Below are 112627 nucleotides of genomic sequence, written 5' to 3' on the forward strand. Positions count from 1 at the left end.
ACATTTTTTTGGGATTCTCTATTTGAATTTATTATCTTCCAACAAGCGGTTTGAACCTTAAGAAGCACCGGCCCAGTTAAGACAGGGCAGGCCCATTTGCCCACTTACAAAAATCTGAAATTTTGAATTATTCTCTCTCTTTTTTTGGGTGAAAACCCGAATTACTCTATCTTTTAAAGTAGAAAAAAAAAACTTGAATTACTCTTTAATAAGTGCAGCTAGGTGCACCGGCTCTATGCATTGTGCGGATGTAAAAATGTAAACAAGATTATCATTTGAAATTTATGAAGGAACTTTTTATAATTTTAGAGGACTTTTTGCATAATTATTTTAAAATATTTATTGATAAGTTGGTTAAACTAATTAATTTTTTTCCAAGAAAAGATTTATTGCTTATTCTCTGAGCGGAAAATCTTCTCAATATAATAATTAAGAATGATCATAATTTGATTAATGATATTATTTAATTCTCTGAACAATTCATAAGACAAACATCAATCATGTGCTGAGATTTTAAGAAAATAACGTCGTGATATATATATATATATATATATATATATACTTCCTCTTATGACTCTCGATTAAATCTCAATTAATTTTTCAATGGGAGCACCTGATTGAGAATTGAAACAAAATATACGTCCATTGGAATCGGACGCTGCATAACAAACTCAGTGAGACTAAATCATCAAGTCCTCCACCAAAAATTATACGGATATATGACTCAATCAAGTTATCAATCTAATTCGTGTGTGCACAAAATCTGCTCGATTAAAATGCGAAACCGGCCGTTAATCTTAACCGGCAAGGCGAAGCATTATATTGTAGAATCTACCTAAATCAAATCAGGATATAAAATCTTCATATTACGGATTAGGAAATTATTGGAAACTCGATCAGATTTTAGGAAACTAAATCTTCACCGCCTCAGTTTAACGCTACAACAATCATCTATATATATATATATGTATGTAATGTAATGTAACACAGAAGAAGTGCGCTGTTCCTCGTTCGTACTCCCACAAGAACAAACAGTTGTTCTTCCTTCTTCCTTACTGTGTGCTTATTGTTCTTCTTCGATCATCTTCACAAGTTTCGATCTCGAATCTATCGATCGAAAATGGAAGAGGAGAGGTCAGAGAGCTGGTTGATAAGTACCAACGTTATCCATTCGGCTTCCCGCTCCTGCGGTCATGATCACTGGGTCCTCTCTGTCGGGTTCCGTCGTGTCGTGTCCAGCGTATGATTTTCCGAGACCCCAGGCTCAACACCTTCGACAGTCAGCACCCTGATGGAGATCTCCGTGCTCCTGTTTACATGTATGAACCTGTGCCCCTCTCTGCCATCGATACCGGAACTCCCTCATCAGATTCATGGCAAAGCGACCTATGCGACCTCCTTGCCTATAACAGGGTCCCGCTCGACAAGTGTCTTGAGTTTCTTGAATGCATCGCGATGTTAGCCTCGTGCACGGCCGAGCTTCGCGAGAGCAGAGGTCGGTTCACGGTGGAGGCCAACCTGGACCACATCATCACCGACGTTGTGCCAGCCACAATCTCGAGGCTCCTCGATCATGCAAGAGAAGTTAAGGACTTGGCTGATCTTGAGGCTGTCCACACTTGCCCGATCTGCCTGGACGACATGACCAGCGGCTGCAAGCTCATCGAGACGCATTGCAAGCACGTCTTCCACATCCCGTGCATTGTCAGGTGGTTCAAGATGAGCCCCACTTGCCCGATTTGTCGGTTTGGATTATTGGAGGACGGCATGTGATCATCAGAGAGCCGCTAATTTCAAGAACATCGTCGTAACTGAGTGGATTTTGCCTTTTTCTTCAATGTAGTTCATGCTGTAAAATCAATTCTCAATGAATGACTATTTTTGCTTTGATCTTGTATATTGGAAACGTTCATTATGTTTGATCTGTATATCGTTTTCTTATGAGAAATTCAGAAATATGACTTAAAAATCCCATGATAAAAAGTATAAGTAGACAATCTTAATCCTCGAGTAATTAGCTTAAAAATTCCCGCACGAAAATTACTTGAGGATTAAGGAAAATTAAAAGAAAAAAAATCCAAGTTAAAGATGACTTCGCAGAGCCACGATGTATATGATTCGATGATCTCCTTCCATGCCATTCCTTGAGGATTCCTGTAACCTCGATAACAAGGCAGCCTCGACAAGCCACGAACCTTGATTGAAGATCCTTTGCCGTTAATTGGGGCAATACAGCATTCAGTCAATAGGCCATGACGATCTCCGCCATTCCTCTATTGATGATTCATATATCACGGGCAGAGTGCCCCTAGCTAGTCCGAGGAAATAAACCCTTTCGCTTGACAATGCAATTAGTGAACCTCAATAACATGGATTATATTAGAAAAAGCCTAAGACTTGAGGTACAAACTTTGTTGCTTATTAACACAAGATTGGGATGATAGAATGCAAGTTAAATCTATGTTGCTTCTACGACAAACACGACGTACGATTCTGTTAATGAATCCAATTCAACAATTTGTATACCATTTGTTGATGAACAACTAAGTTCGAAAAAGCATTCAGTCATGCTTGACCCACGTAATATGCGGTTCTGGAAAATAAAACATATTTTAATATAAATTTAAAAAATTATTTTTTCGAATTAGTAGCTGAAAATAATTCCTAAATAAAGGTAAGAATAATAATAACTAATATTGAGTAGGCGACCTTATATTTAAAATAAATAAAAAAATGATTAATCACCTGACAAAAGTACGATCAATAGAAGAATTATAATTGTAAAAATGAAGAAGGAATTTATATAGATAGAAGAGTTATATAGCTTAGCTTACTTATTTTAAAATTAGATTATCTCATTTACCCAAAACAATTAGTTTATCTCCAATATTGACGCATAAACTCCAACAATGAATTGTGCCCCAAACAATATAAACCTAATTACATAAATTTACATAAAAATTAAAAATGTTCAACAATTTTTTATGTGAATGTGCCATTACTCATAAGAAAAAAAAAACCAAATTGCATGTATACATAACTTTGCATAGATTAAGAAGACAACAATAGGGTGAAAGGAGAAAAGAACCTAAAGAAAAAGTTTGGAGGGGAGAAAACGAAATACAGAAAAAAAAAAAACTTTTCAACTTTTTTTTAATGTAAATGTGCTATCGTCATCATCTATTCTAACTATATAAAGGTAGAATTTGAGATCCACCTTGGCAATTACCTTAATAAAATACCCAAATAATTCTTAATCGAATAATTTTAAAAAATATATACATGGCAATAATGGATAAAATTGTAAATTAAGCATGAGCTATATTTTTCTCTCTATTGTCTACTCTTCCTTCTTTTTCTCCTCTCTAACCACGCCACGTGTCATTCTTCACTCCCCTTCTGCTCCGCTTTTACCTTCTTCTTTTCCACTCACTATTTCAAATATTATTAAAAAAAACTACATTTGTCCTACAATTTTACAATATTGGAACCATATAATATAAGCATGCATGACCCATTAGAATTACATAGCAGCACGTAGTGCAAGTATACAATTTAGTCCTTATAAATTATTGTTATTATTATCATTATTTAGAATTAGTGGGGAAACTATTTGTGACCACTAGTGAGGGCCTCATAAACCCTCATTATATATTTTAATGACGACTTTCACCATTTTTAGTGACGGTCATGACCCCAGCAATGGGGTTTAATTCTTGTAGTGAATGGTGAAAAAAAATTTATTGAAATCAACTCCACAATGTCAGTTGATTTCAATAATTTCAAGAATTAAACCCTATTGCAGGGATCATGCCGTCACTAAAAATGGTGAAAGCCGTCACTAAAATTTATAATGAGGGTTTATGAGGCCCTCACTAGTGGTCACAAATAGTTTCCCTACTAATTCTAAATAATGATAATAATAACAACTAAATTGTATACTTGCCCTACGCGATACTTGTTGGGAATTGGTGTATGCCCTAAAGGCAATCTATAATCAATTCTGTAATATGATATCTATTTCATTATAAAACGAGGCATTTCTGTTATTGTGTAGATTGCACTAAATATGATTTTACACAATAATGTCCTTGGAATAGTATGTTCAATAGGCATCAAGTGTGACTTGATTGTGAGATCCTATAATTACCGAACATTATTCCTAAATGTCCATAGTCAAAGTATTATCGTTAATTGGGACAACGATAATACGGTTAGACTAGTGTGGGTGTTGATTGATGACCAAGTCTCACAGGTCATGGATATGGAGATATCAAATCACACCACATGTAGACATTAAGAGTAATGTGTATTGGAATGACCCGCCATGAGATTACTACATGGGTTGTTACGTAACTGTCATTAGCATATCTCAAAGTGACTATAGTGTAATGGTCCTTTGACTTGTGGTCACAATGGATTCCTACATGTAATGTCATATACTTTGATACTGTCAACGCCACCGTAACAGGCTGGTTAGAAAGACAGTTATTGGGTATATCACAGAGCATGGAGAGGAATGTGAGTGATCGAGATAGGATTTGTCCCTCCTACGAAACGGGAGCGATATCTCACGGCCACTTGGTGGTTAAGTCTAAAAGTGTATGCATACTCAAATGAATCGATATAGCGATATCAAGCTCATTTGTTCTAATAGACTTACCCGGTAAATCAAGAAAGAGAGATCTTGAGCCATACAAGGATGTCATCGACCATGTCTTGGGCTCAATAGAGATATAGAGGACAATGGATTATATTACACAGTAATGTAGATCACGAGATTCGTCGAGAAATTGACTTTCCGATTACTTGAGTAACAGTGATGCATTGCTAGATGCCGCTCATTGTTTGTAATATTGAAATAGAGATTTCGATATTACTATCAACGTAATTGGGAACCTACAGGGTCACACACTACGACTAAATTGACGAGATATTTTGAAACAAACAAAATCGCCTAATAAAGATTAGATGATTTATGATGCGACCGATTAATCGGATATTTAATGAGATTAAATTTGTCGATTAATTAGACTCGATTTATTAGATTAAATGGACACAATTGATGCACGATCCATGTGATGACACATGGCAATTTCAAACTCTTAATTCTCATTATCCTACATCGGTAGGGTTTTGATTTCTTCCTCCCCTGTTGCTTATAAAAGGGGGGACAGCATACACATATACTTACTTATATATATGATATAGATATATATACGGGTGTATGCAAATGTGTGTGTATGCTTTATATGTATATAACTGATATAAATAATTTGAATTGAATTGTTCAATTCAAATTAGGTCCATTAGTCTGAAAATTTCGGGTGTCGCATCGGTGTTTCTTTCGAGTGTTGGCCGCTAGCACCGCTGATATCGAAAACTCGTCGACAAAATCGATGTGGATACCGGTAGAGGCGTCACACGTGGGATGCTCGGTCGACAATTTTAAATATTCCAGCTACGCTTTTATTTACTCTTATTTTTCTAGTAGATCTTGGAATTAGTTTCACGGGTAGAAAATTTTGAATTTCTGTTTCTTTTTCGCTTCCGTTAGCCCCGTGGAACTAGCAATGCTATGTAATTCTAATGGGTCATGCATGTTTATATGGGTCATGCATGCTGCCTCTCACGATTCAAACACGAATCAAAATCAAAGGAGACAATCTAATTCAATCTTTCCACGATTCAAAACATGAACAAAGTCGCAAAGAAAAAATTTTACTGAACTGATACCCATTTGTTTTTTTTTAATTAATATTTCAACTGAATCAAGAGTCTAGGCAGATGAGCTGAAAGGGAAGAGGAGAGGAGAAGGGGAAGAAGGAAGAAGAAGGGGAAAACCTTAAAAGAAAACTCTGACTCCGACTCCGACTCTAACTCCTCTGCCTTCATCTTTATCCCCTAGCACCTCCTTGAAGTATTCGGACAAAACCAGACAGTTCTCATCAATCACCTCCTTGTAGTTCCCCTCCAGCTCCTTCAATTTTGCAGCTTGGTCCCCGCTCATGCTTGACAAGAGCTTTTCACTCGGGGACAACTACTGAGAAGTCGCAAGAAAATTCGCCATTTGCATCACTGATGCTTGGTGATGGAATAGATGAGGAGGAGAGAACTGGTAGAGCTTGTCGCGAGTGGCGAAGACGATGAGGGCAACCTCGGCATCACAGAGGACGGAGAGCTCATAAGCCTTCTTGAGCAGGCCATTCCTCCTCTTTGCAAATGTCACTTGCTTGTTGATCTTGTTCTCCATCCTCTTCAACTCCCTAAATATATAAATTAAACCAGCACAAAAAAAAACATTTTTTTTTGGGTTTACAACTTCTAACATAGCGGTTGGAGGTAGAGGCGGGGAAGGAGAAGGGGAGGCGAACCACTCAAGGGGTCTGAGTCGGAGTTGGGAGGGAGGCGCCGCTGTTTCCCTTCTCCTTCCTTCTTCCCCTTCCTCCTCATACTCGATTTTGGGTTTCTTTTATTTTTAAAATTTTTAAATTTTTATCCTTTTTTCAGATTTGGGAAACCGAATTTTTGAAGTTTTTAAAAATTTTAAAAATAATTTTTTTATTATTTTTCTATATTTTTACTATTTTATGTATTTTTTATATTTTTATTGCACTTTTTCAGATTTTATATCCTCTTAAAAGATGTGGCAGACCATGATTGGTCCCACGTAACAAAAATGACACATAATATCTGCCACGTCAGCAGTAGCTGACGGCGTCAAGCGTGAGATGACGGAATGTACCACATTGAAACGATTTTGAAACTTAATGTACCATCAAGTTACCAAGAAAATATTTTGAACCAACCTAAAACATTCATGAAACTTTTTGCACCACCGGTGCAATTGACCCTGCTTATATTATATGATTCCAATATCGTAAAATTGTAGGACAAATGTAGTTGTTTTTTATAATATTTGAAAAGGAAAATAGCCTCATATAGCACAATTTTTATCTTATTTTCATTTCCTAGCACATTTTTAAAAGTTATTACTATCTAACACGAATTACCATTTTATTCCCGGATCTAGCACACCGTTAAAGTTCGTCTAAAAACCATTAAACACCGTTAGACGGAGTTTAACGGTGTGCTAGATCTGAAAATAAAATAGTGATTCATACTAGATCGTAACAACTTTTAAAAACGTGCTATGAAGTGAAAATAAGGTAAAAATTGTGCTACGTGGAGCTATTTTCCTTTAAAAAAATATTTACTACTCTTTTCAGTATTCTAATTTTGATAGTTTTTGTAAATCGTACAATCTAAAAACAAGGTGAAACTTTTATCCCGTGTTTCTGATATTATTATAAAACTCCACACAAATTTTCAAATTTTTATAGGTGGTAAATCTTCAGATAAAAAATATTTACCTCTTTTTTTGGTGGTGTGATTTAGATAGCTTTTGTGAATTGTCGGATCTCAAAACGAGGTGAAAAATTTTACCCCACGTTCCTAATATTATTATAAAGCTCCACACACAATTTCAATTTTTTCTGAATGGTGAATCTTCAAATAAAAAATAATTACCGTTCTTTTCGGTGCTCTGATTTTGATAGTTTTTGTGAATCGTCCGATCTAAAAACGAGATGAAAATTTTTTCCCATGTTCCTAACATTATTATAAAGCTCATCAAAGATTTTCAGATTTTTCTGGCTGGTGAATCTTCAGATAAAATATATTTACTCATCTTTTCGATGTTCTGATTTTGATAATTTTTGTGAATTGTCCGACCTCAAAACAAGATGAAACTTTTACCTTATGTTCCTAATGTTATTATAAAACTCCACACAAATTTTCAGATTTTTCTGGATGGTAAAGTTTCAAATAAAAAATATTTACCTTTTGTTTTCGGTGTTGTGATTTAGATAGCTTTTGTAAATCGTCCAATCTCAAAACGAGGTGAAACTTTTACCCCACATTCCTGATATTATTATAAAGCTCTGTACAAAATTTCAAATTTTTTTGGCCCGTAAATCTTCAGATAAAAAATAATTATCATTCTTTTCGGTACTCTGATTTTGATAATTTTTATGAATCGTCCGATTTCAAATCGAGATTAAAATTTTCCCCATGTTCTTAACATTATTATAAAGCTCCTCACAGATTTTCATATTTTTCTGGACAATGAATTTTCAGATAAAATATATTTGCATATCTTTCCAATGTTCCAATTTTGATATTTTTTGTGAATCACCCAATCTCAAAACGAGATAAAACTTTTATTTTATGTTCCATATATTATTATAAAACTCCACGCAGATTTTCAGATTTTTCTGGGAGGGGAATCTTTAAATAAAAAATATTTACCCTTTTTTTGATATTCTGATTTTAATAATTTTTGTGAACCGTCTGATTTCAAAAATAGCTTAAACTTTTAACTCGTTTTCCTGATATTATTATAAAACCCCACACTAATTTTTAGATTTTTCTGGACGGTAAATTTTCAAATAAAAAAAAAACCTCATATAGCACAGTTTTTACTTTATTTTCATTTCCCAGCGCGTTTTTAAAAGTTGTCACGATCTAGCACGTATCACCATTTTATTCCAGGATCTAGCACATCGTTAAACTCCATCTAACAGTGTTTAATGGTTTTTAAACGGAGTTTAACGGTGTGCTAGATCCGAAAATAAAATGATGATTCGTGCTAAATCACGACAATTTTTAAAACCGTGCTAAAAAGTAAAAATAAAGTAAAAATTATGCTATATGGGTTATTTTTCCTATTTGAAATAGTGAGTGGAAAAGAAGAAGGTAAAAGTGGACTAGAAGGGAGTGAAGAATGACACGTGGCGTGGCTAGAGAGGAGAAAAAGAAGGAAGAGCAGACAATAGAGAGAAAAATATAGTTCACGCTTAATTTACAATTTTATCCATCATTGCCATGTATATATTCTTTAAAATTATTCGATTAAGAGTTATTTGGGTAATTTATTAAGGTAATTGCCAAGGTGGATTTCAAATTCTACCTTTATGTAGTTAGAATAGATGACGACGATAGCACATTTACATGAATAAATAAAAAAAAGGTTAAATTTTTTTTTATTTTTTTATGTATTTCATTTTCTCCCCTCCAAACTATTTCTTTAGGTTCTTTTCTCCCTTCACACCCTATTGTTGTCTTCTTATTCTATGCAAAGTTATGTATACATGCAATTTGGTTTATTTTGAGGAGTAATGGCACATTCACATAAAAAAATAGTTGGAACAGTTTTAATTTTTTATTTAAATTTATGTAATTAGGTTTATATTGTTTGGGGCACAATTCAGTGTTGGAGTTTATGCGTCAATATTAGAGAAAAACTAATTGTTTTGGGTAAATTAAAGTCATTTCATTCTGATACGACGAGCCAGTCATTTGATTCGTTTTCTCGTACTCCATCATCATCAAATCCATTTTTGAAGTATTTTTCAGCTTGATCTTAAAGTCGAATCTGAAATTGCATGGTAAGTAGGATATGAGTTGTAGTGGGGAAAGGAAAAGAAAGCAATCGGACAATTTGAACAACAGATGGAAGAGTGTTACTGATTAGTCTCAACACAAAGCAAGAGAAGCTCCGAATAGCAAACTATTTATACATATATGTGTGTGTATATTGATGAACTCAAACTATTTATATATAGATATAGATATAAGATATGAATACAATTTCACCTAATAATTTCTTCTTTTAATTAATTATAAAAAATTACTATACAGTGGAATGCATCTTTAATCTTGAGTTTGTTTTGTTAATTTTTCGACCGTATTTCAGTGGATAGCTATCATGGGAACTTTTAGACTAATTTCTTACAACTGCCATCAATCGGACACGAAGAAATTAATTACTTCCCGTGTTAGAATTTTCATAACGAAATGATGACAAGATACTGATTAAACGCAATGCCCGTACGTTCCCTTCCAATATAAAAGATCAAAAGCAAATATGTCCATTCAATAAGAATTGATTTTGTACAGCATGAATTACAATAAAGAAGAAAGAAAGACATCCAAACAATCACGATGATGTTCTCGGACTAAGCGGGTGTCTCATATGTTGTTGTCCTCCAATCTGCAGCGGCAGAGCGGGCAAGAGTTGGTCGTTTCCAACCATCGGACGATGCACAAGCTATGGAAGACATGCTGGCAGGGCATCTTTAACAGTTCGAGGTTGCAGCCAGCCATGTCATCCAGGCAGATCGGGCAGGATTCAAGATCGGGACTAGCCAGGTCGTCCCAGCCTTCTTCCGCGCGTTCGAGGAGCCGTGAGATTGCATGCTGGGACGCCCCTCCACTGATGGGCTCGTGCTGCTCCCCCATAGTAAAGAAAACACCCTCATCATCGTCTACATTTGGAGCCACCACGTTGATGATTTCTTTTTCTAAGTCAGCCTCCACAAAGAATGGACCCCGGCCCCGGCGAAGTTTGGCCATGCCCTGAGCGGACCTCATGATTCGCTTTGCAAATGTGAGACGGTCCTGGGGCGGGACCCCAAAAACAGCAAGGATGGCTGTTAGGTCGCATAACCATGAAGACGATACGGGAGTTCCGTCATCAAGGAAAGAGAAGGGCACATAAAAGGCCCTGCGAATGGGTTGGAGATCCTCAACGTCAAGACCGGGAGTGTAGATGCCGTCGGCACCTCGGAGTATCGCTCGTATAGACCATCGGAGGCAGATGGCGAGGGCCCACTGATCTTGAGGGCAGATGAAAGGAGTCTCAAACGTACCCTCGAGCTTCATCTGCCAAATCTCAAGCGGCTCATCTTGCATTAACGTTGCCTCTTCCATTAAAGCCGAGTGAGTGACAAGAAGTGAAGTGAGAGAAAGAATATGGAAGTACAATAATATGTTGAGTTCGTTCGGTTTCTAAGGTTTCATTATAAGTATATATGTATATATATATATATATGTGTGTGTGCGTGTGTGTGTTTACATACATACATATATGCATGTTTGTTGAGGCATTGAAGATTTAGGAACAGGGGCCGAGGAGAAGCAATTTCCTATTCTATCCTAATTTACTAAATAGTTTTCTAATTTGGTTGATTTACTGAAATTATAATTTCCAAGAATATTTTTATTTCCTAATTTGAAGATTGTGCCGTTGAGACCAGCCTATGATGACCTGGCAAGATGGCCCATGAAGAAGCTGGGCCTGAACTGGTTTAAGCCCAACACTAAATGGGCCTACAGCATCAAAATTAGGCCTGTTTGATTGATGAAAATTTGGTCCGGAGTCGGAATTGGAATTCTTCATTCCGATCGTACATGCTTGTTTCGGGGGAATCGGAATCTCATTCCACAAAATGTCCGGAAACGATTCTCCTAAAATGGGGAATCAAACTTATCCGAGGGTTCTCAGGGAATGAGCCTGGAATGAAATTTTTGATCTGATATTTTTTTTAAAAAAAATTTTCAAATATACATGTATATATATGTGATATATACATATGCATGTATTCTATATGCGTGTATTGTATATGTGTGTGTGTATATATATACACGTACTCTATATACAGATAAAATATACGGAATTATTTAAACACAATTGATAATACTAATGTTTGAGGAAATTTTAATAGATGATTTTGTACAAGGGGTTCCAAAACCTGTACTACCCGATTGTCTTGCCTTGCCACATCCGCGGTGAGCTTTACCTGTCCTACCTTAAGGATTGGTTATCCATTAATACGAGATTATTATGAAGAGTAATTCAAATTTGGAAGTTGGTTCTGATTCTAGTAAGCATCAAACCAAATATCAACAAATGCAAACAAACTCCGATTCCGTGTAAAATCAAATAGAATCTAGAATTAGTCATTCCATTTTCGATTCCGCTTCATTCCGTTTTTTATTCCAAACGGGATTTCAATTTATAGTTTTAATTCATATTTGAGCACATGCTATAAATCAATCAATCTATTGTGGTAAAACACCGACGAGGATTCATCCTGCTATTATCTATCCTAACATGACAAGTCATTTGATATGTTCTCTCGTATCAAGTTCTTGCGACGAGGACCATTCTGAAGTCTCATCGTCCCGGATGTGATATTGCATTACACGTTAAAGCGAAATAAAGAGGCAAATGAGAGAAGTGGAGACGTCAAAAGTGACATCGCAGGGAAAACTCCTGAATTTCCTCATTTTGCACAAACAGACGGAAGAGTCAGTGATGTTCCGGTCTCAATACAATGTAGGAGCAGCTACAAACAACCGTGAAGTAGGAACAATACAACATCGAATCCCCCTCGAAACACAGGATGAGCTATCGAAGCACGATATACATTTGAGGGTACAACGAAAGACAATCGGAGAAATTGACGGACGGAGAGGGACAGAGAGATATGTGTCCCGCGAAGAGGTTCAGAAAAAATCGATCTCATAATAATTACCCGCAGGCTTCATATCAATGCCCGGGACCTCCCCAGGTGCAGGGGCCACCTGTTGAGGAGGAGGGCCGCTCGGTGGGCCCACCGGGAAATCAATTGCCACTGGCTTGGGCACGTCGGGTGGGCTCGCACATCGGATCAATGCCCAGTTCACGCTCTGGAAGAACGGATGCTGCTTGATCTCAGTTGCCCCACGCCTGTAGGCCAGCCTGTTCTGGGGCTCCTTCACGAGCAGGCCCCTAATCAAGTCCCGTGCTGCGAAGCTGACAGAGGGCGACTCAGGGAACCTCAGGGGCTGACCGACCACATTGAATAATGTTGCCCGGTTCCCATGCCCCTTAAAGGGCGTCTTCCCGAAGAGAAGTTCGTATAGGAATATCCCAAAGGTCCACCAGTCCACCGCACTCCCATGGCCCTCACCCTTGATGATCTCGGGGGCCAAGTATTCGTGGGTGCCCACAAAGGACATGGACCGGGCACTTGTGGGCTCCGCAATGAGCTCCGGAAGCGGGCTCACCTGATGGTTCACCTCATTCCTGGGTTTGGGCTTGGCTTTCACTTTCTTCTCCTTCCTGGACTTGCTAGATAAAAAGCGGGGCCCGAAGCAGGCTGGCTGGATGCAGTCAGGCTGCATGACACAAGTTGGCGGTTCGATACAGGCAGGCTGGACGCAGTAGCCTGAGCCCTTTGGGTCAAGGCCTGAGTTCGAGAATTTGACCAGAGTTGGGCAGACGACGCATCTGAGGGAGAGGTCGAAATCTGAAAGCATAATGTGGCCATCTTCTCGCACAAGGACGTTCTCGGGTTTTAGATCTCTGTAGATGATCCCAAGCATGTGGAGGTACTCTAATGCAAGGAGGACCTCTGCCACATAAAACCTGAGCATTCGCAATAGCAAATTGTTTCATATAGGAGACAGCTATGTATGCAAGTTGTAGATAAAAATTATAGAAAAACTTAAAAGGGAAATACTATGTGCAAGTGTTCTTGACCGGTGATGCTCCAGTCACTTTCTTGAATCTTCATTTTTTCAAAAGAAAAAAAAAAAGGACAGTGTGCTGAAGAAATGGCACATCTCTGAGAAATAACTGCAATGTAAATTTTATCCAAAGTTGTCGGCTGTCCAATGCTGTGGTCCTTGAAAAAACATACTCTTTGCAATCAGGACGAACTTTCCTACAGCTCTAAATAGTCGGACAAAAAATTCAATCAGAACTGAGTCACTTTCAAACGGAAACCAAATGCCTTGCGATCCATTTCCATGTTATTGGGGAAAACAGGAATATGACATGATGGCATTTCATAGCCAAATAAAATGGCAAATAGTCTAACTAGGTAGATAACATGGAAAGACATGAATTTATGGAAAGCAAAAACACAACACAAACAGCATCCAGCTTGCTGATTAGCATATAACATAATCAGACCCGCCATTGAAATAAAAACCACCACAAAGATGGCAAGGATCAAACAATGACATTTTAATGTGAATAAGAAATAGAACAGGCAAAATTAGAGGAATAGAGAGCTCACCTCGCAGCATTCTCGGGGAAGTATTTCCCAGGCTGCCTCTGCCTGAGATTGTGCAAGTCGCCCCCAGGACAGAACTCCATGACTAGACAAGAGTGCTTTTCGGTTTCAAAATGAGCGTACAGAGTTGGAAGAAAAGGATGGTCGAGAGACTGCAAGATCTCCCTTTCTGTCTGCGCCCTCAGTAGCTTCTTCCTCCCTGCAAGAGCGGCCTTATCCATAACCTTCATCGCAAAATAACTCCTTGTTCCTTTCAACTCGGACAAATAAACACTCCCAATATCTCCAGATCCCAACTTCTTTAGCAGCCTAAAATGATCCAAGCCCAAAACTCCATAATGGGACCGGGCTAGTTGTATTGCTTCCCACCTAACGTCGTTGGCCTTGTGTGGTTTGTAGATTGCACTGCTTAGGCTGCTTGAGCTGCTCTCATCGCTCAGATCACTCCCTGTGCTTCCCCGATAAATGCTTGTCTTCCTGCTCTCAACAACATCAGCTTTCTCAACGCTGCTAAGTGACTCGCTAACTTCCGTGTTTGTGAAGCTCTCCTTGGCTTCTGTGTATAAAGTTGCGGCATATAAGCTATTCTGAGGACTCGAACAGAAGTTAGTCTCTGGTAACGGAGGTTTTAAATGCCTGTTGCCCTGTTGGTGCCCGTTGCTTTCAGGTTCTTGTAAGGTGCTCGAGTCAGAATTCTCGGAATCATTATCACTAGATTGCTTAGACAAAGATTTAGGCTTTGTCAATGGCTCGGGGTTCTTGGAAGAGGGCTCTAGAGTTTTATTAGTGACGCCAGTCTTGTTCTGGCTGTAGAACTGCTTTGCCAAGCTGGGCAATTCTTCTCCACTTGGAGTAGTACAGTGGGGCTTGTCCGGATGCTTCTGGTCAGGGGACGACCGGTTTGGTTGCCGGATTGTTCTTGTGTTCTGACTGGACGATGAGGATGTCTCGCTCCGAGGTTGTCTAGGAGATGGAGGGCGAGAGGACCGAGGAGTGCCCGACGATGAAGAAGCTTTGCCGCAAGCTACTGAATTCTGAGATATCAATGACGGAGCGATGGCTCCATCAACAAGTGAATCCATCAAGCAATTATTTCGTCGCACTGCACAGGAGAAAAACCAGGACTTAGCCTAATGGATCTTCAAGGACATAACGCTATCACCCATAGCTAAATTCATTTAAGACAAGTGAACTGATCCATATAAAGCAAGATGCAGCGGAGAGAAACACCCATCAGAAGAGAGAGAAGGCAACCATTCAATCAACAGCTACACGATTAAGCAGAACCCTACAAGGGATTGCCACAGCTGACCAGAAAGAAAATCAAGATAGCGACCAAATGCTGCTGGTCAATTGAAAAAATGTCACTGTCAACGTCTGACAAGGAGGTCATTAACATAAAATTAGAGGATAGGCCATTGTTGACCATTCACTGCAGCCATTCTTCAACGAGCAAATATGTGCCCTTTGGAACTCGGTCAGGGCAGCATCAAAATTGCTGCTTTCTTGTGCGTTCTCCAAGAACTCGGGACAACAAGCAGGACCCAGAAAGGGAAAATGAAAAGGGTAATGAAAAGGGCAAGAACAAGAAGAAGAAGACGAAGGAAGAGTACCTGATCACAGCCTTGGAACAGCAATGGACGGAAAGCAGGGTCTCATGACTTGTGTGAAAAGGCTGGAGGAATAAATGAGAGACCTAGATGAAAAAAGAAACCTCAGATGACAAAGGAGAAAGCGGAACAGCTTTGTGTGATGAGGCAGAAGAGGGGCAGAAGGACAGTGGCTTTTCTCTGTGAACAGGGTGGGGGAGCTCTCTCCTCTCCTCTCCTCTCCTCTCCTCCCTTTCTCCCTGCTGCCCTGTCCGTCCTCAATCCTTCCCCCAGATCCGATCGAAACAAGAAAGTCAAGAATGAGAGTGAGCGAGATTGAACGAATTGAATAAAGAAAGAAGAAGACAGAATTGGGTCTTTGGGTGAAGGTGAAAGGATTTCTTTTTGGGGTTGGTTTTCGTCGGCTAATGAGAAGAGAAGAAGGGCTGGTGGTGGGGGCGGGGGAAGGGCAGGGGCTCTGAGCTCTGTGCGTTGTTGGGGGAGGGGAAGGGGAAAGGGAAGGGGCAGAGAGAGAGAGAGACTGCAAATGAATGACCGAAGTCGTAAAGCAAAGAGCAAGAAAATGCGACGAACTATGAATGAATTAATCAATGAATGCCGTCTTCTTGTTCCTTGGAGTGTTTCCTTGTATTAGTTTTCTTGTTCTTGATTTTGTAAAAATTAATTCTTTTTTTGCTTCAAGTTTTATTTTTCTTTTTTTGGCCACTTTTAAAGTCTTATTTTCGTTTTAGATTTTCAGCAGGTTGCAAATAAGGGATTGGAAAAGGAAAAAAAAATGAATTATGAGAAATAAGTCGTAGAACTACGACATACGTTTTCGGGCAGGATAGTCGATTTTCATTAATTAAATTTAAAAATTATAAAAAAAAAAAACAAAAGAGAGAGAAGAGTTATTTATTTACATTATTTGTTTGTGTATTTAATTTTGCTTTTTTGGGGCACCACATTAGTAATGGGGCACTGTCTCGTTATCCTAATTGGTATTCCCAATTATTGAGTGCGTATTTTTCATGAATTATTATTTATTTGTTTTGCAATTATTGTTATTATTATTATTGTTTTGCAATTCATTATTTTTTGCTCACGGGTAAGAATAAACAGTAAAGTTGTCTTAACATACTTTTGGTTTTGATGGTAGGCAGCCTTAACAAAGTCATTAAGGAACATTTTCTGGTGTTTGGATTACTACAAAGTACAATGCTGTCCATCACATATCGGGTTTAATTGATCATATACAAGTGCTCTCTCTCTCTTCGGGACTTGTGATGGTCCAGATATTATAAATTAAAAAAAAAAAAAAAAAAAAGCTCATTGACCTAATATAAGAATATAAAATATAAAATAAAAGGACACAATTTCAATGGCGATGATTGAATATAAGATCTCTCAATTCCGAGTCGTGATTTGTGTCATTACACCAAATCTCCTTTGTTTTCCCTGAATACCTTGCTCTTTTACTAAAAGTCTAAAACTGTAAAAGGAAAGTCTAAATACCAAATACGTGGGTCGATTTATAGCATGGCATGAGGAATTTTTTGTCCTAATTATAAAAACGACTGAATTGTTCTTATTGGGTCTTTAACTGTTTGCTGAAGTGATAAAATTTTGAATAAAATGTAAAATTATAAGCTCACATCGATGGGATTACAGAAATCTCATGTCATCATTCAACCTGTAGCCCATCGATGCGATGCGATGCACCACAAATCTTCAACTGCCGAGTTGATCTCTTCCGCACGAAATCGCTTCTGCGCCGCTAGTATGAGATCTTATTTTTCTTTTGAAATACTTGATGATCAACAATGACAAGCTCGAGATTCCGAGAAGAAAATTCGATTAATCGCCCCCTCCCGAATATTTAAAAAAAGGGGGGTCAATCTTTTCGGTATTAGCTAATGGTGTGTGATTTAATAAAAAGGAGTGGATAATAGGAATCACATGGGATCGTAACTTATTACTAACCGTACCAATCACGAACGCTAATGACACCATTCGCGGGAACGACGACGGAGGGAAGCCACCCCACCTCACATGCCCGCACGTGATTCCCGAGGCTAGCACGTGGCCGGCTGTAATTTTTAGGGCCGGTGCTCTTGCTAATGTGCGCCTGGGGTGAATTAACCCTCATTACCTCGCTCTTCTCAAAATTGCAAAAGAGCCCCTAAAATTGTAGATTATAATGCAATTTAGCCATTGAATTCGTTATATATTTTCCCCTAAACTACCCCAACAATAGTCTCTGCTTCTCTGCGGTCCAACTTTCTACCAAAACTACCCCCAAAATAATATATGTGTTCCAAAAACGCAACTATTTCTACAAGTTTCTAAGCCGCAATCCCACCTTTTGATCACGTATCAAGATCATGAACCGTTCTTCTATGAAACTACTTGAGACTAGAAAACAACTTCTTAACGACGTCTCACAATATTGAAAATGCCTCATTACTATATATATGAATTGATAAAGTCATCATTTACCTCAAAAGAGTCTGATTCATATTTGAATATTCATTTATCACATATGACTACATTATCAGACAAATGAGATTGAAAGTTAAGAGTAATATTACGACTGATGAGACAACGAGAACAATGACCCATTTGTATGATTTTCAAGATTGTTAATGGAGAATTTCCTCTTAATAACTCTAGAATGAAGTTTAGTGGCGTGCTATCCAATAAATTTTAGAGTAATTGTGTAATCAACTCTTCGTTACTTCCTATGCAAAAGTCTAAAAAATTGGAAAAGGCATAATGAAATTGGATTTCGGGTGCTCCATACGTTGTCCCGATTCTTTGGGCACCCCCGTCAACATGTGGGGCCACAGTGCCACGCTGGCTGCAGCCACAACATGTTCCAATGTTCCTTGGGGTGCCCCACCTTGAGTGGTTTTTTTTGCATTAATTATAATTTGCCCCCTAAAGTTTCTGCCCACCTCAGCACCCCAACGAACTTTGTTCATCTCTGCCCAGAACATAACAGGTAGGTTCCAATTGACGCCAAAATAGCATTGCAAAGCAGATCTTGGCCTGTGCTACATTAACATTAAATATACAAAAAGAAATTATTTATTGGCTGTAAATTAAACAAAAAAACATATGTCTAGCTTTGTGGTCGGATAAATATATGGTTCAAAAATCGTGTATAAACATATTTATGAAAAAAATAATAAAATCTAAAGTAAGAATATTCGTCCGAAAACATTTATGTCCTAAAATCTAGGGGTATAAACTAATCGAGCGGAGTCAAGTATTGGATATCTCAAGCTCGGCTCACCTTGATCCAAAAGGCCAAGTTCGAGCTCGCTCATGAGTTTAGTCGAGTACCAAATTTAGCACGTGTATTCAACTTGGATTATCTGTTATACGGTATAAAAAAGCTAGGATTGAGAAATTGAGAATACGAAGTAAGCTAGTAGCGAGATTCATGAGAATAAATTATCTAGCAATCATTAGTAGAATAGAGCATAGGTGACTTTAATGCTAATTCACGAGCCATATAAATATCGTTTGCTCAATAAGGAGTGGCATACTTGCCCTTAAGCTGGGGAGTTTTTATATAGCTAGCTTAAATTTTGAGTGGCATACTTGCGCTTTTAAGTAAAACTTTTATTTAATCGAGTATTATGGGATATATCTCGAGTATCTATCAAGCCGAGTATGAATAACTCACAAGTAGCTCATTAAATAGAAAAAAGTTAAGGCCCTATTTACTTTGAGAAATTTTTTAAAAATTTTAAAAATTTTCATAAAAAATGAAAAAACGTAAAATATATGTTTATCTACTTAAAATGAAAAATAACTTTTAGGAAAAGAAAATTTTCTAATTCCCCAAATTCGAAGAAGTACTTTTTTTTTATAGTTTTTCAATTTTCTTTTCTTTTACTGGAAGGTTCTTCATCAATTATTTTTGTTCTTTTTAATTATATCAATTATCCTCCCTTTAATTGAAGTCTCCAATGGTTATTAGATATTGAAAATAAAGTTGAAAATTCTAAATTTTGAGTTTGTAAACATGATTTCTCAATTTTCTTTAAAGAAATAAATTTAGAAATGCTTAAGAAAAATAGAAAAGAAAAATAAAAAAAAAGTTCTAAAAGTAAATAGGCCTTAAAAATCCTCTTTCAATGAAAAATACACACCCTGAATCAACTTCTTATAAATCTAAATTTTGATATCAAAGAAAATCCCTTAGTGGAGAAAATTATTGTTTGGGAGAATTTTATCCCTTAATGGACCGATCCAGCTCGAATTGAATTAGTCAGGGCTCGTTAGACTTTTGAGTGACATGTTACATGCCGGAAAAAGAATTCAATATCAAAGGAAAATGATAAGTAAGAGGCACAAACGAATGAGAAATTTATATAATTTTTGAAAATTAGTACCTTTGAATGTACATTAAATATAAATATGGAATGCTTTTGCATTCTTCTATATTTTTCTAATTATTTTACAGAGATTTGGAGGAAATCCTTAATTATCTAAAATATAGGTGTATAGGATAAAATGTGGAATTTGTGGGAAATAATTATCCAACAAAAAGGGTATATAATGATTTTCTGAGTGAGTATTGTGTAGTGCAGACGGTAGGCAGAGAGAGAGAGAGAGGCATATAAATAAAATGCGGGCGAGGACTCCTTCAATGATGGTGACACTCTCTATGTGCTATTCCAATTTGAGGCCCCGTGGGCACCACACACAAAATTAAATAAGAAATTACATTTTTTTGGGTAAACATAATAAGAAATTTATAATGGTTATTATAACTAATTCATTATAAATAAAGAATAAAAAAGAAAAAAGAAATTTTAGTTTTCCTTTTATTTTATTGTTTTTCCTCTTAAACGCATTTGATATCAGTTTGTTTCGAAATTGAGAAGACTTCATCTATGTTTTTGGTAAGAATGTATGCAAGCTCATTTTAAGAGCAACTACGGAGTGAGGAAAGATTGTATCACGTCGAATGCATAAGTTAGAAAGGACGAGCAATGCATGTCAGCTGACACTTCGTTATAAGTTTTATCGATCAACTAATAAATGTAATAGTTCAGATTGGACTCAGATTTGGATTAAGCGGGATATCGAGACTTTTTTGAAGGGAAAAAATTTCGAAGATTTTATTGAGAATGTAACAACTTGTATTGTATCAATTTGCCTGGAGTTCGAAGGGGTCACTCCTCATGGTACTCACATCGACCACGAGTGGGACTACTCATTCGCCATAAATATATTCTGGTGCTACGATCTACAAATAATTTCATTTACATAACGACAATGGTATGCTCTCTAAAATACAAAACCTTTCAGTTTTACAATAAGCTTTTTAGTTTGAAGTTACAAATCCACTGAGGAAGAACCGACTCAGCAATTGGAGTGGATTGTATGGGATTGCAGGGGATATATCCACTGTGAGAAGAAAGAACCTATGCTAAAAATTCGAATGAAATAATATCTTATCTAATTATCAAAAAATAGGAATAACAGTGGAAGTGAATTTTTCACAGTAACAAGATTTTTATCTACCATTAATGGCGTGCTTAGACTGTTAACACGTGCAATGAGTAGTTGGGGTTAATCGGACAGAGATGGCCCCACAAATGGGCCAGCCAGCCCCCAAGAAAAAGAGATATGTCTTATGACAATGATTTAATTTCAATGTGGTCGATTGCTATGATATACAAATACAACTTTTGCACTAATTCTGTTTAGACAATATGTCAAAGCCCATAAATTCCCCCCTCCACTTCCTGCCTATAATCATGTTTCCAGCAATTTATCTAAGTTGGTGCAACAAATAATCATTAAGATTTAATTACACAAACAAATTTAATTAATTATAATCCCAGATCTAACATATGATGATATTCTTATGTACAATTTAGCTCAGTTTATCCTTCTTTACCTCAAATTAGCCACACGGGCAGGATTTTCCTCTTCTTCTGGAAAATACGGGCAGGATTTAAGGTTCGGCTTGTTGACGGTTTCAGTTTGGATCTATCGAATCGCCGGTTCAATAGTATCATACTTCTTTTCGGGTGTGATTACTAATCATCAAGTTCATCAGTTACTTCAGTTTTCAAGTGATAATATGCCATAGTGAAGTTTAGAGACTCGAACCCGACATGCGATACCATAAGAAGCATTAAAAGAACATAACCAACTGAATCGAGTGCTTGAATCTTGACAGATGACACAGTGAGAAAACCGAGTTCGTGAATCGACCAAGTGCACGGAGTAGGATGTCGATGTGGTGAATCTGAGTAACATCTACAAAATAATGTACCACTGTTTTGGTTATTTGATCTATTCCTCAGTACATTGTACACAAGAAGATCATAATTACGCTGGAAAACTGGGAACATAGAGACTGATGCCCCGAGGTTTAAAAGCTCGAGATCAAAAGGAGCCTCGACGTCAAGATTGCTCGAATAAATTATCTAGATAGAGATTTAAGATGTATCTCCCACTCGACAACACATCGAGCCTCTTCTCACTGGGCTCGTACTTCCCCTTCCGGAGCTGATATCGATGGGTTACTGCTGAGATCGTGTATGTCTGTCCTTCGATCGTCACGCTCTCCCCGCACTGCAAATTCTGCGAACAAATTATGGAACATCAGTTACAGTTCACAACGTGGTTTCCCCACATTCTGTTCTACGAAAAAAAGAACTAATTTTTCGTGCTTTCATTGAAAACGAAAAGGGAAACTGGCAGCGTCCCAATAACAAACATATGTCCCTGTGTAGTTATATCACAAGAAACATGTATGTCCCAGTAGAAATAAGAATCTTCAGGAGTCTCGACAGCCAAGTATGACAATTTCCAACTGAACCACATGAAAGAATCCAAACGAAAGTAGAGACCAAACTGATGACAGACAACAAACCCCAAATCAAATCCACAGGGGACAGAATGGTTCCACAGCTCAATGCTTTGTGAACTCATGTGTAAGGATCATGTGCTAGGGCCACAGACAGGTCCAGTTCACTGAAAGCAAAAGTGAATGAACACCACCGAAAAGGAAGAAAGAGATAAACAGAAAATAATCTCCCAAAAAAAAGAAACAAAGACGAGGACCGAACAGTCATCATCAAATAATAGGTTGCAGATCCATAAATTGAGCTAACCAGCAATGATCTTTTAATGCTTGTAGAAGATTCTCGCTAGGGCTCAACTTAACCAATTGATGGTCTATTTTCCATCAATAAAATCATCATCTACTTATATTCTCCTTGTCCAAAACTGCATCGTACCAATTATTATCAAGTCTATCAGCCACCAAGGAATCGGAGGATTCATAGATAAGCGGTGACATTTAACCTTGTTTACCGTCAAACCTGCTCTGCTTGCTTACATATATTACATATTAATTGAAGGATCTATTCACAAAAATAAGGCATCAGAAAATTCCAATAGAATGAACAAAGGTTGCCCAGTATGTTGAGAATTTCATAGTACTCCCCCCCTCAACATGAAAAGCCATCTTAGGAGATGGAGAAAAAAACTCCAGTCAATTTCTGCAATATGATGTTAAATCCAGCATAACATAAATCTCCTCTCGTCAGCCTCCAGAATACAAATTCACGATCTTAGGTTTTTGTCCTGTTTGTGTTGATCCGGCAGCTAAAAGGTGCTTAGCAAATCGCCTTTTCATGTGTAAGGGTTTTTTGTCCTGTTTGTGTTCCAATAGTAATGTATGCTTTTAATTGCATTACCACCGGTACCGTTGAATACCAATAACAATGAAAATGAAAGTAATACAATACTTCTAGTCCTGGGCTTGGGCTGACTATGAAGTACAAATGAGTAGTCTTAACAACACTATGGCAACAAGTTCCTATATAACCATTTCCACCTATCCGAGTTAAGCGTGACATCTTTCTTACCCATGCGTTCCCTCTCTCTCATCATCTATTATCTGCATAAAAAGAGACAAAGGGAAAACCACCCTTATACTTTCTAACAGAAGAATATGTATTTGAACAAGCCGAAAAGGTCTACAGCATTGTCGATGCACGGCATCATCAAAGCTCTGTCTTTCGCGCAAAACTTCAACTTTTACGCAAAAGTGATTGACATTACGCTACATTTAAGTTAGCAATTTGAAATGCTTCTTCAGCCAAACGATTTTCAGCATAAATTTCGGGGTGCAGAAGATACAACAAGATGATGAATTCATTGATCAGCATTTTCATCCAATCGAGATCATCTGCAAACAGAACATTCAAGGGAAAAACATTTCAATCAAAGAGGAGACTGTTCGACTCACGGAAGGAAAGCAGCGAACGCCGAGGCTCTTAGGCGGAGGCGTAATCTCGACGACTTTATAGGGGTAGTGATTGTGGCTATCTCTTTCCTTCTCTTTCTTCCTGCACATAACTTGGAGCCCCTGCGACTGCAAACCGGAAACAATTGCACCAAAAAAAGAACAAAAAGTTCAGCTGCAAATCGGAGTTGAATCAGAAGGAAATTGAAGAAGGGAGGGACAGTATATTTCCAGAAGGGAACCTCCATGAATTGCGGGTTGTCGCACCTTGTGGTGAGCGCTTAGATTGCTCAGCACCATCGCCATTGCCTCCGTTTCCCGGCCGAATCAGGGCTCCGTTTAAGATGAGAGAGAGAGAGAGAGAGAGAGAGAGAGAGAGTGGAGGGAAGCCAGAAAGATTGGAAGATCTTTTTGGCTCCTTTTTCTGGCAGGGAAGAAGGCGATAGACTTTAGAAACTCATCCTTGTTTTTGCGTTAATTCGAAGTCACCCCTCAAAAGTTTACTTCTGGTTTCAGTTTGGTCCGAACTGTTTCGGTTGTCTTATTTTCTTGGCACGCTTCCGAGTTCATCTCTATACGCTTTTGATGATTGAGTAAATTTGAAGTATATATGTACATATGTATGAGGTATGAGCTCATGGTGATCCCATCCCACTTGTTAGCCCAAGTGTTCTCACTTGTCCGACAAAACGACGGAAGAAAAACTGATGATAAATTTGATCTCTTTATAAGTTGCTACTCTTATATTAGTTTAGTAATTTTTTTTCGTTTATTGAAGGAAGTCCCCCACCGTCGACTAAGGGGTACAAGGGTAGCGTTTCTCAATCAACAGCCGAGAAAGGCAGTGAAGTTAGAGGGCAGAGAGAGTACGAGACGATACTTGAGTATTCCTTAATGTAAAATAGAAGTCTGATTTTTGTATCAACAAGTCTCCATACATGTCTCCATACACTCTGCTGTTCGACAGACCATCCCAAATGACCCATAATAGAGGATGAAGGAACGGGTCCTGTGCTGTCCGCTATTCGACAATCCATGCCAGATGATCATAATAGATGACAGCTGAACGATGTCCCATTACACTAATAGAACACCAGTCTTCGAGTTGTTTAGATTGTTATAATCGCGAGATACACAAATACACTTCACATTTTAACGGAATCGATGATCAATTTGGATTCCGATTTCAACAGAAATCAATTCCAGGCTTCATGGAGCATAAACGAAAGTCGGAGTAGCTAAAACTGATAAGAGGGAGCAGACCACAGGGAGTAAATTGAAAAGCTAGAATTTATTTCACTCCAAATGAACAAGAAGAGAAACATCTGTCTATCAATAGCCCGTTTACCACACGCATCAAAAAAAATACAAAAAAAAAAAAATGAAGAAGCACTGATACATTTCCACGGGAATCCTACTGTCTTATTAGTTCCACTTGGATTAGCACTATATTTACCTTCCATAAGGGTGATAGCGGCCACCTGCACTGCCACCAAAACCGCTGCCTCCGCCACCGCTGCTCCCACCACCGTAGCCGCTGCCTCTGCCTCCATAGTAGCTGTTTCCTCCACCACCTCCATACTCGCCACCTCCTTCAAAGCCAGAATCATAACTGCCACCATATGCCCCGCCAGCACCGCTGCCATAACTACCACCACTGCCGCTGCCATATCCTCCATCAGCACTGCCACCGTATCCTCCAGCACCATATCCTCCACCACTGCTGCCACCATAGCCACCATAACCATCTCCACCGCCACCATAAGAGCCCCCAAAATTGTAGCCTCGATTCAGGCCTCCTCCATAACAACTTGAATAGCCCATAGACTGGTCTCCTCTATAAGGGCCGCCCATTCCTCCACCCCCATATCCACCATACCCACCACCGAATTCGGCCCCACCACCGTATCCCCCATATGCACTGGCTCTTCCCCCATACGCTCCTCCACCTGAGCGGTAGCCACCATAACCACCATAAGAGTCGCTGACATCACCACCATATGAGGATCTCGAACTGGAGAAACGTCTTGATGAGGGCGGTGGTGCGTTTGGCCTCTTTGGCTCTGCTTTCTTGACTTCCACCTAGGCTCGGAGATAGGAGCAACCAAACTTATCAAATTTGTATATCTTACATTTGGCATGACTACTAACTATTATTAAGAATACTAGGATCCCATCAGCATATACATATAAATTCTAAAAAATAATATATAAATATATATATATGTGTGTGTGTGTGTGTGTGTGTGTGTGTGTGTGTGTTTTCCTATTGCTGATTTGTCTTTCTATCCAACCTAATTTTATCAGGGCTTCAAATATGACTTGCTCTGGATTATTGCAAAACGAATGGACAGCCGCATCGAGCAAAATGAAGATTTACTTTGCAGAGTATCTCATAATTACTCGCCACCGAGCACTATTAAGTACTCTAATGAACAATCTTATCAAAGGGTAATAGTTTCTTTCTAGCTAATATAAAAGTGTAAAGTTGTTGATATACAAGTGAGGGAAATTTTTGCTTGATCCTATGATTCCACAAAATATATAAATATATGTCTCAGAAAATTAAATCAACCATAATAATCCTTAAGATGTAAATATCTGGGAAATCTACTACCTGCGATCCTGCCAGCTCAAGCCTATTGCCCTGAGCCAAGAGTTCATCAACTGCTTCCTCTGTCTCAAAAGTAATAAACCCAAAGCCACGAGAACGGTTTGTGGAATGGTCTTTCATTATCTGGTGATCCTTCACCTCTCCAAACTGCGAGAAGAAGTCCTTGAACTCATCTGCCCAAATTCCAGCACTCAGTTCAGATTACGTACTTCATCACAACCCATATAACCTTGCTGCCAAATTAAATGAAGTATATCATGTATTCAAGACCTCACCTTCAGTCACAGTTCCCGGGATCCCACCCACAAAGATCTTCTTTGTCTTAAAATCCTCAGAGCCACCAGCACCTTTTGGAATCGTCCTCTTGATTTCCACCTACACATTCATAATCAGACACAACTTGGACTAAGTGAAAAGCTGCTTGCTCTCCAGATTGTATGCAGAAGTAAAGAAGCAAAAGCCCAGAGAAGCAAAAACAATTGACTTGAGATAAACCCACTTGTTTTCCATTAATGATGTGAGTGTCCTCAATGACTTTATCAACCACAGATGGATCTGCATAAGTCACAAACCCAAAACCACGGGGATGCCCAGTTTTACGGTCCTTCATGATAACGGAATCAATAATTTCGCCATAACTGCCGAAATGCTTGACAAATTGTGCTGCACAGAAAGCCTAGATCAAGAGGATGGCCCAGATAACCACATGTGCGATTAATTGATGGCACTAGAAGTCTACAAAAACTAACCAGTAGTCGTCTCTCTTGCTAAACCTCCTATAAAAATCTTTCTGCAATTACATTTACAAGAGCAAATCTCATCATAAAGCAGACCTAACACAGTATCAGCATCAACTTGAATCGAATCCAATACCCAAAACTACTACTGTATCAACAAAGTGAGGTTGCACTATTGTTCACCTCTATCCAATCAATATCTCTTCATCAACCAATATAAGCTGAAAGGACTCCAATGCTCATAGAAACATCAAGAATGATGACAGGGTAGCCGGCGACTGAAGCACCAGCAAATGGCAGCCGTAACTATAACGATCCTACGGTAGTGAAATTCTTTCTTGGGCCATAGGTTTTCCGACAATTTTGCATTATTTTTCAAATTCAATCCCATTTAATATCAGCTTCGAAGATTTTCCATTTTCCACGAGAAAACATAACCGATTCCAATAATGACGAGTTCGATTGAAAAACCAATCTTGTTCACAATTAAAGACATTTCATACTACCCAGAGCAATCGACGATGGAAATTGCACGGTATCATCATCCAATTTTCTCTTTTCTCCAATTGAAACCCAACAGATCCACGAACTAGGAAGAGTAACAATAAGCAGCAACCCAGTCAAGGTTTGTTCAACAGTCCGAGAAGAATCAAGAAATTTACCCAGGGCTGGCTCCATATCCAGCGTGAGGTTGAGATCTGTAGCCGTGGGCGTGGTCCGAGGAGGGCTTGAAATCTTCGGCCTCTCCATCGGCAAAAGATTGCCTTTCTTGCGGATCCATTGCTAATCGGAGACGGAGGAGGAAAGCCCAAAACCCCCTGCGAGAGTTTTGTCGGGAGAAAGGATATCCAGCTGCGGATTTGGACCGTCGAAGAAGAAGGAGACGACAAGAGAAGAAACAGAAGCTGGAGAAAAGGAAAACGAAACTTACTATGAGAATGTTTTCCAGTTTTCCGTTTTCACCTGAAAAAGGAAAATCCTGCTTCCAATAGTATATGGCTGGGAAATATGTTTAATGTATAAAAAGGAGTACAACGTAAAATGGCTAATATTATGTTTGAATTGAGGAGTTTGGGAGTTTTCGGGATATTTTTTGATGGGAAGGGATTCGGCGGTGTTATAAACCCCTCTAATAACTTTGTTTGGGAAAATTTTATGAAGTTTTGAGTTAATATCATCATATAACATAATATTTTGAAAATTTTTATCGCACAATACATATCGTATTAATTTCACCATTTAGCACGATATTTTGAAATTTTTCATGATATAGCACAACAAACAATAATTTCACCATATAACATAAAATTTTGAAATTTTTTCACCATATGGCACAAAAAATTGACGAAAAACTAACGTTGTGCTATATAATGAAAAAATTTTAAAATTTTATGCTATGCGATGAAATTATTGCTTGTTGTGTTATGTCATGAAAAAATTTCAAAATATCATGCTGAATGGTGAAATTAATGCAATATGTGTTATGTGGTGAAAATTTTTAAAATATTGTGCTATGTTGTGATATTAACCCTAAAGGTTTTGGAGGGGTTTGAAACACCACCAAACCCTTTCAAATGTCATAATTTCAAACCTTTTAAATTGGGAGGTTTATGAAGTCTCTTTATAAAAAATAGTAATTTGATCCAAAAGCAAATCCAAAATCAAAAAAAAAAATTCAATCGAATCCTTTCAAACCTCTTAGTGAGTTTTATCCAAACAAAGGTCTTGGAACCCCTTCCTAACCCTTCAAAACCTTCCCCTCATTAGCCTTTCATAACCCTCTGAACCCTTAATGAAGAATATTCAAATATAGTGTAAGAGAAAAATTAAAGCATAACAGATCCACCAGATCACTGTAATGAAAAATACAATATGAAAAAACACATTATATAGGCGCAAATACAATTGCAGAAATCCTTCCATATGTTGTAATTATGCCCACAATCTCTTACAACTACACTTAGTACGAATCCCACTCTATCAGAAAGCAGAGCTAAGCGTAATCTATACAGAGACTAATACTATTGTACTATATTCTCATTCCGTAATATGTTACTAAATTCTCATTTCAAGAGAATGCTTAGTAGTTAGCTCATCAAATACAAAGCAAAGATAATTTCCGCTTCATGTGAAAAGAAAGTCGATCTAACTTTTGCTCGATAACCAAATTGATGGGGAATGGGGGAGAACCCGAACGAAACTTACTAAAATTTCCATGATTTTTGAATCGCTCTATAAACTACTAATATATATTATTATATATATATATATATTTATGTTTAACTCAACCATTTGAAGCCAATCTTCGTTTAATTTTCTATTATCTAATCTAGGTTTCGGTTTGAGAAATAAAATGGACGCGGCAAGATTTTTTTTTTTTTGCTTCGATTTACTATTTTTTAGGGGGCTGAAGAGAATAAAGATTGGGGAAGGAGAACGGCTAATATAAATATAGACGAGAAAAGATACGGAAGCAAACATATTTTTATTTTTCTTTTTCCAGTTTATGCGATGAGCTTTTCCGTATTAAATATCAAGTTTGCTTTATTATCCAATTATATGAGGTGTAATTTGGACTGTTCAAACTTACAAGGTTGTCAAATTAGTATCTTTAGTTGTGGAAATGGCCAAAGCCGTAATTAACTTCAATTTAGATAACCATGTCTCACAGTGATATTGCACTCGTAATTAATCCTCTATATGTTTTTTCTTTTTTAAATTACGGGAAATTCACAATCTGCATTTAATTTATCTATCTATTGAAAAAACTAAAAATGGTATGTTCCCATTGAGATCCCAAGTGGCGAGTGTCCATTAGTTCTCTACTCCCGACGGTTATTTGTGTTCATAGCAAAACTAAAATGACAATTACTCAGTTGATTAGGAAGACCTCTCACCAATTTTGGAACCTAATTTCACTAGAACATTTTAAATGGTCCTTGACGAGTGCTGGTTAGTTCTCTACTCTTGCGGGTTGTTTGTTTTTATAACAAAACTAAGATGAAAATTACTCAGTTGCTTAGCAAAGACTTCTCGCCAATTATATATGAAACCTTATCTCACAAGAACATTGTAACAATAATATTGTTACAATTAAAAATAGTTATGACAATTACTCAAGTTATTAATATTCATCCTCTCATTTCTGTAAGCAAAATGTTATTTTCTCATAGTATATGGTGAGATAATATCACCAAAGAATTTCTCCAACTTCACTCATCTCCATTGAGGTGGACAGTAAAATCTTTTGTAAAGGCAAAAATATGCCAGAGGTGCACAAACTATTGATTTTTCTATTTTTCAATCCTAATTCTTTTTGTCATACTATCATATGTGTCTTTTCGCCTAAAAAAAATGAATCTAAAGGCTTAGAAATTAGAATGTAAAAGAAATAAGGATATTTGCATTTTGTGCCCCCCCAAAGAAAAATTCCTGGCTCCGTCCATGACTGGAAAAAAAAGTTAGCTACAATAGTAAGGCAAATTTAATTAAACATATCAGTTAAAACAAATCGTTAAGATTAAAATAAAAAAAAAATCAAAGAATTTAGACAGTTAAGGAACACAAAAATGAAGCTCCCATATTTTGTTACAAAGAATATATAGTCGATTATGGGTAAAACATTGTGTATTGTGCATGCAAGTGAGAAAAAATAATAATTTATTTGATGTTATTGTTTATAGAAAAATGATTTAATTAATCGATTTTTTTTTCAAAAAAGCCCTTAATTTTTATTTGCCAATGAGAGAATATTTTATTTTTCAAGGTACTTATTATCGATTTTCAATATAACAATCCAGCGTCATAATTTCACTAAAATAAGAATTAAAAAAATTAGAGATTTTAAATAGCCAAGGGTGGTCAAAGTGGAGTTCACGCTCCTTGATCCAGTTTTTATAATTAATTGACTGATATTATTGGATAATTTCTAATTTAACTAAAAATCTAAATGTATCAGCAATCCTATTTGCAATCACGTAAAAATCTTGAAATCAAATAATATTGAATTAATTATCTAATTTCACTAAAAATCTAAATGTATATGCAATCCTATTTGCAATCACGTAAAAATCTTGAAAGCAAATAATATTGAATTAATTATCATTGGGAATTAGTTCAAATGATTTAACGTTTGTGTTTTTAAATAAGATTTTTAGGTTCGAGTATTATAAATGGAGAAAATCTGCTTTAGGAGACTCTTAAGCGCCTGACTCGATTCGAACTGAATTAGTTGAGACTCATTATACTTCCTAATACCAGAATGCACACTGAAAAGAATATTGAATTAGTTTTAGTTTTATAGTAAGACTTATCGTTAATCGTTAATTAGGATAAAAATCTACAAAATCATGAAAGAATTTTTGAGGGAGTGGAAATCTTTTATATACTTGCTCCAATTTTGTTTTCTTTTCATATTTGAGACACTGAGAGAGCAAGTGAGTTCAAGTCATATTTTATCCCATACTTCTTGTAACTTTTCAATATCAATGGATTTAAAATGAACAATTATGGGCACCCACTAATACTATCCCTAGTGAAGTTTATCAATATTAACTGGGGGTTTCCTCCACAACAATATCAATATCAATATTATCTTTTGGCGCGTCGCGGTTGATTAACGCCGGGGAGGCAAACGAAGATATGATATGGCAAATCAAATTAGGAAATAATATCTTTCTTGGAGATTTGATCAGAAAATTTCTGATGAAGAAATTGCCTGGCCACCGACTCAGTCTCAGACGGTCAAAAAACATACATATACACCCAGATATATATATATATATATACACACACACATATGTATCATATAATATTACTTCTACACCCTGAGAAGAACAGAACACGCACACATACTGTCTCATCGCACTTTACTTGCTTCTTTCTTCAAGTGTACTGTACGATCGATCGTTAATGGAGGACGAGTGGTCCGAGAGCTGGCAGATGTATCTTGGGGTTGCGACTTCGTTCGACTTCTCCTGCGCTCCTGATCACTGGGTCCTCTCTATCCACTTTACTCGGACTGAGCGTCTCATTCTCCGAGATCCAGAGCCAGATGGCTATGTGGACGAGGACAAAGAGGTCTATGTTGTCAATCACGAGCCCTTACTCCAGCCCGTCTCCGCACTCGACGCCGGAACTCCCTCATCCGAATCATTGCAACGCGACCTAAGGAACTACTTTGCCTCTTGTGGAGCCCTGCACCAGGAGTGTCTCTATTTTACCGAACGTATCATGACGTATGCCTCGCGCATTGCCAACCGTCTCCATGGCAGAGGACACTTCACGATGATGGCCGACCTGGGCCATGTTGTCACTGAGGTGATGGTGGATGTGGAGGACGGGGATGTTTTCTTGCTTCCTGGGCAGGAGTCCGAGACTGGACTTGACAATCACGACTTCTCCGAGTCTGGACTTGATGAGCACAACTTCGAGCCCTTGTCCATTGATCCAGGGGACGCCATCTCAAGCCTCCTCAAGCATGCGAGAGAAGAAGGCAGGGGCCTGGCCGATTCCACTTGCTCCATATGCTTGAACGACATGGCCAGCGACGACGGGGAATTATTGGTCGAGACTCCTTGTAAACACGTCTTCCACTCGCCATGCATCGTCCGGTGGTTAGAGATGAGCTGCACCTGCCCGCTCTGCCGATACAGAATAGGGAACAATATATGACATCGACGAACTTGTTGATTGAGCAATTTTACCGTGTTATGAACTATGGAGGGTCGATGAGAAATACCTTGGATGCCAATCTTTTTGGTAATTTAGATGATAGTACTATCCTTATATATTGATGTTTATCAATATTAAGTGCGGTTTCCTCCAAAACATCAATTTTCATATCTTCCTCATCTCATTTGCCTTTCATGCTCCTTTTCATATAATCAAAATGAAAAATGAATTAATTTGCAGTTTTTTTTTTATGTGTATCCTGATATCCAAAAGTCCAATAAGGTCCAACTAATCCAGTCGGGAGATCGAGCATTAAAGGCTTGTTTGATTTGTGGAAATGATTTTAGAATCATGATTTTGATTTTAACTCTACCCACAACACAACAAAAATACACGTTTCTCAAGTCAAATTTATAATACAATCTCATTTGTCCTTTTCCACAATAAAAATCAAAATTACTTTAACTCTGAAACCAAACGCCTCGTAAAGATTATTCTCTCTCCCAATAAGCGTGCTTTCCGGAGTTCAAACTTGTATTTTCCTCCTTACGAAAGCGAGCCGCTTACCACTCAACTAATAATTTTGTTGGTTGCAATTTTTTTGTATGAAATTTGCAGTTTTTGTTTGGTAAGACATTTTGCAGTTCTATAATATATATATAAATGGAATAATTACGTACTTTAGGAACAATATAAAATAGAAAAAAGAAAAGGGGAGAAGAAACTTTTGATCCTATAAGTTTGGTATTTAGTCAATTTTGATATTACAAGTTTTAAAACTGTCGAATCAATCATTTACGTTTGCTCCATGAGGCACTTTTGGTCCATTTAATGATCGGGAGATAACGGGTGCTACGTGGACAGTTTGACTGAAAATTTAAATCTAAAAGAAGAAGTATAAAAATTTAAAATTAAATAAAGAAAAACTAATAAAATAATATTTTCAAAACAATAGTTAAAAAAAAAAAATCACAGACCCAGCCCCCGCCCTTGTCATGGCTGCGAAGGGCATCCGGGGGTAGGTACCCAGCCAGCGGGCCCCACTCCCAAGATGAGATTGCCAGCGACCTCATCCAGGGGGAGCGGGGTGCCGAGATTAGGGGGTGGGGGGCCGCCTGTGATGACGATCTCCCAGCAATTATATATTATATATAAATATGTAATGTCATCGATAATCGAACAGAGCTCCTAGGAATCATATAAACGTTGAGAGATTAATGAAATAGATGAAATCAATTCAGCTTTGTCCATGCTTCTTTGATCTTGTTTGAGCAAGGTTAAAGAGAAGCACGACCGATGCACATTATCAAATCAAATTCATTGACAAAAGCCATTGCGTTTACTTGTAGAAGATACTTAATTAGGTTCAACTCGTACTCAGATTCACATACGATATCGGCAAAAGGTTTGTTTTACTCAAACAGGGGTTTCTTGAAACGTGCCACATAAAATCATCAATTCAAGAATCTAAAACTATTGTCATGTCCTACTTTACCGATTGAATGCTACCTCCCCTCGATCATTGGCGAGAGATCCACAGCTGAGCTTCGTGGTTCGCCAAGGATTTTTTGCTACCAGTCGTGGTTGAAGGAATCCTTCCTCGGTGAAGGGCATATGAGGAGATTATATCCAATTAGATCGACCGTGTTTCGGGGGGAAGATTCAAAGTTTAGAACAAACGACAAGCAATGACGATCTAGCCAGCAATTATATATTATATATAGATTTGGCCTAATAATAATCTCCCCGGTAATTATATATTACATATAGATATAATAATAATAATAATAATAATAATTTGTTTTATGGAAGTTACGAAATAGTAGACATACGAGGAATCAGTGAATGAGAAGCTCTCATTTCAAATTTCTAGACAAATAGCAAGCAATGACTATCTCACAATAATCATAAATTATATATAAATATGTTCAGTCATCATTAATGGAACGGAGCTCATACGAACCGACCAAGATATAACTGATGAGAGACTAATGAAATTAGATGAAATCAATTCAGCTTTGTTCATGCTTCGTTATTCTTGTTTGGGCAAGGTTAAAAGAGAAGCACGACCGGAGCGCATTATGGAATCAGATTCATTGAGAAAGCAATTACGTTCACTGGTAGAAGCTGCTTAATTAGGTTCAACTTGTACTCAGATTCATAGACGATATCAAGAAAAGGTTTGCTTTACTCGAACAAGGGTTTCTCGATACGGGCCCTGATAAAATCATCAATTCAGGAAATCCAGAACTACTGTCATGTCCTCCTTTACTGATTGAATGCTACCTTCCCTCGATAAGTGGCGATGGATCGACATGGCTGACCGAGGATTTTTTTTGCTACCAGTCGCGGTTGAATGAATCCTTCCTCAGTGAAGGGCATACGAGGAGATTACATCCAATTATATTGGCCAGTGTTCTGAGGAGGATTTGAATTTTGGGGCAAATGACAACCAACGACAAACTACCTAGCAATTATATATCACATATAGGTTTGGTCTAATAATGATCTCATCAGCAATTATATAGTACGACGATGACGATGACGATAATATTTTTTGTGAAATTACGGAAACATTACACATACGAAGAGTAGGTGAATGTGAAGCTTTCATTTCATATTTTTTGACAAATGTCAAGCATTATGTCATCGATAATGGAACAGGGTTCGTATGAATCGATCAAGATATGACCAAGCGTAACACGGACAAAAATCAAACAACTTTCAATTACAAAACTAATCTTATTAAAATTAAATAGTTATATACGTTATTCATAAATATTACTTATTATAAATCATATGATCTATGTTATACATATTAATAAATTAGAGCAAATCATTCATATCGAATACACACAATTTATTCCAACAAAGTAATTAACTACATCTAACAAAATATAAAACAAACAGATAAGATAGAATAATTTCTAACGATTATAACAATAAATCAAACTAAAATCCAAGAAAAAAGAGGAGGAACATACATAGATTTGAGTGAAGAGGAAGAAAAATTTACCGTGTCAGAAGAGTATAAATGAAATAAAAAAGTGGGTGATACTAAAAATTTGATGGTGGGTACTTATATAAGAATTTCATATGCCAATTAAGATACTAACAACATTATTTAATATTTCACGATATCTACTACTTTCCAATAAAAATATGATTTTCAATGTAAATATGTCAGCATATAATATATAAATATTCTGATATAATACAAACACCATCTATATATATATATATATATATATACATCTGTATATGGCTTGTAACTTATAATGCCCTTATTGGCTATATTCCATTGTATATAATTTATATATTGGGCGATTTAATATAACATATTCTTGTCCTGTATATAATGTGTATATATATTTCGTTGGGCTATGTGTATATGATTTATATAATGCTACTGTATAATTAAATAATAATATATATTATAAATATATTTAATTAAAACAATCTATATAAGAATATTTTTTTAATAAAAGAATATTTAAATTTTCCTAATATATAAATAAATGATGACGTAGCAATGCAATAAAACTCCATTTTATATTTTGAACACGGCGTGAGAATTCAATTCGAGACTTTGTTATATGGGCGATATATAGAGCATATCCGGCCTTGTATATATTCTGCTGGGCTATACATGGATATGATCTGAATATTCTACTATATAATTAAATAAGAACATATATTATAAATATATTCAATTAAAATAATCTCTATGAGAATATTTTCTTGATAAAAGAAAATCTAAATTTCCCAAATACATAAATTATGATGTGGCAACACAAGAGGACTTCATTTTATCTTTTTGAACATGTGAATGCATAAAAATTCAGCTCGAAACTTTGTTACTATACCTCCATTCATTTATAAATTTTTACAAAATATCTATCAATTAAATGTTCACGCATCAATCGCACCTTCATCTTGCTTCCTTTGTCCTCTTTGCCTCTCATTTTTCCCCAGCCTCCTTTGTCCTTTTCGCACTCACGAATCACCCCCACCATTACACTTCTATTCCGACCATCCCGACCTTCCCTCACTGGTCAAGCTCCGATCTTCTCGAGTTATCACGCTATCACACCGTTACCCTTCTACTCATCTTCTTTTATAATGGATTTGAGTGCATTAATGATAAAGACAAGTTCCCAGCAGAAACCTGTTAACTTAGTGTGAAGGGTTTGAGATTTTTCTTATGAATTCTAAACGGGTTTAAAAAGGGTTTGGAAGAGTTCTCAGATTTGGGAAGGATCTAACTGTCCCAAAACCTGCCCACAAACATCCCTACATCTATTTCTCTATAATATAAATCAACTAGCCGTAAATAATGGAAAGAATATGAAGGAAAGTGTAAAATATCCTATTTATCAAATATGAATCACAATTTCATGAAACTAAAATTTTGTTCTCGCTTCATCCGCGGGTCGCGCGGGTCAATTCTCTATCTCTTCTAATGTCTCCCCTTCACCCTAAAACCGCATAGTTGAAGACTATGCAAAACAACACAAGCAGGTATCGAGATTATGGAAAACCCGATATTCAGTGGGGCCATCTATCGTGTCTCTAATAAGTATTCTGAGGATTGAACCTTCGCCTAGCCCCGTCTCGCCTGTAATAAGGGGTCTCGTCTACTGTCCTCCTCACGTAGTCCACAAAAGGCTGGGGAGTCCGAGGAGACTGATCGCTTGTGGTACTAACTCCACCAGGGCTTCTGCTAGGTGTAGCAGGTGCCAATCCTTGTGGTGTTGACTGGGAGATGGACGGGGGGCTTCTGTTTGGCTGGGACAAAATGCAGAGAAATATGGCTACGGTTACTATCAAGATCGCAAGAGACACAAGAATGCCCGACCAAATGGAGATTATTTCCCGGACGAATGTTGTCTTCTTCTCTCCAGACTCATAGCTAACATCTATTTCCGACCTCTGACCTGCAAAGCAAAGGGACAAGATACAATTCAAGGGCATGATCAGAAAACTCTCTTCTAATAATTTTTACATCCCAGAAAAATTTTATCAAAAACTTTTCTTTTGGGGTTGAAAGTTGGGTTTCCAGCTCCATTATAACCAGAGTTAAGTACGAAACATTACACCATGATGAATTTATCCTGAATTTCAAGATTTTTCTCATTTTATTTGGAAAATAGCATGTCAATGTTCTCCAAACGAGGTAACAGTTTTACACGTTTGAACATGCATGGAAAACAAAGAAAGAGTACATGCTAATTATAAAAAACCACAAAGAGAAATCTGTAAAATTGTGTCTCTATAATTCAGGGCTGACTCGGCTTACCCGTGGCAGGAAGACTAATAATGATCTGGTCCTTGAAATTCTTGGGTCTAAGCACCTTGACCTGCATAAATGGGCAAAGGAATATTCTGGTAAACTAATTCCATTTTGTTGCACCGGTCTTTCATGGGAAAGTTACAATGCTCATGTGAGCATATTTATCAGACTTCAAGAATTTGCAGAGATGAACTTATTTGTTATTACAACTAACAGTCAATTCTAAAATAAAAGTATGCCAGTACATTGAAAATATATACAGACGAGAACACTGTTTATGCACTCAATGTGAACAACGCACTCACCTCATACTCGGCAAAACCTCCGATGCCGGAATCTTCTCTTCTTGTTGGACTTATCTTCATCATTTCCCGGGCTTGCCAGTGGATTTCAACATCTGAGAGTGAAACCGAATACAAATGAAATCGGGATGATAGAACTTCTTCCACCGCTCTACCACCATACCATATCGAAAACCTCCCACATCAGCCAAACACATTTTAAGATCTAGATCCGAGTGGATGACGTGTCAGTTATGTGTTGACAATTGATGGTACTGTCAGTATTCTCTTTTTTTGTCTTTTGCTCGAATAGTACTGTCAGTATGTATGAATGAACTCGATGGTGGTTCATATCAGGGTAATGAATGCATTTGGTCAACTCGTTCAAATTTAGGTGACCTTTACATAGAGACAAGTTTGCTTTATACTATATCTCCCACAAAGTAAAGCTAAGCAAAAATGGCTTTCATTTTACAAACTGCAATAGGAGAGTACAAGAGGTGAATTCCAAAAACTCAACTGGTCTTAAGCATGTGATGGATGGAATAGTCTTAACAAATTACAGCTAAATAAGAAGTCGTCACCCAGTGACATGAATGATTTCTATCCATCGAGATTGAAAAGATTTCGTCTCCATTAATAGGGATAAGCCATTTTCAGTTGAGACTATAGTTTATGTTGGCTTTTGGCAAACCTTTTCAATTGATACAAAATAATAGAAGGGTTTTCCCCGACAATATGATTTACCTGTGTTACCCAAAATGGTCATGGTAGTCTTGTTCGAGTCTGGTGTCAGGTTTAGATGCAATCCATCCTGAGACAGAAATACGTTACACCATTAAAGCAATAAAATTATTGACATATAACTGCTATAACTTACACATAAAGCAAAGTCATAGATAGAAAACAATTGACAAAGCTCGTCACCTTGCTCATGCCTATTATTGAAAACCCTCCAATAAAGAGTGCAGATGCAGATCCCGAGGCATTATTAGCTTCTCTCAATATAGCGTTGATTGTTATAGAAATATCTGATCTCATGCCCTTTGACTTGGGCAAAGAATGTACCAAATGCTCCGGCGAGTAAGGAAAGAAGAGGCAATATGAGTTACCGGAATTGGGATCCACCCATGGCTTTGCATAACTTAATAACAAAATCACTGGCTCAGTGTTGGAAATAAACTATAAATGAAAATTAAAGACAAGACAATGACTGGTACTAATGCCAAAAAGATCGAGCAGAAACATACCCAATGAATGGCGGGTCCACTGAGCAGTCATAAGGGATCCCTTTGCTTTTTCCAAGAACTTCAACTACATTGACGTAAGGACTTCTGCAACCCAACAGAAACAGGAAACTATCAACATTATGCCTCTAAGCTCTTACTCTAAAGTTATAAAAGTATCAATCATCCCTCCATCTAGAATTGAAGAGTTTTATATGGGTTCCTGGCTTTTAACATAAAAAGGGGACTCCAAGTTAAAGCCCAAGATTCATTGTCTCTCTGCTGTATACAAATATTCGCGCTCTTGGGTCTCATTCTCCACACAACATGAGAGGCGTACATGTTCTAAGTATAATATTTTGCCTCCACATATATTCAATTTTTGTACGATTACCCGTAAGTAACCCAAGCTGCTAAAAGTTTTTCTTTCCAGTTAGCATTAATTTCATCCAATAGAAGCCCATTGTACTCCTGCCAAATGGATAACTAGCAAATAGTTAAGAGTTAAACTGCCGGGCAGCATCTGCAGGTAAAATCTGCAGCAAGAGAGGAGGCTTCAATAGGACAGGATACAAAAGAATGATTCGTGAGATAATGATCTCTTCATTGAAAAAATATGATTTATGAAAGACAAACTTCATAGAGCAATTTATGGAAGAATTTGCTTATGAGGTTATCTTCAGTTTGGTCATTGGTGGGTTTTGAACCAGTCCACTTTCCAGAGCCTCCATCATAAAGGACGCATACTTGCAGTTGGGCTAGTGTTGATGAGGAAACAGCAAGAGACGTTATTTGGTGAGGTAGAGTACTACACTAATATAACAAGTCACTTGGTAAAAGCACTTAACTTGCTATCTAAGGGAAAACTGATAATCTCGTATATGAAGTGTTATATCTAAAATGACATATTACTCCACTAAATATTAAGTTATTTTTCCATTTAGCAAAGAACTTATCATTTTGCAGCACTAGTTTACTTGTTCACTCAGATTAGCTACGGCATAGTACATTGCTCATGAGTCAATTGGGGATCAATAAGCTTCAAATCTATGAGCCAATTCAGGAATATATCATTACCGACCTGAATCTCACTGAGAATGCATATCCTCCTCTGGGGAAAGGAACATTGGTTACCGTCTCTTCAGGGGCATCCACAAAAACAATGTTTCCCCTCAAAACTGAAACAGTAGTTTGCAGTTTCATGCTTGGACACTCAAAAATAACTGCTCCAGAGCACATTAAAGCAAGAGTGAACAAAAATGTTGCAAACTTAGAAGAATGGCAACAACGGTACAGAGAAAAGGAGCTTTAATTGTCCGTACCTTGAGTCATACCTTCACCAACTGCCTCAGATTTTCCAGAATTCATGTTCACGGACATGACACTTTCATTGGCGCTAATCCACCTTCCAGAAACGGTTTCATCAAAGCCTACCACCGGGAATAAGATAAAGGGTCATATCGAGCAATAACTTCCATCCTTTTAACCTTAAGTGGGAATAATGTTAATAACAAAGAAAAGGAGAAAACATGCAAGAAATAAGACATTGCAGGTAAAACACAATGTATCATATCATGCTGCGGATAAAACATATCATAAATTCTATTCGGTTAATAACAAATGGCATTCTACACTTGACTGATACCATATAACTGCCAGAAACGGAATTTTATTTATATCATGTGAACCCTATTAACAAAAGCTATAAGGTTAAAAAAAAAAAAAACAAGAGGTCTAGATTGCCATTAAATAATTCAAGGGTACAAGCATCAACTGAATCATGAAGACTGGGGAAGAAAAAACATAATAGCTCCATCAATTAGCTCAATATTTTGAGATGAATTCAAAATTTATCAAAATTGTGGCTTTTGTAATTTATCAAAATGCCATATGTATAGAAGCTATAATATATCCCTAAACATGTCTTCCCTCTATCTTCCCACCCCTTTAAAAGCCCACAAAAAACGCAGAAAATGAGAACTTCAAATAAAAAAAATAAAAAAGAGAACTGTTAATGGAAGCTCAATATAAGGGAGTGGCACCATAATGTTCAAAGATTACGAACGAACACGACCAGTAAATTTAGAGCTGCCAAAACATGTAATCAGTGTATGTTCATTCTAAATGAAATATTATGATGATCCAGACAAATGTGTCACAGTAAGATATCCCTGCCACTTTGCTCTCACTTCCAAATGAAAGGATGGTAAGAGGTATTGTTCAAAACTCACATAAGAAATAAAGGTTAAATCATAACCATCACCCACCTTCTAAACTGAAATTAACCGAGCTTCCCGTGTGAATGACAGGATTTTGAGGATATATGTGGGCACCAACTGATAGCTGAAGAAAATAACCAAGCTAATATCAGATATCTCGATTGGAAGAGGAAGTTACTTTTCAAGCATCAGATGGAAATAATTGGGCCGATCCAACCATAACAAGGTATAGCAGTAGCAGCTGGATCTGACAGAATAAGCACAGTAAACCTCCAACAACATTTTTTTTACTTTTTCATTATATGATACAAAAGTAACTTCTTAATGTTCTCAGAAAAGCCAAGAGGTTCAGTTCACGATAAACGAGATTGAAAGTTTCAAACTATAAGCTCAAAAAGAGTCAAAACCTAGAACAGAGTCACCATCCTGCATTGAAGCTTCATTTTTCCATCGCGTCCATCTTATCATCAAGTTCGATTCTTGTGAGTGTTTTTTCATTATTATGATAAATGAACGTATTGTATTGTTTAACCCATTCAGAAATGGTCGGGCTACAAATCAGTTACAGAAGATATGGGACTGACCTAAAAAATTTCCCAGTAGGCAACATGGAATGAAAGAAGATGCACAGCCAGGAATAACCAAGGACAAGACAAATCAAAGAAAAAAGCCATCAAGTATTTTAAAACTTAATATGCATATGCCTTCATAAGTTCATCAAACTTCATACTAGAACAGCATGCCAACACAGTTTTAGAGCCCAAAAATGAGGAGAAATTAAGATACTGTACCAGCACATAATCTGCCTTTCGTGGGCTATCACTGACAGAAACTCGGAGAAGAGCTCTTCCATGATGTACTGCCTTCAATCAGATTTGAAACACCCATATGTCATAACCAAGGAAAGATGACTCTGAAGGAGTAGGATATTTATTCAACATATCATTCATGTGAGTAGCCAGTGCTTCAGAGGAACAATAACAACAGGAGTTGCTTAATCAACCTTCTTGTCATTTACTGTATGTGAGTAGTGAGATATGGTTTCATGAGTTTAGCCAGGGGTTCAGTATGACAGATTAAGTTCATATAATTCCCAGAAAAAGAACTGAATAAATTAATACAAATCTAAGGAAAATGGAAATGAATTTGAAAGCAAGAACAACCCAATTTAATGGTTTGCTTTGCTGGTCCAGGTTTCAGCTTTTAGAACTACAATTTTAGCCCAAAATGTCGGAGGAATATGCCAATAGAGAGAGAGAGAGAGAGCAAATCAGATTACCTTGAGCAGGATATGTCCTTTGCCACTAGTTGTACTGTTAACGGAAACAACATCAGGATAGTTGATGTCAGCATCAAAAGCAATTGCATTATATGCCTCATGAAAGGGATTTCCTGGTCAAATGCCAATAAAAGTAATTAGGACCATATCGGAAGTCATAGAAGACAGAAATCAACATTGGATAAATAAAGCTTCCAGAAAATGCGCACCTAAAACATCATAGAAGGTAATTGGTAGTTCGAGTTCAGCACCAAGAGCGAGATAGACAACAGGGAATGAGAACCCAGTATTTGATATTCGTATTTGAGCAACCTATTAGAAGATAGAAAAACAGGCGTAGTGAGTTCAACCAATGAAATACATCTTTATAAGAAACAAGCGATGATAAAAGTAGAAGACAAAAATCGAAAATAACAGAAACAAGAGTTGCCTGTGTTGAAGACTAACATGTTTGGTACCTACCAGATAAATGCAGCTTTCATGATACAAGATCTCAAATTATACAAACTTATGTTCTAAACAACATATTGGCTATGAAAATTTTAGTCCCATTACATCATGTGCAGTTGGCAATTGAGAGAGAATATAGTCATACCTCTGTAACCCTAACACAAGAAGCAATCTCAGTTCTTCCAGTTGTACGATCTTTTGCCTGAATGCAATCGAGATCATTACTTCCTCCTGTTATAATTCTATCATCCTTAAGTGACATAGCATCATTCAGCATCATTGTGCTCTTTTCCCCACAACTCCTCAATAAGGAGTACATAATATTTCCTTTCTGAATCTCCTTTCCATGTGATTCAGCAGATGAGGGGAGAAGGCCTGAGGTGATATAGTAGGGAGGAAGTATCCAGGTTATTGGAACTCCAAGCGCAAGAGGAGGGTCAGGGACCACCAATATTGATAGAGATGAACTATAGAACTTTGACTCCGAGTATGATGCAGAAACGAAATCACATGAAAATGTAACTGCAACACTAGTCCTGCCTGCAGACCTGGAATGGAGCAATAATTGACCAGGATCAGAAAGGTACTCAATTTCAGCAGAAACAATTGAGAATAAAGTAGAGGAGACTCGGAATACATTAACATGTTGCTCAATTCCAGCAGACACAACTTGACACAATTGGGGGCTTCTAGGAAATCAAGCGTCGGTAATTTTCACAAAGCATGAACAAGCAAAGCCAGGAAGCTATTAAAAGATTTAGCAGGACAAAACTTTTATATGTCCAGCCACAGTTGTGTCCAAGATCAGACCTTTCAAAATTGGTCTTCCCAGAAAGAGAAGATTATCATCCTTAAGCTAGGGTATTTGCTTATCAATTGACCTATATTAGGGTCATTTCTGCTTTTATCCAATCTTTTGCATTGTTTTAATTGATTTAATGAACTAAGATAGTGATGTACCCCTCGTTTAGATTCTGTCCATCATTTCAGTTAACTGTTGGTTCCTCAGGTACTACTTGGCTTTTACTTGAATTTAATATGTAATAAGAGAACCTTTCAGGACCATGCTAGCCATCTGAAACTGTTAGCAGTTCATAATACCGTAATAGACATTTCATACCAGCTCATCTTTCTACGCACAAAAGGAATTTGCAAGCAAATTTTAAATCCTTCGCTTAATTTTCTTTTACTTTCCGTTCTCTTATAGTAGGTAAAACTATATTTCTTACATTCTACTGTCAGGCTCCTTTCCATCACAGATCACACTTTATATGGAATTGATAACACATGATACTTCATAAACTATTCACGACCGTCTTTTTTTTTTAATGTCTATATTTGACCTTTAGTTTATGGTGAAAGAATACCAGGAGTTCAGACTTCAAATAATGATCTTCTTTTTTATGAAAAAGATAATGATCTTGTGAACCATGTCAACAAAGCCAAGCAGATAAAGAAAGCTCTAACTGCATAATATTTACATCTAATACCTTCCATGCAGGATATTGATTAAACCAAGCTCTTTCTCATCAACATATGTCTGGGTCCCATGCATTTCGTCAACATGCTCTGCCAGTTGGAGACCTAAAACCTACAAAAGGATTGGAAAGATCAGATAGTAAATGCCTCGTATAATTAATTTAGATAATTACCGATTCTGTGTAGCCCTTATTCCCACCTTATCATCCTCTAAGGTCCACTTGTAGCTTTTGCAGAGTCCATAAAGAGAAAATAAGCTGCCCTGATCATTCCCCAGAGTCTTCAGTCAAAACCCCAAATAAATATAAAAAATAATTTAATTTGTAGATCTATTGAAATATTGTAAGTCTTACCTCCGGAAAAAAAGGATATATAGGCATCTCACGGCCAACTGCAAGCTGGTCACTTTGTGCATTTAGTATCGCTGAAGAAGGAACCCCAACAATAACTCTCCCATGCGCCTGACAAACCACTGTATTTCTGCTTCCATAAACTGTCGCTACTATAGACTGGAAATAGAACCAAATGAGTAGAATAATCCACAGAATTAGTGAGACAATATTTTCAAACATGCAAGCATGAGAGGTCAGAATCTGATAGCTTAAATCCTAGTTAGCAAGGCAAAATTGGACACATGAAAGGGCTCAAAATAACCCAACCAGAATCAATTCTTCATGACTGCAGCCATACTATGAACTTTTAGCGAATAGAACAGGCACTGTTCTTTGATTACTTAATTACTGTTGCATTACTCGAATGGTTTATAAAAATGCTTTTGGACGTAAGAACGTCCTTGCTTATCTAGACATTGGAAAACAGAACTCGATTCAACTGAGCTCATTGTGTTTAAGCCCCAACCCCCCACGACACCAGATAAACAGATAAAATTAAAGCTAATGCAAAATATGTTGTGCAGCAGGTCCTCATATACGAGACTGACGATCACATACACTTCGGATTAAAACAAGTAGAAGACCCCTCCAAGATAAGCTCAAGGAGGAGAGCATCTGAAAGGCAAACTAAAAAGTGAAGTCGGAAAACCTATTGCCATGCAACCCTCCCCAATGATATGTTGCCTATAGACACATCTATCATAATCCAGCCAGTAATTGAGTCACAAACCCAGAAATCTATTTCTGATGTTATAAAATTACATATAACCATGTGACGTGCTCTTTTCTACATCTCTCCTTTTGTTCATGTTTTATCCATTAGTGCTACCAGAAAGCGAATCGAGGTCTGCATTACTCATGTACTTATGAACTATTATTAGTTATACGCTGAAAAATGAATGCCGTTAACCATCAAACTGACAGACGAAAAACAACATAACAACATCAACAAAGCAAAGTTGCTTACAGCGTTCCCAGGTGAAATTGCAGAAAGTCGTCCTGATGACTTGTCGACTGTTGCAATCCCATTATCGGAACTAGCATATTCTCTGTGAACACCAACTGTTGGTCCTCCGCTGACAGTGAGCTAAAGGAAAAACAAAGGGAATAAGCAAAGAACAAGGATTATGATTAATTGATTCACCACATACAAGGAGGTATATGTGTGTGTGTGTATATAACAAAAGAATCTGTAAACCCAGAGAATGATTCAGGCGGATCAAGTCAAATGAGCATACTGGAACATTTAATGGTACACTCAAGATGTCCACCTGGTCAAGTTACCTAAGATAACTTACAATGTGGAAGAAAAAATGCAAGTTGAAGACTTGGAAGATACCACATAGGAAGCTCCCGGTGCAAGGAAAATATCACGAGGGTGAATGATCGGTGGAGCATAAACTTCTATCTTTATCTGTTGAGTCAACAGCTCGTTTCCAGACTTCTGTCTAAAACTGACCTGATTCCAAGTTCATTGGTAAATATGCCTATTTCATGCTCCATATAAAAAGAATTCAACAAAGAGTACAAAGTAAATAAAACCTGAAGCTGAAATTAAGACTTACATGTAGATTGGTTATCCCAAGTTGTTTCGCAGCAATTACAAAACTTGGACCCTTAACATGTCCATTATCAGAACTTGAAGAATCATCCTCGGGTACAAGTTTAACGATGGGATCCTCAATATGGACATGAATATTCATGAAGGTGTACTGCATAAACGATTTCATAGACGAAATTTTTTTACTACAACAGTTAAGTGAAATATGTCAATACTGTGCACTAAATGTTCATGACACCTATTTTTCATGTACTAATCTATCCCTGCAGAAAAGTTTCATTGTAAAATAAGAGGATTGACGAAATAAACTGGAGGAAGGATCCAAAAGTAAACTATGTATAATGCCCAGAGAGTAGTCATAGATCAGAAGTATAAATTTACCAAAGAAAAAAAGAGATCAGAAAGACAATGCATAGAAACTGAGAAAGTGAATATGCAGACGTTTTTAACAATAACCTATAGAGTTCCAGTATAGGATTCAGTTCCAACTTCCAAGCAAGTTGAGACACAAGATGCAGTATGCACTTCGGAAACGAAACAAATGCATCACCTGAGAATGGTCGAAAGTGCTGCCATCATTAGTCCCCGCTACTAGGTCTATTGACTTTGAGGTTCCTTCCTACATCACGAAAGCATTCGTATATCAACTGCCAATGCAGAAGATTTTCAAAAATACACAATTAATCTAAATCAATTTGAAAAGTAAAATATAAATTTAAGTCACACCATAAGGCTTATCTCATCCCCTGAAGTAATTTTAATCCAGTCCACATCTGCAACACGGACCTGGAAGATATGTACAATTTATAGTGAATAATCTTGTGAAAATAAACGATGAGAGAGATGATTTGGGTTCGTTTGCTTTGGAGTGCGATTTTACTCCATTCCACTCTATCCATATAGGACAAAATAAGTAACAGTAGATGAGGAAATTTATAATTAAAATATTAGTTGTAATAATAGTTAGGAAAAAGTAGATGTGGGAATTTATCATTAAATAAGAGAAAAAAAAGTATGTACATATATATACGGGTGAAAAGTAGATGAGGAATCTATTATTAAAAAATTGATTATACGAAACGTTATTCTCTAAATATGAAGACATTTCGTACAAAACATCAGTCGACTTATTTCAGTCGATTGATTGTTTTGTACGAAACGTTATTCTATCGTATGCCATGTACGAAACATTATTCTTTCATACTCCTTGTACGAAACGTTATTCCCCAAGTGCGGAAACATTTCATACGGGGCGCAATGACTGAATCTTTAGCCGCTGGACCCAAGAATTTCCCTGATTGTAATAATTGTTTGAAAAGGTATGCGTGGGAATTTATTATTAAATGAGAGAAAAAAAGATTAAAAAAAAGGTAATGATTTATGTTTTTGAATTAAGGGAGGAATAGAATGGAATGGAGTGGAGTATGATTTCACTCCAAAATCAAACGCAACCTAAGTCATCTATCCACAAAAAGCACTCAGAATTAAAATTTCGAAATTGTGAGACAACATTATTTCCCGCTCAACATATGAAACATATCAGAAAATGGAATTTGCAATGATAAAATGTTATAGAATACACGACAATAATCTTTCCTTCAATAAATAACATGCATACTGCATAGGATATGGAAACAAGTTACCAAAGCAGAGGCCGTGAGGTGAGGTGCTAGTCCAATATCATTGACAGTTACAAGTGCAGTCCCAAGTCCCCGAGGGGACAGAAAGAGTTGTAAACACTGCAACCCAGGTGGAGGTTGAATAATTTCCACAACTTGAGAATCATTAGCAGCAGCTTCCAGAAAACAGCTTCCACCACTGATAGACAGATTCACCTGGAAAACAGTATAATTGACAATATCACAGATGGTCCCAGGATAGGAAAAGGGCATTTATCATGCAAAGTGATACTATTATAATAGTAGGCTAACTCTAAGAAATTCTTCTGGAGACTTTCATTGTTAACATGTTGTTTTCAAAATTGCATGGATCCGCACAGAGAAATGACCTGGATAAGTGCTTAAAATGTAGTTACAAGAATGGAGTGTAGACTAATGACATATGAGCAGAATTTCAGTTGAAAGTCTTACATGTGTCTTACGGAGCAATCGAGTGTTTTAAGGCAGGAAGTCTTTGTGATAACACAAAATTGATCAAAATACTGGAGTTCTAGCTTGATTAAAAGAAATAAAAAGGGGCACATAAGGTGTTTGGGTCATGGAGAAGCAATCAGTATCACACAGATACAAAGTTACTCAGGTTTACTACATTTAACGTATTCTTGCTCAGTCGTTTCTGTATCAGGAAGGTAAGACCATGAATCATGTTTCTTATTCTTACAAGTAGTTTCAGGATCATTATTTGGGTTTGGCCTTCTTGACAGTCCAGAAGAGCAGACCAATGAACAGGAGTTGCCATATAGGATTACCATGAAACATAAAGAAAGTATCTATCTGTATGTAACAGCACTTCTAACCACAAAAAGATAGCAAATATGCTGAAGTGAAAATCAGGACCACAGCAAAGTACTGCTTCAAATGCAGAAGGCAGGAACCCTATAAGAACATGTTTAATGCTGATAGCACTTTATCATGACATCAAGAAGATTCTAGGCTTAAAAAACATATTTTGCTCGCTGACAGGTAGTTTACCTTAGCATCTGGGTTAGAATATAACATAATGTAATCTGGATAAACCCTCAGGGTTGAAACAAGCTGCAAATAGGCAAAGTTTAAGACAATCAATACAGTTTAGAGCAATAATAAAATAATCCTACTGACAGGAACCAAGAAGTAACAAGACTTAAAAGTAGAATGGAGCAAAAGCAACCAAAATTAACATGCAGCTTAAATTAAATAGCATTGGTAGTTTTTTAAGCACTACAAAGCTTACCTGCAAGCGCAAAGCATCTGTGAGGGCATACAGTGAACTTTCAGGCAATGCAGTGGAAACATGAAATCCTGTAGTTTTATCCAATCCAATTACGGTAGCACGGACAGTACACTGAGGATCAATCATAGAAAATTTAAAGTTAACACCAGAATCAAATTTGCAAAATGCACACCAGAGAGCAAGTTAACCTCTATAATTTACTTTATATGATTTTACATGCTCCTAAAGGTTCATTATTAAGTACATTTTCTTCTTCTGACTTCTCCGTATTTGCCAATCTTTAAAAAATAGACCTAATACTTATATGCTGAGACAGATAAAAAGAACTAAGAGCACAAACACAAAACTGGAGTGAGCCGCGTAAACAGAAAGCTACAAAGGACTAACTGAATTAGGACCAACATGTATATATGGAGATATCACAGTTCATGACCTACCAATCCAGTTTCATTTTGCAAGACCAGAAAACGTTCCCAATCAGATTGAGACCTTTGTCTTTCATGATTAATATCCCAAAACGCCAGCCGATTACAACTGCTCAATTCCCACTTCAAATGAAGAGATGATGAATTTGCTAGGGCTTCTCCCGAATCGGTAATGCCAACTGCAGCTATACGAATTGTGCGACCATTTGCCACAGTAACAGGGGTGGCACGAATTCTTCCTGGGCCACGCTCGCCTTGGATAGCAGATTGGATAATATTCCGCTCATTAACTGCAATGTCAAATAGTACACCATTTCAGGACTGAAGATTCTTAAAACCATAACGGCACTTGACAGTTGATAAATAAATGCCATGGGACAGTTTCATGCGTACCAGGTTCATCTGCAACTAAAACAATTGAGGCAGGAAAACTACAAACAAGCCATAGTGATTTTTCCACAATTGCAGGCAGAGGATGGTCATCGCCAATTAGATTCCCACGTTTGAAAATAAGTTCCTGCGTTCAACCAAAATCAGCCATCGAATCTATAATATTGAGCATTGACTAATTCTATTAATTATATTAAAAACATAACTACAGCTCATGATTGGACTCACAAAATTTCCCAGCTTTTGGCAAGAGATTCTGTACAGACTCCCATATTTGCTAGAGAGCAACTGAACAATAACTTCATCTTCAACAGAAGCATGCTCTTGATCAAAACTCTGAACGGTGTCAATGAAATCAACTCCTCTACCCCATTTTTCGGGTCCTCCAAGAAGCATGACATCTAAATGTGTTGCTGGGGCAAGATATAATTTATCTAGATTTTCAAGCTGGGCCTCAGCTTCTTGTTTGGCTAAATCATACCAGTAACCACCAAATTGGTTACCATCTCCGACTTGTGATACCAGAAGTGGTGCATATGCTGCTATATGTGATGATGCTTTCAGAACAATGGGTCCATACTGAAGATGATCAGAATAATCTTTTGAAAGCGTTGCATGCAACATAGTCTGACCCGGTCCAGCAGCATATATAGAGGTCCATGAACAAGGTGGACCAGAAACTAGTGAAAGAACATCAGTATTCACAAGTTTATCAAACTTAGGTGCCTCTCCTGTTGCATTGCTGATAGTGAAGAATTCACTACCCGCCTTCCACTTTATGTAGGAATTAAATGCATCACATCTGTAAAAGGAGTCACCTGCAAAGGACGGATAATTGAACAAATAAACGTTGAAGCAAAAATAATGAGGTAAAAGCATCTGACTAGGGATGGAGAATCACCATTTAATGCTTTCAAGGTAACAGCAGCTTCGAGATGTGATCCCACAATGGTCTCTACAGGGAAGTTTTGCAGCATAACCATAGATGTCGGGGTGGAAACTTCAACATTCACCTGCAGAGTCAGTCATGGAGATGCGTAAAATGACCAAGTTACATGTTTTTGCTTTTGCTTATGGTTGAAAATTTAATCAATCATAAGAAGACCCTGCTACCCCATGGGAAAGCAAACCTAATTCCTAAAATGTTTAATTTTTTTAAGCATGTGAGGTTGGTAATGTTGTGTACACAGCAGTGCAAGGACTGAAGCATGACGTCCCAATTTCTAACTTAGCAGCTCAATCAAGTTTCTAACTCCAGCAGTCCAGTTCTTCGAGTCAATGCACTTAATTGACTTTAACAGATGAATTCAATGTGTATCCTCCAGTCAATGATCAAGTTTTACACCTAACTTGGTTTAGGGGTTCACTCCATAATCAAGTTCCACATCTAAATTGGTGTAGGAGGTCATCACCATGCTCAGACAGGATATCTAAAAACGGGGCATTCAAAAGATATGTAAGGTATCAGCATAGCATCAGATATAATCCAGAGCCATCACGCTAGCAAAATCGTCTTGCTACCAAATAATTATGTACGGACAAACTTTTCTGAATCAGACAAATATAAGCAACAGCTTCAAAAGAACTTTTACCTCATCATAATTAAACGGATCGAAAATTGACACTACTTTAATAGTAGCTTTTCCAGGCTTTTTTGCTTGGATAACCCCTGAAGTGGATACAGATAAAACGTCCATGTCCGAAGAAAACCATTTGAAGTCAATGGATGCCTTTGCACAACCTACAAGATGAAAAATTTGAAGTTTTCAACAGATACAGCGGATAAATCATAAACTTTCTTTTATAAAAAGAAAATATTAAATACACTTAATATAATCAACTCTAGTTCGTAGGAGTCAATGTGTTGCATGAAATAAAGAAGGCTGGGTCCCACAGGTTAATTTTCAATCTTTCATTCACCCCCAATGGATTTTTCCATTCAAGGTGTCTCTCATAAAAGTGGGCATTTCATACACCACAAGCTCTTTGCAATGATTTGAGTTTCTTGTTGAATTGGCAAGTTCATGATGGAGAATTGTAATTTTGAAGGCTTCGATTTCTTTTTCTTTTTCTTTTTTAAATTCACTTTGTGAAATGCTGGGATTGTGTTTGTTGTCCACCACCTGTAATGGCATGAGGTAACCTAACAGCCACAGATATAATGTGAGAAGAAAATACAAGTATTCAAACTCCAAATGACCAATGTCTGAAGCAAATATGAAAGAATGGTCAATTTGCATTCTCTATGAAAAACGTCCCCCGAGAATGGTTTAAGCTATTCAAAAGAATTTAAAATGGTTGTGGTTGGGAAAGAGGGATCTTCTTGACTAACCTAGACAAACCAGAAGTTTCTGGTATGAGCTTAATATTAAAGGCAATTAGAATAAAAAAATCCTAGTCTTGTAGAAAAAAATAGAGGGTGTCCACATTATTTCAAAATCTCTAGAGGTAGGAGCAGTTCAACAGCTAAGGGCAGCAGTTCCGGGTATCACCATGAAGAAATCAAGAGCTTTCTTTCATAGATGACAATTCTTCCTTCCTTTCCCGTCTTCCACAGGAAGATTGTGGGAGCATTGCTTCAAGTAATATGACAAAAAGATAAGTTAAAAAACACAAACAAGCTTGCTATCTCTAACCTCCTGTAGCCTTCAATTGCACCTCTTGATGAATGCCTGGAGCCCACGGAAGAACAATGCCATGAGAATAACCATCTCTTTTCTCCAAAACAATTTTCACTTGATCACAAACCATAACTTCTTGTACAACCTTAAGCACCTACATACAAGAGCCAATTGAAACATAAAACTTCAGGATTCTCAGCCAAAAGCATCTCTGCCTTGGAAAAAGGAAATCTATGAATGAAGAGAGTTTGAACTGGGGATGACAGTAAGTTAGAACAACAATAATACCTCCTTCGCTCTGTCGTTTCCACTAAAATATGTTAAAGAAGCAATCAACTTTCCCACTCCTGGAGAAGTTGCTCGAAGGATCCTAGAATTTTGCCAACCATGCTTGACCACAACATCATTAGGCACCAAAAGAACTTCCCAGTTATCTGACTGGTTGTCATACAGCACAACATCTTCATTCTGCACACGGGAGTTGAATGAACATAGAGTTATTGCCACTAACAAAGTGAAATGAATTTTAACTGGAAAAAACATATATAGGACATGCCTATTACCAATGAAAAATATCAAACTTAAGAAAAACCATCTAAAGCAATATCATAAAATTTCTTTTCAAAGAAATAAGGTGTTAAAAAAATTACCATTCACCACAACAATGACCAGAAAATTAAAGCATAAAGAAGATAATGTACATTTCAAGGACTGCAATATAGCACATCCATATTACAAGTACAAGCTACATGAACAACTGTTATATAGAATATCTATCATTAGGCAAAGAGAAAAACAATAGAAGAATGATTAAAGTACCTCAGTAATATAGATCTCTTGCACATCAGGCCCTTGTGAGAAAACCTTAATTTGAATGACATATTGATGGCCAGCAACAACATACCACCGCGCAACAGATGCAACAAGCTCTGTTCCTTCAATTGGTTCACCAGAGCTAGACAAAGGGGATAAGTACAAACATATAGAGTCAGGGAGGACAACATGAAGGGATGAACCCTGTTTATGCCCAGCAACCCTGGTATCCTCGACAGTTATAGTTGTTGTCCCTAAACTCAGTGCATGAGTAACACCCAACGTAGGGTCCACATGGGCAACCGAAGAATTGAAAACGGACCATCTGTAGTGAGGAGAAGGTAATGGGACCGCTGCATAAAGCACATATAATTGTAAGGACACCATAAATGATAATGCTGAGGTTTATTTAGAAAAGGGGGAAATAAAGACCGTTTAAACATCATTCAACTGGACTACCTCCATAATAGAGATGATCGCCAGCATCTAAGTATAATATTTTCATATAGAGCATACATTCTACATGGTAGTGATAATGGCTATCTAACTAATGAACATACGGCAACCAACTTCAAATTCGAAATTTCCAAATGCTGGCTGGAAGAATCAAACATTTGGGCCCAGTATTTCCTGATATCTATTTTTATACTGTCAAAATCTGGAACAGTGTTAAAAAAAATAGCTAGATAAAAGCACAATTAAAAGGATGGTACATGCCGCATTTCTAGATCCCTCAGTACCCAGGATTCAAATTCTTTAGCTTGACAACCAAGATAGATAATTTAATTTTTTGCATTTTTAGTATCATTGGCCACGCGAATGATGTTAACAAAAACTAAGCAGGAAACATAGATTTCCGTGAAAGAACCAGTCAGTTCACAGCCATATATAGCTAGCTGCTTTACAGCAAAACATGACATGAAAGTTTTGTCCCATGAGAGGTGAGCAATAATTTACTATCTTCTTCGACTTTAGAACTTTAATTTTTCTTTGCTTAACCTCTTTGCAGCTTAATACGAATTATCCAACCTTAAACTTTTTTACCTTTTTTTTTTTATTATTGGCATCGGAAGCACCAATTAACAGTCTTTCATGTTATCAGTGCTGAAATCTCTGACATAATATATCAGGGCTAATGATGAAATCTCTGACATGATTTGCATATACCAGTTAACAGTCATTCATGTACCATTGACACGATTTGCATATATCAGGGCTCAGGGCAGTCTATCTCTAGTGATGATTCATCCTAGTTCAACACCATGATATCGGACGATCAGATTACTCAATCCATGATTTCTAGAGGTCCGGTTGTATCACAGTTGAGAAAAAGGCTACATATCGGAATAATATACAGCTTTAGAGAAGCATCAGAACCATAAAACGAGTATTAACCTTGAGGAGTATTTTGACGGATGACCTTAAGACTGTAATGAACCACAGCCCCAATAAGAACAAAGACTGGTGAAGGAGGTTCTACTGAGATAGCTTCTGCTACTGTCAGGACAATTTTGTCAGTCAGGTGCTTCAGCTCTGGTTCCATCAAATGCACAGAGATAACCTCGTGACCAATTGCTGCTCCTTTCACCACAAACAAATCTGAATATGTCCCCTACAGCATACATCTTTAAACATCAGATTAGATGGTGCATGAATTTTATAAACTAGTTCCATCAAATGGAAGCAAATCTTACACTATCTTCAATTTTTATCTGCACATCCAAGTCACCGCACAATCCGCCACAGTCACTAAGAGGAGAAACTTTTAGAGGAACATGAACAAGATGATGAGGCTGTCCAGTGGTTTGAGGAGCCAGCTGCCACATGAACTGCAGGCCCACCAAGGATGAAAATACATTTTCTGCATTTAAGGTAAAAATAAATCAAATTAAAGAATGAAACCATAATCTGTTCAATTGGAGATAGGCGAATAACATGGAGAAATCATTGACAATACACAAAGACATTTTAGTTACTTCAATTAATTGATAAAATACAAAGCAGAGATTAGTAGATCATCAGGGTTACTTGCAATTCGATCACATACTGAGAAAAGAAGCCAAACTCAAAAATTAATTATAGATGAAATCTGAACTTATCCCCAAAAGCATTGATCGCTAATATCACCAAAACAAGATCAAAACTCAACCTAACAGATCAGATAGACATATGATCTGCCACAGGAAACTAATAGAGTAAACTAGTCTTTTCCATGTACAAGATTATGCACGAAATATTGTGTCATTTATCCATCACCCCCTAAATCAGACTTACACAGGAAAGAACCACCAACCAGATGTCACAACTTTGGATTTCTCTCACTAATAAACCAAGTAGAGAAAATATAGAATTTTTTTTCATGCCACAAGCACTCAGTATACTCAAACAACTTAAAAATATTTGATAGCGCTCAGTTTAATCTGCGATTCCAAAAACATATTCGAGTCCAGAGGATCAAATTTGTTTTTAACTGTAACATTATGTTTCTAATAAATCCCAACAGAATGAGGTATGTTAGTGATCAAACTTGCATGCACAACCAATTAGAGAAGCTGAAAATCCAGACTGATTATGAGGCTAAACAATATTTACAATGTTTCTCTGAAAGCAAGGTAAAATCAATCACTACAAAGTACAAGCATGATACCTTCACTATCAAAGGCATGGACACGAAGAGTAGCAAGCCCATCCAAGTCAAGTTTGATAGAGCTGTGGAATATCTGGATTCTGGAAAAGTTGTCAATAAAGACCTTGCAGCGGATAACAGTTCCAGTATTCAAATCAGTGGCATAGACAGCACTCTCCTTCCGCCCACTGTATGGAGCAATAGATCTCAAGCGTGCACTGGTCGAGCAGTGGTTGCTTATGTTGTATTCTGGAATAACGGATAAAACATCGTGGTGATCCCATGTCCTGTAAGAGCCAAATCACAAAGAAGTAATTAAACTCGAACAGACACGAAATTCTCAAAAGTTTAGCCCCTCGGTTACCTTTTTCCCATTCTGCAGCCTAGTCAATATCAATGTTCTAGAAAGATAAAGTTTTCACCTGGGAAGCTCGCCCGTATACCAAATATTGAAAGTACATTCCAACCGAATCAGATTTTTCATAAACACACATGAACTTATGACAAAGGGCACGCGTCAAACACGATCACAAGTAATCAAACTGAATCAACTGTGTCTCTTCGTATCTCCATCTCTCCTTTTGTGCTACTCTTATGTCATCTGGGCAACAGCGTCCAGCTCCAATGCACAATGTCTGTTCACTCCCGAGTGGAGCTTTCTACTACTCATCAAGGCCAAGAAGGGAGACTAAACATGGAAAGTAAACATGCTCCCTACCGCCCGACAGCGACCACTTCCCAAATACCAAGCAGAACATCATCTGACCGCAATCTTAGGGTGAACATCAATCTCAAGTGCATCAAACAAGCTAACAGAGCACAGAAATTTCCCAACACAACCCCACAATCTATGCACCCTCCGTTTCTTGCAGATACATATACATACCATTTGAAGCAACCGTCGCTTCCCTGGAGCCTGTACTCCACGGCACGGGTCATCTTCGGAGGCAGCAGTATGTTCACGTCCGTTATATGAGGCCCCGTCCCCAAATCCGACACCGCCTCCCCCGCTCTCAGCAGCTGCAGCAGCAGCAGCAGCAAACCCGCCACCAACCGCGACATTCTTGACAGCAAGCTCAAATATACGAGCCCCCAGCCGCTCCGAGGTGAAGAAACGGAGAAATGGCTTCAGCTCAAACCCTCTTCATAAGGGCCAATTGGTCAACAAATTTCCTCCACCCGACTACATGGAACAACAATACCGTCTTCTCCTCTTCTTCTTCCTCCTCCTCCTCCTTTCTCCTTCTTCTTCGTCTTCGTCTTCAATGGAGAGTGTCAGAGCTCTACTGGTTTTTTGCTAACGGCACTCCTCGTCTGACTATTGCCAGTCGACGATCGGAGAAAGGAAGGGGAAAGGTTTAAGTGGGGTTTAACCATGGCGGTGGCACGTGCGGTGGCGAGTACGCCGAGGGCATATTTGGAAATTCGCATGCCGACCACGCCTGGGTCTGAGCAGCGACAAGCTAAAGCTACTTTCCTGATGACTTTTGACAGCAAATCTCAGATACTTAGCCGATTAAGCAACTGTGATTAGCGCACCGAAGTTTGATTATTATCAGTTTTGCACCCTAAATTCTGTATTGTTCCAAATATGCACCCTGAAGATTGTATATTGTCTTACATTGCACCGAATCTTATTGGGGATCGGCATTTGCGACACCAGGTTGCTAGACCAAATGTGGTAGGACACACTATGGAGCCAAAGTATCGGAGTCCGACACTTCTCGATCATGCAAATTAAAATATTCCGCTTGCCATTATAGTCTTAGGGTGTAACGATGAGCGTTTAGTACCACAACAATATTTAAAGTTCACGACGTGACTTCTTTTTCACCTCCTATTTCTCTCGATTCAGACATCCGATGAACCAATCGAAAAGTAAATCGCAAGTGAAGTTAAGTTCTACTTTGACTCCGTTCCCAAACAAGCCTTACCCACACGTTCGTATAAGTTGGGCCTAGTAGGTCAGCCCAACCCATTGAGCCCCGGATGGGTATTTTAATTGGGCCATTTGAGAGTCCATCGGCCCATTATCTTCCTCCCGAAACAGCCCAAACTCAGTCCTCTCTCTCTCTCTCTCTCTCTCTCACTTCCTTCCATGGACGTTTGCCCTTTGCAGCTGCTCAAATCTCAAGCAAGCAGTCCTCTAACGAGCTCGGGAGCTCACCTCCAGCTAAGATCAGACGACCTCACCGTCGGAAATGGCGGCGCCGGAAACTCCCAAACTGAAGCCGCGGCCGATCGTACGGCTCGGGATCCTCCTCATCTCTCACAACCTTGTTGTCAGGTACTCGCTCTTTCGCCCTCCCTCCCTCTGTCTCTCTCTCTCTCTTTCTCAAGTATTTCACATCTCCTGCCTGCGCTTAGTCACATGTCTCGTGCAATTGAGCTCACCTGCCTGTTTATGCTTCGTTTTAAGAAGTGGGAGAATTCGGTCGTAGATGTTACTCCCTCCATTTGATTCATATTAGGATGCCTCGTTCGTATGTTATTTTGTAGGATGACTATGAATCTCCTCGATTTCGCCGGATTTTACAGTTTATGTATCATCATGGACATATGTCCATCTTATCCCCTCGTTTCCACAAGCTCGTGCACTTGGAGATTCATTAATTGAGTTATGTCTTTTTACTGCTGATGCCTTCCCGTTTCGTTATACGTATCTCTCTCTTTGCAAATATATGGATATCGTGTGCCTTCGGGCTCAACTGCTGTCTGAAGCATGCCGTTGTTGACTGAGTCTGATAGTCTCCATTGCCTTACTTCAGTATGCTTGTGCCTTTGAGGTTCATGCGGTTACTATTGAGCTAATTATGCCTATTGTGTTGTTCGGTGTCGCAGTGTCATCTGCTGTATATCTGGGATAGTAGCGCTACTGTTGCTGCCAATTCTAGCCAAGAACACTTACATTTCCGAGAATGCCCTCATGCCAGGTCCATTTTCTATTTCGATGTTGAGTTCCCTAATTTTACTTACTTTCATCTATAATTTAATAGTCTTTTGTTCGGAGAATTCCTGGAAATAATTCCAAACTTGTGTTTTTTCGGCTCTACGTGCTTGTGAACCAGTGAGTCCAGTCTGGAGTTTAAATCGTGGATTTATGATTTTGGAGAAATGAAATCAATCAAGAGCATAAATACTAGAAAATAGGAAATGATCTTAAAGCTGTTTGTGGATAACCTTAGGTGCCCATGCTTTTCTTATTCTTTATCTGGCTCTGCTTTTGTTTAAGTTGGCTGAGTGGATATTTAGGGCTGCACAATAAGTTTAAAAAGGAAGGTAAGAAAGGCCGAGCTATGAGTTGAACAGTCACATCATTATTATGTGGATCAATTGGAAAGCTAATAAAGTTATGGATCGGGAGATTAATATCGCATATGTATTAATTGTTTCAGTTTGTGACAACTTCCATGCAAATAGAGGGTTAATGCTTGATTGGATCTTCCTTCGCCAGCCTTTACAACTTCTTATGTGATTAAATTTAAGATATTTCTACCAGAAATTTATGCAGTGATGGTCTATATATTCTCTTTTAAGCTCATCATCGTACTGTTGTCCACAGGTTCTGCCAACCCAATGCTTTCGACTCAGGATGTGGCAGATGCTAATAAGCTAGTGAAGGATCTAATGGATCTGAAATCTGAGTCGACTAGTTCAGGCATGTATGTTGCTCTACAGCTAGCTTTTGCCTTTTATGTGTTATGAAGTTCGGTTATTCTGGGGAAAGGCAAGTAACTTATCTAATGAAGATACAAGGGTGAATGAAAATATGCATCATTGCAGAGATCTAGGGTCCTTATATTTGAGCTATTGCTCTTTTTAATATCAAACTAATTGTGCAGGTTGTTGCTCACTTTACATTTGAACAATATCGAAAGCAACAACTAGTAAGATGCTTGAGAGTTGAGAAATAGTTAAATCCTGTGGTAATGAAAAGCATCCTTCGCCATAGATCATTAGGATGGCATTTGTGACATCCATAGTGTTTTTCTCTTTTCTTATGTTTTTCTTTTGCGTTCATTCTCGTAGCTATGAGCTATGAGCTCAATTTTGCATTTTATGTAACTTTAAGTGCTTCAATTTGCAATATATAATTTACTGTCACAAAATGTGCAATATCCCGATGCTGACTATGATATGGCCTTTTAATTTTGGAAAGAGGGATATAGTGAAATGCTCAAGAAATAGTGAATCCTATAATAGGCATTCTTGTCCATAGATCATAGGATGGAATTTATGACAGTCGCATAGTCTCTCTGTCTTTGATTTTGTGTTTTCGTGTTCTGTCATAACCATGATGTGCTTCAGTTACTATTAGTCATCAAAAGAATTAAAAGGAAGCCGAATTTTGCCTTCTATTTTCTTTTTGTTTTTGGTCACTAGAGTCGCAGTGCTTCAACTTGCAAACCTATAACTTGCAGATCTATAACTTCTCGACATAGAATATGCAATCTTTGGACAATGATTTGAGCTTTCAATTTAATGAATAATAAATAAAGTATCTAATGAATTCTGATCCTTAACTTTGCCAAGAGAAAAGCAGAATAGGAGATAAAAGGGGAAAAGCCTAAGAATGAGGTGATGTGTTTGTTCTAGAAATCCATTGAATCCATTTGTTTATTTAGTTGGTCTCTTTTTGCAGACAAAATGCAAAGAGTGGTAGCAGAGTACATCTCAGACCTTGGTGCAGAAGTTGGTTATCAGAAATTTTACCCGCAATCTGATCAATTTAATCCATTGCACTTCTTTTCACTTCCTGATCCTGGCACACTTCAAGAGAAAGTCAACTGTTCCTCCTTTGCCATCAATGTTATTGGAATTGCAAGAGCTCCACGTGGTGATGGAAAAGAAGCGATTGTGTTGGTTACACCTTATAACTTTGAAGATGCTGATCTACTAGATGCCCTATCAGTGGGCCTCACATACTCAGTATTTTCATTGCTAACTCAAGTTACATGGCTGGCCAAAGATATCATATGGCTTGTAGCAGATTCACGTTGTGGAGAGTATTCGTCAGTTGCTGCATGGTTGAGAGATTATCAGACACCTGTTTTTGGTAGCTCCTCAGCAGCAGATTCTAGTACATGTGACAGTAGCAACACATTTTATGGTTTAAAGGACAGCTCAGTGATTGAGAGGAAGATAACTGACAATTTTAGGCGTGCGGGAACCATGGCAGCTGCTCTTGTTATCAAGGTGATAGACAAAAGTGAGCCGTTTGAGGACACACTAAGTCTGTATGCTGAAGCATCTAATGGACAGATGCCAAATCTGGACCTCATCAATATTGTGAACTATTTAGCTGTCCATCGGCAGGGTTTGCATGTAAAAGTTCAGAAATTAACTTCCTTGATCAATGCCAAATGGCTCACCGTCTTGGCTCAGATATTTGAATATGTGGGTGTGATTGCTAGAAGATTAAACCCTCAATGGAAATTTGGCATTCCTGCGGCTGAGTATGTTGATGGCACTGCCACACTCGCAAGTTCCCTTTATAATCAGGTATCACCTTTTAAGCATTTAGTATTTTGTCTTAGCAGATTTTCCATCTATACCACCTCTGTGGTTTTCTCTTAGAATCCAATAATGGCCTCTGACTTCTGTTATTGTCCCTCCAATTTTTCTTTTAATAAAAGATTAACGATCATACGGTGTTGGTGGAGTACCTATTGAGGCCTCCTTGCTTATGGGAAAGCCTATAGAGTCACAGTGATTGCCTTAAGATTCCCTCGCTGATTGTTCAACAACCTGTATGACTGTTGATTTGTTCCTACATTTGTAGGCATTGGGTGTTCCAACAGGTCCCCATGGTGCCTTTCGTGATTATCAAGTTGATGCAGTTACCCTGGAATTTTCCCCTAAAGTTTACTCAATGAGTAAGGGCAGGCATAAGGAGTTTCTTGTGCAAGGGGGCAGGTGAATATTTACCTCGATCTTGTCATTGCATACAGCCTTTATATCTGAAAAGCAGTCTGAGAGTCCAATATTGAATAAACGTTTGGTGTGCTTTTGAGTTTGAACATGAGTATTTTTTCTTCATTTTGAATTTAGTTTATTGGGGGAAAAGTAATGTATTTCTACTGCTGAAAAGATTTTTGTTCTTGTCTACATGTCAGATTTTAACTGGCTCTGTGGAACCACAAATGTATTAACACGGTGTTGTTAGCTGTTTAGACATTTTTTACGGTTGACAGCTACTATCACTATTGGCTGCCATATCTTCAGGCATGAAATTATATTTGTAGACTAAAATATATTGTAATTGTATTGAGCATATCCCATTCTTATGCAGGTTGATTGAAGGAGTCATACGGTCAGTAAACAACCTCCTGGAGAAGTTTCACCAATCATTTTTTCTCTATCTTCTAACATCTCCCGGTAGGTTCGTCTCAGTGGGAGTCTATATGATTCCCTTTGCCCTCCTCGTCACGCCACTTCCAATCATGGCAGCCTCTCTTTACACGAAGACAAATAATTTGGATTCCGATGCAGAAACAAATGATCTTTCAATATATCAAAAGTCATTCACATGGCTTAATGCTGCAAAAAAGGTGCTTCTTGTTCATCTCTGGGGAGCTATCGTATCATTACTTCCATACGCCATCTGCCATTTGGGTGTTAGTACCCCCGCAATGAATCTAGCAGTCTGGAGCATGCTTTCAGTGCTCTGTTATTTGCTCTTTTGCTTGATTCTGGGAGTTCGTTCTGCAAAATCGGGAAAAGCCCAGTGGGCTGTTCTTAAATCAGCGACCCTCTCAGCTGTTTTTATCGGTCTATGCCTCATGTCAGTTGTGAACTTTGCAACTGCGGAATTTGGAGCTTTGTTGTTGGTCCCCATGTGCTTGGTGATTTATCCTCTTAAGAGTGATCTGCACGCGGGGGGTCTGATGAATTTCTCGAGGATGGCTTGCAACTTGGCTCTGGTCCTCATTGGCTTCCCTCCAGCAGCCTTCATCTTGCTGAAAGGTGCACTGGATGGTTTCCATAGCATTTATGTCGGCGATTTCTGGATCTGGGTTGAATCACTTTGGGCTTGGAATAGTGCCACGTACCTTTACATCACTATGATCCACCTCCCTTGCTGGCTCCTGTGCCTCCATGTTCTACTTCACACTCGATGATTGGAGCCCATGCGAACTGTTCTGTGCATCAGTTATTAGATGGATGTCAGAATATTTACAGCACTTTCTTTTCTCAGTATCGGTTGGGTTTCTTTCTATTGGCCCCACTTGCTTTGTTCCTGAGCAATGGGATGTTCCTGACCTATTCAATCTGAAAACAGGGAAGTAAGCCCAGGCTCGAACAGCTGGATTGCATGTCTGAGGGAAGAACCTTAGACGTACATGTGTGCTCCCGATGCAGCCGCTCCGAAAGACCTGCCATTCCGAGCCTATTTTAAGTACCGCATGATTCTTGGGACTGGCCCAGTGAATACGAATGATGAACTTCAAATCAGATTCACGTAAACTGTTGGTTCAGGTAGCTTCGTATATCCTAACCGGATGTGTAGCTGTTGAACACCTCTTGGTTCCTTGTTTCCATATAAGCTCGAGTTCTCTGCAGAGTTGTTGAGACCCACATTTCCAGAAAAACATTGCGCGTATTAATCCAAATGTTGATTTTTCGTTGTCACTGGACTAAGTACCAGCTTCATGGTACTTGGTCAGCTTTCCAAACGGTAGGACTTAGCGGCATCAGTGACGCGCATGACCAAGGTGCTCAGTTCAGACATCCCATTCAGCTGTACGCGTTTGGTGTTAATCCGGGCGGGCCATAATTTCATTTTTGAGATGGACTTTCATTTTCTCCATAACAGTGAGGATTTGCGGGAAAACTGAGCTGCTGCGACTGTAAAGATGGGTCAGTGGATCTGCAGTAAGGCGTGGTGGTGTTTACTTTGGATTAAAGGGAATAACCAGAAGAGATGACACTTCCATTTTATGGTTAATTCCCAAATGTATTTTGTTGGGGACAAGTTTGCTTGTTACTGCCGTTTAAAGTTTTGCTAATGTAAAAGGAAATGGGTGATTATGACCTGGCCTCCCGTTAATTAACAATGAATAATAACAAGATTATAAGGATGGAAGATTAGACCTATAAAAAATAAAAATAAAAAACACATGCATGGGCTATGGGCGATGGGTTCCCCTGTAACTGAAAAGGATGGATAGATTAGGAATTATCACTCCTTTCTTGCCACTCTTCTCTGTGTTTCATCGATTGTGCATTTCTTTGCCTATTTAAAAAAAAAAAATCAAAGTTGTGCTTATTTTTTTTAAAATAAGATTTCAATTAACTTTTATATTTTAATGAATTGATTTGACTCGAATTAAAGGGAATTTCGAACATCAGAATACACAAGAAAGAGAGTAAAAAAAGGAAAAAAGAAAGTTTGCTTTTATCCTTGTCAAATGGATTCTTTCTGCTTTCAAATCATTTTCCTCCGCTGAGAAATGATTGGGTACCTTGCAATATTTTACATGATGGCCCACTTTTTCCGTTTCTTTCTTTTTTTTTGGGTGAATTCTTTATTTTCTCTGTTTCCTACATGCCACAAATCACACGTGCCCGCCTCTGAAAATTTGAGGCATGCAATTATTATTATTATCATATAAAAGAACCCCAAAAAAGGGAAAAAAAAAATGGTTGACACGCATACCTTGTTCTTACGTCCTAATAATGTAACACGAAGCAAATTAAACATTCTGAATGGAGATAGCCCTCTTGCATCAAACTTTATTTTAAAGCTTAGCTTTTGTCCGGTGGAGGGTCGTGCGCGACAGTGCAACAGGACACTGCTATGCTCCTCGAATATGTGGATGATGTCATTGTGTAGTTCTCCAAGTATATAATTCGAGGGTGTGTGTGATTGACTGGCTGACCTGATATTCTCCCTTGGAAAAATAGAACAAATCTATGGTAAATACGCCCTTAATCACGGGAAGGAGTTTTCTGTATTGGTGAGGGAATTTTGATTGAAATCAAGAGTTTTCTAGTTTCATTTTAATACCGATTTCATATACTATTCATACAATTGACAGTAGAATTTTCTCCAGGTCAGTAAGAAATAGTAGAACAATTGAAGAGAGGAAAAAAAAATCTAAACCCGCAGCCAACACCTAAAAATATTAATTGAAAAATAAAAATAAAAAATCGAGGGAACAAAAAAAAAGTAAAGAAAAAATTATCCACTTTTGGATATTTGTATATGTGATGAAAGGGTCATTCCACCTTTCATAGAATCTTACGGATGGGATGAAAAAAGGACCGTGATGTTTGCTGGAGAATCCAGGAAGAACCTGTAATTATATAATTGGGAAAAAAAATTATATGCTTCAAAAATAAAATGAGCATCGCTTGGTTCTACCTGTTTGTTAACATTAGCCAATTATTGATATCACAATCATAATAGATAGACGATCATAATAAAAGTGCTTGAAATAGATTGCTTTAATAATGCTCAATTATTAACAAATGATGAAGAAGTGCAGTTGGACTCTCAGGTCTAGATTACAGTCCAAATATGTTATTACTTCCCAAAAATTATTATGAACGGCTTCACACTTACTAGGTCGACCCGATCCATATTGAATTAGGTAAGATTTATTGAATTTCGAGACATTGAAGTGCAAATAAAAATATATATATTACTTTTTTGCAATTTCATATAAGAAAAAGGTAAAACTTTTCATTGACAATCTTTTACTTTCGAATTTACGTAATCATTAGTTAATTAAAAGATGTAAGGTTCTCTTCAATGGGTATATCTCCAACCTTGTCTCTGAACTGAGCTCCACACTATCACATAAGCGCCATCTCAGATAGAGACAAACTCAACAAAAAAAAAGAGACATCTATTCTAATGGGTCTCTTGATTTTGACGTCTCTTATCCGACCTCGCATACATATTATATTAATTAAATGCATATAACTACTATTAATGTAATAATATATATTCTTAATATTTTGGTTAATTAAATTAATTAAATATAATTAAAAAATACAAAAGAAATATATATTATTTTATGAAGAAAATTTATATTAAAAAATCAAATTAAAGGGACGGGTCTGGATCGCGTGAGCGTAGACCTACTACGCACTAGTCGCCAATTGAGCGGTTGCCACTACTTCTGCATGGAGACGCACGGGCTGCCTCCTCCAATTGCGCGTGTCTCCATGGGCATCTCCCTTGCCACAAGCAAGGAGATGCCCCAACGACGTCGGCGGGAGACAACCCAACAAAATTATCACCCAAAAAAATAATAAAATTATCTGTGCGGTTACACCCTCCACACAAAGGAAGACCATCGATAATTTTGAGAGGAAAGTTCCGTAATATGATAGTTAATTTTTTGTCATATTTTTTAAAAGGTAAATAATTTAATTTATATATTTTTTAAGGATCGAATCACTGAAATGATGAGAATGGATAAAAATTAACAAAACATCAATAGGGTTTTATATTAGCATAAATTAGATTAGATACCGTAATTTTTTTGGGTACAATTTTATCCACTGGGATGAATTTGATATTAATTGTAAACATTGGATTTTTTTTTTAATTAATCCTCATAATATAGATAAGATGGATGGAGGGGTAGATGGATAGATAGGTACAAGATTATTGGGTTCTTCAAGTTGGCATGACAGAAATAAAGGAAACAACTTTAAAGAAATCATTAATTAAAAGAAATGGAATAATGCGGTGTAGCCAAGGCGGCCGGAGCCGCCAGCACAACAACAGAAATTCTGCGCAAGCAACTTTGGAAGATTTCAGATAGGATTTGGTTCCACTCGCTCCTGTAGCGCGTGGAGCCACGCAATGGGAAGACACCTGCCAGCTGTCGGGATGCCAACCTCACCTTCGTTTCCTCGGTTGAAAAGGTTTATAGGTTGGGTTCCTTGTCGCTTGGGGAACTCCTTCAGGCCGTTAATTCCTACTTCGGTCCCTCTTGTTTGTCATCGCATTCATCCATATCTCTTCTTCGTTCTCTTGCAAGCTCTCGCAGTTTCCTAGCATATTTTGCTTAGTCTTCGGATATTTAATAGGTCCTGATTAATTCAATTCGAGTCGGATCGGTCCATTAAAAGGATTATGAATTTTTTTTCGTTCACATGAATCAAATCCGAAATCTTGATTAAGAAAAACAAACATCGAACCGTTTGATACAGCGATATTCGTCATTTAATTCTAAATCAAGAGATCATGGTTTAGTAGTTATCACTTGTCAACGCAATTCTCATATTTCTATTTTTTAGTATGTATCGTGATATTTGAATGCCCAACGAGTCTGACCAATTCTCATATTTCTATTCATACATTTCTTGTTCTAATCTCCATTAGGTCTATCAACTTCCTTTATAATAAAAGAATGGAATTTTGTAAAACCAAAATTTACGATAAAAATATTGTGGAGTTATTCTTTCATGTTGAAAAATAAGAAAGAAATCCAAGTTTATTCATCTATTAAAAAAAAAAAGCTTATCTAATGGTTGGATTGGACCTACCCTCGTATTTGCTCGAATTTTTGAGTTAGCTGTAAGTCGATCACATATAGGCTTGAAAGTTTCACGTGATGACATGGCTTAATATTGTAATAGATGAATCATTACCTTGAGAGATGGTCGAAGAGCGGTTTATCCATGGTACTTTCGAGAAAATGAAGTTCAACAAATACTTTAATGAACCTAACCCTAGAAAACGGTAAAGAATTTCTGGTCATGTCCTAAAACTAGGCCAAGAAAAAATGAAGGGGGGGGGGGACAAAGAAAAAGATATGTGGGGAGATGCTTAGCGTAGGCCGTTGCTTAAGTTCTTATGTTGCCATTAACTTGAAACAGAATCTATCTTCTGGTTTTCCATTTTCTTAAATTTCATTTTCCTTCTTGTGCCAATGTTTTCTCAATTATAACCTTTTATTATTTATGTGTAATACAATTACAAGGCAGGCCATCCACACGTGGAAAATAAAGAAAGGAAAAATAAAGTATAATTGAAGAAATGGGTATAGTAGGTGACACCGTGAAGCATGCTTTTGCATGGATTTATAAGGCTTCAGATTTAGAGTTCTCGTAGATGAAACTACTCATATCCGTTATTCCCTCCCGTGGTTCATTTACAAGTTACATGAGCGTTTCTTATATAGTAAAAAAAATGAAGAGTAAATGAACACCTCCCCAACGAGAACCACTTAGTCTTATATACAGGCTTTGTACCGCTTCTAAATTACTATTTTTTCAATTATAAAATAGTTTGAGGAGCTTAAATATAAAAAGTCACATAGACAAAAATTGAATATAAAATTTTTTGATTTTATATGAGAACGCGTATCAATGCATATGTTACATGTCATTTCTCTCTAAAACACCCAATCATCGACATTGACCTAAGATACTTTATATGGCCCATTTATTTTTAGGATTAAAATCACAAAAATTTTAACTTTAATTTTAATTCAACTCATTACACGACAAAAATACGCATTTTTCAAGTCAAAAAATTTAACTTTAACTTTGACTCAACACACTACATAACATTTATCATTTTCTACAATTAAAATTAAAATTACTTTAAATTTGAAACTAAACGCACCGTTATAGGTTTTAACTCGGGATTCTTCATGTCATTTATTTCCCACTAGACTCGCGGGCATCTCTGGTGGTACTCACTTCTTAAGGGCAGAATTTTGAATGAAATCTCTCATAACACTTCTTATTTTAATGGCGCAAAAAAAAAAACTATAATTTTTTTATTTTCATTTTTTTTATGGCGGCAGCCATTTGCTTCCTTTTCAACCTGAAAGTTTCCTCCACGCCCTCTCTCTCTCTCTCTCACCTTATCAAATTTCTCTCTCTCTCTCTCTCTCTCTCTCTCTAAAAGCAAACTCTGCGAGCTGAGCAGCAAACTCAGAACAGAGAGAGAGAGAGAGCGGTCGGAGGTCAGCCCTGATGATGGACGAAGTCCTCTGCGACGAGCTCCTCGAGGACATCTTCACGCGCCTCCCCCCGCCCTCCTCACGCGCCGTCACTCTCGTCTCCCGCCGCTGGCTCTCCCTCTACCGCTCCTCCCGCTCCTCCCTCTCCCTCCGCCTACCCTCCGCCGTCCCCGCCCCCTCCCTCATCCCCGCACTCTCCTCCCTCCTATCCCGCTACCCTTCCCTCTCCTCCCTCTCCCTCCTCCTCTCCGACCACCCCACCAACTCTTGTATCTTCTCCGATGGCCTCCTCTCCGCCATCGCCTCCCACTGCCCCGGTAAGCTCACTCGCCTCCGCTTCCTCGCCGGCCCTCTAAGGGACCTCTCCCTGCTTTCTTCGCGGAAATTCACCCATTTGACCTCCCTCACCGTCTCCCTCTCAAGGCCCCTCCTTTTCGCGTGGGTCCTTAGCTTTCCCTCGCTGAGGGAGCTCTCTGTCTCCGTCGCCGCCACCTCCGATGGCGCCGAGGCTCATATCGGAGGAGACCCGGAACACGGGCCTCTCGGGAATTCCAGGGCCGAATTAGGGCTTGAGAGCCTCTCCTTGTCGGGGATTCGGGGCGGCGATCGGGGGCTCTGTTGGCTGTGGAGGAGCTGCAGGAAGCTCAAGAAACTGCAGCTCAAGAGCTGCGAAGGTATTGGCGATGACGCCTCTTATTCGTCTTTTGTGCAGTGTCTGCCGAGTCTCGAGGCAGTCGAGCTCCGGACCTGTCGGAGTATAGTCGACGGGGTCCTCTTTCAATTGGCCGAAAATTGCGAGTTATTGACTTCTCTGTTAATCTACGATGGTGGAAGTCATGATGGGTTGCTTTATTTCCTTAATTCTTGTGTATGCGATCTGCAAAATCTCGACCTTCGGCTCCCTCTCGACTTTAAGAATGAACATCTGTTTGCCCTCGGCTTGGATTTCCGAGCTTTATCAAGCTTTAGGCTTCAGAGCTGTTGCCTAGTCACCGGTAACGGTCTAAGGATCTTCGGAATTGGCATGAGGTATTGTCTCCAGGAACTTGCATTGATCAACTGCGACGTGCTCGAGAGAGAGCCCGGGTTGCTGGCCACATTGGGGCAGCATCTGAGGGAGCTGAGAAAGCTGGACCTCTCCTACAACGAGATGCTGCCTGATAAGGAGGTCATATCGATGCTTGCCTCTTGCAGTCACCTGGTTGATCTGAGGTTGAGAGGTTGCAAGGGGCTCGGTAATGCCACCATCAGTTCTGTCCCCAGGTGCTGCAGGCTCCTTGAGAGTATCGACATTGTGCACTGCTGTGGGGTCGAGGCCAAAGCCGTGGAGTCCCTCCTCCTCAACTCACCCAGGTTGAAGCGGGTCCAGGTTGAAGACGACAAGGTTTCTGATGTTGCGAGGAGTTGGGCGGCATCGAAATTTATTGAGGTTGTCGCCTGACCATCAATGATAAAGTGAATCATCTGAGTAGGAGCAAAGCTACATATTTCTGTTAAATTAAGTCGCCCATGGAAACAGGTATACAAGATTCGAAACACTGCCTTCTCCGGGTAAGCTGTAAATGAATTGTTGTAACAACAGAGGGTTCGGTTCAACTGTCTAGATGGTGAATAATTATGTCCTTGTGGAATGCTCTGGTTTATAAATAAATATCGGATTCGGGGGGAGTCGAAAGTGATTCTTCGTTAGCTGCTCTGGAGTTTTTCAACGATGCAGCGATATGCTATTGTCTGATGGCTTCATTTCTCAGAAGGGTAGTCATCATTTGCAGTTCCCTCTACTGTCGGGAGTGTGATAACTATTATCAAAACTTGGTGATTGAGCAGTTCCAGATTCAATTTCTTTAGCCCGAAAACAAAGAGCTGTTGCTCGTCCATTTGATTTCATGTTTGGTGTCTGTCTCTTCGGCTGATTAACTGCAAAGAGATGTTTGATTATGTTTTTCCTTGACGACGTTGCTTGCTTGAAGGTTCATCTACAACTACAAGCACTCTTGTAAAGCATGTGGTTTAAATTCCGAACAAAGCTGTGCCCTTCCACTCTGGGGCAAAATTTAACTGGATAAAGCCGGTTCTTCCGGGTTTTATTTTTCGGGTATGAGTTGGTTCCTGGCTGGACATTGGTTCCAAAGACCAAAATGAACCGAGCTGCAACCTCTCCCGATGGGAGCCGCACATGGAAGAGATATTGGCTTCATGGAGGAGGGGAAATGTGACAGATTTCAGGTCGTTTTTCTCAGAAGACATGATAAGCCTCATTACCTCAGAAAACATTTTCTTACTGTCGTCTTCCTATTGCCATTGGGCCGTAGGGGAAAACGTTTCCCTTTTTCAGCTGTAAGCGGAAAACAAAAGTGGGGGTTTATTTTTCACGAACCGATTGAAGTTGGGCCTTCCATGGGCCGGCGATGTTCCATTTTCCGTACTAGACTTTCTAGCAATGGGCCGTCCATTTTAATGTCTAGTAAAAAGAGGCCCCGAAGTCCGAATTGGATTCCCCATTGAATCTTGACGCCTCCCATCTTTCAATTTTTTCAATTTACCCTCCTGAAGTTCTGTTAGATGTTCACTACGGCCCTTTAGTTTTAGCCTGCACTTAACAATTGCAAGACACGATTCTTCAAGGTGATGGCAGGAAACGCATATAGAAAATTTGTATTTTCCATTATATTTTGCTTATTAAAAATACATGTGCATCGACATTCATTTATATCTACATATATATATATGTATGTGTGTGTATGTATATATATGAAAGCAGAAATATGGTGAGTTCAGCTAAATGGTCTCAAAATGCTCGATTGATAAATGGAATTTCTCGTTTCTTATATTTTTATAGTGATTTTTAAAAAAAAAATTTTAAAAAAACTTGAAATATATGTTATGATTAGATCGGGACAAAAGCAGAATATTTTGCTGATTTTTTATGAGATATTGCGAGTTACAGAATATTTTTTGGCCAATAATTACATAATATTAAATAGATGACAAATTTTTGAATTTTTTAAATTGAGGTAATATTCTTTTATAAGATATCCATATGAACCAAATATTTTTTTTAAAAAAAATATATTTTAATATCTAAGCAATATTTTATAATCTTGAATCAATATCTAATCATATCAATATTAATATTAAAATGAATATATTAATATATATATAAGATATAAATATATTAAATAAGTAAATTATATGTATATTTTTTGTGATAATGTACTGTTGCGTGGACTATTTTTAGTATAATTTTTTACTTACTTTATTAGTGAAACTCAATTGCCACGTTTCATATATATCTAACATTAGATAATATTTTTATTGATTGTAATTTGGAGATCTATAACAGTTTAAGACGCACATATAATACATAATAAAATTAACAGAAAAGGAAAATGGATCACGTTCTTAGCGCAACGCACGGGCTTTATGACCATTAGGTGCATAATTAAAATAGGAGCCTCTGAGTTCAAAAATGTGAAAATTTATTTGTTCGTTGTGCAATGTTACAGGTTTATTATTAAACTGAGAGAAACTGTTATATATCTCGTAGGTCAAAGCTTTTTGAATAACAAAATGTGATCGGCATTTTGGGTCTTTTTCCTAAACGTATTATCAAATGTAATGTGGACTCTATTATAACTCTCATCCACTGATTTCGCATGATTGACCAACTTTCGTAAATTACTAGGAAATCGATCTTTTTGATGTGGGGGGGGGGGGGCATTAATTGACGATGAGAACGTTATTAAGGTCAAAGAACAACTAGAAGGTCAACAGCATCATATGCTTTGACCTCTCACACGCGATTTACTCAATTCATTCTGATTGGGGGAAAAAGGGGGCGAAAAAAAGAAAGAGGAATCTCTATACGTCGCAAGTTGTTTCATAAGAACACGTCGCGAGTTGTTTCATAAGAAGTTATATTCTCATTGGAGTTTCGATCTATATATACATAATCCCCCTCCATTGGAGGATCAGTGATGAACACACAATGACTATAGTGAGAGGATCAAGGATCTAAAAGAGGGGAATGAAAGTTTAATCGGACGTTAAAAATCAAATAATTCCTTAAAAAATTAACAAAATTTACCATTTTTTTTTCAATAGAAGTTAACAGACCTGCTTTCGGATTCATTTTCAATAAGGAAACATGTATATGATATGATGTAACTGCACAGCCTGTGACATCGAAAAGGAAATTATGTATTGGCTTCTGAGCGAGAGATGGAAGGTGTTGCATTTGCATGGTCATGTCATAGACATAGTAAATTTTCTTCTTCCAGATGAAGTTATTCTTCTCAAATTAAAACATATGATCCGATATTAGCATCGCAACATGAACCCTTCAACTGATGCCTCGATAAATTATTTCCTGATACTGTAATTTTTCTCCTACTAAATTATTTTTGGAAATGAATTACAAAGAAATAAAAGTATAAAACCATTAATATGCGAAAAAAATCACAATAAAATGCTTTTTTCAAAACGGCCGCCATCCCCCGCTTTTCACGGGCTCCAATGGAAATATTTTGGCGAGAGATAAAATAATAATCTCCCAAAAATCAACAACAAGATAAACAACATAGATGGACACTTAAAATAAAACCCCCAAAAAAAAAAAAGGGAATCCACAACTGGTTGCTAGGGTTTACGATTTTCCCGCCAAAACAATTCCTCGGGCAGCCCGGGCAGGTTTTATTTTTTTTTTCCTTTTTTTCAAACCAAAGAAAAACCGCGTGAAAGGCCCAAAGAAAGAAAAGGGGAAAAGGAGGGATGAGAATGAAAAGTGGAACCCTTTCTATTGGTTTTTGGATGAATTGAGGTGTGAAGTTTTTAAGAATGGGAAGAATCTTTTCGGGTCGTCATAGGATTCCCCTCTTCTTTGTTAGGCCCAATGCTAATTAGCTTTGATTCAATCAAGACAAAGTCCCCCTCCCCTCTTCCCCTTTAATTTCATTCGTGCATTGGATTCCTCACTTTCCTCTCTCCCTTTTCTTTGTAACCCTAATTATCTTTTTTAATCCAATTCTTTCGTCCGTTGAATCCACAAAATATTCTCGATCTATCGCTTGAAATTAATTTCATTTCAAGTGCGAGTTTATACTGATCACAAAGTACTTCGTCCATTTTGAATCCCTAAGATTCGTTCGTTGATGGTGCAATTTACTTAAGTAATTACTCGCATCTTCGGGTTTAATTATCTTTCTTATTCATAGACCCAAAAGTTCATTAAACCCCAATTTTGTTCCCTGCGAGTTTTTTATATGGCGACATTATGTCACCGTAATATGTGGTATGTTCTATAATAAGGTCTCATGCTTTTTATTCGAGTGTGCAGTAATTGCGCAGTATGTCACAATTTTTAAAATGTTATACAAATATTGAACATTTGAATAGAAATATAACACCTTATTATAGAATATACCACAAATGTTACTGTATAATTTTTCTGCATGTGTATTCATGTTTGTTTTTGTGCATATATATATATATATATATATATATTGAGTATATGGCATGTGAGTATCTCACCAATTACGACGTTTTACGTAAGTCCCCATATATCTTAGGTTAATTTTTAATTTTCTTTGCCCGTAATATTGATTTTGGATAATCCAACTTAATTGCTTTCGCTGAATCCCACACGCATCGGGTTTCTCTTCCACTTAGATTTTTTGGGTGAAAAATACTTATCGATCAAAGAAAAATGATATACATTGATCAAACGTTGGTTTAAATTATAATTATACGCCTTGGTTTTCAAATTATATTATGGTTAATTTGATCTCCAGCGTTTTTTTATCTTTAATTAATGATAATAACTCGGGATGCTATATTTCACTTTTAATTCGCCTCTGTGATCTGTTTGGACTCGATCAATCCCCAATTAGGATTGTGAATGTAATAACGAAACGAGAGAAATCGTAAAAATCTTTTTTCTAAATTTGGCTTATTGGTCTAACTTTATTATTCAAAAGATATTCCCTCCTCCAATTCCTACCAAAATATAAATGGTCGATAGTCGATGAGGTTGATTTAGTGATCTTACAATTTTCCACTTACTTCCTTTTTCTAATTTTCAATTATTATTAAATCATTCTCATTAATCTAGTCTTGTATATTATATCATTTCTCACCACTTAATAATCGTAAAAAGTCCAATTACATATCCAATAAGAAAACAAATTTAAGAAGCTAGAGATATCCACTGATAATAGACCAGAATCTTAACAAGCTCGACGAGGGCAGGACACGGCATCAACTTCAGATTAGCTAATTATAATATGTGATCGATGTAGTCGATAAATTTCTCTATCAGTGTGTGGATTTATTCTTTTACGCTGTTTAAGGGGGTTTAGAACTCTTCGTTAGCACTTCGTAGCTATGACAAATATATTTTGATTGATTCCGGATAATGAACTGAGGATATCTCATGATTTCACAATAAAAAAAATATAATTATTACCTTTTAAATACTTTAGTGGCATTTATGGTCATATATCTTCTCCATTACTTAGAAACCAATTACGACATATTGTTTTACCAATAGGATCATCTACGAAAATTCTTGAAATTGTGTTTTTGAGATAAAGAAACTGATGAAATTAATTTTGGGTAATTTATAAATTAACATCAGACTGATTAATGATACGTCGTACGGCGTTGTAATTAACTTGAGGAATCACATGGTTCAACAGGAGTCACAGCATGCTTTGCTTAACCGGTCAGACTACGTCGAAGTAAAGACAGTTATCAATCAGATTTAATTTCTCTTTAATAATATTGTAGAGGGCAGAGAGCATGCGCGCAGTTTAAGGAACAATTAACCATCCTAAACTTTGTTTTAACTGACTAATAATGTTTCCGGTCAGACTTCTCCTCGATTATCTCCTTCTATCATGGAATTGTTTTTTGGCTTGCGATGGTTAATGTAAATACACAAGTCTAAGATGACCCTACGAGAGAAGCAACTAAATCGACTCATCCATAGTCACGTGACAATCGCACTGAGCGCAGTTATAAACGAGTGAGTTTCAATTCATGCCCATTGGACTAATTTGATGCCCCGCAGCATGATTTCGTGTATCGAAATATGCGGATGACAGTCAATTGTCATCGAGAAATTTACTTTTATGAAAATTACTGCTGATAATTTTTCTTGTTTAATCTTCATTACCACAAGATAGATTACCCCCAGACAGATTGCTGGACATCCACGTTATTTATTCATGCCCATCGATTTCTCTTATCACGTTTGGAGTAAAATTCAAATTATTGGAGATATAGTCAAGTTTGACTGAAAAGCCCTTTGAGAAAAACAAATTCAGAGAAATACTTTTAAAACTAGTTAAATAGTTAAACTTTTTAATTAAAATAAATATCAAATTTAATTAATTGATTATAAATATTATATAAGTAATAAAGTATATTAAATAATCCTTAAGTCATTCTCAAAATTAATTTAAAATAAACTAGTATTAATGAATTATTTTTATTAGTTTTTAATTTAATAATATCACTTATTCGTATTATCCTCATTAAATTATTTATAAATATTAATTAATTATCTAAATAATTATATATAGTTAATTACATTAATTATATACAGTTATTCATTCAAATATTTAAACAGTTAAACTTATTTATTTTTAATGATATTTTTATATTTAAGTAATTCAGAATTATTTTAAAAACTACTTATTTCATTATGTAATAATTATCTATTATACAAAATTTTCAATTCTTAAAAAATATAATTACATTACGTTGGTTCGAAGTAGGAAGAAGATGGGGTATGTCAGGAAGAATATTTTTCTTGGAGATTACCACTTGGATGGTAATCCACATAGTCACCCTCCCTTAGGTAACGCGAATTGTCTCTTGAGTGGAAATTAATGTGGATTATCAGAGCGACATGGATTATCACTTTAGAATTTGCAACCAACTAGAGTAAAGTGTGGGATCATATAATTTTAAAATTAATATGGATGAATAGTCTAAAACGGAGCTTTACTGTATGTCAAACAAAAACACTAAATTATCTTTGACACTTCTTTTGTAAGCAAAAGTACATTAGCCATGTATGTTGATTAACTTCTTGTAACTTTAGCACTGTTATAAAACTAATACTTTATTTAAAGGATTATAATCCCTAGACTGCTTTTATAAGCAATGGGCAAAGATATGCTTTAAGCTGCTCATCAGGGTAAAGATAAGCTTTACCCTATTCATCAGCACCCTCCTCACCCCAAAAAAAGGGAGGAAGAAAAAAAAGAGCTTTTCCCATATTAATCCAAAGGGGGGAAAAACTTCTACTCTTATTACAATTTATTATAAGAGAGATTTATGGCTTGTGCAATAGATTTCAAAACTAGGGTATTGTAATCGCGCAATACCACGAGTTGGAAAAATTTTCATGAGTTTTTTTATTTGCCATACTAGTTTCTGTAATAACTAATTTATAGTATAAATGAAACTAATGATAAAGCTATTTATGTGTAAAAATTATGAACACTTGAGTGATAGTACATGATTTAGATTTTTCGAAAGAATGTATTAATTAAAATTTCATATTGTATAAAATCTAAATTTTTTCTCTGATAATCCTAATTCTGACGTTTCTATATTTCTAATTAGAGTATCATGATCGTAATATAATAAGTTATAAGTTGTCCGCTAATTTTAGTTGGACGAATTTTCTTGTAGTGGTTCCGATATATTTATTAGGCCTTAAGTGCTTTTCTTTAAACACTGGTTCGACTATAATAACCAGATTAATTGCACTACGAATTAACTTGTCTATCTATTTTTCTTTATTTGGATAGTGTTTTAAAAAAATTGAGTAAAATAGAGAATTTTAAGAAAATTATAAAAATTGAAAAAATTAAAATTTATTAGAAAAATTAAAACTGGCCAGTGGAAAAAGTTCCCCGCTCACCCTAGAGTTTTAGTTTATTTATTGATGATTTTTTTTAATTCAAAGTCAAAATTGAGTGTCACTATAATATGAAATTCCTTTCTCGATTTAGGATCATCTCAAGTGTACACAATACACTCTCTCATTGAAAACAGCTTGGTGAAAGGTTATAAATTTCAAACCTAATTTTTATTGCAATCTTCAAACAAGTCAAAATGTCATAAAAGAACCACTTCGATTCCATGCCCATCCCAAGGACTTGAACATAAGGAAGACGACATTTCTCTTTGAACAAAGGGAGGGATTAGGAGCGGTGGGTGCCATGGGATACCGAGTTAAGAGGTGTTAGAGACTCCTCCCAAATTACATCGAATTCCTCAAATTTTCATTCCACCATTTTTGGAAAATAAAAGGAGATAATAATTTTAGAATATTTTAATATATATAAAAGACTAATATGTCATATCAAGAGAGAGTATAGCGCAGTGACGCACCTCTCACTTAGTGACCAAAAAGTTTCGGGTTCAATATCCACTAAAATTACTTGTACCCCTTTATTAGATATTTTAACGTACTTAACTCATGAACCTCCCTCTAATCTGCCCAATTTAAAGTTATCTTTCCCTGTTTCATCAAGAGCAAAAAAGTATTTACATTAAGATAAGTCTTCCCCGTTTCACCATTTAAATAAGAGGTAAGTTATTTCATCCCACTGCTCATCCATCTTTTATTTTTCTCATTCAAAATTGAATTTCTTTATCATTCTCCACCCCTTCTTATCCGACCCTTCCTCCCTCTTTTACCCCTTTGTACCCAAGTAAAACGTAAAGGCCAATCTGTCTCACCGAATGGATCATAGCTCCGAGAATTCGGAAAGGAAATTAGAGAAACGCATATATAACTTGGTGTACCCGGCAATGCACCATGTGTTTGTTTTGCTTATAATTATGACAATCAGGTCGATTGTTAGGTTAGTTATAATCAAAATTGATTATAACCCATGACTTTAATATTATATAATCTCTCATATGTCAATTAAGAGAGTGGAAGATCAAGAATAATCAGGAAATTAGTTGACCAAATCATGGTATCAACTTTTAAGCTTTGATGAGCTTAGACTATGAGATGTAGTCAAAACCTTAGCTTTGTCTCTCTCTCTGTCCTCTTATTAATGGTCTTCCTTTCAAACATGCCTCCAACCCCACATAGGATTCTATGACATCATACCTTCTGTGTGTCTGCGTTTGTCCTTTTACGTTCAGAGGGTGAAAGTTTTTTTTTTTTGGGTATAAAAAAAGGGACAAGAAGATTTGGACTTTTGCCCTAGATTTCAGGTGACCATTTTAGGGCACGCTGTGCCCGTGGGTGCACAGAACAGTGGCTTTACTGTTAGCTAGCTAATACAATTAAATTATGATAAGGCAAGTGTGGTTCCGAATACAATTTCAAGAGTTTCTTGGAATAAACATACTCTAATAACTGAAATTTATGCAGTTATCCATTGTCGAATATCGAAAATTTTTGTTAATATCTATCTAGCGGAAAACAAGTGGAGTGCTATGGATTAGTCATTGTAAAATGAATTGTATTGTCATCTGTCATATGTATCCAAAAAGAGATAGATGTCTCGAGTTGCAAATAAAACACTACAGGAAAAAGGGCGTCCATTAATAGATATGTACTCGATATACGATTGAAAATGAGTGAAGTTATAACATTTTAAAATATTGTATCGAGGTCCAACTATATATGTATCAGGTTCGTGAATTCAACTAAAGCCTTCAATTATCTATAATACTTATATTGGAAAATAATCTAGTGGTGTAACTTTTAGTTCCCATAATTGTCCATTACAAAATAAAATCGTAAAATGAGAACCATAAATGAAACTGCGAAGAAGTAAATTTATTTGATTTTTTTACCACCAATCTTACCTTTTTCCACTTTTTTTTCTCCTCCGCGTTCTCTCTTGCTCTCTCCTCTCTCTCTCTTTCCACCCAGAACTGCCAACCTTCACAAATTAATGTTTTTTTTTTTGAAATTTTTACCTAAAATGACTCACAATTTATCCGTTTTATCAAATCTATCCTATCTTTTTTTTGTCAAATCTATCCCATGGTTTACTTTTTGAATCAAATCTATCCCGGTATTATCTTTTCCGTCGACATCTAACGGTCGTGTTGACGTGACACGTGAAGAGATAGTGGGCCACACTTGCCACGTAGGCGCCATGTCAGCACGGCTGTTAGATGTCGACGGAAAAGATAACGCCGGGATAGATTTGATGTAAAAAGTAAACAATGTGATACATTTGACAAAAAAAACATATGATAGATTTGACAAAACGGACAAACTTTGTACCATTTTAGGTAAATACCTTTTTTTTTAACTCATGTTGGTTTTTTAATCAATTAACTTTGTATTTTTTTTAAATCTTCATAAATAATTCGATTTATATTTTAAAATATATATAATTTACATAATACCACTTTATTATGGCTACAGCTTTGACAATTTGAAATTATATTCAGTACGCGTGTAGCGTGCGATTCACGTTCTAGTATCAATCCATTGTAGAAGCATTAGTACGATCCAACATTATATTATATAACAAAATTAATTGGAATTGCAGGCCAAAATGTCTTTTTCTAGTAGGCAAGGGGACGAAATAAAGGCAAGAGTGGTGAAAGGGAAAGCCAGAGGTTTAAGACGCACAAGTCGCTCTCGCGTCGATTGTGATGCAACCAAGGACGGAGCATCACCTCGGCAATGAATGAAAAAGATTTTCAGAGCCCCGTCTTTGGTTTTTTCCTACTTTTTATTTTATTTATTTTTATTTCCATGATTTCTCCTTTTACTTATTGAGAATTGAAATTGAAATGTCATGTTTGCCCCATTCAGATTCCCCTTCCTGTAGTTTACTTTAGACTGATCTTTTTTGCTTGAATTAAGGAAACAACAAATAAATCAATAATTATTGATTTACTTATTGTCTACTTGCGTCGTAATGACATGAGTTATAATTTCATCTCATCGACGTTCAAACACTACTTATTATATTCAGTATATTAAGAGATTATCAGACAAGCTTGATCTATCTTATTTATTCATTTATGTATGTTTATTTAAGTTATTATTACTAATGTATATACCTTTTCCGAATAGTATAGGATCTGTTTGGTTTCATGATCAGATTTTAGAATCATGATTTTGATTTTAACTCTACCCACTACACAATAAAAACACACGTTTTCAAGTCAAATTTATAATACCATTTCATTTGTCTTTTTTCACAATCAAAATCAAAATCACTTTAACTCTGAAACCAAACGCCCCCATAGTAATTAAAATTCTTGAGCTATCTTGACATTAATGCGAACTTAGAGTCATGAAGCTATTATACAGACTATACCTATAATTCGGTTATATGAAATTCCTTGAGAAGCTGAGAGTTTCAAAAAAGAATTTCCTTAACAGCTTCTCATTGAAAGAAATCTGAATCAATAATTATTCGGCAGCATTACAGGAAAAAAATTGCAGATCCCTATCTAAATATCGAGCTTATGCAACAATCGCACGGAGATGGAAATGTCATTGAAGAGAAAATAATTCCATATATCAAAAGAAAGAAATCAAGCGTTACTTTGGATAGAAATTTCTGCATTTGTTCTGATGGAGTGATCTTCATTCTTTCTTTTCATTGGATTTTTCCAAATGAATTAAGATGAAAAGTCAATAAAAATGAAAGGCAATAGAAAAATTGGATGAACAAAAGATGGAGAGAGAGAGAGTGGGGGAGAAGCCGAGAAGAGGGACACGGACGTCGCTGATTAGGCGGAAAGGCTCCCCGAGGAACAATGATGAGCTGACCAGAGCTTTCTTCAGAGCAAAATATTATTAATAATAAATATTAAAAAAAATGAGATATTTATATTCATCAGAGAGTGATATTAATCACTATAATATTTCTTTCAAGAAATGAAAATTATCCTGCCTAAGTTATTAGACGAAATTTCATGGTTTTCATCGGACACCATTTTTGTTTTAATTTTTTTTCCCTTTTCTTTCTGATGGATAGGGAGGCCTTGACATATGCAAATATTAATTTGTTAATAAGATTTTGACTCTTAAGAGCAGTTTCAACAATTATCCGATTTTCCACCCAAAATAAGAATTATCCGATTAGTAACCTAATAAAAAATAATATCAAGAATTAATTTGTAGCCCAAACACACTAATAATTTTCATGCCAAAATGTTCCCTTATAGGCAAGACTTTCTCCCCGTTTGCAGCATAATTTAACTTCTCAAATACCAACACAAATCATAAATTATGTAAAACAGAAAAAAAGAACAAATAATAAAGTGAAATTCCAATTCTAAAAATATCACCAGAACTTTTTATACATCTTCACCTTCTCTATCCACTCTCCACTACCAAGAACGGGGCAGAAAGAAAAGAATTAACCCAAGAGGACCAAAAAAAAGAAGAAGAAAAACAAATAAAATGCAAGCAAAAGAAAGAACTTACGTTAATTAAATCTTATAAAATATGATTTCCTAAATCCTACCACTAATCCTAATTTTCTAACTAATACTAGCACTTAATTAATTCTATTCTATAGAGTCAATCACCTAATCCATGCCCTCTCTTTTCAGCACTGGCCTAACTTGAACATCGACTCCAAGTCCGGTGGCGTGAAGAACTCCCGCGCCCTGTGGACATGGCACGTCGTGGGCCGCGGCCGCCGCTTCCTCGGGGCGGCCGGGCAGGGCAGCTGCTCAGGTATTCTCGCTTCTCGGCCCGTCGGCGTGGCGGGCCTTGACAACTGTTCCTCCTCCTCGTCGCCGCATTCCTCCTTTGTTCCCCGTGCTTTCGGCCTCGTTTTTGTGGATATCGGCTTCAGGGCAGCCCGAATCGAGATTCCAGCGACCACCCACTTCTTGGCCTCGGGGTCCATGCCGGCTTCCGCTACGGACTTCTTCGAGAACCCCATCTTCTTGAATCGGACCGTACGTCGAATTGGAATTGAAATGCAGAGGAGAAGCAGAAAAGATTGGGTTTTTAGCAGAATCAGAAGAAAATAGAGCGAAAGTTTCTTCCTTTAGAGAGAGAGTGTGTGTGAATAAGAAGAGTTTAGAGAGAGAGAGAGGGAGGGTTTCTGTATTAATATGGGAATGGAAGAAGAGCCCAGTGAGGAAAGGGAAGGCAGAGGCGGCTGCCCGTGAATTTACGGGCAGCGCCAATGAAGAGGGGGAGAGGGGTTTTGGCGCCAAATTCTTGTGATTTCGCCGCAACGGCTCTTTTTCCCGCTACGACCGTCTCTGGTTTTTTTTACCATTTTGCCATTGGCTTATTAATTATTATAATTATTAATTTTTCTGACTGTACTTGACTTGAGTTCTTTGAAGTGAGGGTGTGGCTCTGTCGGGTCACCGTCCACTTCGTCTTTGGAGTTAGAGGGCAGTTGTTGCGGCCCGTGGTTCCTTGCGGTTGCGGCCATCCTGAGCTATCCTGTCAAAATGTGTTATTTTGAGATCGAAAATTGCTACTTGAGAATCAAACATTCCGTAAGGGCTCAACTTATCAAAATGAGACGTTTTCATTGGCAAAAAGCTGCTTGTGCTTCAATACGGGGTATTTCACTTAGTTCAGTGGTCTCCGCTGAATGTGCATTTTCAAATCAAATTCCCTTTACTAGGAATCACGGTCCAACACCGGAATAAAAAGCCAGCATCGAAAACGAACCAGGCTAGCCTCTTTAACGAGGCTAGATTACACGGAAAAGTTTACAAAGACCTTGGTTGGATCTAAAGAAGATAGATTCAAACGACTGGGAGGTGCAAATCGCGACAAGTTTAGTATCGGAGGTACTTTTTTCTATTTTATTGTGTTGGACTCATGGGAATCATGCGGCGAAAAATAATGGAGATCATTTTGAGAAGAACTTCAACTTGAGTGAGCGAAATGAAAATGATCCTAATCGGCCAACCTCCTCGGATACTGGGCCGCTCCATGGTGCCTGCAATTGTTGAATTTCTAAATGGGCCTCGGCCCATTTATGCTGACAGTGAATCTCCATTCAGGCTGCCCAATAAACCATAATCGTAGAAATTTCAATAAAAATATTAAAAATAAAAATCCTTCATTGCTGCTATATAAATTTTCAACACGCAGGGTTCATTACTCAAAGGAAAAAAAAAAGCAGGGTTTATTTTTCCTTATATGGAAAATCAAAAGGATCTATACAAGAGGGTTGTGCAATTACGATTACTTTCTTAATGTGACTCATAGTTTCAAGCTCGAAGCTCTCGTCTCTATTAGCTTATAGGAATAAGAATTAATTCGATTGCCTTTTCGAAGTTATTGCTTTATCGAGTTACAAATTTAACTGATGGTCACTTATCTAAATATATAGTTCTGAATTAACTATTTGTCAAGTAGCATATATTTGACCTTTTTTTAAAAAAAAGATTTATTTGATTGGAGAAATTATGGCATTTTTTTAATCTCTTTTTATCGTTTCCCGTGAAATACGTTCCCCCCATTTTTTCAACAGATTGAAGGGGAAAAATGTCTCAGAAAATGTATATAAGTCAAAGAAAAAAGAGATAAAAAAAAGGGCAAATAGATTGCCAAAATTGGCCGCCCACCGTCGCGTAAATGTATTTTGAAGTTTTCCCGCCGATGATGCCCGGCGGCCTCTCCCGCCAATCTGAAATTCTTATAAAAACTATTTCATCTCTCTCTCTCTCTCTCTCGGAAGTACTCTTCTTGTTCTTCTTCTTCTCTCTCTCCCTTTCTGTCTCTCTCCGGCCACAATCTCCATTTCCGGCATTGAAGATGTTCCAGAGCATCAGATCGAGGGAGCTAAACGGATACAGAGGTATCAATCTCTCTCTCGCTCTCTCTGTGTCCCCCTAGCGTGTGCCTTCTCTATCTATCTTTCTTACATCTGACGGTTCGTCTTCCCCTTCTATTTCAGTTCGGAAAAGGCCGTACATCGCCGATTGGACGCCGGAGCTGACCGACAATGGAGCTGTGGCAATAGAGCACCTCGGGGATGAGACGCCGCCACTGGCCATATCGTTTTGCAAGGTGCAGATTGTACTCTACTTCAGCTAATTTCTACAAGTTTTGCACTGCTTGAATCTGCAACGATAGTGCGGGCATTGACTTTCCAGAGCTAGATTTAGGTTCTGATGCATACAGAAGATTTTCAGAGTTCTCTTCAGCCCCAATTTCCAAAATTTGAGCTTGGAATGTCTCCATTTAGGCTTAGCTATCATGTGCTAGACCGACAATTAGCCCTTTCATTACTGGCGAGGCATGCCTCTATCATTTGACTGCACATGATTGAGCTTAATTTTCGGTAGTTTCTGTTCATTTGTTGAGATAGCTATACTGTCTGACACGGTCAACCTTGTTTTGCGGAGTAGAAATTGGTTCCTCCAACTTTTACGAGCCTTCTTGGGTTCAACTTACTAGAATGACCTTGGATTTCGGGCTTTCACTGGCCTTTATTGATTGATTGTACTGCTTATTGTGTAGACAAGTGAATTGTCCCATGTCCTTGCTGTATCTGATGAGGATGGGCATGTGAGCTTGTTCAATACTAGCAAGAAGTTATTATCATCTCCATCAAACCAAGAAAATGCAGGTGCAGTTGATATCTTTGCACTAGATACCTTTTGGCACTCTTCAATTTCAATGCTGTTGTTAAGCTTCTTGATTACTCTGTTTATTCTTGATGCAGATAAAGCTAGAATTGGTGACTGGGTTGCTCATCAAAATGCCATTTTTGATTTATGTTGGATCAAGGTAATTGGATTTTTCATATATGTAAAAATGTAGCTTGATAGATGCGTATTTTATCTTTATGTCAAGATGCCAATTTCACTTCAAAGCCATACAGATAAAAATTAAACGAAAGGTAATGCTGAAACATATCAAAAAAAGAAAAAAGAAAAAAGGAAATGGTTATCAAGTCTTTCCTAAAGGTGCAAATCAATTCAGTTTCTGTGGACTCATACAGCATTTGAACTATTTTTTATGCTATTAACATTTCTATTTACTTAAATGTAACTGATCTTCATTTGAATCATTTTGTAGGAAGATGTGAACATTCTAACTGCTTCTGGAGATCAAACAGTAAGTAAAATGCCATGGTACATTTCATGTTCTACAGTAGGCTAGGGGCCATACAATCATCCACTTGCTTTTAAGGATCCTAAAATACACGCCTCATTTCAAAAGCTCGATCTTAGTGAATTACACTTGACTGGACTAAGACGATAGATGGCGATAAATTAAGAAGCCTTACTCCATGAAATTGATGAGAAACAACTAAGTGGAGCAAGAAGCTTCTGTTAGATATAATGCAGTTCTCGAAAATTTGCTAAAGCAACTATTTTTTCTCTTATTTTACAGATTAGACTATGGGATGTCCAGAAAAGAAAATGTACTGGAGTGTTGATGGGCCATACAGGAAGTGTGAAATCACTATGCCCACATCCAAGCAATTCCAGTACTAATCTAATCCTTCTCTTTGTTTTTACAATGTTTTAGTATTGCCCATAATTTTCCATTCATTTCTCCAACAGATCTTGTTGTTTCTGGTGCTCGGGATGGATCCTTTGCCATTTGGGACCTGAGATGCAATCGTGCTTCCACAAGCAGGGCAGGAGAACTTTGCATAGTGTAAGCTCAATGATCGATTATGTTATAGATACATAAACTGCAGTTGTCTCCAAAGATTGTAAATTGTAATACTTAATCATTTCATCTGGCTAATGTTTTATTTCCTTGCATCCAGCTCAAATTCCATTGTCAAGGGAGCCCATTTGCCACATCAACACAAGCGGACCAGGCGTGGCAAGGTATGTATCGTAAAGTTAGTTCTGCAATGCTAGTACATCCAATATTTGCGATGTCAGTTGATAATGCCTTGCAAACATTTAACAGGCCGCTTCCATGAGCATCACATCAGTTCTTTATCTCAAGGATGAAGTTTCGGTGGCAACAGCTGGAGCAGTGGATAGGTATGTATTCACTTCTGGGAAATCCCAATCAAAGCTCAACTTGAGCGACTCTACTATTTGGACTCATTCTTGAACTCTGTGTCAGCATAATCAAGTTCTGGGACACAAGAAAATTGAAAGCTCAAGTCACACAGACATGCCCTAATCACGATTCACCAACTAAAAAGGTTTAGTACCAAAGAGATGCATTAGTTTTGGTTCTTTTGTAATTCTCATTTCATCACATTACTTAACCTGAGATGGTGAATTTACCAGGAACAAAGGTTACATGGTGTATCTAGCCTGTCTCAGGATTCAAATGGAGTGTTTCTTACTGCTTCATGTATGGATAACAGGTATCCTCAGCTGCATCAACCTCAGAAAATCTATTCAGGTTTCTGTATCACATATTGTTGAATTTGTGACTCTTTTGTAAGAGAAAATTCCATTCTGTCTTACAAGCTGCTCTTTGATATTCAGTAAATAAGCCTAGATTAAGTCAAGATATATATTGGATGTTAATTTCCTTGTTTTCATCAGAATATACTTGTACAATGTGCTTCAACTGGAAAAGGGTCCTGTTAAATCATTCTCTGGTGCTCAGATAGAGTCATTTTATGTCAAGGTGAGGGATTTCTTCAATCATTGCCCCATCTCAGTATTTTAATTGATACTCAGGTGACAAGTAGTCTCATACTGAGTTTATACTTGCAGGCTGCAATCAGTCCAGATGCAAATCAATTACTCAGTGGCTCGAGTGATGGAAATGCCTACATTTGGCAGGTTCGTCTTCCTCAACAAGAAGTATTTCCCTTTTGTCCCTGCTCGTTGTTTTCTATACCTAATAGCTGATTTTTTCGCTGCAGGTGAACAAACCCGATACAGCTCCCGTCAGTTCAAACAGTCATGATGGTGAAGTTACGGCAGTAGCTTGGTACTATTCCTCTCTGCTTGCGCACTTCATGTAGGAATCGAGATTATGTATAGATGTGGCTAACTTTTCTTCATCAATTTTCTGCAGGTCAGAGTCAGATGCTGGAAAGCTAGCAACTTCTTCCGATGACTTCACAGTAAGCCCAAAAAGAGAGAAGATGCAGATTGTACTATAGATACAACAAATACTACAATCTCTTTAATTCAGCAGCATTTGCTTCAACGCACTCAATTTTTCTCGGGAAATATATCTACAAGTAAACCATCTCTGCAAAGTTTGGAAATGGCTTCCCTGGAAAATTGTCTTGTTTAAACCAAAACTGCAGTCTTACCAGCGTTCACATTTTTGTTCCTTATTCGTTTGGAATTTGTATTTCTCAGGTTCGAGTTTGGAGTATCCAAAGCAACTTTTGCTCGACCACCACGACATCCCCGTCTGCCATTAGAAGGAGAGTAATGGCGACCCCACCCGATGAGTGCAAAAATATACGAACAAGGAGGATGAAATCAGAATTTCCTGAGGGTCCTGAAAAGGAGCTTTCCTTGGACAGATTGCGAGATGAGACAATTCCTAGAAGTCCAACCATGACAGAACCGATCATCGGAACTCCAGAGGGGCAAAAGAAGAGGGTGCTAATTAGCTTTGATTTGGAGGAAGGATCCAAGAAAACCCCCGAAGCCACAGTGAATAGTCCCTCTTCCGTACTGAGTCCTCCTTCCTCTGTGAAGAGAACTATTAGAGATTACTTTCTAGCATCCTCATGAACATCAAACCTTCTTGACTAGCTCCTGTAACGATTCTTCATATTCTGTTGTCCCATTTTTTATGTAAAGCACGGCGATAACTAGCAATGGAGAGAGAAAAAGTTATACATGTACTCTAATCATCATGTTCACTATAATACTTATATCATTTTAGTCCAATACGATGGACAAAGTATCGTGTCATGTGAAGAGTATTGAGAATTCATTGTCTGTATTATTGTATAAGTTGGAATCCTCGCTGTTGGTCATGAAGCTTCGATGTTCTTGAAAGTATCTATAGATCATGATGCATCGATCTACTTATGAAGCAATATGTGTCAATAATCAAATGAAGCAATAAGTGTTTTATTAATGGGGCTGTTATCAACCCCAGCAACCGAGACGGGCTTGGCATGGGGTTGCTGTGATTTATGGTGCTGGGATCTGGACCTCCAGGGGCAGCTCTAAGGATTCGAAACTTGATGGGGGTTGTTATCAGCCCCAGAACCGAGTCGGGTTTGGGAAGTGGTGGTGGTGATTTACGGTGCTGTGGATCCAGACCTCCATGGGCAGCTGTAAGGATTCGAAAGATTCAAAATGCGACTGGATCAGCTGCAGAGATGAAGAGCAAGGACAAAGCAAGTAATGCTTGCAAATGGGACTTTGAGGTCTCCATCCTTCAACTTGCAGTTCTTTCCAATGCTCCGTTACTTTGCTTTCTATAATGACTTTATTTAATTGCATGTTGATATACATAGGTAGAGAGCTTAATTCAATATTTTTTTTAGGGTGAATGAGCTTAATTCAATATTTCTTCTGTGTGTATCATAATATTCGGAAGTCCACCCTGACTAATCTAGTTTGAGCCAAGTCGTCTTCTGAATGGAGTAAAGCTCTTCCAGCATAGATTTTTTTCATTCACATGACTCGAACCTGAGATCGACGAACAAGTGCCGAACTGCTTGAATCAACTCATTTTGGCAGCTTAATTCAATATTTGGGAATTTTGTAATGCTCAAGATTTTTTTCCTAAGTGTGCGCCTTAATATCCGAAAGCTCAATGAGCCTTGACAAGCCTGATAGACTTACTAAGGGGTAAAATTCTCATAGCATAAATTTCCTTCATTCACGTGAGTTGAATGCTTTGCTTAAAGGGAACAAGCGTTAAACCACTTGAATCAATCCACGTTGGTTAACTCAAGAATAAATTTATTGTCAACATGCTTCTCCAATTTCTAATTTTAGGAATCTAATAAGTTTATTCTGCCAGAAAATCATATAATGAATGGATTAGGAAATTAATAAACTCTCTCATTGGCATGGAGATTTCAACTTAATTGTTCATATCTAATTGACTGATGAAGGACTTCCTAGGGACTCCAGATTTGATTCTCGTAGTGGAAATTTTTTATTTCATTGTACTAGTCTTATGAATCTCTCCTATAACATCGAAAAAGAATTGACTGATCAAATTGAAAGAAATGAGATATAGTGTAGAGACATAAGACTCGTTTAAGAATCAAGTGGGTCCATATTAGATTCTCGCCATTGCAATCACTGCTCTTTTGTTTGATTTATATTTTCTTATGCTAAATTCATGAATTTTTTGTAACAGAAAAAGAAAAAAAAATTACTGATGAATTTGGACATCTTTTAATTTAATGGCCGCACCTTGGGCCAATAATGAACTCCGATGGCCTCTATTACCCTGCATAATCGCTGCGGAACTCGCTTAATTATCTATACAACGGCTACCTCACGTGTTAGGTTTAGTCTTTCCATTAATTTTTAATAAGAACTCTTACGTTTCCGCCCAAAAGAAATTTTAAAAATTAAAATTATTTAAATTTTAAATTAAAATATTGTCGGGTTCGAAAGTTAGAATAACACAATAAAATTAAATTAATATGATGGAAAATATCGTCCTTTTAGAGTGTCAAAAATCAGAAGGGCTTTTCAAAAGGGCACAATTATCTCTAAATAAAAAGTATCGGCAAGGGGAACAATAGCTTTTCGATGAAAAGGCAAGTGTACACTAAATCTAGGGGTACAATGGGAATTACAAAAATAGAGAAAGGCAAAAGAAAGGGTAGAATGGGAAATAGTGAATGTAAAGAATCAAAAGTTGAGCTCCACGCTTTGATATTCAGCATAAATTTTATTAAATGATAAAAATTAGGTACACCACTTTGATATTCACCGTAACTCGATATTGTATTAGAATTTTCTTAAAAAGAAAATTGCAGTTTTTGTTCTTTTTCTCTGGTTAACCCCAGCTTCCTCTCCCCTCCTCAAAATCTGGTTAACTGCAGCTACATTGTTTAGGTGGCTGAAAATCAAATTACAACAAGTGTAAAAGTATCGTTACCACCAAAATAGCAGTAAAAAACAATCTCCTATCGCACTCCCAAAATTGGAGAAAATTTCAACGATAACAAAATTTACGACACTTCAGCTATGGTACCAATTATAATTGTGGGGGGAAAAAGGCGCACCACGTCTGTCAAAGGACCCCGTCCACGCATTCGGATTTCCTTTGCTTCGATACGTGTGCCATCTGGCATGCTGTTTGCTTTAATTCAGTAATAAAAGGACCTTTTAGGTCAGATTTTAATGTGAAAATTTAACCCTTCCTTTTCTATTCATGTGATCGTTAGATCCCATATTGAAAATATATAAAGATAATTATGAATTTATAAGATAATTAAAGTCATGATTGGCAACGGAGTAAAACTCTGTTTAACTTAACTCTAAACTTTTTAAAATTTCAAAACTACCAAAATTTATAAAATTTTTCAATTTTGCCCCACCCTTTCTCTCTCCTCCAGTTCACTATTCCTCCTCTCCCTTCGCTGTTCATCGGCACTGACCCGCCATCTCCTTCCACGCGGCAAGATCCGCCTCGACCTTGCCCTCTCCTTCGACCTCCCCTACCCCCCACCAAGGCCGCCCTAGTCCCCAACATGGACTTCTCTTGCCCTGACCTCCTTGCCACCTCCTGCCTGGAGCATCGTAACCTCCTCAGCGGCAACAAGAACTTCGAGATCTGCGAGCCCTTCACCTCCTGCGATTGGAATGAACCCTTATCCTCCACGCATTTGGGGCTCTATTGAGGTATTGAGATGAAGAGAGCAAAAGAGAGGTCGATCGGGAGGGGATGATGAACAGTAGAGGGGGAGGAGGAAGACGATGAATAGTGAACTGGAAGAGAGAGAAGGAGACGGGGCAAAATTGAAAAATTTTAAAAAAATTGGGTTGTTTATAAATTTTAAAAAATTTAGAGTTGAGTTAAATAGAGTTTTACTCCATTGCCAAACAGGACCTAAGTCTCTCATCCCATTAATTTGAACTTTTAAGAGACACACGGGTCAAATCCATTGTAGGCCCATTTAATATTTAACAACTAGAGCTAATCCCAGACCCCACACTAGCATGTTGATCATATGACACTTCGCATCTATGAGCTCATGCTACGCATCACTGCCACTGAGCTTGCTAACGTGCTGACTTCGCGTCTCGTCCAGTTTTATCCCGATTACGAATCCACGTTGCGCGTGAGGACGGATGTCAATGATCCTTAGATCCCAGAGTTAAGCTCAGACCCCAAGTCAACATGCTGATTATGCGACACTTTGTATTTACATGTTTACGCTAATCACTCTATGCAGTACTGCACTTGCTGGCGTGCTGACTTCGCGTTTCGTTTGGTTTCATCCCGACTATGAATCCACGTTGTGCGTGAGAACATGTGTCAAGGATCATTATTTCCAACTTGCAGGCTCATTGGATACTTAACATGGTATCAGAGTTAGGCCCAGACCTCAGGCCAACGTGCTGATCATGCAACATTTCGTATCTACGCGCTTATGTGATGCATCACTCTACGCGATATTGCGCTGCGGATGTTAATGCTCTGTTTGGATTCAGAGTTGAATTTTAAAATCTTACTTTAACTTAATTCTACCCACAACAAAACAAAATTCTACTCACAACAAAACAAAATAACTCATACAAAGTCAAAGAGTGAGTCCCATTTATATCACTCTTTTTCAAAATCAAAATCACATAACTCATACAAAATTAAAAAATGAGCCTTATACATAACCATTTATACTACTCTTTTTCAAAATAAAAATCTGATTTTAAAATGTTACTTATAAACCAAACGCAATATAAGAATCCTTAGATCCCACATTGAAAATATACCAAAAAAAATCATGGGTTTATGAGAGAGTTGAGTTTTGCATCCCATCGACTTGAACTTTTATGTTGTTGGGCCCAATTGCTTATAGGCCCGTTAGATATTATGGACCCAACCACTTATAGGCCCATTGAATATTTAACTATGCCAAACGTTGATGATATGAATCCTTTAAGGTGATTTTGAGGGCCTTTAATTTTTCGGTACAAGAGTACCGATCATCACTCGTGGCTGCATGTTGCACGCGCTCTATAAACCAGCCCAATTATATCCAACCCAATAGACCAACCCGAGCTCGATCTGATTAATATACATATATATATATATATATATATATATATGAGCCAGAAACTAAAATTACAAGATAAGAATAAAATCTCACTTCTAATCATCCAATCACCTCTCCAAGGAAAACTCAGTTCTTGCTTCAAAGAAAAACCCATCGTCTCGTCCCCTTCCCAGTTAATCACCGCAATGCTTCTACCAAATTGATCTACTCACCCGAAAAATTTCTAGCAATCAATCATCACAAGATTCACGATGTTTCCCGTTGATTTTCAAACAAGAATTCTTCAAAAAAAAAAAATGTGTGCACTCTAATCTTGCTAAGGGCGAACTGTAAACAATTCAGTCCCATGGGATAATTGGTAGAATACAAAATCTTTACAATTTTTCTTTTGAAAAATCAACAGAAAAGCACCGTGAATATGGAAACCCCTACATTTTTGTTTGGAAAATCAACAAAGAACTATAATAAGCATCGTGAATCTTGGCATGATACATTTGTTCACAAATGGACTGCTAGAAGTTTTCTGCCCGATCGATGCAGATGATCGGGAAGGGGACGACCAGGGGTTCTTCTATGATATCTTTGAAGGTATGCAGAAGAAGAACTGGTTTTTTTTTTTTTTGGGTGAATGAACTAGGTTTTTCTTCGAGGTGTGATTGAGCGATACGAGTGGGATTTTATTTCCTTATCTGGTAATTTTTTAGTTTTTGGTTCGCATATATTTGATAATTAGATCAATTCACTTAATCTGATTTGAGCTATAGAGAGAAATATTGGCGAAGATCATGTTTTAGGAATAGTGAGACATAATATATTTAGGAAAGTTAAAATATTTTTAAATTTAATATTAAATCAAAATGAGTTTTAAACATAATTTTATCATAAGAATGATCCGCAACAACATGCCGATATTAATATATATATATATATGTCTAATTATACTGTAACGTCGAGAATTTTGTGAAACAAAGCTAAACCAAGTAACAAAATGAATATTGTGGATGCCACTATTATTTAAGGAAGCACTGCAACTCGGTGGAAGAATCACCCTATACCAATATCTTACACGAACCTATTGATGCGAATTGCACCAAATAGATTGCCGGAACAGATATGGAACGCCTTTTCGCCGACACTAATTGCGTCGATTCCCAAATAAAAAGAAAATTACATATATTGCACCTTGTGGTGATTCGGTTCATGTGAAGATAGCTAATGTCGCTAATCGGACGCCCAATTTTTTCTTAGATAGAAAATATGAAACGGAAAAGCAAGCACGAGGCGGGAATTGAGGCCCGAGAAATTCATAAGGCTTTAAAGGATCAAACCGCTGCGCAAAGACCCAATGGGCCCCTTTTACCTTAAGCGGCCCATTTTTATGGCAGATGTTGAGCTTGTTTTGGGTCCATCGGCCCAGCCCAAGATTGGAATTTGCATGTGCCGTCCCACATTGACTTACAGCATTGCTCCAACCTAGAACGAGAGCGAACAGACTGCAGCGTACAGACACGAGAATACTATGGTCAACAATCTGCCTGGCAGTGTCATGTCATGTCGTGTCACGTCATGTCACGAACATTTCGTTCAGGGCCCAGCTAATTTCTCGACTTCCTTGTCGTTGCACTTGACCAATTCAATTACGTCACATGTATTAGGGAACAAAAAAAAAAAAAAAGAAGGGAGAATAAGAAGGTGTTTGTCTGAACGTGTAGAAAATTAAGTTTTAAAATTTTAGGTCAAACGAGTGGTTAAATGATTAGATAAAAACTAGGTCCGGCGACCCGTGGCATCGCGCGGATTGAATTTTTTTTATTAATTCTATGGTTAATGAAGAATGTAATTAAATGGTTAGATAATGTGACGTAACGAATTTTACTTGATGTATAGGTTCGAAATTAATAATCACGTTAGTCATGGTAAAATCACAGGTTACTACTTTATCTTGCATTTAACTGAGAAAAATCCAGGACATTTCACCCGAAGAAATTAAAATTATATATGTTAATATAAATTAATGTATTAATATATTTCAAAATGGTGGGGCTGCAGGCTTGATCAAACAATATAATGGACTGTCATTGCCAGCTAACGAACTTCACTTAAAGTGTATGTTCGAAATTCATTAAAAATACCTTGACCATTTTAATAACCATACTAACTATGACCCTATTTAATGCAAAGTGGAGTCAATTTTACTATATATATATATATATATGGATGGATAGTTGAACTGAGAAAAAAAGAATTCAATGAACCCAGTATGTAAATCACGTACCGGCATTTTCGAAAAGCTTTTCCACTTGGATAACTAAGTAACATCTTTGAAAACTTAAACTCAATATTTGGATGATAACACAAAATCTGTATAGATATTCAATGCAAAGACTTAAGGGTGTGTTTGGTTTTAGAGTTAAGTAGAATTGAGTTTTGATTTTAATTGGGTTGTAATGATTATATTGTTAAATTATGAGAAAAAATGTGAAAAGGTAATGAATAGTTTAGAGAAAGTAATGCTTATATTGTTGAATTGTGGAAAAAGTAATGGATAGTTGAAAGAATTTAATATTAAAAATTGAATTGAATAGTTAAAAAAATTGAATAAAAAAAAAAGTAATAATTGTGGTGGTGATTTTGTTGTGTAGTGAGTAGAGTTAAAGTTAGAATTAAAATTTTAAAAATTTGATTGCGAAACCAAACGGGGTGTTAAGTAGACCACGAGTTAAGATGTAAGAAAAACACTTACATAGAAGGCTCTTCTTAAACAAAGCGAAGGCTTGCTTCAAGCACGGAAAATTTTAAACGTCCACGATTTGACATATCAATAATAGGGAACGCATGAATCCAAACATGGGAGGTGAATTCATATACCTAAATGTTAATTTGCAAAAGAGAGGAACTCAATTCTAAAAGGTCCGAGTACTCTATATTTTTTATAGTATTAAAATCCTGCCCTATATAAGACTGGTTCCTACAATTTAGAATCAGACTACCCGTGAAAGGGTGAAACTGGATCCTAATCGAAATCTGTTTTATATCGTAAGTTTTGGATACCTATTTGAAATATGAGTAATTTTTTTTCCCTCACCGTATTACCCAATAGCGGTCAACAAAAGTGGAGAACTTGGGAGCAACAGCCGTCGGGGAACAACGGTGACTCCTGGCAGGACAACCAATCAAGATAGAGCATGAGAAGCGGTAAGCAATAATTAAATGGCTATTTCTTTTTAGTTACATCATTAAGTATTTTTTTTACCTAATAAGTTAAGCCATTTTTTTTGTGCTGAACAAATAAGGTAAAATCCAATTAATTGCTGAAGTTATAAAACACCACCTAAATAAGTAAATTATCCATATGATTAGAAATTAATAAGAGAGTGGAGTTTAGGACCAAACAAATTACATACCGGGAAGGTTATTCGTACTCAAGCCAATAACATTGGCAGCATGGTACATGTCATCTAGGCTATATGATACGCGCGATTTGCTCATGTCTAGCCACACATAATTGAGATGCCCGGCCCGCTATTTGATTGACTAATTGGCGTGCGTGGTTGGAAGAGACCTTATCATGATTCAAATATGGAAAGACTGGAGTTCATCATTCTTTTTCGATTATGAGGATATCATATGAGGAAATAAAAAGTTAAATAACTTAAGTAGTTCCACTAACGAAAAACGAATCTGAAATATCGTGATTCTTAATTGAGAAAATAAGTCACTACACTTTGCCTTATTTCTTAAAAGTCATCATGTTTTAGTAGTCCCCATTTCGACAAATATTCTTCTTGATCGATCGAGGGTTTGTTGTTCATTGATATAAATAGAATAGACGTCGAAGTGACACTATGTTCTAACCCCACAATCATTCGAGCGTGATATATAAAGAATTCTTGATGTACCTCTATTGATCATCACCCAATTATTGCCTCTCTAATCTTTCGTCCTACACACATATATATACATACCATATATATTATTATATTTATACAGGGGAAGTTTTTCAATTCCAAAATTCTTCCACGAAAACCTTGCTGTCTGATTCATCTGAACATCCATTGTAGTTCGTAAAGTATTGATTTCTCAATTTGGAGCATCCATGAAAAGGGACTCTTTATCATTGGAGGCAATCTCTAATATCAAATTTATATATGTAAATGCATGAGTGTAATATATTATATGTTTATAAACCCTCATTACTCTTTATTATCGAGGCATCATTAAGTAAGCTACTTGCCCACCGAAAGAAAAAGTAAGCTGGTTCTAATTTTGCGAAAGGAAGTTTGACATAGATGCATTATTGTCTACTCAAAACCAAATTTCGGTTCCGTTTTCAAAAGTTGAGACTTACAGACACATTTATTTCCTTTCTCCTCCTTCTGTACTTTCTCCTTTTAAATTCACGAACCTCCTTCATAATCAAAAAATAAAAAAGTTATGGAGAATCCTCTGCTTTTTAAGAGCTACCGAAGTTGATCTTTAAAATATCTAGTTGATCTTGAATAGCCATAAGGCATATGTTTTACGGATCGAATATCTTGTTTCAAACCCTAACTGTCTTGTTCTTAACGAGTCTGATGATGGGGAAAAACCATCGTGGTCCGATCCATATATAGATAACATCGGGATAATTAAACAAAGCTAAAGCAATGTGCCATTATATCCTAGATCATCTTAATTAAACAGGTGATTTTTGAGCTCATGTCATTTTTCAATATATCAAGTAGTATGACGGATTTTATTAATATATGTACGGGAAAAAGTGTGGCCATGCAGTAGGTAGGGGATCATAACTATATGACATGTAGAGATGGACTACAGAATGATTGAATTAAGTTATTAAGATCATAGAAGGAAGGTACGATAAAAATTTTGTAATATTAGTGATGAAAATGATCCCGAAAAAAGATGTTGGAGTCAAAACAGAAAATAAAGAAATGGTTAGGGACCATTCGCCAGCTTTTCTTTTATCTTTTCTTCTGGGAAAAAAAAACTTGACATGGTGGTTAAAGAGTGCGACTATCAAATGGAAATTATAGATTCAAATCACGTTCCGGATGTCATGTATGAGAATACTCCGCATTGGCCACCTGTACGGTTTGTGGCTGGACTTACATGTTCCGTGGGCTTACAAAGTGTTTGCGTGGACTGTGAGATTAGTTAGGCGAGATCCGGACACCCTCATTAATAATAGTAATAATATTATTAGGGAGAACATGTGTATATGGCCTTTTATGTGCCCTAGCTAAGAAAATATTATTATGGACTTTAATTAAGGCACTTATAGTTATAGGAGGGAGATGGAGAGACACACGTCTCTGTTTGATATGGCAGGAGGGAAAGTAGATCCATGTTCCAACTTTGGCTAATGAGATCTAATTAAAGAAATTCGTTCGATTTTAAGGGCTTATTATAAGTTATCTTTTTTTTTTCAAATTAATTAAGAACCAATCATCAACCTTGTGCACCAATTAGTCTAAATGCATGGTTTTAATTAATTGGAAGGGAATTTTTTTTTTCGGTGGAATGAGGGAATTTTTTTTAATGTATCCCAAATGTGAAGTAATACATACGATATGGCCCTTTCTGTTATAAATAAAAAGAAATAATAAATGCAAAAGTAATGGAATATACGAAGACAATCGATGACCTTTCTTTTTAGGGCATTTTTATATATGGAGATGCAAATCTACGCCTTTCTTCTGAAAATCTAAATACGTATGGGGTATACAATTGGAAAGCAGAAAAGTTAATTTTCTTCTCAAAACATTATTCGTATGTGAGAAGACGACAAGCACTTTCATCGACTGAAGTTAACTTCATTTGGAGTTTCAGTCAATAAAATTACTACTGGGTACAAAATCTAACAGTTGAATCTCTGCAAGAGGTAAGCAGAGATAAAAAAAAATTATATAACAAACATGTCTGATTCTAATTGAAAATTTTGTTTATTCATTAGAATAATCTCTTGATAAAAGCATTAAGAGTAATTTTTTCATAATTGTACATGCAATTTTTTGTATGTGAATTTTATGATATTAAATTACACATGTAACTTTTTCAATTTTTATTAAAATTGCCGAAAATATGATATTATCAAATAGCAAACGGTTCAATTATAAATACTGGTCTTTTAAAAATATTTAAGTACAAATATTAATGAATAAATGTATCAAAAACTCATCTCTCGCACGAGTAATAGACTAGTACACACAGTAAAGGAGAATTGGAATATTATTACGCATTAAATGTTTTAGTGTAAGTAATTAATTTTATTTTCTACTAAAAGTTAATGATTTCTAATTTTCTTTTCGAGGAAATGGTCCAAGTAAGAAGATATTAGAAGTTTTCTACCTCGATAATACTCAAAAATATTTTAAAAATAAATTTAGTAGATAAAATTTTGTTCTTATTTATTTTAAAATTGCAGCAATTAAATATATGTATGAATATACTTAACATTGATAAATATACTAATGTAGAATTGATGTCTACTAACATTTAACAATTTTGTTTTTGTAATTAAAAGAAAATAAACAAATCCACTTCCATATGTTTATCAATACTTTTGTATGAGATGAAAATCATTTATTACAATATTAATACAAAAATCAAAATAAAATACACATTTACTTGGTAATTAATTTAAATATGAAAAAAAATATTAAATGTAAGTTGAAAATACAATATATTCATAACATAATAACTTGGTAAAATGAATTAGTCATATTTCTCTCATAATTGCTTTTCTTCTTTTATTATTAATGTTTCTGAAATGCGATTATACAGAAGCCTTTCAGCTAGAATTTTTTTTTAAAAAAAATTTAACACAAAATTAAACAGAATAAACATCATAAAATCTCATGTATTACACGGGCAAAGGCTAGTCACTTTACTATAATGCACATGTTATTCTTCTTTCTTTTTCTAAGAAGGAAAAGATGTTAGATTACACGGGTAAAGGCAAGTCATTTTACTATAATGCACATGTTATTCTTCTTTCTTTTTCTAAGAAGGAAAAGATGTTAGCTAGCGCTGCCCTCCCACGCATATAGTTATATTAGAAGACAGAGTCCAATCAAGAGCCTCTATAAGTCCAAATCATTCATGACAGGAGGACCTTGGAGCTACCGATGGGACTACCCCACTTCAAGCACTGCAGCAGTAATCCGACTTTATGCCAGGCTAAGTGCCACATACATGGGCGGATGTATATAGACTGACTACCTGCGGTCGGTAACTTGTCGATCCCTCGACCTCCCTCTTGAAGGGTTGCAGTCTCACTACTTTTGTTTTCAACTTTGTGGTTGGTAACTTATCACTTGTAATGTTTACATGCTTTTCAAACTTTCTGGGTATTTCCCCGATGTTAATTGTGACATTTATTTAATATTTGAGAGTAGACACAATACCATCCAAAATTAGCATATCTAAAAGACGGACACTACAGTAAATTGATTATAGCCTAGAAAAGGATATAGTTAAAAAGATACACGTTTTTGCCTGACAATCTAAAAGCTTGGGGTATGATTCACTAAGTTTTTTATTTCTTCGTCCTAAACATTTGTACTTGGAATAGTCGACGGTGCAAAGACAAGTATTAATGACACAATAATGCGTTGGCATGAACCCTGTGAAGTCTGTTTCCAGTTGGTTCACAATCTCAAAGGCCAAAAACTTCAATTGCTCCCAAGTTCAAAACTTAATATACGAAGATTATAATTATCTGACATTGATGATCGACACCTTGAAAGTTCGTACTAGAAAATCTTGAAATCAAATACTCAATTTATCACCTGAAACGAACTTTATTTGGATGTCTACTTAATCCTGATCATAAAGTATTTTCAGTAAATTTCAAACTCTTGCATTATAAGTAAAATTCCTTCACTAAAAGTTCGGTTGGCCATTCAGTTTGCTGTAAAATTATACCGCGTGAATGAATATATTCGCGTTTTCTTTTAACTTATTCAAAAGGTATCAACATGATGGCCTGGTCTTCAAGTTCAGATACTCTTGAACTTCTCAGTGCTTGGTGGCCCAATTATTCAACTGGAAACGTCCGTGCAACTTGTCATTCACACCACTGTGTTCCCAGAAAATGTCGGAGGAGAAAGCACTACGTACCAGATGTCTGGAATTTACGTCATTCAGTGTTAGGAGTATCAGTATCAATTCATGCATATATGCTAATTCCTATATATGAAAATACCCACATTATTTTATTTCATTTTCTTAGCTTACATGACGTTCTTCCATTTGATGAGTCTAGGAGCCACTCGATAATTTAGGAAGGGTACAAATATAGCATGTTGGGCCGAGTCTAATTGTCCTGTGTCATGAATAAGGGTGTCCCACCAAACAATATCATATATTTATGACTAGGCAATTTCTTTACCGAGCTTGCACACTATTTACGCATGGACCCGAGCCGGCCCATGAGATTTGAGCTACAAGGCACGTGAACACCCACCTTTACAAATTATTAATGTTATCTTCCACAGAAACTAAGAAAGTGATGGCACAAAGGAAAGTTATGTATGTACACCTTATTGCCAAGAAACTCATCTTGACCCGATTCATCATCGTCATCATTACTCATATAATTCATATACTTAACACTGGTATATCGATAGTTAAAATGGGTGATATTAAAAAATACTCTTATGCACTCTCTATTATGATTCGTTGTCAACATACAGCATATATATTCGGCACGACTTGAACACTGCATGTGGCCACGAATCAGAAACCCTAGATCAACATATGAATGTACGTTGATAATAATTATGGGAGAGGGACACGAACAAAGAGAACACAGTGGGATGAAAGGGATATGTATGTAGATATGACAGATATGTGCATGTGAGAGAGAGACCATGCAGGGTGGGGTGGAGGAGAAGCAAACAGAGACCACATTAAATTGGGGCAACGTCGTGAACTGCAGCACTCAAATATTGGGATGGATCTCTGCTCAGAGATGTACTGTTGACTTTGCTGATGCCAATCTCATCAATAATGGAACACAACAGTGGACCTCTCGGATTCTACCTCTTAGATTTTGCTATCATCCCTTCTCCCCCTTCAATCATTTGCCGAGGGGAAGAACCCTCCCCACAATTTTTAATCTAGATTACTGCCCCAAGTAAATGTATATATACATGTGTTCATGCTGACGTATACTTTTTTCTTTTTCTTTTATTTTTTTTATAGGTAAGAAGACTTCATTTCATATTAATAATAAATATATCACAGTACCAACAACATTTGGGCGAGGATTCCTATTTCCAACAAGACAACATCAACTTCGCACCAACAACAGATAATAATTGCAACCTACTCTCATATAATAGATACTATTGAATTTTCATGGACTTATGCGGACTTGGGCACATATCCACTTAAAAGTTTAAATTGATAAGTGGTGCTACTCAAATCTCATATAAACCAATAGTTGTTCTTTCATATTTTTCATGTGAGATTATAATTCCCAATACCCGCCCTCACGTGCAACGTGTGGTTTATTTCTACCTACACGTTATCACGTGCCCTTAAACATCCGTTCTCAACAATTGACCTCGAGCCGGGCTTATCTTCCGTACTCGGGCGGGGGAGACTAACTACGAGGCGTTCTTTTTTGTTGCTCTCGAGCATACTGAGCTTAGCATGGTAGGGGTGCATGCACATACGCGCGTGGGCACGCATACCCGTAACCTTGGCTCTGATACAATGAAGAAAATCAAATATAATATGAGACGAGAGAAAGGAGATACAGAAACGTGGTGGCCAGAGGCCAAAGGTACGAGAGTTTATTATTTAGACTGACTCACTAACTCACTGACTCGTCGAATACATAGATTTACTAGCCTATTTATAGGCTCAAAAGCAATCGGACTATGATAGAAATAATATAAAAATACTATCATAAAATCTAAATGCGATACTAGTAAATTCTAATGATACCAATTAACCTAATTGATTGATATAATTTTATTCAAATGTTATATTTTCTAATATGATAAACTAATATCTCCAATACTCCCCCTCAAGATGAAAATGCAGTGCAACAAAATGTTCATATTGCACATTATTTTAATATCCATAATTTCATGATCTGCAATCGAACAATAACTTTCATCTACAACCAAATTTTGTGGCGATGATAAAAAGGAGTTTCTTTGACTCCAACAAAGGCTCTCCGTTCTTTCTTTAGACAGAGGCGATATGTGTGATTGACGCACATTCTTCAAATGCCGACTTCAATTGGTGGTTACAGCGGGCTTGTCTCGACCGACCTGCTCTGATACCATATTGAATTTCCACGGGCTTATACGAACCTGTGCTCATATCCACTTAAAAGTTTAAGCTGATAAGTGATGGTACTCAAGTCTCATATACACTAATGGTTGTTTTTTCACCTTTTCCATGTGGGATTATAATTCCTAACAGATACATTGACCATCTGAGAAATTAGTAACAGATAAAACCATTACTATATTATATGCTGACGTACACTTGATATAATCTCTAAGCTAGCGGAGACATTAATTATAATACCAAAACCGTGCGAGAATTTGTGGTGTTCGGTAAATTGCTCGTCTATATTACCAATTGGAGGAGGAATTAGATGAGGTCAAAATAGAAGAGTTTTTTTTTTAATAATCATTCATATTTCATTAATAGAAAAGATTTTATAAGGCGAAAATCACAAAAGATTTACAAGAGAATCAAAAACAACCTTTACAATCATAAATAAGGAGAAACACAATGAGTCACTTACAAAATAGATACAAGAAAACCCCTACAATCAGGCAATAAAATTCGAAAGCCTATCAATACTCGATTTGGCTAAACAGTCCGCAAAACCATTTGGATTCTCTAGGAGAGTGTTGGTACCGAACCAAAGTGAAGTTCATAGCAGACAACTGAATGTCCAAGAGTATGCTTCGATATTTTTATGGTGAGTCGGTAGCTTTAGTAATTCAGGATAAAGCAATCTTGAAACCCGACTCAATGATGAGAGAAGAACTAAGGAAAATAAAGTTCGAAGTGGAGATTTGCAGGGCACATCTAATTGCAAGCAACTCAGTAAGATTTGAATCTATAATGCCATAAGAAGAAGAGAAAAGACAAGTAATAAAACCTTTTGAATCTCTGAGAACACCTCCAATAGCCGCGTGACCAGGTTTGCCGAGAAAAGATCCGTCGGTGTTCCACTTAAAGCAACCAACAGGAGGGGCTGACCAGGAGATTCGAGGACGACTCTATCTCATATTGGACCAACTACGAAACCCTCCGAAGAGAGATAAAGATCAGTAGCAGAATAAGGAAAATCATCCTCAATGGCTTTTATCCACATAGCAAGTTGATTAAATACCATATAGATCGGATCGTCAAGTGTGGCTTCCTTAGCATTGAAAACAACCCCAATTTCTTGCAAGCCAGATGGACCAAACGATGGCAAAACATAGCACGGTCACACCAATCTCTGAAATTTGCCGACAACGCACTGCGACCATTGGAGAAAGTGGGCGGGAAGATCATCTGCGATAGCCCATGAGCACCCCACCAAGACAGAACAATGCTCCAACTATTCCAAGATAGTGAGTAGTGCAAGAAAAGATGAGATCCCGACTCAAGATCAAGTCTACATAAAATGCAGCTCAATTGATCTAAATTAATCAGTGCTTTTCTCAATAAATTTTCCCTAGTATTGATTTTCCAGTGAAGGACCAGACACGTAAAGAGCTCGACTTTAGGAAGGGGCACAACCAAACCAAGTTATTAGGAAGAGAATCGAGGGATATGATATGGAGAAAATTAATTAGGGATATCAAAGAATATTTGATATTTATGATATTGTGTAATCTTTGATATAATTAGGGAGAGAATCGAGGGATATGATATGGAGAAAATCAATTAGGGATATCAAAGAATATTTGATATTTATGATATTGTGTAATCTTTGATATATTTCCACAATTGTTACATTTTATCTACTATAAATAAGAATACATTCACACCATTTGGTGTGTGTGACATTTTAGCAAATTCTCTATATTCTTTATGGTATCAGAGATGGACAATTCTACTACTACTGATTAAAGCTTCAACTAAATACGTTTTCCGGCGCGTCCGGCCATGACCAGGCGCGCCCGACAACCTCAATTTTGCACTTGTCAACCCCAATTTCTCTACCTTTCTTTCACAGTTCTACCCGGGAAAACTTCATTTTCCTCGCGCACTTAGATTGTCTGAAATAAATCTCTCCTCCCTGCAGATTGTCTCCGTCTCCCGCTTACCGACAAGAATACCTCAAATTCTTTTGTCTTATTGCAGCGATAGTCAGCATTGGATTTGAGTCGCACAATTTCGAATTTTTCCTTCCTCTCTCTCTCTAGACTTGTCTGCGGAATCTCTCTCGTTTCTTCCGCCCCAAATCTCGACAGTTATCTTTTCTGCTACTACCGGTCGTGCTCAACCTTCCTTAAATTTTTGGTTGTCCCGAACCTCGGTCACAGCCTCGTCTTCTCAAGTCTCTCTTTTGCCAATGCTCACAACTTTTCTCTCTGTTGGCCTTTCCCTCTAAACCTTTCACTTCCAATCTTCTTTAAAACTGGGCTATTGCATTTTTTTCCCCTTTCAGCCCATTCTACTTGTGGTCACTGGCTTTTACACTGCCAAGGACGTGAAAGCCAGCTTTTCCAAGCCATTTCTAATTCACTTCATCAGGCGGCGACCGATCAACTCAACGGTCCTCTTACGAAGGGTCTATTCATAATGCATTTGCTAAAATCAGTTTCAAGCTCAACGTGCAGCCTCCCCGTTGTGCTTGCGGGGGAGTATTAGGGAGAGAATCGAGGGATATGATATGGAGAAAATCAATTAGGGATATCAAAGAATATTTGATATTTATGATATTGTGTAATATTTGATCTATTTCCACAATTGTTACATTCCATCTACTATAAATAAGAATACATTCACACCATTTGGTGTGTGTGACATTCTAGCAAATTCTCTATATTCTTTACAAGCCATCGAGTAAGATGAGAACAAATTTTTTGAAAAAGGGTTAGTGAGCAGCTTGCAAAGTGATTTGGCTGTGAACTCGCCGTCAATTGAAGGCTTCCAAATAATCTTGTCAGGTGCTTCTCGAAATATCTTGCAAGAAATGAGCATTGAGTTCAACTCTTCCAACATTTCAGACTCGCACTCAAAGAGATCCCGTCTCCAGTGAAAGCACCAACTCCAATGAGCATCCTCAGAAACCCATATCATTGATTAAAGCTTCCTTCTCTAGGAAAATGGAATACAATCTAGGGAAGCATGCCTTCAATGTTGACTCACCAATCTAAGGATCTAGCCAAAACTTTGTCTGGAGGCCATTTCCCACCGAGATAGATAGATTTTGAGAAGAGTTAGTTGGGGTAAAAGACTCATAATAAAATAAGATCGAAAATCAAAATCCACTAAATTAGATGAAAATTAATTTAAATTAGTCCAACTTCCCAACTTTTTTTTCACTCCTCTTTCTCTTTTCCACCATAACTATCTTCTTTCTCTCCTTTTGCCATTCCTTTTTTAACTATTAGTTTTATTATTTGATATTAAAATAACCAAAATCTTTTTAATTCTATATTTGTAGAGATTTTAAAAGAGTATAATAAAAATTATGTCAAACCACGCGTAACACGGACATACTGACTCTTGTAGCAATATATAGCTATTGTATATTATGAGCATTGTCAATGTACATGTATACATATATATATATATATATATATGTATATATATATCATTAGTTTGCACCAATTTATATGTGAAAGTCCAATTGGATCCAACTAATTTAGAATCAAGTTAGATCAACCTACTAAGGTGAAAGACTCTTTCAATTATGGATCTTCTCTATTCATAATGTTTGAACTTAATACCTTACTTCAACGAAAGAGGCGTCAAACTATTTGAACAAACTCACTTTACTAATGTCAAGATTAATAATTGTCCCCAAGGTTGTCAGAATCGCGATTCTACCTAGAATCGGTCGAGGGTCGTAGAATCGTGAATCGCGATTCGAATCGTGAATCGTAAGATTCTACATGTAATTAAATATATATATATATATATAGCATACTTTCCTAGAATCGATAAAGATTGTAAATTTTGGAAGGCTTAGAAAAGTTAGAATAAGTATATGAACATAAAAAGAACATTCATTAAATAAGGTAGAAATTAACGTTAACAACGAAAGCCTGGGACTTAATTTCGAAAAATGACAACTACTCGTGAGACCTCCATTGCAAATTAATTCATAGGACATGTAAATGTGAAACAACATGGTACATCCAAAAGAACTAGTTGTGAACTGCAGGACATATTCTTAGGCTGTAGGCTTCAATGAATTTCCAATGTCGATAACGAATCGGAATCTGACATCAGCTCTTTCAAGCCTCTCCAGTGCAATATTCACATAGTCCATCGAAATAACTTCGATGTCTGGAAGTGATGTTGTGCTTTGCGGCAAAATTCAGCATAACCTGTGTCTCCTTTAGCCCACCCATCAAACTTCCCCCGTTGAGCTTCCGACCTGTAATATTCATTTATTGTGTCGTTAGTTCCAATTAATAGCTTATTACATCAAAAGTCTCACATGGTCGACTTCATCATGATATTACAAATTGAAAGTAATAATCCATGATAAGAGCGGGTATACCCGATAGCAATGGGAAGGCCGGTAACTGGAGTGGCTTGTCTGGTATACCAACCATCAGTAGCTTGCCATGGCTCTTTATCGGTTGTTAGAATCGATAGATTCAATACAATCCCAGAATCGACGAATCCGATACACATACACTGGCCAGAGAGAGAGAGAGAGAGTACACAATCGACTCAATCGAGTAAGCATGAGTTTCGGGAAGAAAGGATTCGAGCTCAGAATCGAAGATCATTGGTCCGTACCTGCCCTGCCCCCGGTCGAAGCTCGGCCTTGTCGAAGAACCAGGTGGATCGAAGAAGCAGGGGCAATGATCGAAGAAGCAGGGGCCATGGTCGAAGCTCGGACTAGAGTCTGGAAGGATCAAAGATGGAAGAAATTAGGGTTAGCTCAGTTGGAGAACCCGACTGGAAAGAAGGAAGAAAGGGCGGGGGGAGGAAAGAAAAAAAAATGTGATTCAGGCCCTCTTTTGGGCCCGGGCTTGGGCTTTGGCCCTGTTATGGGCCCGAGATTGGGCTTCAGCCCTGTTTTGGGGCCAGGCTTGGGCAGACTCTGGCTTGAATCCAGAATCGCAGAATCGGGCCGATTCTGCGATTCTACGATTCAGTGCCCGATTCAGGCCCGATTGCACCATCCCGATTCATCAAGTGGAATCAGAATCGTAGACACCCCCTTGAATCGTAGAATCGTACGATTCTACGATTCGAATCATGATTCTAACAACCATGATTGTCCCAACATAGTGCGAAATTATGCTACACTTTCAAAACCCTAAGACTAAATAGAGTTTTGTGTACACTTTCAAAACCTTGTGATGGATTTAAATGCGAAGGAGTCACAATATCTGCATCTCTATGCTACTTGGAACAAGTAGATCAAGCGATTTACTCGAAAAAATATAAGTTTTACTTGCATGTATCATATATGTATTTTAAACTCTATATATTGTAGACTAATTCTCGACGTATTCGCAAAATCTCTCGTTGACTTTTCGCCTTCCCTGAATTCAATAGATTTCATTTTAAACCCAAAATATATATACATACACAACACAAATACATTGATATTTTCTTCATGCCTTTCCCCCCCCTAAAATTAGAGCATGACCCGCTACTCCGGAATCAAAAATAACTTTTTTTTATTGAAAATCGTAATCATTTAGGTGAGATGTTGTATAAATTATTTTTCATTTCATGAATAATTAATTTGCACATGTGCTGTACGTGAATTCTTATAATCAATTTCATTGTCAATAGTACCAAAAGTTAGGAAAAATAAAAGAAAGGTGATTTTGTTTCAATTATCATAGAGGAGAGAGAGAAAAATTTAATGTGAGAATGATGTGAAAGAGACATATAATGAGAGAATTGTGGAAACCATGAAAAAATTATGAAAAGAAAATGAAAGAATATTTTGTGCAATGATTAAAATATTCAAAATCAGTTTCTTTCTAATTTGATGAATTACTTTTTTCAGGTGAATCGGCGGTTTTCTTTCTGAAATTGGTGATTGAGTAATTTCATTATATTTACTTTTTGTATTTTCATGAGTGGTAGTTACAAAACACAACTCTCCTTTAAATAGATAGCATAGATGATAAGTTCCTTTTTTGGATAAATAATTTACATTTTATTAATAGAAGTGATCATGGAAAAAGAAGATCACAAATGATACACAAGATCTTTCGAAAATAACCAACAAGATATAGGAGAACAATGTCTAAAAAAACCGAAAGTAGGAAACAAGAGCAGGAGAAACAATCACAAAAATGATTACAAAGAACACCTACAACCAAGCTAGAAAATTAGAAGGTCTCTTGGCACCCGATTTTGCTAAATGATCCACAAATATTGTATTTTCTAAGAGAATATTGTTATTGAAATAAAGCGAACTGTATAGCGAACAACTGAATATCCAAAAGTATGCTTCGATATTTTCATGGTGCACTAGTTTTTTGTAGATATCCAAGACAAAGCATTCATGAATCTGACTCGATGATGAGAGAGGATCCAAGGAAGGTGAAGCTCGAAGCAGAGATTTGAAGTGCTCATCTAATCGCAAGCAATTTAGCAAGATTTGAATCCATAATGCCAGAACAATATGAGAAGAGATAGCTAATAATACCATTCGAATCTCTAGAAGACCTCTAATACCTGCAGGACCAGGTTTGTCAAGATAAGAACTATAATGACCCGTTTCTTTCTAGGGTTAAAATCGCAAAAATTTTAAATTTAACTTTTACTCAACCCACTACACAATAAAAATACACATTTCCCAAGTAAAAAAATTTTAACTTTAATTTTAACTCAACACACTACACAAGCATTTGTCTTTTTCCACAATCAAAATCAAAGTTACTTTAATTTTGAAACCAAACGCACCGTAAGTGTTCCACTTATACCAGCCGATGGGCGGGCTAAAAAAGAAATTTAAGTTCGATGAGTAATAGGGATTAGCAGCAAAATTGGAAAAATCATCCTTGATAGCTTTAACCCCATAAAAAGTAAAAAATAAAAATAAATTATACCATCGAGTGAAGCTTCCTTGGCATTAAAAACAATATAATTTCTTCATAGCCAAATGGACCAAACAATAGCAAAATAATACATGGTCTGAACATTTTTCTAAAGTTTACGAGTTAAGATATCATCTGTGATAGCCCAAGAGCAGCCGCACTAAGGCAGAAAATAGCTCCAAATATTCCAAGACAACGGAAAGTGCAAGAAAAAGATGAGATACCGTCTCGAAATCATGTCCACAAAACACGCAGCTCAACTGGTCTAGATTAATCAATCCTTTTCTACATAAATTTTCCCTTGTATTGATCTTTAGGTGAAAAGCCTGCCACGTGAAGAACTCGACTATAGGAGAGGCACAACCAGACCAAGCCAACGAGTAAGAGAGAATTTCGAAGAAAAAGGCCTTGTGAGCAGCTTATGGAATGATTTAACTGTTAATTTGCCGTCAATTGAAGGCTTCCAAATGATATTGTTAGGTGCTTCTCGAAATATCTTGCAAGAAGTGAGCATTAAGTTCAACTCATCCAACATTTCAGACTCATATACAAAGAGATCCCATCTCCAACTAAAACACCAACTCCAATGAGCATCCTTGAAGAACCATATCATTGATTAAAGCTTCCTTATCGAGGGAAATGGAAAACAATGTGGGGAAGCATGTCTGCAGTGTCCAATCCAGACCATTTCCCGCTGAGATAGACAGGTTTTGAGAAAGTAGACAACAAACAAGAGGATCAGTTAAAGAAGTTCGATAAATGAGAGACCATAGACTTCAAGAGGATAATATACATTGAGTAGGGAACCACGACGAGGATTCAAATATGTGGGTAGTACGAATGACTTTTTTTCATCAAGCATTTCACTCTAACCTGAACCTCCAGAACCACTTAGCTAGGAGGGCTCTATTCTTATTCAGAATCGACACAAGGCCTGCCCCACCCCTCTCTTTAGGCAAAGATAATAGATTCCAATTTGCTAGATGCATTTTCCTATTTTCAATATAACCACCCCAAAGAAATGACCTGAAAATTCTCTGGAGATTATGATCAGCAGATTTTGGGATAGCAAATAAGGAAAGATAGTACAAAGGGAGATTGCACGAGACTGATTTGAGCAGCCAAAGGATATTTGCCTTTCCATATGGAAAGTTTATTTATAGAGGAGCCAATATGCAAACCAAGGTAAGTGATCGGGAGATGCTCGGGTTTGAACTTCAGGTTATTAGAGGAGGAAATAACCTGATCTTAGCTTACCCCAATGTCCATAAGAGAGCTTCTAAAGAAATTCATTCTCAGCCAGAACGCAGTTGAAAATATCTTAAAATTCTCTTTATATTTTGAAGAATTCAAAAGTCACTAGGACGAAGAATACGAAATGGCCAGTTCTTTTGAAAAGGAAAAAAAAGGAAGCTTCTTTAATAATTTGATTATAAGAGTTTGATACTGTTGGTTGTGAGAGCCTAATTATACCGAAATATCAAGCTATCAGCAACCAACATTTAGTCATAGTCGGAGAGACTTAGAGGCATGTCAAATCATGTTAAGGTACAAACAGTACCGAGAGATGTAGGACATTGAAATTAAGCAAATATAGAGTTGAATATAATTC

At 37.2% G+C, this 112627-nt stretch overlaps 11 protein-coding genes and 1 long non-coding RNA gene across 19 annotated transcripts; 5 read left to right on the plus strand and 7 right to left on the minus strand.

Moving 5' to 3' along the window:
• The first annotated feature begins 1242 nt into the window (after nucleotides 1–1242).
• On the plus strand, nucleotides 1243–1773 carry LOC116214481 (RING-H2 finger protein ATL33-like). The gene has a single exon (XM_031549884.1). It carries the CDS (start codon nucleotides 1243–1245, stop codon nucleotides 1771–1773), a length of 531 nt encoding a protein of 176 aa, XP_031405744.1.
• Nucleotides 1774–5845: 4072 nt separating this feature from the next.
• On the minus strand, nucleotides 5846–6253 carry LOC116214482 (agamous-like MADS-box protein AGL19). Its single transcript, XM_031549885.1, has 2 exons — nucleotides 6158–6253; nucleotides 5846–6040 (listed from the first exon to the last, which is right to left on the minus strand). Exons 1-2 carry the CDS (start codon nucleotides 6251–6253, stop codon nucleotides 5846–5848), a joined length of 291 nt encoding a protein of 96 aa, XP_031405745.1.
• Nucleotides 6254–12088: 5835 nt separating this feature from the next.
• Nucleotides 12089–15987, minus strand: LOC116213763 (serine/threonine-protein kinase D6PK-like). 2 transcript variants are annotated; one of them, XM_031548815.1, is made up of 3 exons: nucleotides 15521–15987; nucleotides 13911–15009; nucleotides 12089–13255 (listed from the first exon to the last, which is right to left on the minus strand). In XM_031548815.1, exons 2-3 carry the CDS (start codon nucleotides 14987–14989, stop codon nucleotides 12352–12354), a joined length of 1983 nt encoding a protein of 660 aa, XP_031404675.1. In that variant the 5' UTR covers nucleotides 14990–15009; nucleotides 15521–15987; the 3' UTR covers nucleotides 12089–12351. The 2 variants fall into 2 exon arrangements, with proteins under 2 accessions (XP_031404675.1, XP_031404676.1); XM_031548816.1 differs by lacking the exon at nucleotides 15521–15987 and adding an exon at nucleotides 15162–15184.
• Nucleotides 15988–21759: 5772 nt separating this feature from the next.
• LOC116213764 lies at nucleotides 21760–24210 on the minus strand. 2 transcript variants are annotated; one of them, XM_031548817.1, is made up of 3 exons: nucleotides 24051–24210; nucleotides 23787–23912; nucleotides 21760–22111 (listed from the first exon to the last, which is right to left on the minus strand). In XM_031548817.1, the coding sequence occupies exons 1-3, from the start codon at nucleotides 24087–24089 to the stop codon at nucleotides 21932–21934; spliced, it is 345 nt and encodes a 114-aa protein (XP_031404677.1). In that variant the 5' UTR covers nucleotides 24090–24210; the 3' UTR covers nucleotides 21760–21931. The 2 variants fall into 2 exon arrangements, with proteins under 2 accessions (XP_031404677.1, XP_031404678.1); XM_031548818.1 differs by having other exon boundaries at nucleotides 24026–24187.
• An 845-nt stretch (nucleotides 24211–25055) lies between these two features.
• On the minus strand, nucleotides 25056–28105 carry LOC116215199 (heterogeneous nuclear ribonucleoprotein 1-like). 2 transcript variants are annotated; one of them, XM_031550814.1, is made up of 6 exons: nucleotides 27797–28105; nucleotides 27147–27187; nucleotides 26897–27060; nucleotides 26673–26772; nucleotides 26401–26570; nucleotides 25056–25865 (listed from the first exon to the last, which is right to left on the minus strand). In XM_031550814.1, the coding sequence occupies exons 1-6, from the start codon at nucleotides 27913–27915 to the stop codon at nucleotides 25236–25238; spliced, it is 1224 nt and encodes a 407-aa protein (XP_031406674.1). In that variant the 5' UTR covers nucleotides 27916–28105; the 3' UTR covers nucleotides 25056–25235. The 2 variants fall into 2 exon arrangements, with proteins under 2 accessions (XP_031406674.1, XP_031406675.1); XM_031550815.1 differs by lacking the exon at nucleotides 27147–27187 and having other exon boundaries at nucleotides 27797–28089.
• Nucleotides 28106–32402: 4297 nt separating this feature from the next.
• On the plus strand, nucleotides 32403–32950 carry LOC116215200 (RING-H2 finger protein ATL39-like). The gene has a single exon (XM_031550816.1). It carries the CDS (start codon nucleotides 32421–32423, stop codon nucleotides 32805–32807), a length of 387 nt encoding a protein of 128 aa, XP_031406676.1. The 5' UTR covers nucleotides 32403–32420; the 3' UTR covers nucleotides 32808–32950.
• Nucleotides 32951–37003: 4053 nt separating this feature from the next.
• LOC116215198 (nuclear pore complex protein GP210) lies at nucleotides 37004–58213 on the minus strand. 4 transcript variants are annotated; one of them, XM_031550812.1, is made up of 36 exons: nucleotides 57641–58206; nucleotides 56776–57041; nucleotides 55823–55989; nucleotides 55524–55740; nucleotides 54135–54481; nucleotides 53604–53783; nucleotides 53331–53469; nucleotides 52287–52435; nucleotides 51596–51707; nucleotides 50923–51512; nucleotides 50698–50821; nucleotides 50317–50594; nucleotides 49880–49990; nucleotides 49639–49701; nucleotides 48631–48822; nucleotides 47714–47773; nucleotides 47538–47606; nucleotides 46992–47138; nucleotides 46766–46885; nucleotides 46394–46513; nucleotides 45388–45543; nucleotides 45234–45296; nucleotides 45046–45146; nucleotides 43701–44103; nucleotides 43315–43417; nucleotides 43106–43218; nucleotides 42618–42689; nucleotides 41875–41950; nucleotides 40930–41037; nucleotides 40689–40830; nucleotides 39632–39715; nucleotides 39309–39525; nucleotides 39129–39195; nucleotides 38406–38497; nucleotides 38107–38167; nucleotides 37004–37744 (listed from the first exon to the last, which is right to left on the minus strand). In XM_031550812.1, exons 1-36 carry the CDS (start codon nucleotides 57814–57816, stop codon nucleotides 37380–37382), a joined length of 5850 nt encoding a protein of 1949 aa, XP_031406672.1. In that variant the 5' UTR covers nucleotides 57817–58206; the 3' UTR covers nucleotides 37004–37379. The 4 variants fall into 4 exon arrangements, 2 of the variants coding, with proteins under 2 accessions (XP_031406672.1, XP_031406673.1); XR_004158432.1 differs by lacking the exons at nucleotides 37004–37744; nucleotides 38107–38167; nucleotides 38406–38497; nucleotides 39129–39195 and adding an exon at nucleotides 40002–40078 and having other exon boundaries at nucleotides 39468–39525; nucleotides 57641–58213; XR_004158431.1 differs by lacking the exons at nucleotides 37004–37744; nucleotides 38107–38167; nucleotides 38406–38497; nucleotides 39129–39195; nucleotides 39309–39525 and adding an exon at nucleotides 40002–40143 and having other exon boundaries at nucleotides 39627–39715; nucleotides 57641–58213.
• A 628-nt stretch (nucleotides 58214–58841) lies between these two features.
• LOC116214085 (glycosylphosphatidylinositol anchor attachment 1 protein) lies at nucleotides 58842–64785 on the plus strand. Of its 2 annotated transcripts, XM_031549355.1 has the most exons (6): nucleotides 58842–59041; nucleotides 59596–59687; nucleotides 60317–60412; nucleotides 61397–62256; nucleotides 62537–62670; nucleotides 63047–64785. In XM_031549355.1, the coding sequence occupies exons 1-6, from the start codon at nucleotides 58956–58958 to the stop codon at nucleotides 63873–63875; spliced, it is 2097 nt and encodes a 698-aa protein (XP_031405215.1). In that variant the 5' UTR covers nucleotides 58842–58955; the 3' UTR covers nucleotides 63876–64785. The 2 variants fall into 2 exon arrangements, with proteins under 2 accessions (XP_031405215.1, XP_031405216.1); XM_031549356.1 differs by lacking the exon at nucleotides 58842–59041 and having other exon boundaries at nucleotides 60317–60416.
• A 4764-nt stretch (nucleotides 64786–69549) lies between these two features.
• Nucleotides 69550–71781, plus strand: LOC116214806 (F-box/LRR-repeat protein 4). Its single transcript, XM_031550282.1, has one exon. The coding sequence runs from the start codon at nucleotides 69703–69705 to the stop codon at nucleotides 71128–71130; it is 1428 nt and encodes a 475-aa protein (XP_031406142.1). The 5' UTR covers nucleotides 69550–69702; the 3' UTR covers nucleotides 71131–71781.
• An 11173-nt stretch (nucleotides 71782–82954) lies between these two features.
• Nucleotides 82955–83907, minus strand: LOC116214749 (cyclin-dependent protein kinase inhibitor SMR6-like). Its single transcript, XM_031550191.1, has one exon. The coding sequence runs from the start codon at nucleotides 83597–83599 to the stop codon at nucleotides 83258–83260; it is 342 nt and encodes a 113-aa protein (XP_031406051.1). The 5' UTR covers nucleotides 83600–83907; the 3' UTR covers nucleotides 82955–83257.
• Nucleotides 83908–85293: 1386 nt separating this feature from the next.
• Nucleotides 85294–89440, plus strand: LOC116213203 (denticleless protein homolog). Its single transcript, XM_031548052.1, has 16 exons — nucleotides 85294–85489; nucleotides 85589–85701; nucleotides 86155–86263; nucleotides 86360–86424; nucleotides 86716–86754; nucleotides 87034–87130; nucleotides 87207–87303; nucleotides 87419–87482; nucleotides 87568–87644; nucleotides 87730–87811; nucleotides 87900–87979; nucleotides 88164–88248; nucleotides 88338–88406; nucleotides 88490–88557; nucleotides 88645–88693; nucleotides 88938–89440. Exons 1-16 carry the CDS (start codon nucleotides 85294–85296, stop codon nucleotides 89319–89321), a joined length of 1674 nt encoding a protein of 557 aa, XP_031403912.1. The 3' UTR covers nucleotides 89322–89440.
• An 18627-nt stretch (nucleotides 89441–108067) lies between these two features.
• LOC116215273 lies at nucleotides 108068–108919 on the minus strand. Its single transcript, XR_004158440.1, has 3 exons — nucleotides 108746–108919; nucleotides 108501–108640; nucleotides 108068–108374 (listed from the first exon to the last, which is right to left on the minus strand). It is a non-coding gene; the product is annotated as an uncharacterized LOC116215273 (long non-coding RNA).
• Between the last annotated feature and the right edge of the window lie 3708 nt (nucleotides 108920–112627).

This window comes from Punica granatum, chromosome 7, assembly GCF_007655135.1.
Source record: "Punica granatum isolate Tunisia-2019 chromosome 7, ASM765513v2, whole genome shotgun sequence".
Classification (NCBI taxonomy): Eukaryota; Viridiplantae; Streptophyta; class Magnoliopsida; order Myrtales; family Lythraceae; genus Punica; species Punica granatum.

Bases quoted from the DNA above. Each gene is read 5' to 3' on its own strand.
- LOC116214481 (XM_031549884.1), top strand. From the start codon at position 1,243: ATGATTTTCCGAGACCCCAGGCTCAACACCTTCGACAGTCAGCACCCT.
- LOC116214482 (XM_031549885.1), bottom strand. From the start codon at position 6,253: ATGGAGAACAAGATCAACAAGCAAGTGACATTTGCAAAGAGGAGGAAT. The intron at 6,041-6,157 runs GTTGCCCTCATC...ACTTCTCAGTAG, and splicing joins CCGTCCTCTGTGATGCCGAG to TTGTCCCCGAGTGAAAAGCT.
- LOC116213763 (XM_031548815.1), bottom strand. From the start codon at position 14,989: ATGGATTCACTTGTTGATGGAGCCATCGCTCCGTCATTGATATCTCAG. The intron at 13,256-13,910 runs GTGAGCTCTCTA...GCGAATGCTCAG, and splicing joins TTCCCCGAGAATGCTGCGAG to GTTTTATGTGGCAGAGGTCC.
- LOC116213764 (XM_031548817.1), bottom strand. From the start codon at position 24,089: ATGGCGATGGTGCTGAGCAATCTAAGCGCTCACCACAAG. The intron at 23,913-24,050 runs GTGCGACAACCC...TCCGGTTTGCAG, and splicing joins ATCTAAGCGCTCACCACAAG to TCGCAGGGGCTCCAAGTTAT. The intron at 22,112-23,786 runs GTGAGTCGAACA...ATTTGTTCGCAG, and splicing joins GCGTTCGCTGCTTTCCTTCC to AATTTGCAGTGCGGGGAGAG.
- LOC116215199 (XM_031550814.1), bottom strand. From the start codon at position 27,915: ATGGATCCGCAAGAAAGGCAATCTTTTGCCGATGGAGAGGCCGAAGAT. The intron at 27,188-27,796 runs GTAAATTTCTTG...ATGTAATTGCAG, and splicing joins GGATATGGAGCCAGCCCTGG to AAAGATTTTTATAGGAGGTT. The intron at 26,773-26,896 runs GTGGGTTTATCT...ATGAATGTGTAG, and splicing joins ACATCATTAATGGAAAACAA to GTGGAAATCAAGAGGACGAT.
- LOC116215200 (XM_031550816.1), top strand. From the start codon at position 32,421: ATGATGGCCGACCTGGGCCATGTTGTCACTGAGGTGATGGTGGATGTG.
- LOC116215198 (XM_031550812.1), bottom strand. From the start codon at position 57,816: ATGTCGCGGTTGGTGGCGGGTTTGCTGCTGCTGCTGCTGCAGCTGCTG. The intron at 49,702-49,879 runs GTAAGCTTTGTA...GCCTATTTGCAG, and splicing joins CAGATGCTTTGCGCTTGCAG to CTTGTTTCAACCCTGAGGGT. The intron at 38,168-38,405 runs GTGAGTGCGTTG...CCATTTATGCAG, and splicing joins GAGGTTTTGCCGAGTATGAG to GTCAAGGTGCTTAGACCCAA.
- LOC116214085 (XM_031549355.1), top strand. From the start codon at position 58,956: ATGGCGGCGCCGGAAACTCCCAAACTGAAGCCGCGGCCGATCGTACGG. The intron at 62,257-62,536 runs GTATCACCTTTT...CTACATTTGTAG, and splicing joins CAAGTTCCCTTTATAATCAG to GCATTGGGTGTTCCAACAGG. The intron at 62,671-63,046 runs GTGAATATTTAC...ATTCTTATGCAG, and splicing joins TTTCTTGTGCAAGGGGGCAG to GTTGATTGAAGGAGTCATAC.
- LOC116214806 (XM_031550282.1), top strand. From the start codon at position 69,703: ATGATGGACGAAGTCCTCTGCGACGAGCTCCTCGAGGACATCTTCACG.
- LOC116214749 (XM_031550191.1), bottom strand. From the start codon at position 83,599: ATGGGGTTCTCGAAGAAGTCCGTAGCGGAAGCCGGCATGGACCCCGAG.
- LOC116213203 (XM_031548052.1), top strand. From the start codon at position 85,294: ATGCCCGGCGGCCTCTCCCGCCAATCTGAAATTCTTATAAAAACTATT. The intron at 85,702-86,154 runs GTGCAGATTGTA...CTTATTGTGTAG, and splicing joins TGGCCATATCGTTTTGCAAG to ACAAGTGAATTGTCCCATGT. The intron at 87,812-87,899 runs GTTTAGTACCAA...TGAATTTACCAG, and splicing joins ACGATTCACCAACTAAAAAG to GAACAAAGGTTACATGGTGT.